Source organism: Aulonocara sp. 'chitande type north' Nkhata Bay, linkage group LG15, assembly GCF_057382095.1.
Source record: "Aulonocara sp. 'chitande type north' Nkhata Bay isolate Kocher_YH1m ecotype deep benthic linkage group LG15, A_spYH_male_GT1.1, whole genome shotgun sequence".
Taxonomy (NCBI): domain Eukaryota; kingdom Metazoa; phylum Chordata; class Actinopteri; order Cichliformes; family Cichlidae; genus Aulonocara; species Aulonocara sp. 'chitande type north' Nkhata Bay.
Genome location: NC_141358.1, coordinates 15,713,796 through 15,857,974, shown reverse-complemented (window position 1 = coordinate 15,857,974; position 144,179 = coordinate 15,713,796). Strand labels below are relative to the sequence as shown.

The following is a 144,179-nucleotide window of genomic DNA, read 5'->3' as shown; positions in this document are numbered from 1 at the left end:
GGTGATGATGATAAAAAAAAAAATAGTGCAAAAATCTGTAAAGAACATGTAGATATAACTGTAAAATTCCCCCTGTTGTAGATAAAAGATTCATGCCCAGAAAATTGTTATTCCGGCAATTTAGTGCAGAGAGTTGTAAAAAAAACATTTTAATTTGACTTAATTATGTTACCAATGAGCTCACTCTCGATGCTGCTGTTGATTTCTGCACATTAGAGTTCTGAAACTTTAAACTGGAAACATTTAACATTAGCTGCAATTCTAGCAGTGTAAAACAGACTTAGCAGCGTGATTCTATACTTATTCAAGTATGAAAACAACTATAATTTTCTGCATCACCAAATGAATGCATACAATTATATGTAACTGTAACGTTACAGCTGGGCTTCATTTGGGATGTTAATAAGATACCGTTTAAGAAATTCTACATATGAAATTCAATCTCCAGAGAATCCATATTGCACTTAAAATATGTTGTTTAAAAAAGAAATAAATTATATGTGTAAGACCCCTACATGCTATACCAAGCATAGGTATACACCCTGTCCATTTTGTTGACAGCTGTTCCTGCTTGTATTTGGTTCTCCTGCAAGGTTTGGTTGGTATCACATGCGTCCATCTCTGGCTCTGGTTTAAATGGTCTTTTTCCCCATGTAGAAATTTTGTTCCTGCCCCATAATTTACAGTCTTACCTTCTATGCTGCAAAATGTGTTTATCTTTTTAGAAACTTTGCCTTCTTGGTGTAATGAAGTAATTTCTCCTCTTATCATTTGGGACAACGCAGTCATTTTCTTCATGTTTGATAGCTTAAACACGTGCATGAGAGAGATTAATTTTATATATTTTGTAATAATATATAGTATATAAAACTTTTTTGATTATGTCATTAAACTGATATCATAATAAAAAATTGTATAGATGTGTACTTGACATAACTGGACTAATGTATGCTATATATCAGGAGAAAATTCTACCCTTTCAAACTCCTAACTGTCCTGCAAAGTAGAATGACTTTGATCTGTATTGTCTCAAATGATTTCTGTACTCCTCTGCTTCAATTATAGAAGCAGAGATTCTCGGGATTCATGATGTTAAAGACATCAAAAGGGCTGGGAAAATCATCAAAGACCCCAGTCACCCATCACATGGACTCTTCACCCTCCTGCCCTCTGGGAGGCGCCACAGGAGCCTCCGGACTAAGACCACCAGGTACCGGAACAGCTTCTTCCCCACAGCTGTCAGACTCCTGAACTCTGCCTCCTGACATCTGACCCACGTTAACTCATGGACTGAACATACACACACCCACAATGGACAACTGTACCCTCAAACACAATAATAACATGGACTGAACCACCACTCACAACCACTAGCACTTTATATAGCCTCTGTAGAAACTATCTACACCCTCACTTATCTTAACTGCACTACTGTATAGCTCTGTGTAAATAATCATTCTGTACATTCGATAATCTTTAATCCTACAACTGTTTACAACTTGCATAGTTCCCATTTCTGTATAGCTGTATATCCCAGATTCTGTAAAGTTATTTATTTCATTTCATATTCTGTATAGTTTTTCATATTTATATCCTGTTCATATCCTGTACATAGCTTGTACTCACTACAGCCTGTACATACTTATAGTTATAGAATATTCACAACATACTTCATACCGTGTACATTATAACATACCATAATAGACCCATTTCTGTAATATACTCACATATCTATATTATTGCTAATATATATTGTAATATATCTATATCACTAAAGCACTTCTGGATGGATGCAAACTGCATTTCGTTGCCCTGTACCTGTGCATGTGCAATGACAATAAAGTTGAATTCTATTCTATTCTATTCTATTCTATTCTATTCTATCAATTTACTAAGGAAGCCAATTGTAACCTGATTGCTTCCTTGTCTCCTTTGACGAATAGATTGCTAACCTCTGCGCCATTCACCCAGTTAAATAAAATTTGAAAAAAATAATAATTGGAAATACACTGACAGAGCAAGATGAGGGAATTCAGGAAAAATACAATAGCTGAATCAAATCAGACCATTGAACTCTCAAAAAGTTGAAACTTTCATTAATACTGATAATGCCTGTACAGCGTGTGGGATGTCCAAATGTTTTGGAGATTGCCTGTTTCCAAACACCCTAAGCCCTCTCAAAAACAATAAGTAAAATAATGACATATCCCCACTGTTTTCTTCCACAGCTTTTGTTTGTGTTCACTGCTGATTGCAGAGTGTGTAATAAGGTTAACTCCAGTTTCTTTTGAGTCAGCCCGCAGTCTTTGACAAAAACCCTGGCTGGGCTTTGATCACTTTCCACCCTCTGCTATCCTCCCTTTGTTGTTTTTCTCTCCTGAGCACTCATTTTTCTCAACTCCATCTGCATCCCACCTCCTTTTTCTTCATTCCTCTGTCTCATTTAAGCCGTCCTGAACCTTTTGCTCCCTCACTTTTCTTTCCCTCCCCTTTCTAAACGTATTCTCCGTCCTGAAAAGGAAAGAGGAAAAAGAGACATCAGTCTAGAAATCAAAAGTGCAGGGCGTCATGTCTCCCCATGAATTCCTACACACCTTGTAATTGCTGTCAGCGAGCCCTCCGACAACTCACTTAATTGCCTGCCATCCAATTTATGGTGTGATTGGGGAGGCGGAGAAAAAAGAAAAAAGTTGAAAAAAGCCAAGAGAGATGACAAAAGGAGGGCAGGGGAGGTGGAGAAGCAAGCCTAAAAAGACGTGGCTGCTAAGCACTGAATAGAACAGCAGCGAGTCCATAAAAAGAGATAACATATCATAAAAGTAAGGGTTTTTTATGGTCTAAACTTAGGTTAAGGAATTTTCCCCACACTCGGAAAGGAGAATTTCATGATGGACCTGCAATTAGCGTAGTTTTCATTAATATTAGTGACTTGCATAAAAGTACAGTGAAGTAATGATTCTATGTGGGAGGACTGCACAGAAGCTGCTATTGTTCGAATAGATGGTTCTGCACAGCGTAATTGGTATAAGTGCTGTCATTAACGCTCCATTGAGCTATATAATGTTGTTCTATGCAAAGGTGTGTTCAGGGCCTATTTAGCTGCTGCAGTGTCTACAGATAATGCTCTGAAGCAGAAATAGACAAGAGTTTAGCTGTGCCCCACACTGGCATTTGACTAGTAGGTCTTCTATCACATGTGTAGGTATTTCTGACAGCAAGGCTTAAAATACAACAGGCTGGATACAGAAAGAAGGAGAAGAAGACCTTTGCACCGGTGCTGCATCAGAGCTTCTACCAGAAAGGAGCAAGCAGATAAATAAAAACATCAGCAATGACCAGCCGGTGCTGAACACATAAATCATTCCATCTAGATGGAAGAGCTCACCCTGGCTTTCCCCATATAAGGAAAGCCAGGGGAAAGCACAAAAGATCCTTGTGGTACAGTCCCAGCCTTTTTCTGCAGGCTGCCACTGAACACACGCTACTTCCAGATAACTGGTGAAACCAGTCAAAACTCATCCTTTGTTGTTTACTCCTTTTATTTTCTGCCTGTCAAAGCAAAGTTGACTTTTAAGTGATTTGTCTTTCCTCTGATGTCATCTGTCTCGGGTGCGAAGTGATAAGTTTGCGATGCTAATGAGCACAGAGACTGGCAGCAACAATGGTAGCAAAAACCTCTGGGATCTGGCCACATTTGTGGAATTATTAATCAGATATTGTACCTATGTAATGTCACATAAACATAATGTATATGCAGCACTTTGCACAAACACTTTTTTTTTCTTTACCTGAACAGACCCAGGCCATCATTATCTTTGTTTCTTGTCTAGTATTTGTGTTTTAGTCCCACTTTTGATTCAACTGATATTCTTTCTCATGTTTTGTGTTTTTTACATTTTCTAGTGTCTCCTGTGTTTCCTCTGTTTTTTCTTGGAGGTGTCTTGGTTCCCTTGTTATTACTTCCTCTTTCATTCCCGTTGTTTTCCCTCACCGTGTAACCTGTCTTCAGTTGTTTTCACCTGTGTCTAAACAGACTCTGTGTCTCCTGACCCCGGTACATTTAGCAAATTGTAACAGTGGCAATCAGGCTAAGTGCAGGAAAGGCAAAGATTTTTTTGGTACTATTTTTCTTTCCAAAAAAAGGAAAGAAAAAAATAGATCCTACTACTATTCATGCACAGAGGTCCAAGGGATCTTCCAGGAAAGGTGACAGTACTTTTTGGAGAATTGATAAGTCAGGACGATCTCTGATTTTAAACCTAACAGATTCTGCTTTGTAGTAGTCTGCAGAATAAGTTACCATAGCGATGACCCCCGAATAACAGGTGACACCCCCCCCCCCCCCCCCCCTTGCTTGCTGTGATTGAGAGAGCGTTGGTGTTTTTTTCTTTTCTTTTTTCACCTTTATGAGTATATGTTGTCCTACCATGACTCCCTCACTGTCCTTCATCTGATCCTCTCCTCAATAGAATCTTAACACTCCATTATTCAAAACACATTTTTCAGTAAACATGAAAATTCAACACATTTGCAGTTCCTCTGCTTGAAAGTGAAAGCTAGGAAGAAAGACTCTTAATTGTGATATATTGGAAATAGAATAACTACAGCTATAGCAGCTGAGACGATTTGTGACTGCTGATGTTTTTGATGATTTATTTATTCAGTTCCTAAATGTCTGTCTTACGTTTATTGCAAAATATACAATTCTGCAACATAATATGAAACCACCCACACTCTGTTCCTTCTAGTGTATAGAATTCTTTTTTTATTGGGACTGAAACATGAGACAGAGTTCCTCCAGCACCAGACGTCACTGATAACGATGATGCCACTGTGAAGTCACATTTAAAAGCTAATAGTTAAATATATGCAGGGGTTTTTTTTGTCTTTGTCTGTACTTTTGCACTGTGCACCTGCTAAATTATTAAACATCTGAACATAAACCATCGCTGCTGTTTTGTATTTTATCATCAGAGAGAGAGAGAGACTATCTAGACCTGCCACGCAAGGTCATGACAAAGATAAAGAAGCTGTGTCGGAAGATAAGAGGAGAAATTATTTCACTATAAAGGGAATGGTTTCAAAAGGCGTTCCAAGAGTCTCAGTTGGCGCCATCATATTTGACTACTCGAACAACCCGTAAAGGCTTTTGTGTGTCTGTATGTGGTGTGAAAATCTGGAACAGTCTGAGTTTACAATTGAAACAATGCAAAAATATTCATAGATTTAAATTTCTCTACAAACAGTTGGTCTGGTCACAGTATACTCAATGATGGGTTTTAGTGTGCTCTGTAATGTCTGTCCTCTTACCATTGCTGGTATGGATTCCAAAATAAAAAATAAAGTGTGCGTATGTATGTACATATATGTACTTGTGTGTGTAGATATATATGTATGTATATGTATGTGTGTCTGTTACTTGTAGTTATTACTGCCTGTTACCTGTGGTAATGCAATTTATAATTTATATATTCTGTATTCAGTTATGAAGGCTCTAATTGTTGGTTGCGAGCTGCCGCTTAGATGCTTGTATCTGCCCGGGGCTGTTGATGGGTCTGTATGCAATGATGGGCGTAGCTGCGGGAAGTTTATTGTTTTTTTTTTGTTGATGAGTGAGTATAGGGGTGGGATTTAATAAGTTTTCTTCGTCCCACTCCTTTTTCAGGCAAGTTTTGTTTTTTGTTTTGTGTATTTTATGTTCAATATAGGTATTTGTTGTGCCTGAAAATGAATAAATAAATGAATGAATGAATGAAATGACTTTATAACTATTGGTGCGGCAACAAATCTTATTGGGTGTGGAAGCAGCAGCTAAATCTCTCCACTGGGAGGCCCCTATGGAGAAATTTGTTTGTTGTAAACAACATCTGAGAAAGTCTCTTGTATCATTGCCAAGACTTGCAGGAGGACCAGATAAAGCCAAGAAGCAAACGTGTTAGTGCAGACAAAGAGAAGAACATGAAACAAGGACTTTATGCTGAACTCCTTTGAGAAGTTATTTTCAGTTTCTCTGAATATTAATTCCCTAAAGAGATGATGCTGTCTTGATTGTGATGCTCACTCTGTTGTAGCTATTCCCACTGCTTTTGGATCATTATGGTCTTTCATTAGATGTTGGGAAAGATTGCCATACACTGCACTGGGGCCACGTATGGTTACCTACACAGGTAAACTTCTTGTCTCTCCAGTAAAACTGAACATCTGTGTTATTGCTGAGTCACTATGCACACATTATAGTGATTTAAACAAACACACCATAATTGACAGTAAACATTCACACCCACATAAACAAAACAGGAAACCTTTCTTGTTGTATAAGTTCATGGCCAAAGTCGGGCTGACACAGGATAAAAGCAGAAATAAACAACCACTGCAAGACCTAAACAAACAAGTGTTGTTCCTGAAGATGAAGTGGCCAATTCACGCTGTCCGCAAAGAGACTCTCCCCTCTGGGCGCTAGCTTTGGCTTTGATGAATATTCATGAGAACATCTCTGGTGTGATGGCAGCGGGGGGACTGTTTACTCCAGCGAAGAATCAAAGGGAGGGTGCTGCTGTGTCAGATGGCGGGAAGAATGTGGAGGTGGGTGGACAGAATGTAATGGAAATGCGTGTGTGAGCGCCTGTTTGTATTTCAGGCTCTGGGAGACTGGGAAGGTTTGTTAAAGACACGTTGAGAGGTTGTTGCCGTGGGGACAGCTCACATATGGATTAGCCTGACACCGAGAACCAGAGGTTGCAGATACATATGACATGTAAATATGTTGGTGAGTGGTAATGTATTTATATATGTGTTCTTAGGTATTGGGCAGAAGTACTGTACGACATGTAATATACCTCAGGCTTATATAAATGTATGCTGGGATGGGGTATGGTAATGTGTAGGCAGTAAGTGTTCACTGCTCTGCAGGGCAAAATAACTTGTATGATAGTCTGACTTTGTGAGACATTTAAAAATTGTTCAGTCAGATAAAAATTAACATCATAGTGAGAGATCACCAGTTTGTCTCCCTCGTGGTGAGGTGTCTTTTCATGACTTTCTTATTCTTGTCACAAGCGTGATGTTTTAAATGTTTTATTTTGTTCTGTTGTTCGATTATTAGTATTGTTCTGTTTTATTTTGTTCTTAAGGGAAGAGAATACAGGGCATCCTTCACGGTGGACATCGAGCAGACGGCATTGCGACGTCTTTTGGGAAAAAATGGAACACCAAACCGGCCAGTGTTCGATGGGAATCTTCTAAATTGGATTACAAGTCTGGCTTAATTGCAGCTTTTTTCTTTAGATCCCCAAAAAATAGACAGTTGGTACTTTTGAGGATTAAAAATGTACAAAAACTATACAGGACAGCTCGAACTTTGGATGTAAAATTAAGACAAAACTAGGTTTGGGGAGCTTAGGGAAATTATTGTAGCTCATGTATAATGATCTGCTATCTCATTAGGCTAAGCCAAACTCCAGTCAGTTAGTACAACACCTGCAAATGGGAAAGAAAAGCGAAAAGCACCCAAGATTTTTATGCTAAGTATGTATGTTACTTAGCATTTCACCCAGCAATACAGAACTGTTACAAAAACAAAAGCCATCATGCAATAGTTTGCAAACAAATATTACATACATAGAAAGGTTACCTCTCAATCAAAGCAGGGTTTCTGCAGTGGTCAGTGCCACATTAAATATATTTCTTAACAGTCATTCTGCTGGAAGGATGCAGGTAAATTAAGAATAATTATTATTTTAGAATTTGTTCAATTATTATTTTTTAATCACCTCAAAAAAAGGCATTGCTTGGTATCTGGATTTACATACATATGGAACTGATCATAAAATCTGATATCACATAAAATAATGAGATGATTAGCTAGCTGCTAGAGTAAAAACTAGCAAAGATTTTCTCAAGGTCTGAGGGCATTGACTGAATAAAGAAAAAAGGACTGAACAGCTAAGTAAACACCTAAGAGTGCCTATAAGAGCTAAGAAAACAATGCTCAAGAACTTTGATAGAAAAACACTTTTACTGTTTTAAAAAGACATAGCACAGCTTCACAAAAATCACAAGTTCATTTCATGTGCTAAATGATATAAATTGTCTAAGCCTTCTTTTGCTCTAGGCTTGGTCTCTTTTATGCTTTGCCCAAAACAGCTGATAATTAATAACCAGCAAATGCTATCTAGTCAACTATTTAATAACAAGTAATTATCTGCAAGGTGGCTGGGCTCTTTGCCTTAGAGATAGCATGAAGAGCTCAGACATCTGGAGGGAGCTTGCAGTGGAGCCGCTGCTCCTGAGTGCTGAGCGAACACAGTAAAGGTGGTTCAGGCATCTGGTTAGGCTGCTTGCTGGGTAACCCCCTTTGGAGGTTTTCCCAGGCATGCCCAACTCGGAAGAGACACTGGGGTAGACCCAGAGCTCATTGGAGAGGTAATGCTCATCTGGTCTGGGAACACTTCAGGATCCCCCAGGAGGAAATGCAAAGTGTTGTTGGGGAGTTGTTGGGACTTCTAGAATTCCCGTTTTAGCCTGCAATGACGAAAACTAAGATAAGTTCAGAGAAGTGGAAGATGGATGGATTCTCAGTAAATGAGTTTGTGTCACATTTCATAGTTGTGTTTAAATGTCTGTTCAGCACACATTAAAGCTGGACTGTTTAAAGTTCAAAATAGCTCCAGTAAATGGCTCCAGTTATACTGGCAAAAGAAAAATGTGTTGATGTTTTGGTAAGATATTAAAGTATTCTCATTAGTCTTTATCAGCCACTCTGGCTCTGACTCTTCCAATGTCAAAGGCATGTGAGAATCTTCCCTCAGTAGCAGGTGTGATAATTGAGACTATAAGGTGAACCAGGCTAGACTGTAGGCTAGACAACGTGTGTGTGGATGAGAAGCAAGTCACAGTCGATAAGGATTTTTGCTGTGGGATAAGCTTTGAAGACTCAGGGCAGACTAGATGAAATCAAATTGTCTTGACAAATTGCTTCCATTGGCCTAAAACAAGTTCCCAACATTTTTCGAGGTGACAAAATGTCTTATTTCCTAAGGCAATAAGAGTTACATTACCACCTCTACCAGGAACTGCAAGGTGTCAGCAAAATATGTGGCTTACAGTTCTTGTCTTACAAAATTTGGTAGGATTAAACACATTGAACCTGGGATTAGGCATAAATGTTGCAGTGCTGAGATTCAAATGGATGCTATTTTAAAGACGTGTAATTTTACAATTCACAAAACTACTATGCAAGTGTGTTTTCTTTGTGGATATTTACAAAGTTTAGTTCAGCCATAACCCAACTTTATTTTATATCTACATGACTGGTAGAAAGACAGTAGAAGAGTAAAGTCAGAGGATGAATAGAGCCAGCAAGAGTGATGGAAGATGGTCACTGAAGATGAGCCATGGGGGAGTGATCAATGGAGGCTGAACAGCAAAAGACAGTAAGTATTATTCTGCATCAAACATTGTTCTAGGCAACCCAAAGCCAGTGGGACAAAGACAGAGACCGAGAAAGATCTCAAAAATCTCCACACTGGGGAAACAAGTTCCAGTGATTTATTCAGCAGATCGTCTGTTTAAATCATGGGAGAGTTAAGGCACTGTAAGGGAAAAAATACCATAACCAAAACAAACTTTATTGCTAACAGTTAAAGTGTGTGTGTACTTCAGCTGGGGAACAGGTGGGATGTAACTACAGAGATTTTAATACAGATGCTACCAGCTGCGAGACTGAAACCCTCATTCTCAAAATCCTCTGGAGAGAGAAGAAGCTTTAATGGATGGGGGGTAAAATTAGCAATGGCACTGAAACAAAGATGGATCCATGCTGCCAATATCAGTATGTAGTCCTGTGAAGGGAGACTAAAGACCTAACTGGCATAGCTGCCAGCACTCTCTCATATCCCAGGGGTCTTAAGTACCTTAGCTCCACAATCAGCTCGGAAGTTTTTTTCGATTTGTTGAGTCAGACCTTTATTTAAGCGTATCTTTTCAGAAATGTGCCTCTAACTCTGTCTCTTTCTCAACATTTCTTTAAATAGTTTTTTGATATTTTTAGGGATAGAAGTACTGATCTGCCCCATCTGTCTACTATTTGGTCCCAAAATATTAACCTATGGATCACCCCAGAGGTGTGGACTCGAGTCACATGACTTGGACTCGAGTCAGACTCGAGTCATTAATTTTATGACTTTAGACTTGACTTGAAAAAATGTTGTAAGACTTGTGACTTGACTTGGACTTTTACACCAATGACTTGGGACTTGAATTGGACTTGAACCGGTTTACTTGAAAAGACTTGATATTTTACCCCAAATATAAAATTTAACATGCATATTATATAGAGATTGAAAATGTGACGTCATTCACGGGTAGAACCGCAAAGGATTCTGGGAACTCGTGGCAAGAGGTACTAGCGCGCACAGGCTTTCAATTAAAATCAGTTACACAGCGATAAAAAGAAACACAAAAATGTCAAGAAGCTGTTGTATTATTAACTGCAATAGCCGGTGTTGTGCCAAAAAGTGATTGTCTGCCAAAAACTGATTTCCAGTGTTTCTGTGTATTTTTTATGTGTAATATCTTTACGTATGTTCGTAAATAGACTTCGGTGAACAGGGTTTACAAAGGGGTTATATAGAGAATTAAAACAATATCTGTTTTTCAAGTATCTTTACAACTCTCTGCTATTGTACTTACATTATAACCAATCCGGTCCTTTATCCCCACTTAAAATATTTTTACAGAAATATTGTAATATTTGCTGCCATGTCTGCTGTCCTCTTGGCCAACTTACTCTTACAAAAGACATTTTTAATGTTAATGAGATTTTTTTAACTGCATAAATAAAGGTTATATAAAAGTCACTGCCAAAAACTGATCGCGGCTTCTACCTTGTTACACGAATGTTGTTTGTGGCTCAAGATGACTTTATGTCATCCATGAGGGATGCATTTGACATATGTTTCACATATTATAGCCCAACAAGTTACTTATAGCAGTTTAAATACGAGCAATCAGTTTTTGGCAAATACCGGAAATCAGTTTTTGGCAGACAATCACTTTTTGGCACAACACCGGTCGCATGACAGCCACGGGAAGCCGACGGGTAAAGAGATCGGTTGTTATCGGATTACGTCGTTGAAGAGAAATTGTTCGAGCCATGTTTCCGAAGTAACAAAGAGGCGACGGATGGCCTGGATTGCAGCCATTCAAAGATCAAATATAACGTCCCAGAACACTCCAGCTCACAGGTTAGTCTGCTCCAAGCATTTACACAAAGGTCAGTCTGCTGTTGTAGTTAACACGTCATTTTCATAACATAATTGGTGATATAGGTTACAAGCAAGTCTGGCGCTGAACAGAAATTGTCGCGCTATGCTCCTTTATTTATTGTGCATAAATAGTGAATTGTCCTGACACAATATTGCGTTTCGCTTCTGTTATTATGGTACACTGACAAAAACATATACTTTTATTCACAGGATAAAACAGGTTTTTTGTATCACTAATTGCCCAGTACGATTACAGCATACAATATTATTGTCACTGCTACATTTCTGTGATGCTACCAGAAATTATTTCCACTGCTAATTAATTACCATTGAGCTCAAAGGTCCTATTAATAAACGGTTAATGAATGTGTATTTATGACGACGATTTGTGAGACTGGTAAACTTATGATACGTACGATGGTCTTTCGTTCTACACGGTGCATTTCAAGGTCCTGCACCCATCCGTCGGTAAACTGTACCTGGGCTTGTTGCAGTGACCGGAAGTTACTAAACTTCATGAGTGTATGCACTCACTCCAAGAACCGTATGATTATAAATATGCATATAAATATGCTACGATGAGATAGCTGACTTCATCTAACTAGCAAATGTTGTCCAGGCTACGTTGGTGATGCAGTTCTTTTTAATGTGTATGATATTTTTGTCATGCGATTTCAAAGCCGGTCCTACAACCGCATCCAAGAATAACATGCAGCTTATCTCAGAACTGTCGGTGAAAATTATTCTTGGAGCTAGGTTTAATTGAGCTGCATTTTAAAGAGGTGCAATTTCACAATTTGTGTATATTTTCTAAGTTCACTATTTTGTCATGTGTTGAGAAAAACACAGATTAAAAAATTACATGGTCTAATATTTACATTTAGCATAACTGCAACATTATTTTTTCGTTTTTTTTTTTTAAAGACTCGAAAGGACTTGAAATTCAAAGTTTCAGACTTGTGCCTTTACTCGGACTTTTACACCAGTGACTTGAGACTCGACTCTGACTTGCCTGACATTACTTGAGACTTGACTTGAGACTTGAGGATAAAGACTTGAGACTTACTTGAGACTTGCAAAACAATGACTTGGTCCCACCTCTGGATCACCCTGAGAATTTGTACACACATCTATGGACCACAAAGGATGAAATCCAATGACCCTGGTTATCCCTTGACTGTAACATAGTGATGCTTGGGCAGGACCCCTTTGTGTCGATTTTTAAATGAAGCGCTCCTCATGCCTTGAGCATCTGTTTTTAAAGTGCAGAGTAGTCTGATGGACTCCTCTAGAAGCCCCCTCTGGACTGTATGCTTGACAGGGTCCAGGAGTAAACACATGGTCAACAGTGCCATAAGCATCAGCATCATTAAAATGCTGTGGTTCATACCATGTAGGAACAAGAGTAAGTCATTTTTATCCCTAAGCAATGCAGAACCATTGCTGTGACGCATTCTTGAAGCCTGACTCATATTTCTCCAAAACACCATTACTGGGATAAAACAACCTTTCCCGCTATGTTGGACAGAAAGGGTTATTTTAAGAGTAAGAGAAATTTGTTTTTGAAAGCAAGCTAAACCTATTTCCTGTTGGCAAGTGTACTGCTGGAAATATTATGAGACAGGAAAGAGTGGCGAGGCTAAAAACTGTGAGATCTTACATTGTCAGTAGAAATACTGGCCTTTAGGAAACCCACCTGAATAAATACATGCAGCACTAGTTGAACAGGACAAACAAGACAAAAGACACCCACTTGAAAGTCCTCTTTATTCTTGTAAGACAATTTCAGCAATGCAAAGCATTAAAGTGTCATAATTGTATTTTTCTTGTTTCACAGAGAGCCAGACAAGATGTCAAGGCTGTACTCGGTGGTGCGGCCAACAAAGACGAATGATCTTATACGAGAGATGACTCTGAGGTCAGGCTGATATTGTCATAGCACTGACTTTTTAGTTTTATTACCATGGACCTGCCTCACTGGAGAATGTATTGACTGAGAATGTGAATGAGCTATCTTGGATATTTATGACCGCACTTCGTTCATGCATTCCTGATGCTGAAGGAAAAGCCAAAGACAAAATGAAAGAGCTCAATGAATTGCATAAAATTTGTGAGAATCTGTTTTTGTTTGATGAAATTTGTTTCTTGCATTTCTGTCTTCATCTGAAAACAATTACTTGTGTATGAATGTAATTCTGCATGTGTTGAATTAGTATTTGTTGTAGTATTTCTTGTCTTAGTTTTACTGTACATGTTTGTCTTGCTGACCTTGTAACCCAAACAACATGTTTCCGTACTACTAACCTGTCTTACAAAATAAGTTTTGGGAGGAATGCAGTTGCTGTAGTAGTTGTAGAAAGCAAGTTGTAAAAGAGGTTGCACAAAGGAAAAAGTTTTGTCTCTTGAGGTCTTCGCTCTGCAACCTACATTACACTAACTTTCTCAAAATCCATCCAAGGCCGCAGTCCTAGCTATAACAAGAAACTTGAGTTGGATAAACATAACTATGAGACCATTATTCATGCTCATTACCAGGAGCTCAGAGACTTCAGTGAAGTGGAGCTGAAGAATTGATTAGTCCATCAGCTGAAAATGAATATTAATATGCAATCAGTTTGATAACTAATCATTAAAGTAACAGATAATGTTGATGTTAATAAAAATAAAGAGACATTTCAACACTTCGGCTCTTCAGTTGTGGGCTTTTTGCACTACATGCTGATTGTGTTGTGCTTTGTGAACACTGGAAATATGATTCAAATAAATTGAACTTCAAATTCAGTGGGTAACTAGGTAATGTGTTAGGAATGAAAGGATGCCACATCATTTGATCGAATTGAGAAGCATCAACCACAGAGGGTTGGATTCAAAGATTGGAAAAATTATATGGCAAGCTAGCCCATTTTGCTGAAATTTCACTGCAGCAACTCAAAATGGTACTCAGTAGTTTGTATGACCCCACATGCCTGTATGCATGCCTGACAATTTTGGGGCATGTTCATTATGAGATGTGTAAAGGTGTCCCAGAAGATCTCAACTCAGATCTGAACCAGGGCATCACTGAGCGCCTAAACAATCCAACGTGCAATCTGGTGTTGTCAAATGGACTGAAACATAATGTCCTAGAGGCGTTCTAATGGATTTAGGTCAGGTGAGCGTGGGGGCCAGTCAATAGTATCAATTCGTTCATCCTCCAGGAACTGCCAGCATACTCTTGCAACATGAGTCCAAGCATTGTTGTGCACCAGGAAGAACCCAGTACCTACTATACCAGCAAAAAGTCTAAGAATTTTATCCTAATACCTAATGACAGTCCAGGTGCTGTTGACTATCCCGTAGAGGTCTGAGTGTCCCTACCTGGATATGCCTCTCTAGACCATCACTAACAAACCACCAAAGAGACCAGAGACGGTCACACTAGTGGCCTGCTGAAGGTTATTTTGTAGATCCCTGGCAGTGTTGATTCTAGTCTTTCTTGCACAATTGAGCAGATAATGGTCCCGCTGGTCAGTTAAGGACCTTCTACAGCCTTGGCCAGCTCTAAGTACCTGTCTCCTGGAGTAGCTGCCTGTCTCCTGGTATCTCCTCCATCCTCTTGGAGACAAAGCAACCTTCTGGCAAAGCATGTGGCATCCAAGAGAACTTGGACTTTACTGTAGGGTTCAGATACATTGAGTTCTATTAGAAGTTCATTTTAGTTTGACTACATTTTTGACTAATGTAGCCCCCAAACCTTATGCTACAGTCACACTAGAGAAAACAGCAACTGGAGCCTTAAGTAATGAACTCGTAATGATCTCTTACTGACTTTGAAATGGTTACTTTCGAGGTGGGGAGTAGGTCTGCAAAACTCAAAGCCCTGGGTCTCAGACCCAGGACCATGATAGCCTCAGAGTGATTGCAATGTGTTTGGAAACAATTAGATTATGATTAGGTTTAGGCCAAGGGTTATGGTTAGGAATTCATTTTTGATGGTTAGGGTTAGTGGCTAGGGAAAGCATTGTTTGAACAAGGGACAGCAGCTTGTGCTACATTCCTTTTTACCAGCTGCCATTCAAAACGTATTGCCGTGTAGCTTGGCACTAAAAAAAATAAAAAGAAGAAGAAGAAAAAAGAAACGTAGAAAACCAAGGAGTGAAAAACACATCCTGTTATTTTGTCAGTGTCACTGGTGCAATGACAGGAATAGGTTGGGTGGGTTGAGGAGGAGGGGGCAGTGGGGTGGTTGGTTGGACCTTGAAACCAAGCAAGCAAGAGAATGGACCCAACTGAGCAACGGGCTGGCAAGGCAGGCGAAAATAAACAGTGGGCTTGAAGAATCAATTCAGCGTGCCTGTCAGAAGACTGTCAAACTCCCCTCCATGATGGACAGTCTGGATGTTCACAGTCTATTCGCCGCCAGGCTGCGGAGCGGTGAGTAAGTGAACCATGCCGGCCGAGCAGACAATATGAAGAGGGAGTGCAGAGCAATATCTGCTGTTGCCATGCTAGATCAGCATAAACGTCAAGGCCACTCTGGTGTGGCCTGAGGGGTCTTCTGGGGAGAGTTACATCCAAGAGGTGGGTGTATTTGTGCGCATAGATTGTCAATATATGCATATGCTTGCAGTGTGATACGTATTAGTCACTGCGGGATTGTACGTGAAAAGTGATAACAAAAATCAGCCTTGAAATTTCAATTAACTCAATTCATTTACTTATGGCTCGATTTCTTTTTCATGGTGTCCATATACGCCTACACGAGTAGACGAGATGAATTCACAGAAAATCTCATATAGGGATGCTGTTGTGAGCAATTAACAGCTGGTTTTGTTCTCAAAATTAAGCAGAACACCCCCAAAACAAACAGAATCGTCTGTAATTATTCATAATTATCGCCCATGTTGTAGCCATGCAGAGACACCCGCAACGATAACAGGATTTTTTTTAAGCAGTTTAAGAACGGAACTCATCCAGGAGTTTATGCAAGACAGATAATATCATTCATCAAGTCTCGGGGAGGGGAGATTTGTTTTCCCCTTGTGTTTGACTTGTCATCATTGCTCAGTGGTGAGTAAATTGTGATTAAAAATAGATTACCAGTTAAAAATGAAACCTGTAACAGCAGACACTTCTTGAAGTTTGTTTTTTTTTCCTTTAGTTTACTTTGATTAAAAAAAGAAATATATGTAATGCATACTAGCATTCTAACAATATGTAATCTACAAGCCTGCAATATTTGTAAATGATAATATTCATTTGAAGCTATAATTTCACAGAGTGCATAATCATTCAGATTATAATTAACATCTCCATGCATATAATAACTGATTGGTTACAAATTTTATGCTACCCCAACCATCTGCAGATTTTCCTAACATGCAAAAAAAAAAATCCAGTTTTTTCTTGGTGATTTTTTCTCTTTTTTTTTACATACAGCTCTCATTTCTTCACAAAGATAGATGTTTAAAATTCCAGCCCATGGTGACCTTTTGCTTAGTGGGAATTCACATGTACACATGGTGGGCTATTTTGTGTAATTAGAGGTCTGATCAGGGCTGGTTTGGTGTGATCATGGTGGAATTAATGTTTAAACACTCACTGAGAGCTTTATTTCAAACACGCCCAGTCTAGACTAGTGCAATCCAATATAGCAGCTATCTAATAAATGATCCTCGGTGGACCGCTTTTAAGGTCCTCTGTAAACCCCCTTTAAAAAAAATTTGCGCTGTTTTGCATGTGGTTTCTTCTAATTTTACCCCACAGTTTTTCATGTTAGTTTGAAGTGCCTTTCACTTCCTCCAAGTACAGTGTTTCATTTTTGATTTTGTCCCCAATGTCTTTGGAACTTCCAAGGCATCTTTTACAAATGTAAGACATAACACAAAGTTGTTTTTGTGAGAGTAGTGTTTTCCTTTGTGGTGTCCTTCCATTTACACTTATTCTTACACTGTCTGTGGACACACGGATAAAGGTTTTAGCAGGTTGTAGAGATTTCTGCAGGTGTTCTACTCTTACCCTTGGGTTCTTTTTCACCTCTTTCGGTATTGCATGTTGTGATCTTGGTGTGATCTTTGCAGGATTCCCAGTGCTTGAGAGAATAAGAACAGGGTTTATGTAACAGTTTCATTGTGGCTTGTGAAACCCAAACTTTTCTGACTTTGTGCATTTCTATAATGTTTCTTATACATTTTTGTGAATGGTTCACACTGATTATTACTGTGATGATGTTCTCAGTCTCTTTTTATTTATAAATAAGGGCACCTCCACTACCTTTACCATCAGTCTCTTTTTCGTAATTGGAATGCTGGACATCGAGTCAGTGTTGTGCGATGCTGCAAATTTTGGTATTGATGTGAGAGTAAACATAGAGCCAGTATTGCTAATACCAATACTGGTACTTTTCACTTATAAAGGCAGCTTATGTAGTGGAGATCTGTGTGTCATAACTGCTGAGATTAATCATCATTGAATTGCAAACTCTGAACACATTTTAACAACCACTAAATCACTGTAATTGTTACTTTTTAACAATAGTTCACACACGAAATACAACTTTAAGTTGTTTTTTGAATGTATTTTAAAACTGGGCGCTTTATAGAGTTGTAATATAAATGTCCATCCATCTACTTTCTTCCGCTAATCCAGGACGGGGTCACGGGGGCAGCAGCCTAAGTAGAAAAGGCCAGACCTCCCTTTCCCCAGCCACATCCTTTAGCTTGTCCTGGGGAAACTAAGGCTGTCATAAAACGGCTCTGCAGGCAGGCAGGAATGGACCCAAATGCAAACTCACAACTCAAAAATAAACTCAAAAACACAGCTTTATTAGCTGGCATGGAGGTGATACAAAGACTGGGATTCTGTAACTTAGTGAAACACAGGGAGAGAAACACAGCCATGAGGGAGGACGTGGCATGGAATTGAGGGAGACACTGACATGAATACACAGAAGATGCTTGAACCACCTAACCTGGCCCCTTTTGATGTGGAGGAGTAGCGGCTCTACTCTGAGCCCCCTCCTGAATGCCCGAGCTCCTCATCTATCTCTAAGTGAGAGGCCAGCCACCCTTTGGAGAAAGCTAATTTCCACCACTTCTTATCCGCAATCTTGTTCTTTCAACCACTACCCAGAGCTTGTAACTAAAGGTGATGAGGTAGGAACATAGATCAACCAGTAAATCAAGTGCTTCGCTTTTACATTTAGCTCTCATTTTGCCATGACAAACATTTACAGCGTCTGCATGACTTCAGACGCTGCACCAATCCATCTGTCGATCTTCTGCTCCCCTCTCCTCTTACTCGTGAACAAGACCCCAAGATACTTAAACTCCTCCAGCTGGGTCAATAGTCCTGAGCCAGAGTGGGCACACCACTCTGGAGGTGCTAATTCTCATTCCTGCCACCTCACACTTTGCTGCGAACTGCGGAGGTCGTCACCTAATGAAGCCAACAGAACCACATCATCTGCGAAAAAAACAAGAGATCCAGAGACCTCCCAAAGTGGAAACCTTCTCCCACTCGGCTAGGGTTAGAAATTCTGTCCATGAAAATTATGAACAGAACTGGTGACTAAGGCCAGCATTTGCAGAGTCTAACACCCACCGGGAGAAAGTCCGACTTATTCCCGGCAATTCAAGCCAAGCTCTTGCAATCACTGTATAATGACAGAATGGCTCAAAACAATGGGCCAGGCAGTCCATACTCCCGGAGCACCTTCCACAGAATACTCAGAGTGACACGACCAAATTCCTTCCCCAAGTCCACAAAATACATGTTGACTGGTTGGGTGAACTCCCGTGCACCCTAAAATATCCTTAAGAGTGTAAGGAGCAGTTTGATTTCCTCATTAGCAAATGTTAATTAACATGTGAATGCTTATATGAAGTTTTCTATTGAGCACTGAGCAAATAATGTTTAAGCATTTGCTGGCTTTTTTCACATATACTTTTCTTTTATGCAGTAGAACAAGATGTTTTTGCTAACAATTTAAACCCTGATCATATTTCTCTGTGGACTGTGTAGTCTTTTAGTTGTTGCCTTCAGGCAAATGTAACACAATCTACCTACTAACTGTTTAGTACTACTAGTATTAAATACAAGCAGCAGCCTGCTGCAATACTACATATTGTCACTGGCATTTAACCAAACTAGCAACCACTAGCACCAAACTAACAAGGTCAGGAACAAAAAGCCTTGTGCCTGCCCAACACTGAATCACTGAAATAGACATGTCTTACAGATCAGCCTGACGATGCATTTAGATGACTACAGCATGTATAAGCATAAGAATATAGATAAGTATACACGAATCTTCCAACTTTTTGTTAGCTGTCTCATACAGTGCACTATATCTGCATTATTGAAACTCAAGTTTAGACTGCACAGGCATTTGATGTAGTCCTGCACATTCAAGGTAACTGTTTAAATCCAGCAGAACTGTCCTTTTTACCCCCTCCTCCCTGTTTGTTTCACAGTGACTTGCTGTGTCGGAGCGTTCATGCTCCATTGCTCTGGTCTGGCCGCTCAGCTTGCCTTGGGGTGTCTAGGTTCTGCAGCGCAAGACAGTAAATCCTCCCGTGTCTGATGGCTATTGATTAGGTATTCACATTCTGCCTCCCGCCTGGGAGAAAACAGCTCTGGCCTCCACTCCCTTTCACTCATCATCCCTGTCTCTCACTCACTGTTGCTCTTCCAAAGATATGACAGAATACAGTATACTATGTAGGATATAGGCACTGCTTTGCACTTTATTTCAGCCTCTCCTCAACTCCAAAAGCATTTCACTCGTGCTTTTGTTTATCTGAGATTATGACCCTCCCCTGACAGTGTTTCTCTTTTATTTCCTCTTGTCTTGTCATTTCCTCTTTGTCAAAGCCTAATTTTCACCCCTCTCTGCTACTCTAAAAATGTCACTCTCGTCATTTCTCTATGGGACACAGCGAGCACTGTGGATGTCATTACCACCCGCTGAGGGAGTGTGGAAGCATTGCGTACTTGCGTGTCATCGCTGATCATGTTAATATATGCAGATGAGACTGTGCATATGAATCAAGTGTTTCCCCTTGGTGGAAGGTCTAAACACAGCTGACCAGGCATTCACCTTAACTGCTCCGTGACACCAGCTGCAAAATGTTGAATGAGAAGCAACTCGAAGGAGTAAACAAGTAGGCAGCCCTCAGAGGAGACAGAGAGTAGCTGTACATAGAAATACATAAAAACACATGAAAAAGAACAGGCTTCAAACACACACACAACAAAAGGGAACAGTCTGACGTGATTAGTGCATTTATTTCAAACGAAAAAAACAACAACCTCTCATTGACTCGTTGTGCTCATTCTGCTGAGAATCTCACTTCCTCAATAACTAAAGTCGTGTTGAAGCATGGCAGTAAAAGTAATTTAGGAGTCAAAAATTGGAGCTAAACTATTTATAGCTGAGGTGTGAGTAAACAGTATGCAAGTGCAGGTTACAATCACAACTTGAATACATCATTTTTATTTCCTCAGTATATCTCAGTGCCGCAGTTTAGTGTGTGTATTTACAACCCTTCGTCTCATGTCATATTTCACCAACGCAGCTTTTACCTAAAAAATATGAGCATAATATAATCTCCTGGTGAAAAAAAACAACAAAAAACCCCAAGATTTTACCTTTTATGCAGCACTGACTAAATCTCAGTAGGCATTCGTGTTTGTGTGAGAGTCGGAGGCCTTTAATGAGTGTGTCTGTGCAGAAGAGGATGTGTTAAAGTGAGTAGAACTATAAGTGTGTGTGTGTGTGTGTGTGTGTGTGTGTGTGTGTGTGTGTGTGTGTGTGTGTGTGTGTGTGTGTGCGTGCGTGCGTGCGTGCGTGCGTGCGTGCGTGTGTGTGTGTGTGTGTCAGAGGGAAAGATAGAGCAAGTGAAGGATTGCTTATTTTTTTTATTTTCTGTGAGAAAGTGCAGTTGTGGAGAAGTGTGCTTCTGTGTATGTGTGCAAAAGATAGAGAGACATGCTTTCAGGATTTTGTTTAGGGATTGTCACTGTGGATGTCAGTGCGTACGTGAGTGTGTGACAGAAAGAGGGATTACAGTATGTCTATGTGGGTGTATGTTTTTCTGTATGTGTCTGATTGTGAGAGAGTAAGAACAGTATGCATTCTTGTTTTTTTATGGGTCTCTAGAAATATATTGGCCTAAAATAAGTCTGTTTTCAGGATCTGACGCTCCTACTATGCTTGTGCATAAGCTGTGTATATTGGATGCATGCGACAGAGGATCCATAAACTGCCGGTCGCTGAGTTGGAGGCCTGCCCGGGAGCCTCTGCTTACCTTCTCTCAGGTGATTTAGGAATCTATCGATTTCATAGTCCTGCTTTGTTTTTCCGCTTTTTCATAAATAGCAGATCAAACTCGTGATCGCCCCTCTTTGTTTTGTTCTCTTTCTCCTGTGGGCTATTTTCGCTGACATTTCCACCACTATCCATGGTGCAGGGAAATCATTTCATTTTTCTGCACCTCTGCAGGCAATCCCAGGCAAAAACAGTGAGGATGATGACGAATATCCTGGGATCAATAAATAACGGTGCATAAGAAGTGTGTGATTAGCTCAGTATCATGGTGAAGTTAAAAGAAATAGTAAAACCACTACTGATGTTGTTAATGCAGTGGAATTAAATTCATAACTTTTTAAATAATACCAGGTTTAAGTGCTCAATTCAACCAAATTACAGGAAAAGGGTTGTCTTGGTTACCTGTAATGGTAAGATGAAGTGATGTGAAAATGGCTCTGATTTAGGTATCCACCTCCGGTGGAGGTGGGTGAGTTTTTTGTGGTGTTCATAGTATTAAGACATCAACAGCACTGCCTCACTGTGTCGCGTAACTGAAATCTTTAAGACAAATATCTCAACAGTTGAAAAATAAGATTAATATGACATTAATCAAAGTGCATGGGTGGTTTGGAGCACTTCTCAAAAGTTTGTGTGCACAGAGCTGCAAAATTTCACTGCTTTGCACTGTGACGAACACTCACAAGTTTGTCTGGAGCTTTCAGACAGCAGTAGGCTTTTCTATTTTTAGCATGTCTTTTAAGCTATGCAGAGAAAAAAATTAATAGCATTAAATTACAGTCATAAAAGAAAGTTTTCAAATGTACACATTAATAACATGTAAGGGTGTACTTTCAAAAATACAGCCTTATTGTTTCTATAGGAATTCCAACTTTTAACCATCATCATGGACGGGTGGTGATCTGGTCTAAACAACCTGGGCAAATTCCAGTCATTAAGTCAACCATGAACTCCTTATACACCAAAGTATACAGTCCTCTGGAGTCAAACGTGAGCATTTAAAAGTTGGACAAAACTGAGTCATCCAATAGGACATTGATCTCAAGCACAGCAGCAAATCTACAGAATGGCTGAAAAAGAAAAGAATGACAGCGTGCTGCAAAGTGTTGCCGTCAGACTCCAGTCATGAACCCAACTGAAATGCTGTGGACTGAAGCAACGTTGTAAAGAAGAGTGGGCTAAAATCCCTCCACGACGATGTGAGAAACTGATAAGATCATACAGAAACTTATTACTTCATGATAATGTTACTCATAGTGCTTCTACAAGCTATTCAATCATGGGCTGTACTTAGTTTTTCACAGGACTGCATGGAGTCCTGTGAAAAGTTTTTTTCAGAGGACTGTGTGTACTATCAACCTCATTCATCCATCCTGTGTCAAACGAAATGGGATGTTCAAATGACATCTCTGTCTTAAACAGACAGAGTAAAAGTGCCTAAATACAGCAGCCAATGGCGATGAAGCAATAAGGATTATGGGGAAAAGATAAACAACGTAAATGTTGACTGATGTTAACAAATGGAGTGGAGAGTTAGTCCAGACAGGGTAGTGATTATGTGCCTACATTAGCTGATTGTTTCATTCAGACTTCCAAATTGCTGGTTCATCCATCGCCTGTTTAGATACGGGCTGACTCGTCAGGTCAAGTCACATTCACGCATGTTTGTGGGGCTCAAATTTTAATCTTCTTAGCGCTTTTCAACGCCGCTCTTCTAATAGGCTCACGGTAATGCTCCGGGTCTTCCACCCCTGCACCCTCCTCCACATGTTTCCTGTTTATGTTGGAAATCTAATGCATTTATCGAGAGGCGGTTTGCTCGCACCTGAATTCTTTTTGCTATTACAGATTTGTTAAGAATGGTGCCTTTTCCTTTAAATCTAAATGTTGAATCATTTGCTATAAAAGGTCAACCACTGTTCAATCATTTCCTTGGCCGAACAATGGCTGTGATAAAGTCAGTAATATTAATAACAAATAGTTTAATGATGATGATCATGAGGAAAAAATGGTGACAGTGTAATAATGATGATGTCATAGGAGAGGTACGAGCTTTTATGATGATGATAATGATGGTAGGAATTATCATTACGAGGCTGATATTAACGATGACAAATAAGGTGATGATGAGAGAGGTAATACGCTTTTTAAAAATAACTGCTTCAGATAGGAGTTATTTCGAGGAGTCAAATATTTGTCTTACTGATACAGGTTTATTTCTCACCTTGGTATTTTGGGGATTTGTTTCAAGCGTGACTGCAGAAAGGTGAAAAGAGAAAGTCTGCCTCCTTCTTTGATGTCTTTAAAGCTTTTAGGCATGTCAGTAGGGAACAGTGTGGACTGTCATGGTCCAGGATGAGGATCTTGGTTGGACTGTCTTCTCTGTGTTCAGGTCAGGTTTGGTTCCTCGCTCCAGGCAGGGTCAGGCCTTGAATCCCACTAAACTCACCTGCTCTTCTTTAGCCGGCAATCATGGACCTGTTTCGATTACAGTATCTTGTTTCCTTGTGTATTAATCACGCAGTGTCTCTGTCGCCAGGTCCTCTTGGTCTTGAGCGAGAATTTATGACTGTTTGTTACTCACCTGGCCTCCCAACACTAGTCCCGTTTTTCTCACGAAAGCCTCTGGGATTGTGCCTCCCCTGCCTCACTCATTTCCAGACCTCAGAAAGGATATCAGAACGGGCAAGGAACTCAGAACCTACAAGCCTCTGCGACCCTCACATGACCACCCCACCCTTGGGAACTTGTCCCCCACCTCTCTAATTAAACTCACTTTTGCATTATCTCCAAACAAAGTGGTGGTTACTCTGGACAGTAACCACCAGCTTCTAAAAGCCTCTAACTAGCTGCTCTCCTCTCTTCTAGAAAGCTGTTTCCAGTGACAACCGCTCCCAGTGTCCCCCCCCCCCTTAAATCCCAGTTAATATAAATAAAAGCAGACCTGAAACTGTCAGTTCCTGTCTGCACCTCCATTTGAGTCAGAAACCCTCTTAATGGTCTAGCTAGCCCATTTTTACCTTTATATATTTCATATACATGAGGGTTTTCTTGCCCATATAACACATAATGCAATGGAGCACACATTTATAACCTCATTAGACTGTTCTGAGTGGGGAAAACAGTGTATATTTCTGACAGTAAGGCTGTAAACAAACCTCCTTGCTGATTTATGGGATGCGCCCTCTTGTGACACCAACATTATAGGAGCAACAGAGCTCCACTGAACTTCAATCAGTGATTTCTTGTGGTGCAATCAGATTAAACCCAGCAGATAACAGCACAACCCCGAAGTCATGAATTATCAGCTAGCTAGCAAGCTTGGTTCACAAGGGATCCACAGAGTGAATCCACACGGGTGTTTTTGAAACTTTTTTGTTTATGTGTTTGTTTGATTCACAACACATAAATGCCTATATACACTCTTAAGCCTGTCCAAGACTTTATTATTTATTACAGTTGCCAATTTAACATTTATATAATAGTTATGACCTTCAGTAATATTTTAATATTTCAATCTCTTTGTTCAAAGTCAAATGAATTAATATGCACAATATTGTCAGCCTCATCTTTTCCTTTTGCAGATACAGTGGATCCAGTCAAACATCACAATACAAAGGATTAAATGCTTTTTCAACATTTCAGAATTAAATTAAAATGTCAATAAAAGAAAGGCAATATATAGATGTTCTGCTACAGATTCCAACATGTTAGTCTAAGAAACCCGTCTTTTACCTAAAACTCTGCAAATGTCTGGCTAGGGAAGGAAGCAACGCTGTTCTATTTGCTAAGATGAACAGCAGACCTCTGGAGTCAGAGAGTCAATAAATATCTGAAAATGACTCGGTTCTGTAATGTGTGCTCCAGCATCATGGAAAGCGAGCTCTAACTTGTTATTGATGCAGCGAATGGCGTTCAGGTTAGGGTTGATCTTTCACGTAGGAGAGTGGCTGCACCATCACTTGCAAAACTAACAAGCCGTGCACATAACATTTATTCAGAGCTGCCCAGCATATCAAGCCTTTTTAACTCGACTGCACAGATAGCAGCCCCAGTCCAAATGCAAAGTTGCAGATTTCTCCCCTTTGTCGGCAGTTCTGATGTAGGCAATCGGCACGTGTTTGAGACTCAGTAATGTTTTGTGAGGCTCAGGTAAAATATGCAGATCCAGTGCTATGAATGCATTTCATGTATTCTTTTATTTTATATAGTTATCACAGCAAAAAAGCACTACTTGGTGGCATAACGAAAATTTAAAGTGGAATGGGATCTGAGATACAAAAAATAATTCAACAGAGGCATGTAGACTATAGGAGGGGAAATCCCAGCAAATCCATGATATCTGCTAATAAATCCATCCATCCTGTCCTGCTTATCCAACTCAGTCAATGCCAGCTGTCACAGTTCATGAAGTAGAGTACACCCTGGACACTTCATCAGTTGTTGCAGGGTTAACAAAGAGAGACAGAACCGTTTACGCTCATATTTGCAACTACGGCTGTTTTAGATTCACTAATTAACCTAACATGCATGTCTTTGGGAGGAAGCCAGAGTACCTGGAAAGCACACAGGCTTGCCACACAGAGGGACGTCAGCCAGGCTTAACCCAAGATCTTCATGCCGCCCTCGCTGCAAAAAAAACAACAACAACAAAAAAACCCGTGTAAATAAAAGACTAAAATTTCAATCTTCAAAACTGGAGCACAGACTTAGGCGGGCTGTTAGGGAAATTAACCGCCACTTGATTGAAGCAGAGTCTTCTAAGCATTGTTATCTGTGAAAATACTTTGAATTGTCTCAACGTGTTTTATTGTTTTCGGTAACTACCCCAAAACATTTTCACATTTTTATTTGAGCTCCAAAATATTGCGGGACTTGATTCTATAATTATTAGACGTCCATGCTTTGTCTTTATAATAATGATAACAAATTAGTTACTGCTGAGGAAGAGACTGGTGAGTGGATATAAATGATATAATGGCTAATATGATAATGATTGTGCTAATGATGAGAATGACATGACAAATGAAATGCTAAAGAGTAAAGACAGCAGCACTAATGAGGGCAAAATGAGAGGGAATAGAAGCTAGTGGCAGGTTTGCACCAACTAAGCCAACAAGTAAGCTCAGGCCTGTCTTCATATCAGGGGAAACAGCAGTGAAAAACTGCTCCCCATCGTGAAACAAACAATAAAGAGAGCTGGAAAGCAACCATAGCAACCATTTATCTCAATGTAATATCACTGATGGCATAAGGGTCCAAATTAGTTATAAAGCTTCAATTCATACTTGCATTTAGCTAATTTCCCACTGAATTATCATCCCCCTTTATCTCAAAAATGGCATCCCAATTTGTCTCTCTTTTTAGGGGATTCATTGGGATTTTGAAGCAGGCCCTATCCCTTGCGGATATGCATCTCCAAGAACACAGATGCTGTGTTGTTTGCTTTGCTGAGAGCCTCAAACTCCCCACAGATGCGCTCATTTCCCTGGGCAAAGGGAAATGACATGCCTCTGTGCAGAATTTGGACATATTCCCACTAATGATATAGAAATACTTGGCTAAGCAATTCTGCTGAGGACAGTTCCTGTCTCATTTGGGCAAGAGTCTTGTTTATATGTATGCAGCTCTACTCAGAACTGTGCTCTTATGTCACTTTCAAGTAGTAATTAGGCTGCAGACTGAAAAAAAGGGCCGCGTGTTGTGTGATCCACCGAATGAAGTCTTAAGCGCATATGCAAAATGTGGGCAAGAAAAAACACGTCAAATTGGAAGAATAACTGTGCCCAGTGCAACCCATATGCCACTGATTGTGGTTTCTCCAATTGTCTTGTGTAATTATTTAGCAGGAGAACCGCAGAGATCCGCTGACCACAACCTTGCCCTGGGACACGCTGCCAGCAGAATAATAATAAAGCACAAGAAGAAAATTGAGGCCACTCTCTCCAGTCTCAGGTCTTTCATTCGACATGAGTCAGACAGCAGAATGTGTTTGTATCATTTTGTGAAACCTAAATTAAATCTAAGTAGATGAGAGCAGGCCCCCAATCCTCTGAGGACTTTGTTTCTGTGTGAAAGAAGGAAGCAGGAGCAGAATTTAATATGGCTGAAACTAGCATTTGTGTTGGCAGTGTTGATTGTATGAGAGAGTGGTTTAAAAAAAAAAAGCCAGGCCAAACTGAACCACTGGAATAAGCTCTGGGGATAAGTTGAAGGATTAAGGGGGGGAAAGGAAGACCGGGGCAACGGGAAAGAAGTTTCAAAAACGAGAGAAAGTGTCTACAGCAATGAGGGGGGGGGGGGGGGGGGGGGGATGAAGATGAAGTGAGGCAGAGAGAAAAAATGAAACTGTCTAGAATGTGTTGAGACAGAGGATGAATGTTTGAGGCTATAGCTTTTAAAAACTCCAATAAAGTCAGCTGGCTCCTGGCTGCATTGGAAAATGGAAAAAGTAGGCTTTGAGTGGCGAGTCCAGGGGCCAGTGGAGCGAGGAGGGGCCCGGTGAGGCCAAGCAGCCGGGCAGCCTTCCTTTGTGAGCGAGAACTCATTTACAATGGTTAAGGCAGGGTGAGCTGCACTTAGATAGGCCAAAAAGAACTGCAGCTTTCATCTGCAGTCTTCAACAGAACTCCGATCCATCATGTGTTTGTAATGAAACACTAGATAGTTACAGCATTTGTTAATCATGTTCCTAAGACATGAATGCAGGAACACTTTGCACTGTGCCTTTGCCTTCCACTGCATGACTTATATCCAGCACAAAGCTTTGCTTTAAACCAGCATGGGGTGAAGTTGTGGAGGAAATGAGCCTGCTGGGCAATGATATGACTAAGAAGCTGCTCTGCTCACAGTAAACACCAACACCGTCTGGCCGGGCTGCAGTAATGACTGAAGAACCCTGCTGTGCCCTGACAGCCTGCTCCTCTCCACCTTCAATATTAATATCTTTTCTTAAAGTCAGGCAAAAAAACCCCAAAACACATCTGGCAATATGTTTTTGTTGTTGAACACAAAAGGTGAAATCTTGTTTTTAAGTCGTTCCCACAAACATCTCTCGAAGAAATGGTTTTTGGAGGACTAAACGTATTTAGTTCTTTTTGGTAAATTGTTTCAGCTAAACAGAAAGAGTTGAGCTCACGAACAGATGATTTTATCAAAGTGAAAATGAACAACTGCAAACACCTCTAAAGCTTATTAATTAAAATCTTTACCCTGCACAAATTGAATCGTGAAAAGGACACTTTGTGTTTCAGCAAAGGAATTTGCTGTAACAACTTTTTGGCAGACAATGTCCTGATGCAATTATTGTGCTCAGCATCCCAAAGCTTTGTCATTGCTTTGATATTGCTCGTTTTGGTACCAATATGCCTGCACAAACAAAAGTAAAAAAATGCATGCGGTCTTTGTTTCTAGGGTCTTTAGACATTTATTATATTACATTTGTAGCCAATTTATATTATAGTTAATCTTCTACATTTTGTAATATTTAATTATCATTTGTGTTCCCTGTCTGTGGTTGTCTGGTTTCCCTGAGAGACCAGAGTGAGCCTTGTTTTCCCCAGTTAGTCAGTTAGTCCTGCCAAGTTTGTACATCCTAAGTCTGGGTCTCTGTCTAAATGTTGTGCTTCCTGTTTTACTTTGATAGTCTCTCGTCTTGTGTGCATTTTGTTCAGTTTTGCTTCCCTTGGTTTATTAGTTGGATTCTGTTCAGCCGTGTTCCCCGGGTATCTCCACTCTCCCCTCATCTCATGAGTGCATTTAAGTCTTCAGTTTCCATTTGTTAATTATCACATCATTGTCAATCCTCCCTTTGTGTTCTGTGTATAGCAGTGAAGCCGCCTTTTTGAGTTTATCATCAGTCTCCAGAGTCCTGCATTTGGGTCCACTCCCAGCATTGTGACAGTATCCTACATCATTACACCACTTCATGTTTTTAATATAGTCATTATAATATGAACATACTGGATTTAACCATCAGAACTTGTAACACTGGGGATTACATTCAGGTCAGCTCTGTTTTGCATTGTGTCACTGCTGCATCACTATCTATCGTCATGCTATTACTTTATACTCTTTTGTTGACTTTTATACTGGGTGCAGCATCGCCCAGAGGCTTTGCTGTGAAAGTGGTTCTGCCGTTCATGTATTCCTGAAAGGTATTAACCATCTGTGGTTTAATTCCAGTTCTTTAATGGGGTCTTCACTCTGAACAATGGCTGCTAGCACCAGGACACAAAAAAACGCAAGCAGCCAGAAACAGCTGGTCTCCATGGCCCTGACACGTTGCAGCATTTTTAAATACGTGCACATCAGCAGTGATGTAGCCTTCAGTGTAGCATTAGAGTCAACACATGTGGGCATGTTATGTGAAAGCTCTAACCACTTGATTAAAAAATATTGCTCAAAGAAAGCAGAATTGTTCAATGAAATTCAGTTGTTTTTATACAGCACAAAATCACAACAATCACCTCAAGGCTCTTTATATCGTTATATAAAACCCTACAATAATACAAGTTTTCAGCCTAATCTTAAAAGTAGAGAGGGTGTCTGCCTCCCAAATCTAAACTGGGAGCTGTTTTCACAGATGACAGGCTGAAGCCTCCACTTCTCATTCTACTTTTAAATATCCTAGTAACCACGAATAAGCCTGCAGTCTGAGAATAAAGTGCTCTGTCGGGGTCATATGGTATTAATTGTTAAGCTTTACATCTTTAAAATACAAAGTCGATCCACAACATTAGAAACATCGAGAGGTAAAGTGAATTTTTAGTATCCACTGGAAAATACTGCGAAGTGAAAACCAAAGGAGAGAAAAGGTTTTTTTGTGGACTCTGAATCAAAACCCAAAAAACACATTCAGTGTGTGGCTCGGAAATATTTATTTTGCAAAGTCACTTGAATAAACCAAGGGTGAGCTGCAGCAGAGGTGACCACAGGTGAGGTTTAGTTCACTAAACAGGAGCAGGTTTCTGTCAAAGAGAAAGACTTATGTTGAGAATTTATTTTGCTTTTGAGGCAGCGAGAAGGCTGACTGGTCAGGAATTTTCCAAGAAGAAAACAGTAGAGGGTGGGCAGACCGGTGAGTGTCTGGAGGTAAGTGAATTCACAACTGCTCTTTCTGCAGGAGAGAATCAGCTCAGAATTTGAGAAGCTATTTGCACAGGAAGAGTCCTTCAGGTGACGCAGCAGGTTGCTGAGAGGCAGAGAGAAACACAAGGAGCTTTTAACCATCATAAGAGACGCTGATTACCACAACCACTTTCAACAACAAGCTTGAGCTGGTCCTTAAGTACTGGTGAGTGATGAACAAATGAGGAACAGGTGTCTCCACCAACAAGTGGGAAACCAGTAGGTGGAGTCCAGGGCAGAGCCTGTCTATCTCCATGTGAAAGCAGGGAAAAGGCAAAATCCCCAGACCATAACAGTTTAATGGAAAGTATGTTTCTGAAAACTGCTCAGTAATGACTTCAGGAACACAGCAAAACCCTTAAACTCCTATTCCAACCAAGGTTATGCAGCATACACTGGCAAAAGCCTCCACATGGGCTTCACCCTGCAACCAATAGGATCCAAGTGTCCACTGCCAGTGTCCTTGGACACCGCCTTAGGTGATTTATAAATGTCAATGGATTGTGACCTGGTCAACATAAGAATTTTCAATATATATATATATATATGTTTTTAGATATAAAAACGTGAAGGTATTGAGTATTAGATGACCAAAAAGCAGATGTATTTTCAGGATTTCATTCATCTTGCGGTCCGTCACTTTCATGTTGCAATTCATTACAGGGCCCCATCCACCTGTTAGGAAGCAGCTTTGTGCCTCAAATGTGTCGGGTATGTGCATAAAAAGCATTTGGCTATATTCAGAAGCAACTCCCTTGGGAGGAAAAGCATCCATTTTAGGGACAAGAACACAGTATTATCAAGGCCAAAAAGTATTTCCTGAAGGTATAATCAACGTTTGAATATATTTAGCAAAGAAGCAAACGTGTATTCTATTGCTCCACTTTTCCCCTACTTGGAAAGAGCTGAAAAGTTTGTAAGTGAAAACACAAGAGAGGTATTTCTCTGTCACAGCTGTCCAAATATTTCTTCCACGGTCTTGTCTTCTTGGCAACACGGCCTTCTCACCCTGATCTGCAAATATAGAGCAGGACAGGCTTCATTGGAGAAACTGCATTTCCTGGCAGTGCAGTGCAGACAAGAGTGAAAAGGTGCTGCATCCACAGAGAGGGCGTGAGTCAATGGATTTGTCTGAAATTAAGAGCCCGTGGCCAACGAGAGATGGGGCTCACCTCGACGTCATACATAAATCCCAACTGCTCTCATTATTAAGTGAATTCATCTTGTCAGAAGCCGAGACGTGGCTCAATTTAGGCTCCAGATTGCCATCCAGCTTTATTGAGTGGTGTCTCTCCCAAGTCAGAGGGAAGAGACGCCCTTGCCAAACAAAGTTGGGGTGATGACGTCCTCCGTCGACATCTTTACAACTTCATCTTTCACTGACTTTGCATACGCTTGCACTACGTGTTCTCACATTGTGCTGAGTCACAGTGATTTGGTACAAGGGGTTTGTTTTTTTTCTCTGTTAGGTTAGAACAGTGTGCATGTTTGTAAATGTGTGGGATTGCTCAAAATGTCAATTTGTAATGTGAGGTTTTGGTTTTGTTCTTTGCCACCGATGTGACCTATTTTATATCACTGTTGCTAACTTTCTCTGAAAGCACCGAAATCAAACTCAAAACACACACCTGTCTCTGTGTTGGTGTATTTCTGTGGGCGGTTTGTCATTATTTTGCAGTCTCTTTTACATAGCATAACAGTGGGAATGAAGCCCCAACTCCAGTCCTGCTGGTTAGCAGACTGAAGCCAGCATGGTCACTGTTGCATCCATGCTTGTCACTCTGGGTGTGTTATCATTAACAGAAGACAGATAGCAGAGAGGAAAGAAACAGGAGGCCACTCGACGATCGATGTGGCAGGTCTCTCTCTTTTCGTCTTTTGCCCTCTCATTGTCAGTCTGAAAGCGAAAGGACTGTTTTTCTTCGGCATCTTAGGGTTCGGTTTGTTTTAAGAGGGCTGAATGTTCTGTTTGATAAGCTGGGGGAATGAATTCCTGGTGAGTGGGTTAATCTTGGGTCTATGTACTCCACAGGAAGAAAATCAATTGGGGTTTTACTTATTTATTTATTTTTAATCTGTGTTCACGCTCAGCTGGAAATTTGGTTAACTTGTGGAAATAAGGTGTGGAGTTTTTATCACAATGAATTTTGTAGCCAGGTTTGTAGGAATGGTTTCTGCCTGTCTAGTCTGGAGTGTGGAATGATGTAAAGGCATTTTAATGATATTTTCCGTACTGTGAGAGCAGATGGCATCTTTAAATTAGCCTGTGGATTTTTGTGTCTTGTAAACAAACAGTTATATGTAGTCAGTTTTTTCTCATCACAATACATCATGCTGTTTTTGTTTGTTTTAGGTTGGTAGATAATGTATGTTTCCTGGCACATCGTGTTGTTCATTAGACCATCGGTGTGGAGGAATGAGGACGTGTTTACTTTCAATTTCAAGTATATTGATTGTGATGTTGTTTGAGATATTGGCTGAACATGCAGCTTAAGCCTTACTAATAAGGTGTTTTTCCATAAAGCCATTGTGAAATCCATGAGTTTAACTCAGAATTAGACTCTGAAATAGGTCCAGGAGCTATTTCAAGATGTTATTCAACTCCTTGCCTATATGGCAAAAAGAAACTTCCAGGTAAATATGAAGCTTTTACTTTGTCACTTGGTAAAGTGAAGTATTTTCTTATTGCAGGGCATCAAATAAGCCAGTGGTCCTGCAGACAAATGGACTCGATGCCTTACCTTACAGGTTAGGCCAGTAATAAATACCCTGGCCTACCACTTGCAATATCAATCTAGCTACGAGCACATTCACATGAAAGGTGTGGCGTTGGCAATATATATGACCAGTCAAAGACAACAGGCAACAGAGCAGCTGATCTTAAAAAGGAAGATAAAAGATGATATTTGAAAAATATTAAGAGGTTAACGACACGAAACGGCAACACAGAGCGTAGATAAATCAGTGCTGAGTGTGTGAGAGCTCACAGTATTTAAAGCACTGTATGAATGTGTGTGGTCAAAAAGACTGTAAAAGAGCTACCATATTAATAAAGTCTAACCTATTTGAAGCCAGGAAAGAAAGCTGATTATGTAGGTTAACAAAACTCATAACATGACTAGTGAAGGATTTGATGATGATGTGGTTTCATTTAATGAGAATTAGAGAATTTTACGATTGCTATTCCGTGAAGTTAATGTTTATATGTCCGTTTTATTCCTTCAGCTTCAGCCACAGAGGTGTTTTACACAGTGAGAATAAAGAAATGGAAAAACTGAATTCAAATGTAGACTTAGCTCCTTTGTTTTAAGGTGCACAGGTACAAATAGGTGTTATATTTTAGGATCATATATGAATGCTTATAGAAAAATAACATTTTTGGAACTCGAAAGAATCAAGGAATAAAGTTGCATCTAAGAATCAGTATTTATTAATGATGCTTATCAGGGAAACAGTACATGTGCACAGAGCTACGAGGCAACTTCCAGGAAAGCTGACGTCATTTTCGGTAGAATTGATTGGTCAGTAGATGATGATTTCATACCTCAAACATAACCTACTTTAAATCAGCTTAGGTCTGCAGCGTAAGTTAGCATAGCAACATACCCTTTAGCCACACCAGAAGCTTGGTTTTTAATTTAACTGCAAACTGCGATCAAGTGAGTTGACAAACCTGAAAATCTCGAACAACAATTACGGCTTCTCTCTTGCTCTCACCTTAATGTTTTCTTTAACACCTTTTATGCAATATTACTATCTTTTTTATTATCTCACTTCACCCGTCTCATCTTTTGTGGCGTGTGTGTACCATAAGCACAGGAATGTGTGACATATCTACATCAGATCAGGCATGGAAAAAGCCAAAGTCCACATTAGGAGATTTGGAGTGCTGATGGAGTAAATCACATGTTTGTTAGCCAGCATAATGTGGTTTATTTCACCCATCGTCAGTAACTTTTTTTTTTCTCCACTAAATAATTAACTGTTGTTAATTAATTTTGGTTAAATATGCATCTTCACAATATTAACTTTATAAAAAAAAACACTATGTAAATTTTTAAATGTGACGCCAAGGGGTTCTTTACAAGCATGCATATGTAATGAGTTGGAAGCGAAAGTCCCATCTCACTGCTGCCGTAACCTTGTGCATGATGGCACTCATGCAAAGCACAACTTCTTGCTATCTGTGAGATGGAAGATATGGCCAACATGGGAATGAGAACAGGCACTGTGTTTTTCATTTCTTATTTAGAGTTTGCTTCCTGTGGTTTCATGGTATTGGTATACTGTGAGGCCAAAAAAAAAAGGCTGGTTTTGTTTTTTTAAATGTGACATTTCTCTTTACAAAAGGTGGTAAATACTGTTAGAAACGTTGCCTGTATTTGAGCTGTATTAAGCAACAGATCATCATTTACCCTTTAAAAAATTTAAAAGCTATATATATTGTAGATTTTTCAATAGCATTGACAAAGTTAACAATATTTTTACTGCTGGTGAACAAGCTTTACTCTGCATAGTAATGTTAGAACCCTTGTCTAATTTCCAAAGAAAATATTGAATTTCTAGCACTGGAAAAGCAATTTTATCTAACAACGTGGCCACCTGCTTTGGCGTGATCGCCTGGTAGCAGGCACAGCAAACTCAAGCTGCTTTGAGCAATGTTCATCAACAAGATTGGTCCACAAGAGGCCACAGTCAAAAATGGTACTTAAAACCTGAGTGCATACCATAAAATGAGCCTGTCTACATGTAGAGGCAGCTTCTTGTTAAGTTTGATTTATAGAAATAGCATGAAATTTATGTTAAACCAACACCATGATCCGTGATGTAGACTGGCTTTTAACTTCCAAGGAAAGTAACTACACAACTGTGATAGATCCACCACTAATATGCCCAAAAAATACAGTTTATTGATTAGCAACAGGATAATCCTTAAATTAAATAAAATGAAATAGGCCATTGTATCATGTTGGTCACAATATTGGCAATATCCTTCTAGTATATTGCCAATATGTAGTACTGTGTGAAACGTTTTTAAAGTGGTGAGCAATAGTTCTCCAGGCTCTCTGAAGATCTTTCAAAGTTTCTTTGGGCATTGGCTGCTTTTTCACTTTTCCTTGTTTGGTGGTTAAGACATTAAATACTGACTTATAGCGGAATTGAATGAAGAATAAAAAAGGCACTTAACCTAAGGCACCAGTGGTTGTGTCCACACATACCAATCAATTTTGTTAGGAACATATTTTGGGTTGTATCTAAGGGCACTTTGTTAGCCTGTTGCTAAAACACAGTATTTTTCCACATTTCTTTAGTTTTATAAAGTATAAAATAGTATTTTTTTATACCCGTTAGTAAACAAGATGATTTCCAAAGCAATACTTGCCAAAAACATGTCACATTTCAGCATGCCATGTCATGTGTCCTTATAAAAATTAATGTAAACTGGAGAAATAGAGAACAAAAGAAGTGTCAGGACCAAAAACCATCGACAGCAGATAAACATCTTTTCAAAATTGATTGAATTACAAGCATAGGAAAGTACCAGATTTTGATCCATTAAATACCATCTGGAGAGCATTTAATTGACAATGGCTTCATTTTTCAGCATGACAATAATCCTAAACACTGCCAATACAGTAAAAGCGTCCCTGGACAGAAAAACACAAAATGGAAAACCATCAGGCTGTCACATGTTGGCTGTGAAGCAGACAGGTGGGACACAAACCTGGACTCAGCAAACAGAAGGTGAATTTAAATCGCAGCTTTATTGCTGATAACAGATTGAATTAATTAATGATCAAACATGGCAAGTAGAAACTGGGTGGTTGGGAGATTAAGACTAGGAAAGGAACATATGGATGGACAAGTACACAACAAATGACGAAGACAAAACAAGGAATAGAAAGAGATGCAGACAATATATACACACACAGGAGGCGATAGGAAAGTGGAGACGCCCACACACCCCACACAGCAGGGGCAAATCAGGAGTAATGAGGCATGGGAAACAAAACTGAACATAATGCACAAGAAACCATAAACAAGCCACCATAATAAATCAGGAAGCATTAACACTGGGACAGAGACAAAAACACACAAACTTGACATAGACAAAAGGTAGACAAACATAAAGACAAGACTGACATGGGAGACGTAACACAAACGCAGACTAGACACAGAAAAATCTCGAATAACTACAAACTATAACTATCAATACTGAATATGAAAAAACACACAACCCGAACAAATGTAATTTTAGATCAACTCAAAACCGGTTCAAGTCAAACAGAGAATATAATATAACAGAAACTGGAAATCCAAAAGTGAAAACGTTGGGTCCAAAACCCAGGATCATGACACAGGCATGGATTGGTCTCCCTAGAGTTCAGATCTCAACATTGCTGAAGCACTGTGGACTCAGCTCGACAGAGAACAGAACGAAAGACAGCCAAGATTCAAAGAAGAGCTTGGATTGTACTTCAAGGGGCCTGGAGAATTATTGCTAAAGACTAAAAAAAAGTTTTGCTAACACTGTTCAGGCTGAGTTGAAAAAGAAAAGTGGGAATACAAAATCTTGACTTTCATGCTGTACAACATCTTTTCTCGCCTTATATATCATACTTGTGTGTCAATAAATTGTGTAACCTATTTCCCATTTTCCTAGCAAAATATAAAGGTGGCTTCAGACTTTTACTCACTACTGTATGTCATTTCCGTATTTTCATAGCTGTGACGATCCCTGTACAAACTCAATTTGTTGGAGTCTTTTCTCTTTCTCGCACTGCATTTCAGAAAAAGTGACTTGTTGTTCAAGATCTATTAACTCCAAGTCCAACATGATCACCTCAGTTTCGGTTGTGATTTCAGAGCAATGCAGACGCACTGATGCACAAATATAAATGGGAATAAAACATCACCAAAATAAGCCAAAAAAGGAAGTTGTTTGGTTAATAACTGTCATTAATTCCCCTATTTTTCTCTCTGTAATTTACAGATATTATCACATTGTGATCTAATTACATCAGTCTTTTATTTATCTGTTGTGCTTCTTTTGTAGTGCTTTCACTCTCTCCACTTCATTTGGTGGGTTTGTGCCCATCTAGAAAGTTTATCAGACACTCAAAAGAAGTCTTTTTTTATTCATAACTCTCCTTAATTATTTCCCACCTTTTTTATAAAAAGCATTTAGCATGACATGAAAATAAAATACATGCTCTCTCCTTCTGTGTGCTTTGGAATTCATTCATACGGTCTGCAAAGGCATTATACATTAAATGCTGATACCTGATACACACACACACACACACGATGCACACAACACACACTGTATCTCTCCAACCATTCACTGCCTGTGCATCTCCCATTTACAGCAAGAGATCTTCCAGATAACCCACTATCTCACAAATTAGAATAGTCACTCAGCCAGCTCCTCTTCAGCACATTCCTTAACCGCAGCAGATTTGTGACAGTCTCCACCACCAGGATTCAATTTAACTCTCCACTTGACATGCTGAGTATGAGATGGTGCTTTAGAACAATCTTTCTTGCGGAGGTGACAAGGATTTTCCACCGAGGCAAGTTTCACTGCTGACTATGGTGCATGATTTGGAAATGCCCTTATGTGCAGAGCTTGACCTTGCGTGCTTGTTTTACAATGCAGTCAAATGGGTGGCATTTTCAAACTGAGTGTAGCTACTGATGAGTTACATAGTTGCACAGCTTTACTCCCTCATTAAGTCTAAATGTCAGGCACTGCCACAGATGGAGTCATTTAACCTAGCTTGTGACAGTAAACACAGCTACTGCTATCAACCAAGAAGCGGTGCAGGTACAATTTGGGAGCAGATGTCAGCCTCCCTTTCAGTACAGTGCTCTTAAAATCACATATCATAAACCTTGAACCTTCTCAGCATAGTCGAATACACTGAAAGTTCTTGACCTCAGCGTGCTGTGAAGCAGTCTTTGCTCTGCGGTGCAAAAAAATGTGACTCAATGGCTTTTATGGGAAATAAAGGTATGAATCACACAAGAGAGATGGAATTAAAAATGCTGGGAAGGGTGCATTGAATATGAACAAATGCTGGGAACTCGCCAGACAGCAGAATTAATGAACCTGTAGGAATGAGTGGTAAAATAACTGACAGGCTAAACTTCAAATATACATTATATTGTGCACCTTATTGCTTTGAGGGCAAAGAAATGCTTTGTTTCCAGTTGAGGTTTTAGCCATTACCACTTGATACAATACACTTTTATGGTAGTTTTTATTATTTCATTTAAAACCTTAAAGTTGCTCATCAAAATTTACCCGACACAAACATGTTGTTTATTACCTTGTTTTTTCCTAGCAATGCATCCCAAAAGCTGGAGATATAAGTGATATAAAACAGACAATTAACAAATCCACACATTTGAGAAGCTGGAAGCAGCTTTTGATGCTCTTAAATTAATCTGTTATCAGAACTCTTGTTGTGTTGTTGTATTGTTCATTCCTAATCAGTTAATTGTTTTGGCACTATTTTCATCAGTGCTTTTATGTTCTAGCTCCACACCTTGTCAAACAAACACTGTCAATTCCAATGGTTAAATAATTTCCTTGTTTATTGTGTATGGTTAAAAGACTGGTTAATTAAGTGATTATTTTAACAATGCATTAAGCAGTTTGGTAAGTTTCCAAGCAAAGATGCCAGACATCCCCTAGTTTCAGTATGTAAGATATGAGCTTTATGCATATTAATATAGAGGAGCAAATTAAATCTGCAGGCAAGTTCAGGCTAAATTTACACTGTGTTATTTGCGCGTAACATGTCTGACTCTCCTCGTGTCATAACACATTCTCTCAGTTTGGCAGTCTGTTTAAGCTGCAAACATCCAGTCTTCTCCTCATATTATGTCTCAGTCACGCTAGAGTAAAAATAGGACGGCAATCTCTTTGCAACTATGAAAAATGAAAAAAACAAAAGACGGGTGGTTACATTGAATTTTTTGCACATTCAGCCACCAACTACAAGTCATTGCAGTGACCGGCTGGTCACATAGATGGCAAAATAGTCTGAAGGTTGCAAATTTTCGCCTAGCACGGACAGACTACTAACACACTACAGCCAGTCTGTACCGATCTGCAGTCCATGTATTCGCAATGAGAGACTCGACTCAGCTGGTTGTTTTTTGCCTATATAACAGCGAGGATGCCAAGCACCTATGTCACTTTGCAGTTAAATTGCCATCCAGCAGCAACTATATGACTCATTGTGAAGGAATTTCTGAATTTCCATCTCAAATCTGAGCTTCTAGTTAGACTGTTTCATACATACTTCTGTGTATGTATGTTACAAGAAATTTGCAACAAGCTTTGATAGATTTCATGATCTATCAGTTAACTGCTGAATTATCACAAGCGGACTGGATGAAAGTGGCAACTTAAGATAAGATAAGATAAGATAACTCTTTATTGTCATTGCACAGTCATACATAGTACAGTAGTACAATGAAATTGGAAAAACTGTCCTACGTCGGCACTACATATAACACAACACGACACGATATGACACATCACAACGTAACAAACAACACAACACAGTATATTAACTTAGTATAAAAAAGAAGAATAAGTGTATGTGTATTGCACACTGTTATTATTGCACATTAATTATTATTGACCCCATTCGATCACCATTTTATCGCCATCTCTTGCAACAAAGTCTGTTTGAAGACAGAAGCTGACTGTGAGTGATCACAGACCTGTTCCCCATTCTTGAAGCAACCATTTCAAAAGCAATGAGATCACAGAGCATACTGCGCACAGTCACAGTAATTATGGTCATGACATGTCAGTGCTACTTTTTCTTTCTGCTGCCATCTGCTGATTCTCTTCCACCAACCCAGCATCCACCTGTAGGCTCCACCGTAAAATGTTTTGTCGTTCCCATTTTTTATTCTCCCTGGTTTGGCTGTACAGACAAAAATGAACTAATTTAACAATAATAATAATAATAAATAACACATGATAGCATTTTTCTGTATTTATTATATAAATCTGTTCGTTTAAGTCAGATTTTTCATGTTTGATCTTTTTTTAAAAACTATCTTCATTATCTTTCTATCTTCATTCATTTATAAGCTGCCATCGATATGCCATCATTCCAACATGATTTAAAAAGATGATGACATTAATGACAGAGGTGACAGTAGAAACTGAGCTGCCTTATCACAGCACAGCTTCCTCTCAAGTGAGGAGGCTTCAGTGACACCTGCTGGTGTACTGACACAAGAGATCCCACAAGAGCGCTCCAGAGCTTTCTCAATTTGACCAGCAGAAAAGTGCCACATTATTTCTTTTGTGAGTTTAATCACCAGCTGTATTTACATACCCCAGGAGTAAGCACTGGCGAGGTGACATTGAGCAGAAGCATAAACGCCTGAGAACCGAAGAATAAACAACGAATGTCACAGCTTATAATCCCGACACAGAGCTAAATACAATATTTAAATAAAATGACAAAAATCAAATGCCCATAATGTAGACATGTTGGATTTACTGAGAGGACAATGAATGAACTGACACTCATGAGAAATAAGACATGAGAAATTATGAGACATCGCCATCTAGTGTTTAAATTAAAATGATAATTTAAAGGTAAAATATTTATTTTCTTACCAGTTACTTGCTGCATTTTAAAGTAGTTTGTTCATTAAACTCCCCATAATTCCCTAACCTAATATACAAGATAAAAATCAGAAGATTTACTTTTATGAGCATGATGTTTGTTTTGTATCTTGTACATTTATAACCTGTGCAACATGTTAGTACCTGTGTCTTTATTTTTATTTTTCATTCAAGGTAGTATCATTTATTACCATATAATTACAAGAAATTATACAACCTGCATTAAGAATTTAAAGCAGCTTAGAAGGACTTAAATCTAGGACCTCCTGAGGACTTCCTGTTCATGTCAAGTTTAGTAGTCTACCAATAATATAATTTATTAAAATTTAAAAATGTGTCCTGTAGTTCATTTATTATTTGAGATATATTTATTTTCATTTTCCCCCAGGCTTATGTAACCCTTGTATTCAAGAGCTGGAATTTCATTTTTATGCACAAAACACTCAACCAATCTCAAATGACCTTACCTTTTGAATTAATAACTAAAATTGTCTTTTGTTGTAGCAAAAACTCAAAAAATTGCAAAATATTTGCTTTCAAAGAGAAGCCTAAACTCAAAGAAGGGGGAAAAAAATCAATGTAAGCAAACTGCCAAATGAAACTGTTGAAATTTTGCATTACCGTTGAATCTGTTTTACTAATAACCTGCTTTGTTTCCCTATTGTAAACTGCACTTTGAAAATTCTCAAACTAGTAAATTAGACAGCTCATTTAACTGTAGACCCCCAAGGATCATGCTGCATTTAATGCATTTATACCATGCAATGTGCCATGAAATTTTTTGACGAGCACAAAATGTACCTTGCTGCCCCAGGTGCAATGTGCTGCACAAAATAAATAAGGTGAAATGAAGTGATACAGCGTAAGAGGTGTATCAATAGCAGAGTAATTAATGATGCTTAGAGAAAAGCCCCTTTGTGACAGCGGGGAGTCCGGTGTGTGTGCAGTAAAAAGAACCATTTCATTAAATAAACTCTTTGGCTTTGTGTCTGACTTTATAATGTAAACTAATAAAAATAAACTTTACATATATTTTAAAAAGCCCAGCAGACCAACATCAGTTCTGTAAATCTTGTACATCGCAGCAATGCCCAACACGTTCAGTGTAAAGAGAATGCAACATCTCTAATGCTTGTCAAATTTATGACCTCGTTGAATGTATGCAGTATATAATGACATCGGCTAAACCTCACACAAATTGTTGTTAGTCAATAAAAATAATTATTCCATCTGCAGTAATTTATTTTTGGTACCGTGGCTCTGCTACACATGAAGAACGAGCACACCTCGCTGCCCATCCATGCACATAAATTAAAAGCCTAATAGAAATGAGCAGCAAGATGTGTCTGCATCACATAAAAGCAGCAATCAGTGACAACAGATATGACAGTAGTAGTTAGGTCTGACAGCACTATAAAGAGAAAATAGGGTTACATTTGGCTCCTAATACCTTTTGGGGTTAAGAGTCAAGCTAAAGTTTAAGTGTCCTGTATGAGATTTGGTAATTGGGTGTGTAGATTGATATCAGCTGATATATCCCGACTGGGCTGATTCTGCACTGACGTTTCTGAACAAGTGCTGGAAGTAACGGCGAACCAGCGATGGTCTTAATCTAGTTGAATCACCGTTATCATCATTTTAAAAACTGCTTAAACCTGTAAAAGTCACCATCAAGTTGTAAGAATCAATACCTGCGCTATCTGTAGATTAATGAGTGCAGTTATAGCATATTGTGCGTTAATGTTATCCTTTGTTCACCCATTTCCTATTACAACACTCTGAAAGCTGTGACAAAGCTCTTAGCATAAATGTGACTTCTTCTTTTTTTAATAGACAAGGAATATTTTCATTCTCTCTACAATAAATCAAATGACAAGAAGTTCCAGCAAAACACAATATAAGCATTTCATCCTCATACAGTCCCAAAAGAGTTAAAACATTAGTGTGTTACACGCAGGCAGAGCTGCACTCATAAACATCTGAGTGTCAATACAGCGCCTAATTAGCAGCGGTGGAAAATGAAAGCAGGCGGAGGCTCACGCTGCACACATCAGTGAATCAATCAGTATGAATCTGCTCAGTTTGCATAAATGTAAACAAACGCTTCTTCTTCTTTTTTTTTCATCTAAATCAATCAGTTCCCCACCTATGAAAAACAAATGTTATTATGCTCATTAAACCATCATTCACCCATGAAATATATAAGGGGTTCTCCCTTTAACCTTAACACTGGAGTTTTGGGCCCTTGCCCCCACTACCATCCTTTACTATTCCAGAGCACTGAGTAGGTATTTCAGTATTAATTAATTATGTCCTTCGGCTGAATGTCCCAGCAAATAAAAATACTCAGGGGAGCAAAAGTTATGCAATCTTAATGAGCAAGCAATTTGAATCTTAAGAACTGCTGTCTCTAACAGAATCAGCATTACAGCTATCATCAATATCAGCTCCAGATCCATATCTGTACTCTTTATGTGTGCCCAGGATCACCATTCCCAACATCTTTATTAGTTTTTTTTTTAATGCTGATGTCCGTTTTTTCATTTTCTTCTGTTTTAAGTTGGGACAGGTGCTTTTTCTTCTTTCAAATTTCAAATGTGTTGCTCCTGTACTCTGATTACCCCATTTTTTAAATATAAATACACATATCACAGATATTTCCGTGACACCTAAGCTCAATCTTCAGCAAACCTTCCTATGAAGTTGACGTCATTAAAAGCAGGCTAGACACTCCACACAGGTAAACAAGTCATAATAACGTTTTTGTTAGAGATGAAAATGTATTCTCTGCCAACATTTGATGCTGGAGGAGTTTTATCAGTTTTCACTTCACTCCATTTACAATTATTAAAACTTTTGACTTGTAATTTCCTGCAACTCAACCCTTTGTTATACAATAAATTCTTCTTGTTTTAAATACAGTACAGTGTTAGATCCTTAGAGGCCTCAGTCAGCTTAAACATTTCCTACTATGTTTACATTTGGTAAGTGCTCACTTACCAGCAGGTTACTCAGTAGCTTAGTTGCTATTTTAAGTAAAGCCAAACAAGGGAAGTCTCTCACTTTTGCAATTGTTTAGCGATGCCGGTAACATACAGAAGTGTCATCATCTATAGGCACTGCAAGTGTCTATTAGTTGTAATGTAACTCTGTAACTCTATAGGGCAGGGTTTCAAATTATCCCGTGCCTCTTTACCAGTGCCTTTAGGAACACTATTGAAATTAATAACATTAAAAACAACTTTTATTTCCAAGTTTCCCATGTGATATAAACCCAGGTGGGATCATTTTCTAAATCCAAGGAATGGAAGTCATAATATATTTTCTAATATATTATATCTGATGCTATTACTCCAAGTGTTCTGCATTGGAACAATTCCCAACTCTCTGCACGTGAATTGCACTGTGTAGATGTTTACACTCACAATATCTTGTTTCATTAATCATGTCACTTGGGGGAAAGAGGGTGTTACCATCCCCAATGCCCTCATCAAAAACAAAGCTCTCCAGACAGAAGTGAAGCAGGTGTTTTCTATTCATGTCATGAATATGAGCTCTTTGACTGTTCACCACCAGGACACCCATTAAATATCCAATATGTCATCATTAAAATGTTGTAAATGTCACCCATTCATAAAAATGTTTTGTTGCACCGAATACATTTTGGAAAGTGTCACGGCAGTGCTTCTCTTCCAAAGTGTTACAAATTCATATGATAATGATATTCTAATGATACTCTAATGAGCTTTTAATTAGTCTGCTCCATTTTGTTTCTGTTTTGTAGTATCAGATGGATTTCATGGCCTGAAGAATGATGCGTGCCAAGCCTGCATAAAGATTTTTTTTTTTTTAATCCAATAACTTTTAATTTCATGTGTTGTAAACATAAGGCAGCACTTGTGCTTTATTTCCCACTGCTGCCTTCAAACTCAGGTTTTACCTTTAGGTGATCAGAGCTCATGTGTTTTACTATAGGAACTCTGTATCTCAATCTGAAAAGGTCAGCACACACCGAAAGAAAGAAGAAAAAAAGGTCAGGAGGGATCGACCTGCCTTTGGCCTGTAGAACGGTGCTGAATATGGCATCAACAGCCCTCTGTTGCTGGAGGTAGGGTGAGTGTGTGCGTGTTTTTGATATACTCATAGTATGTTATGGGGCATTCAAATGTTATCATTGTGGTGACCATTCTCCTCTTTTTCAATAACAACAAATAAATATATAAATAAAAGCCTTCATTGAAATGAATCCATCAGTATAGGTATGAAGATTTTGTTAAGGGTGATAGTAAACTTCAGTTGGGGTGGATAATGATTAGGATTAGTCATGTAGTTATAGTTAGGTTGGTCGTCATTCCGAAGCCTATGAAGTCATAAAAATATAGTGTGCATGTGTGTGTGTGTGTGTTTGTGTGCCAGTTTTGAGCCTGGATGATGAAGCAAAAATGAAACATCTTCTTAGTCACACCTTTCTAATTAAAATACTGCCTACAGTAGCAAGAAAATGCCTGCTTTATCTGCTCATTTCTCTACAATACTAAAAAGTTGCCTTTGCACCACATGATGGCGCTGTGGCATCAGCTTTATGACTCAGACCACTCAAGCAAATTTGTAGGTGGGGGTTGTATTTGTGCTTTAACCCGTTCGACTGCCACTACGTGACGGTTTACGGGCAAGACTGGGCTTGCTCCTGGAGGAGAGAGACCTCTCAGAGGCACGACAGATATTTTTCAAAGATGGATGGAAAAGCAGCAACAAAATAAAAAGCCTCTGGGCATTAAGAATTTGATTTCCTGGCTTATTTCTCAAGTGAAACTGAAACCAGTGGGTAGAAAAACATCTGTGTAGTAGTTCATAGAGAATAGTACAGATGGAATACGTCTTTAAGGGGCATCCATACACTTCCTTTTTCTTTTTTTTCAGCTATTGCTTGGCACTATTTCAAGCCAAGCGAGGTTAATTTAGAGAGATACAGCAAAGGCGTACTTACATTTATGACAGACAGTATGTTTTTTTGTTGCATCAGCTCCAAGTTGATGATCCTCTGTGCATAACGTTAGCAAGCTGCAATTAAAAATGAATATACTGTGACCATGACTGTGAATTAATAAATAAATAGGTCTTGGCACGGACAGCTGAGGGTGATCATGCACAACCTTCGCAGGAGTGGTTTACAGCCGGGTGACTGATGACTTGTGCAGAAGCAGAGTCCACTCAAGAATGCTGTTACCGAATGTAAAATGAATGAGCTTTGCAACAACATCACAGAGCTGCATTACATAAAAATCCTGTGCATGACACTTTGCTACACCTTTATGTTGTACTGTTGTAGGCCCCCAAAAACAACAGATGTTCTGACTGCTCAGTGGCCATCTAACCTTAAGAAGCGTTTTATTTATGAAATTTAGGTCATAGCCACGTAGCAAATTACATACATCCAGTTTCCTAACCAGAGTCAAGGTGGGAATATTTTAGCTGTTGCGGAATAAGAGACAGGGTACAACCTATACAAGTCACCACTCCATCACGGGGCTCTAACACAGAGAAATAACCAATTTAGAATCAACTATTATCCTAACAGTCTTATCTCTGGACTGTGGGAGGAAGCTCAGGTACCCAGAGAGAGCACATGTGGGCACAGGTCAGTGGTTTCAAACTCAGGTCTCTTTTGCTGTGAGGTGACAGTCCTAATCACTTTATAAAAACGTCTTTGGGTTTATTAATATCTCACAATCTTTTGTATTTAAGGTCAACACACACACACACACGTTGTGGCTAAAACTTCGTAAATGTTTTTTTAAAGCATTACCCAGACTGTAAAATACTTTAGAGGCAAGTCCTTGCCTGTGTATTGTGCAGTTCTTCGAGTTTTCATTTTGGTAGATGGATGTAAAATATTAATAACACAATTTGGAAAATCTGCGTCAGCGAACTACCGTAAAAACATGACTCACTCTAATGTGAATTCCTGTCATCCCTTTACCTGGTGGAAAAATGTGGGGTAGTTTCCTTCTTCTGTCTACACATACTCCCAACTGCATTTACTGTGTAAAGCAAGACAGAAATGTTGGATATTAAAGCTATTTGTCTTATCGCTCAGTTTAGACATACGGTTATTATGAGGGCAGAGAATATGCCAAGAGTAATGCAAGAGGCTGTAACAGATAAGTGATGGCGAGTGAGAGCTGATGACCTAATACTGTGCAGTGTTTCTATTCTGCACTGTACCAGTCACAAGGTCGAGTACCACGCTTACGGGGGAGTCGTGCCCTCCATTGGCCGGTGACACCGGGTCTGTCAGTCTGTGAGCTCCCATGCAATTCACCAATCCAACGCGGGTGTGCGCACTGCCGCTTTCAAGTCAACGATTCCCATCAGAGTCTGCATCACTGAGAACGACGCGCAATCAGGAAATTAGACCTACGCGCCTTCAAAATAAATGAAACAATATGGTTTGCAAATGAACTTCGCACTGGCACAGAGCAGTAAAGTGCTTCTGTATCACCGCCGGATATACTATAAAAAGAGGAAACACAATTCAAAATAAGGAAGAAACAAGACAAAATGAGGTTCTTCTGTACCCAGCAGGTTGATTCTGTTCATCTGGACGTAGCGTTTTCAATGGGAGAAACGTTTCGTCACTCATCCAGGTGACTTCTTCTGTCTTAGATCATTTACTTACCTGGATGGTTGAGCATGCGTCAAGACATCAAGACAAGGTTCTTCTGTTTCACAATAAAACGAAATAACTCGGATTAACTAACCTGAGAAAATCAGCAACCGTAGGGGTATTTGAGATGTCTTAGTCCTTTCCAAAACAGAAATAATAAATAACTTTTCTTTTGTTTTATTTGCCAGGCCAGACAATACACTGAACACAGGTTAAAACAACACAGTTGAACACACTGTGGTGTTTGGAAATGTGCAATGAATTTGCATCTGTTTACATGTTTGTTTTATGATGTATTTGTTGTATTTTTAAGTAAAAATACATAATAAGAATAAATAATATATTTAGTTCCAACCCTAAAGTATATATAACTCCAGCTCCACTTTAAGCTACTGCACCTGAAGCGCGCGCATTCTTTACTTTGAAATTATCTCACCGGATGTGGAGTCTCATCCCCCTCCCCATTCTCCGATCTCTGTTGACACCGGCCATTCAGCAGATCCCCACAGAGCAGCCTCGACTGCCGGATTCACAGACCCCAGCTCCCCTCAGTTCCTGTTTCCGCCGCAGCCGTCCTACTCAGTTTTGTGGAGCAACACGTCTCGGCTGTCTGCTGCTTCAGGACCCAGCCTCCGCAGCTCGGGTCGGGTGCCTCTGGAAGCCGGCGTATCAAGTCAAGGTAGGTAGCGGATCACGCTGCTCGCATGGCGGAAATGTTGAAGCAGCAGAGGCAGTGCTCAGCCCGTTACATCCCGGCCTGTTGACTGCGTCGCTGGTTAGATCAAACAGCGGTCACGGTAGGAAGCGATTTCAGGTCCCGTTACATCCGCGCTTTTTACTCTCCATCAGGGGGTCTCTCTTGTTGACACCTGGCTGCTTTACATACCCACAAACTGCCTTGCGACCCCCCCCCCCCGGTTTATTTTTTTGTTTTGTTTTTTTTTTACCGCTCGTTCGCGTTGAGAAGAGCAAGTGCTCGGAACAAATTGGTTTACAGTGTGACCGCGTCAGGACCCGGGTAGTTAGTGTGAAAGCGCCTTTTAAGACCCAATAATCACCTGAATGAACGTGCAGCGGGTTAATTTTTGACATCAACAGTGCTAGAAATGTGTAGCCTATATGCTAGCCGCTTTTCTATGTGTCGTTAAATAAGGATGCAATGCTTTTGACCTCCAGTCTCGCGCACACAACGTGTTAATAAAGACACATGACACCGGCGTGTGTGTTTGACAAGTGTCTGCCTCCCTTCCTTTGCTGTGTTGTATTTATGCGTGGCGGCCAGACAAAGCAACTGCCTGTGTGTAAGCCTCAGTGCACAACTGCTAGTATCTGGAATCGCTTTGTATCACCAGAGCCAGGCGTGCGTTTGTTTTCGATATCTGGAGGTATGGGTAGTGTTTGCTGAGGCCTCTGATATGGGGTTTTTGAGAAATAAAAACTGCTCAGTTAAGTTCATGCTGCATCGCGTCAGGTAGGTCAGAGGGGGTGAGCTCTGCTCCCCATCTCCACTCGCACGCGTGCACGTTCCGATAAAGCTGGCGATGCTGTGCACGGCATCGCCCACACGCACGGAGGAAGCATGTGTTTTGTGTGTGGTGTAGTTCCACTGATAAGAATCTGGACCGTCAGGGCTGGTAAGGCCTGAGGTTCAGCTCCCAGCAGGAGCACCCATTAGAAGATGTATTCCTTCATAGTGATGTGAGGACCACCAAATAGCTCGTGATAAATGTACAACTTAGGCAGCAAAAGCTCTTGGTATATGAATGGCTGTAATACTGCGATGATGTCAGAGCTCTAGCTAAAATCAAAGCATGTCAGAAAGAAGCATAGTGAAAGGCTCTTGTTTAATTGTGTTCCATAAGACAGATTATAAGTGCGGTATCTTATTTCTTTTTCATAAAAATCGATTTGTAAAGGATGGCTCTCTTTCTTTTTTTCTTTTTTTTTGCTTGACTTTATTATTTCATATCACTTAATGTCTGGAGCAGATATTACAAGACATATCTCATCTCCATGAAGCACACAAGTGATTTTTCTTTCTTCAATGGCATATGGCCCGACTATAATTTATTAGTCTGTAATGTTGTATAGTGCCACAATCATCCCCAGAGTGTTGATCCATTTGCTGCCCATATCCCTTGTGCTCCCATTTGAATTATATTTGCTGACAAGGGAGAAATGCAACACCTATGGACAACTAATTCATCATTAATGTTATCTAATAAAGTCAGCCTTGGTAACTGGAAGCAGATTGATTGAGTTAGTAGCCCTAATCCATTCATGAATAAGTAAACAGCTGTATATATTGCTGGGACAGCAGTCTATGCCACGGCAGGGGAGCTCGGTCTTGGATTCCAGTGGCAGCCACTGTGCTGCTTCAGATAGACGCGTGGTTATATTTGAGTTGCTTTAAACTGTCAGGGGGCAATTATTTTACATAAAAGCAACTGTGACTCACGCTTTGGCAACAATTTGCTTTGATCTGGGCTTTGCCATTTGAGGAATGAATGGGCATAGCCATGGGTGGACCCATTTATACCAGCCAAGTATTAATAATTTCATTAGAGTAGTTCATTCGCGGGTGTCTTATTTGGGTGAAGCGCTTAGATCAAGCAGTAGTGATAACGCTCACATGCAGTTACCCTGAAAATTTACTTGGCATGTTTGAACTTTTTTTTTTGTAAAATGCCACCCCTGATTGTGTTCCTTCTGTTTGTTGGGTTTATTAGAATAGACACATATTACATTTGCAGCTATGTAGCTGCTGGCACGCATGATACTGCATCTATAATGCAGGAGAATGTGCTTTCCAGAGAAGTACACTTCAGCTGATCCATTCCCCCCCCATTCCCCTTTTGTTTCCCTGCCTCTGTCTCTGCCCTTTGCGCTTCCACCTTCAGTGCCTCATGCCGCTGTCTGTCTTCATTTTTTTTGACTAATGACTTCATTAAACATATTACTGTTGCTCTGGCAAAGAGGTTGGATGCGGGGCGATGAGCAAAAATGGGCGGCGACTCATTTAATAGGTGTATTTAACGTGTGCACGTTTGTCACGTGGCGAGCACCGTTCCTCTGTTTGGCTTAGCGCAGCGAGTCCCTGCCAAGTGGTGTTTTTATTTAAAATAGGATTTGTTTTTCATTTCAATTCTTTCTGCAGCACCAGCCTGTCACCTGCACAGCAAGCGCCTCTGTTTGCATGAAAAGCCATTCTAATTTCAAGCATCACAGTGTTTTGGCTTAGTGTACAGTTTGTGTGTGTATAATGCTTGATGTTGGCTTCGGGGTGCTGTGTATACATCCCCTTTCTCCCCCTGTTGTCCCAGATATATCCTTTTTTTTTTCTTTTTCCCCTCTCTAAAAATGTCAGACGGATGAGAAGGCTGAATTGTGCTGTGGAGGAAACAAACAGCACATTTTGAAGACATGCTCCCAGTTTTGGGGCTTCATGCTATAAACACAAAGAACAACTGAAGTGAAGAGGCTATGCAAGACATGGCAGTGCTTGTAGAGAGATGCAGTAACAATGTTACCAAAAGAGGCTCATCCGCAAGCATTGATTTGTTGGTATTGTTAATCTCTGTGCTGGGTATTCGAATTCCAGACAATGTACTGTAAATAGAGCAGAGGCCATTGAAAAGACGCTTTTGCTTTTGTTGTCCCTGCTTTTGGGAAGAAAAAGGCGGAAATGATTATGTATGGAAACATGGACACATACCCATTTTTGAGCCGTATTATCAGGAGCTCGGTCTGTAAAGATAGAAGAGATAAAGGATAGCTGGTTCATGAATGCGGTTCAGTGAGCAATTGCTGTATGACTAGTGCTGGCATTTGGCTGGCATTTTTCATATTAGAGGGGTTGTTTGGGGTTTGTTTTATCTCTCTTTTGCCCTCTAGGATTTGAAAACGTCCTTATGGAGATGAGAAAATAATCACTAACATATTAAGATGTTAATGAGTTTGTTGGGACTGTGTTTTGTGGGTTTGGCTAGGATCTGTAGAAGAAACGAGCTGAGCAGCATTCAGGTATTGTACTTTTTGTGCACCTGCAGAATGCAGCATTTCTAAAGGGCAAAATCGGTAGGAAAAAGACCTTTCTGCATCACTCTTCTCCTGCTGTCATCCTGCTGGAGGGCCATTATTATCCGTATTGTAAGACAGAGTGACTGTCTAGTGATTGCATGAGCCAATCACAAGGCGAGTATAGGGCAGGTTTCCATGGTGAAAAGCGGGCTGGCCCGTGAGGTTGCTGAAGCTCAGCTTGAGTAGGCTAGCCTGATCCAGGCTGATAGCATTCTCCGCCAGCAGAAGAAGAAAAAGGGCCCTGGAAGGCCTGCCCTGCTGTCTGCCTGTCTAAATGTCTTGTTGTTTGTCTTCCCATCTTTACTCGCTTGAATATCTAAGGACAGGATAGAAGAAGAAGTTTGGAATAGGAATTCAGTCAGACAGGCGCAATAGGAGCTTGAGCCGATAGCCATGTGCCATCAGATTTGATTTGTGTAGGGAGTGGAGATGGATCACATGTCTTTGCTACATCTATCTCGGGTGGGGTTGGAGGATGTTAGAACATGCACTGGGGTTGAGGGATAGCTCTGAGTGTACCCTGTTCCTGTTACTTTTGTTGTGACCAGTCAGACATTCGGACCAGGGCTCCCCCTAGAAGAGTATGCTGCCCCCTCTCTGTTTGGCCCTGCAGGGAGGCTGCCCAGCCTGCAGTTCACCCGCATCACTGAGAATGTGTACTTGTGCGTGCACACTCCCTTGTGTAGGCTTGCTTTTGCTTTTTCTTGGGGAGTTATTGCTGCAGCAGTCTGAGGTGGGAAGTGGGTCTTACGACATTTCTTCTCGGCTCATTGGAGCCATCCATAAATAGGCATGTACCCATCCACTTGCAGCTTTTAAATTTCCTCCTTCCCCTGTTTCTTCTGCTTTTCAGTAGGAGGCACTTAAGTCCCCCTTGCTGCACACTCTCCCACATGCCTTTGCATTAATTTATGTCTTTCTATGTAATATATGTATGTATTCTAGTTTTGTATCTTTGTGTAAGCATCACACGAAGACAAGTAGAATGCAAGCGGTGCCTTTTCTGCTTGTGGAACTGAATTCATATGGGTATGAGACACAGTGGGAATTTTTAGCTCATCACAAGTTGCTCAGGGATTCACTGTGGGACACAGACAGCTGAAACCACCCATCTACCCACAAAACCCCTGATGCTCAGTGCCCATGGCCCATCAAACAGCCTTGTTAACCCCTCTGAGTCCACAGCTCAGGCCAGGATCAGCACAGGCATGGAAGGCTGGAGGGATTCAGAGATGCTAAAAATTCTTTGCCATCTGACAAGTTTACTGTGCTGTGTTGTTTTTATGGACCCTACACTGTCTAAGTTAAAACAAGATCTAAAATTAACAGACTCTAAGGAATGTTTTGAGCACAGGAGATTCCAGAAAGTACAAGTCGTCACTAGTGTCATCCAAGGCTGAACGGGACAGATATTTTGGAGTAAAGAAGAGGCAGATGGGTATGGATGGAAAATTAGGAGGGAAGAGAGTCTCAGTAACTGGGGCAGCTGTGTAGCTTGAAGCACAAATGCTCAGATTGCCCACCTCACCCCTGCTTTAAAAAAACAGAGTCAGAGAGCCAGATGCTGGACATTAGGATCACAGTGACAATAATTCGCATTCATTCGAACACAGAATGCACAGGCCCTCCACAACACACACACACACACACACACGCGCACACACACACACAGGGTAGAAAAGAACACGACTATGAGCTCATCTGACAGAATGGGTGCATTTCCCACACTTGGGTAAAAAGGTTGTGTGACAGGCGTGCACGGGGGTTGTGGATATTATTCTGTTTTCAGCATCAAACGAAAATTCCCAGCAGCACACAAGGACTGCTGAATGTCCTCCATTTAGCCAGTGGTATCCAATGGTACTAGCCAGTATTGGATGGCCTGCATGTGACCTCTATGCAGGTCCGGAGAGGGTTCAACCCCAGGCTCCTGTGAAAGTGGGACCTGGACTGTGATGAAAGGCGTGCATTATCGTTCTCCCAGGCAGGGGGCCTATTTGTGTCACTGTTGCCAGTTCTGCTTCCTGAAGGGTTTATTTGCCTTGATGGGGAGGGGAGAGTGTTTGGGGATTTTTGCAGTCGCACTATTGATCCTTAAGGGAGAAATTCATCTCTGTAACCTCCATTGAGAGGTCAGAATGCAGGGTCAGCCACACTGTGTGGCCATTGTAGCTTGAAGAGATGCCGTGTTTAGCACCGAGCCCCCCAATGTGTGTGCCAAGTTCACAAGAGGTGGTTAATGTGAATCTGTCCATCTCTATATTTGTCACAGAGTTCACTATGAGTGTGTGTGACATTTGCTGCGTGTGTTACTGATGGTTGTCTGTGTAGGGCGGCGGCTGAGAGGATTGAGTGGGATCGTAGAGGATTGGCCTGATTGGATTTCCGTTGTAGGAGGCTTGTCACCTGGCACAGCATGGCGCTCTGGAAGACAGCAGGGTAGCAATCAGACAGCAGTCACACTGTGAATATACAGCAAAATTTGCATTCAGGCATTGCGGACCCAAGCATTCACCGTAAAAAAGAAAATATTAGATTGCACTTTCTCTGTACCGTAAATGATGACTCACAGATTTATTTATTTATTTATTTATTTTAACCAGCTTCAAGAGACCTGCATACAATGCAGTTAAAAGATATTTGGTGTTTTCTGAGTAATATTGGTTAGTTTAGAGCTGATTGTAATTTTTAGGTAGTATTCAGTACACCAAGTATGCACTCGGTATGTTAAAGTTAAATTGAAAAGGCTAAAACGATGGGGCATTTCTATATTACGATCGTTAGTCTGTATTTTTCAAACTAGTGATGATATAGTCATCCCATACTGACGAACCGATACACCAAAAAAGATCCTAAAAGCTCAGATATGCCCACTCTGTTTCCCTCCTAAATATGAACTGTCTGTTTCCCTAAGCTGAATAAAACAGCTTGCTCCATTGAGCTTGTCGAGCCTTTTTACTGGGGGTTGTTGAAAAGCACTCTGGGAAATATAGGAAATCGCTAACTGAAGTAGAATTAGATGTGGAAAGCTGAAGGAAAGTGGGCACAACAAAATAGTAATTATAAAAATCACAGAATAACTCCTGGAATGCATTGTTCATCACATATTGATGGTTTTCAGTGCTGTGAGAGCATCTTATAAAATATATTTTTTTGTTGTTTTCTCAAAGCTCTCTTTTAGTGCTTTCCTTTAGTGGATTTAATTGAAGACACCAGCCAAAAGTCAGATGGCATTTTTCTTTTTTTAAACAAAGAAGGACTTGAATCTTAACTAGAGAACAGCAAAAGGTGCGTTCATCTGTAATCATTAACATACTTTAACCAATTAAGTCCTTAAACCTAATATATTAAGGTCTGTCTAACAGATTCAAATTGAAGTGGATATAAGCAGCCGTCTCCTAGTTCAGTTTCTATGTATAAAGCCCATCTTGGAAGCGTCTTTCTGCTTTTACGTTCAAACGAGCGGCATTGTTGTTTCCTTGGATTTAAACTTGTACAAAGTGCAAATTTTATTAAAATTTTAAACACAGCTAGATTGAATTTGTTGGAATTCAAACACTGTCTGCTCATCCTCCACAACTATGTATCTGGTAGATAACATCACATCAACAAACACAGCCCAGATCGGTGTGCTGTCCGTTTTTTTTCTCTTTAATTTTGTCTGTCTGCTACTCTCATAAATCTGATCTTTGGAAGGACTGCAAGATGTCAGCAAATTATCCTAAAGCACTGCAGTCCTGGTGTTCCTCAAAGACAGCAACTCAGTATTGATTGTGGTGGACAGAAGTTTTTTTTGGGTTAATTTTCCAGATAAAGAGAAATGTTTGCTCATTCCGCAAACTGGGGTCTCTCAGAAGAGATTACAGCGTGTTCCTCACGATGATTATACCTGTGCAGCGTGCTCGCCCAAAGACAAAAGAGAGCAACACTGCAAAATGGGGACAACAGCGCGTTTGACGCATACTGCAGTTGCGATGCATTTGCAGAATGGATTCAAGGTTTTATTAGTTAGCTTAATAGATGTAACTTGAAACATTTCCAGGAGCTTTTGCTTTTGGTATATAGTTGAAATGTGTCTCATGGGACCTCCTTGATGTCCAGTCTCATGCTGGTTAATGGTATTTCTGGGTATTAAGGAGTACTGTGTGCCAGAGAAGTCTCACTTCCAATCTTTCATTTATTGATTGAGTTATAAAATTAATTTGTAATGCTCATGTTGCAGGCTTTGCCTTAGAGCAGTGTCAGGATGAATTTCCAGTCCAAGTATAGTGCAGATGCCAGTTGTTTGTGGGTTGCAGTACAAAAAATGAGTGTGTGTGTTTATTCCCAAGACATCATTTACATCAAGTTGTCCATCCATCAAATAGGAGCAAATTGATTTTTTTTCTTTTTCTCAGTTCCACATCACTCTTAAAATATATAATTGGAGAAGTGAAAAAGATGTTCTTTTGCAAACGGTAACCGCAACTGTACAAATGAATCAAGCTGTACTTTTGGTACAAAGCAGTGTCTGAGGGGTTTACATGCGTCTTTTTTTTGCATGTACTGACATCTTTCCTGTAAGGTTACGTCTTCACAGTTGCTTCACAAAATAATGTTATAGGAACAAACATCTTCCTGTGTTATTTGTTGTTGAGCGTAGTGTAGAAGTCTGCTGCAGCAGAGCGCACTTTCTTTTCTGTTACTCGGGTACAACTTGAACTAGTGGCTGCTACAGTGCAAGGTTAAGTGTTCTCTGGTGTTTCTGTAACATCAACCAGACTTCTATATATTAGCAGTTTGCTTGGAGGAAGAAACCAGCCTGAGACTAAAGGTTTTGATGTGGAGAAGTGTGTTGGAAGCTCATTTTATTTCTGATAGCCGGAAAGAAAAGAGGAACAAAGCAAACATTTTCATTTTCTCTCTCATCATGTATCTTTGTCCCAGCTTTGGTTCCTACTTGCTTTAATTTCTGATTTATTTATTTTTTTAGTTCTTGTTGGAGAGGAGGATGTTATTTCTCAAAAAAAGAAAGAAAGAAAGAAAAAACTCCCAACAAAAAAACACTGCAGCTGTAACATCTTGCTCTGTTTGTTTACCCGGGAAAGACTGTGAATCCTGCGGGACCTATTCTCCAGATCCAGCACCTGTGCTTTAGCTCTGAGTCAGGTTCATAGGCCACCTTTGCTTTCCCACATCAGCACTTTTCTTTTAAATTTTGTATCTTGCTGTCTCTGCAAGATCGTTGATGCCACTGAGTTCTCCTCTGTGTTTGTGAGAGTGGCAGCACTGGCATTCACCTATGGCAAAGCCCCTTAGTAAACCAGCATGAGACCATTTGCATCTGACATTCTTGTCATGTTGCCCTAGAGGTGTTGCATCATATAGCCTCACCTCCTACTCTTCCCATCTTTATGTGCTGTCGCTGTACCATCCCCACCACAACCCCACTGCTCCTCAGTGCCAGAGCTATCAGTGCAGTGGACTTTAAAGGGCCTGCTTGGCAGACCCATTTCTCAGTTTTAGCTGTGGTCTGGGAGAGTAATAACAACGTGCCAGTCAGATATAAGAGCCCCTAATGGGGACTCAGTGAGATGACACAGCAGTCCAAGGCCTATTATGCAGTTGGATCTGTATAGGACAGATGGGGAGAGAAGACAAAAGAGAGCAAGTGACCGACTGGATCAAAAAAGGCAAAACTTGAAACATTCCTCATAGAAACGGCAGGAAAGTGGAGCACAAGACCAAATAGACAGGATGGAGGTATTCTGAAGCAGTGGGGATGCATTCTGTTTGTCTACGTCGGTGGCCCAGAGCTAGTTTTGACGAGGATCGAGGAGACACTCGTGTGATGCCAACCACATGACCAGATTTTCAAATATGCATCTGTGAAAAAGCTGAGTGACGAGCTGCTCCAGAAACAGAAAACAGCCTCTCCCAGCCTGATTTTCTTTCTGTCTTTTTTTTAAACTTTACTTTGATCTTGTTACAACAGCAAAGAATTGAAGTTGGCACATCAACTCAGTGAGGAGCTTTTCAACACCTAGCAAGGGCTTTGCCTCCTCACTTTGATTTGTGGAGTAAATGAAGGATTTTCATAGATGAATCAAGTGTTATGGTTGTCCTCCAACTTTTGATGTTTAAATAAAACTGAAAACAGTTGCAGCCACCCGAACGGCGGATGAATGAAGAGAGCCGCAACCCCGGACGCCCTTTTATTTTTCGCCACTCCACTTGCACTGCACAGAGCGTGTACTCGAGAGTCATAGTGTTACCCTATAGTTGTGTCCTTGATTCGAGAGGTGATTTACATATCCCCTCTTGAACTACTTGTCCTAGTGAACGAGCAGGTCTTTACAGCGTGAACAGGGACAAGCCCGACGAAGGTCAAGCTGTAAAGGTCAAAGTTCATCTGTAAGCTACCCCATCAATCGAAAGCTGACCCATCCACTCGACTGAAATAACAAAAGACCTCATGCACTCTGTCTCTTGTTCCTTCATGGCAGCATCATCCGCCTTACTCACTTTTTGCTCTCCTCTGGCAATTGGCGCCCTAATTGAGGCACTCTTGAGCCATGTTTATCACCGTGGCAACGTTGCCCTGCAGATAATCATTGTCTTGTGGATTAGCATAACAACAGAGAAGAGGCTTTTGCTTTAATTCCTCTAACACTGGACCAAGCTCCTTTGTGTCGGCTCACCTGCCAGGCTTGTCTTAACTGGGATTAGAATCATAGGCCCTCACATTGCGCTCATAGTTATTTGAACTCTCTCAGCGCCTTTGGATGTTTCTTACAGAAATGATTTTTACCTAATCATTTTTGACCATTTCAAAGTTGGGAGGAAAAATGTGAATCTCCATCATCTATTCAAATACTCGGGTCCATTAACTAGGCTTCATCCTGCCCTGCTCTCCTAGGATGTGAGTTATTAAGATTATCTATTTATAGCAAGAGAAAGGAAAACACAACCGCTAGCTTTGTCCAAGCAGCTTGTAGAGTATTGTTTGTCCAAAATGGATTTAATGCTGTTCTTGGGTCTTAGGTTTTGAAGATAAATCGATATGTTTTCAGATAAGATAAAGGATGAAACAATGCAGTTTATAGCTACAGTACGTGCAAAAATATTGAGCCTCCTGTCATTTTTTTAATATTTTACTATGGAATTGGTGCCTAAACATTCTTGGGCAAGCTTTTTTCTTCCAGGCTTCGCATGACTCTTCCCCTACATATTGATAACAACTTCCATCCATCCATCTTCATCCGCTTTATCCGAGGCCGGGTCGCGGGGGCAGCAGCCTAAGCAAAGAGGCCCAGACCTCCCTCTCCCCAGCCACCTCCTCCAGCTTATCCGGGGGAATACCAAGGCGTTCCCAGGCCAGCCGAGAGATATAATCTCTCCAGCGTGTCCTGGGTCTGCCCCGGGGCCTCCTCCTCCTCCCCCTTGATAACAACTGGAACAAAAAAATTTAAATTTACATTCATCCCTCAATTGACGCAGATTTTCATTCCAGTTGTAGAATAGTTTCTTTAAATCTACCCTGCACCCTCCTTTCTCAGGAGGTTCAGCGGTGAATCAACGCAAGGCCCAGATGCATCTCTGTGGTGCTGTGTCAGGTGTAGTTCTTAAAGAAATGACTTTCAAATACTGTTTACGTGATGTAGGCATGCTACTTCTTCTTTTTGTCCTGCTACCTCAAATTTTGTAAAGGGTACACTGCACACCATTTCAAGTTTTCAGCTAACAGCTCTTTGCGACAGACTGCTAGTAACAAAGTGTCTAAAGAAATCATCAATTCTCTTGCTAAGTTAATCTTTATCCCCTGAGTTGGGCGCCTTGCTGCTGTGCTTTAGTGTTTATTAAGTTAGTGTTAAGTGGCTGAACAAAAGGGGGGGCAACATTCTTTTGAACATGGTCACGTATATGGACTGAATTGAAAATGAGTGAAAAAACGGCCCATGTCATCCTCCTCATTAGAAGTATTAAGAAATGAGGGCCAGTGCAAGATTTTTGCACAGTACTGTATACAATTTGATATCACATTAAATAAAGTTTCCTAATCTCTTTTCTGATGTGTCAATGCTTGTAACTTTCAGGCAGCCCTGCCCCTACACTTGCTCTGCACCTCCAACTCACTCACAAATAACTCATTGCTCAAGTTGATGCTCTGTCTTCCTTTGACCCATTTTTCAAAAAAAAAAAACAAAACTCTTATCTACCGATTGTTTCCTTAACCAATTATTCTTAAAATGCACCTCCTTCTGCTCGCTCCAGAAATAAATTGTGTGTGAAAGCACGTGGTTCAATATGCTTCAAACGAACTAGTTAATATTTGCCCTGCCAACAATTTAAAAGTGTTTAGACCTTTCAGAGGTGCGAAAAAAGTTGGTACAGAGACTAAATTTAAAACTCTTTGTACTTTTAAAATCTTTGGATACCTCACCAGAGTGTTTTTTTTTTTTTGTTTTTTTTTTTAAATGAAAAAAATGCCTGTCTACATGAAGGGAGCGTGCTATTCAAATGCTCAGTTTGTTTCAGAATGTTACAAAAATTGTTGGAGGCGATGGCTGTTTCAATTCCTGCTCGAGCACGCTGACAGTTTTAATCTTTGTTGGAAGTCGTAACCTAGCAGACACCAAAGTCTAACCTGCAAATGTGAAAAAATATTCAAACTAATTCAAATTACACCCATGTAACATTAAAATAACATTCAAAATGGCATGCAGAAATGCCTGGCTGGATTTGTGAGAAGTGAGTCACAGCTGGGAGAAAGTGGGCGGCTGGTGGCAAGTGTAGGGAGAGGAGGCAGGCATGTAACAGGAGCACGCTATGATGTCCTTTCCTAATCTGCCGGTGCACTGCAGAAGGGGCTCCCATGGGAGATTGGGTGTAACCACTTGTCTGTGCCTGCTGGCAGAGGGGAGCTGGGAGAGAGGCAGAGGAGTGAAGGGGAGAGGAAAGACATATGGGGGAGCGGGGGCAGCCGCTGACCTCGTAAGCGCACGAGATTAGGAAGAATAATAAAAAGAGGTCTTTGCAGTGCTTCACTAATACGCGTGGTAATTTAAAGACACTCCGAAAAGAAATGTCAGCGATGTGTGGGTGGACACATTTAATGTGTGCGTATGAGTGAGAGCGAGAGAGATGGAGAGAATGATGTACACGCAACAATCCCCATGGAGGATTCCTGTGGTAAACCATTCTCAGCGTCTCAAGCAAACAAATGGTGAGCCGTGCAAAAATAATTTCAGGCCCTCTCAAAAAGATGACCACACCATGAAAAGGAAGCTCCTTTTTACGATTAGCAGGACTCTATATGCTTTTGCCACACACACACACACCCTTCTTTGTCCTTTTTATTTTGTGGGATGCTGGTTTCACACGTTTCCTGCGGCTGAAACGATCTAAGTGTGTTATCCCTTTGCCAAGCTTTCCCCCATTCTGATTAGCTGGTTCTTAAACCCAGGAGCCAACAGTGTTTAATTCAGTTTAACTTTCACTTGGCAAGACCATGGCAACATAACATAGCCAGTAGCTCTGCATAACATTTCTCATATTAAATCTGACGAAGTTTTGCGACCATTCTTTGACCCATTTTTTTTCCTAAATAATCTAAATAATGATTAACACTCCTGGCTCGTTGTGTTCACCTGCAACATAGAGCTGAGCAGTGGGGGAGGGCGAGTGGTATGAGGTAGGCTGCTGGAGGAGGTGACATCTGTGACCCAGAACAACAGTGGTGGATGCTGGACACATGCTCCTTCCTCAAAGGCTACTGGCACCCTTTCTGCCTCATTGGGCTCATGCCCACAAACACACACACCACATTTTTAAATACATCAGAATGAAGCCACTGTACATTCAGTTACTGTGAAGTGAAATTGATTCAACTTACCTTTAGGATATAAAGACTGTTTAAAATATTTCCCCCATACACAATCATTTTGCCCATTACACTGTATAGATTTTCTTCTTCATTTGAGACTGTTAACCTACAGTCAACGAGCTGCCGGCAGTAACTTTGCAGAGCTGATACTAGCTCAGTTTTTCCTAAACTCAAATGGAAAACCCATCTGAGGAATGACTGCTGCTCCACTTTCTTCATTATTATAACAGCAGAGACACACACACACACACACACACACACACACACACACACACACACACACACACACAAAATGTACTACTGCACATGTGCATTCCAAATTTAGAACTTTCTCTTGCTTCAAAAAGTGAAAATCAGATGATTGATCGTGCTTGCGGAGTTATTAACCCATTATATTTACAAAGCCATTAGCTGCCTGATAATTGAACTGTTAATTAAAGAAAAGGCCTTAGTTCCCCCCTACTGAGTCTCGCTGAGATGAAGACTATTGCATACAGTAAAGTCCACATAAGCCACACATACACACACACACACACACACACACACACTTGTCATTACTAATGCTGAAATCTCAGAATAAGTCAAAAGTGTTATTCTTTAATTTTCTTTTTTAAACACAGCTCTACACCTCCGTGTTGCCCTTTCCGTCTTCCAAACTCTCTAGAGGGAGTGTGTTTCTCCTCCTGGTTTCTTTTTGCATTCTGATAAAGCAAACGCTCCCTCTGATGTGCTTTATCTCCTCTCATCTCCTGCAGTAAAAGACTGTCTCTGTTTGTTTTATACTTCCTGCCAGCTCTTTCTTTTTACTTTTTTTTTTTTTTTTTTTTTATAGCCTTCTCATCTCAGGCGACACCCAGTGCTTCATCCCAGCGCACAATGGATCAAAATTGTCAGAATAACTAAATGGTGTGCTGACCTACCTCCCGACCCTTGCTGTTTATCAAATTCTATCATATACTGTAGCTGGATACCCTCTACCCCCACCCCCCTCCATCCGCAGCCTCCCATTCTGTGAAAGGTATAGATTTGTTGCTCCACATCTCTGGCAGTGCAGTGCTCTGTTTGCTTACTGCCGTTGACATAGTGTGTGTCCAGTGCAGTCTACGCTTGGCTGCATCAGGGTAATGCTGCTGGCTAGCACAGATCCAGCAAACAAACAACATATATTATATTGGAGGCAGAGAAAGAGGACGTATATAGCCAAGGGGGCCACAGTGTGGATGTTTTGTATGCATACTAGTGTGTTTTTTGTTTTTTTTTTCGTCCATGATTGTGTTAGTTTGTGCATTGACCTACTATGGTGGCTACACTGCAAGAAGCACTAGACCCAGACTGTGTCAGACCTGCTCTAACCAGGCTTAAGGCAGTGGTGTAATGGCATCAGTCAAACTTGCCAGAAGGAGAAGCAGGGGACCAGTGCAGAGCGGGCAAATTTGTGTACACTCACAGCATGCAGCTTTGCATTGCTTGTTCATGTGCGGTCTAAAGCATTGGTCAACATAACTCTGGGAAACTGGAAAAAGAGAGGTTTAAATCGTCAACTGATTAAGCTGAATAAGAATTAAAATAACAGTTTTGTAAGCTTTCAGTTTAAATCTTTGAGTTTTGGAATGTAAGTCTGTCCAAATAAAAAAAGAACAAATAAACTAAAGGCTCTAAACTGGAGCTATGAGATATTTCATTGTTTAGGAACATCTTTTTCCAGCTCTACTACACTAATGGAAACAGGTCAAGTCAGGCACACAGTTAAAACACAGTTGGGTAAAAGAACAGCGGAATGAATCACTATATGAGGGGATGCTGAAAAGGTGAGGATACCCTTTTATCAAGCTAATGCCGTAAATGATACGCTTTGAAAAAGCTGACTACTGGATGCTGGAAAGACGATGAAAACGCTGGAGCTGTAAGCCTCTCTGCAAACGGGACCTATTATGTTCATAACTTTATTCCTGGGCCCTGTAAGAGTAGCTTTGCGGTTTAAAAGTAATCCTTATTTACCTCATGCAGGGTCTTTGTGCAGCCCCTCAGTTAATCCACTTCCTGGACAAAGCTGTTTCAGCTTCCTTCCTGCTCCCATTAAGGCTGATTGGCTTTCCTTTGCAACCAGAAGATTTAAGTAATGGGTAGGTGGTGCTCCTGTACGTTCAGTCTCTGCTCATGCACATCGTATAAAGCCAAGAGTTGTAAACAAATAAAGAAAGAAAAAGCATAACAGCTCCTCTTTTTATAGAGCTGCATCTTAACCTTAGAGACAACCAGTTAAATGAAGGTGTAATTAATGTTTCTAAGTCAGTCAAATAAAGGATAAATGCAAATAGTTAATAAATAACTGCTAATGTGAAATTTGAGTAAATCTGAGATGCCCCATCAGGATTACACAGTCAGCAGTCGTTTAGTGAAGACTTGTTTGCAAAGGACTTGCTCCAGGCAGTCTTCCTGCCCGTCCACACTGAACTCCAGTGCCACCACGGAGCTTTGTTTTCTTTCTCTAGCCTTAAAATGTCTCTTTGTGTCTTTGAGAAAGCACTGAAATTAATTTTACAGTAGGTTTACCACTGGCTTTAGAGGCAGTTGGCTCTGCCTGAGAGGGGCCACTGCCCTAGAATAAAGGTGGTGAAGGATTGTAGCTGGTTTTCTGTTCACTTCCCTTTTTCCGTAAAGCATTGATTTCATTTAATTCCGTGGCCATGAGTTTAAAAACTTTTTGCTTTTTTTTGGTTTGTTTGTTTCTCGCTGTGGATTTTTCTGTCTCCTGCTACATTAATATTTTCATTTCATGTCTTTCATCATATTTGTCAGCCTCTTCATAATTTTCTGTGGCATGTGAATGCAAAAGGCTCAGGTCATGTGATTAATATCAAAGGACCAGCAGTTCTGTTAAGGGATGCCCCTGTCAATATGCTCTGACACACTTACAATATCTCATTTTCTCTCCATCTGTCCCCCTGCGCTTCCTTTATTTCTCACGGCCCGTTATATAAACACGGGTTGCTGACAGATATGTAGAGTCACACAAACTCATCATGGCCTCCTGATAACTGTAACGTTGCTTGTACTCGATCCGTCTCTTTCTCTCTTTCCGCACACATGAAGGCAGACACTGGCATGAGCTCTGGATATGAGGTGACAGTCTGCGCTCCCTGTCAGATCCTGAGCTCCCACCAACTTTCCAGATGGCCATTGGAGTCGGCTCCACGCCTTCTGCTCACATGACACTCCCCGTGTCCTTCCAGCCCCTGCTCCCTTTAGCAAAGTACAAAATTGCAAATGAAGAGAAAAATGTTTTGCACACAATCTTGTAGCAATTACAGTTTAGGGATTTCTGGCACTTACTTCCAAAGTGAATTGCAAAGTGAAATATACTGAAAAGGTCAAAGCTACAAAACACTTTGTTTCTGTTGAAAAGCTTAATTCTGAGAAAGCCACGAGCCAGAAAACCTTTAAAGTTTATATATGTAAACGAATGACTGTGGATAGGGATAATGTCATTTTGATTTGATAACTTTGATTACTGTGGCCACTATTTACTTAGGGCCATTTCCTTTGTGTGTTTAATTTTAATCCAACTGAAAACCAAATAGATAAATAAATGGGGTGGGTGTGGGTGGGGCTTGCGCCATCTGCTAGAGTTAGACCCACACTAGAGGGTGTTTTTGACCCCATCTCACAAAAGCCACTGGCAGTCCCTGTTGGCTGCAGCCTCCACCAAAGTAAAAAAAAATTGCTGCTGCTGCTTACCATTAAAGATATTTCCACATGAGGAAGGATACATAAACTTTGTTATGACTCTCCATTATTTTGCTTAAGCAGTTTGGGTGAAAACACTGCTGTAAAGTAGAGAGATGTGCTGGATTCAAAACACAAGACAATACAAGAGCATCATTATGTCATTACACAACCTTGTGGTGGGGCAAGCCCAGAAACGCGTAACTTAGCCGGAGGTTTCCTGGTCAGATGGCTAAACCACTTCAACTTCAACTTGATGTTTCGTTATCCTGATTGAGCTTTTCTTCCTTTCTCGTAGGGAGAGCTTTTGGAAGAAGCTCATTTCTGCTGGTCTACAATCTAATGTGGTCATAGGTGAGGGTTGGAACGTAGATCGACCAGTAAATTAATGGCTTTGCTTTAGCTCTTAGCTATCTCATCATCACAGCAGACAGGTGTAGCATCCCTATCACCACTGATGCCTCACCAGTCATTTTGTCAGTCTCTTTTCTATTTATTTTTTATAGTTATAATTACTTAGTCTCATCTTGAATTACTTGAAACAGGTGTGGTGTCTTTTTGGCCTTTTTAGCACATGAAGTCTGGGAAAAGTCTCTGGAGAATCAAGCTGGGACGTTGTCTAAAGTTGGACATCACACTAGGGACCTGGCAGGATAAGGACCATCATGCAATTCAGCATCTGGCAGTTAGACTGGTCAAATCGAAAACTTTAGAGTTTTAAAAATTGCTTGTTTCCTGGTGTTCTGTAAACAAAAGCGTAGTAAACAACCAGCATTTCAAGCTAACTCTTCCTTTTTTCAGTCAAATTCTAGATTTGCATTTTCGCAATAAGGAAGTAAAAAAAACAAAAAACAAACAGAGATAGAGAATCATGTAAATTTGTACAGCAAAAATGGGAAGAATGACTAGCAGGTTCCTGGTGCAGAAGCTTTAGTCATGGGAAAGACCCACCAGGCACTCACTATATTTATCTTGTAGGCGAAAATGAAACAGCTTTTATAAATGGTCCAAAGATTGAATTTGCTGGATATGTCAGCAACACAAAAACAGGAAAAACTGACTTGAATTTTTTTATTTCTTTCTTCTTTTTTTTTTAAACACAGATCATTAAATTATTCAGTGAAAGTCTGCAGAGGATGTGCGCACTTGTTTTGCAATGCCCTGTTTCACATTCATACAGCAGCTCAGATTCACTGGGGGAGTCCTGCAGGAGAACCACATGTTTGTATCTTACAGTATGCCACAGCTATGCCCGAGCAGGTTGGATAGTGTGTACTTTACCAGTGGGTACATGTGGGAGTGGGGCGGAGGGTCATTTAGCATCATTGGGGGAACTTCTGGTCATACTGCCATGTGTTTGACTTGTTCCTGGTCTCCATTTATCAACCTTGATTCAAGCCACGTGTTAATCCTTTAATTTGGTTCCCATCATCACACCTTTCTCTCATTATTGCTACAAGCCTCAGCTATTCAAAAGATGTATTCCCATTTGCTCTCCATGCTCAGCAGCACCCCTTTTCATTAACGTGCTTCATTCACTCAACACTGTTCTGTTAATACATTCCTCCTTTCACCCCCCAAGTGAATTCTTTTGTGCTGTGTATTATAAACTCCCAATTTTTTTAAAAAAATCCCCATCATGATCATCTCTCCTGCCGCCCATTCCCCCTGTTCTTTTTCATCCCCTTTTAGTCTTCCTCGCCATGTGCTCTGTGTACCCATCCTCCCACAACCGTCTCCCCCTCTCCTTGCATTTCGCTCTCCCTCCCTGTCTCCGTCCTTACTGCAGGGTTGAATCATCCCCGTTTCTGCTTGCCTTGTCACATTTGGCCCCCGTGCGTGGCTGTCCAGGCCTCATCACACGGCGATGGCTCTAGCTGGGCTGACATCTCGCCGCAGAGCTACAGGCTTCTGATGTCCGTGGCGCTGGCGCTGACCTGTCCCTCACTGCAAAGCACTGACATCATCAAAATTGAGACACGTTTCTGCCCCGGGGGTTGTTAATTGCCAAGTATGGTATGAGCATCCATGTCATTTTCAGATTAAAAGACGAAAGAGACATGAGAATTTTTATGTCTTCGTCCTTTTTTTTTTTTTCCTCCCCCTTTCTTTTTCTTTTATCAAAGACCTGCACTAACTGGCTGCAGATTTTTAGGCCTTTTCATGTAGTTCGTATCCCGCCGTCTCCTCACTTGGTATTCTTTGGTTGTTGTCGGTTAGAGGGACCACATCAGCACTATTCTCTTCAGAGCTGTCCCTCACAAGAGAGCTAACTCTTCCACGCACACTCGGCTTCAAACGACACACCTCAGATCACACGCGCGCATATGCTCACATGCACTTTGAGCAGCAGAACTTCCGCCCTTGATGTGAAAGTGCATACAAATGGCAGCAGCGGCAGACTCCTCAGTGGAAAATTGAGTCACGGTCCTTCTGCTCGCATACACTGACAGGCAAGCCAAGCAAAAAATGGAATCAAAATGTCACTATATTGGGGAGTGTGTGGGCATGAGCAATGTTTCTGCGTGATTCTGTAATAAGCACATGCAAATCAAATCAAGCCAACCCCAGGCTCATTAAATAAAACATGGGGGTAGGGACAAGTTCCTCCTCGTACTGTAACCTTGCACATTCATAATAAGTGCTCCTCCCTAATGTGAAGTGGATAGATGTTATGCAGGTTGACATCATGTGGCTGTGTGCTTCTTAACTATGTCCTGCTGTTCTGCAGGGTCCTGTAGTATGAGGTCATTGTTCAGATTTGGCTTCTGCAAGACGCGTTTTGATCTGGTACATACTTTCCTTTTGTAGACTGTGCCACCAAATTTATCTGCATCCTAAAATCTGTTGCAGTGAGATAATACTGCAACAGATAATTTCTTTTTAGTTAAAAAAACAGAAATACGTAATAAAGCATGGAGCAAAATAAACCATAAAATGCACCAAAAAAATGTAATTTGACTTATTTAAGGGCTCTTAAATATTAGGCCATTATTTTAGATATTTCATAAATTTAAGGATAAAAACTTGGTTGAGATTGCTCCTCTACTACTGGCTGGGAGTTATTTGTCAGCAAAAGCATTCAAATTGTTATTGTTTCAGTAATTACGGAGGATGCAGCAATCTAACCTTTTTATTCCTTGCACGGTATTAAATTGCTGATGTTATCTTGCAAATGCAGAAAACAAGGGATACCAGCAGAAACTGCTAGCACTGAAAATCACTTGATGGGCCGTTACTGAATAAAACACTAGATTTTACAGTTCAAAAGATGGCCTTTGGCACTTTCTTGTAACCACACAAAAGTTGCATTTAGGATTACTGACTAAAACCTAGTATGTGTAGCAAATGTGTTAAATTCATTTCCATCCCCTTAAAAATATTTCTCAAATTAAAATTCAGTGGCACTAATCAACACCTGAGTGGCATGAAGTTTGACTGAGCAGTGTGAATCTTAGTAACTGTTGCCAGAGCTAATGAAGGCTAGTATTCTCCTTGTGTTCAAGCAAACTCCATTTCTCTTTTGTTTATGTGTTTTTGTTATTTAAATACCACGTTGTGTTTTGGCTGTACCACTTGGTCATGTGAAAAAGAACGTTTACACAGGACTCTGCAGTTTTCTGAAAAAGTACACCTTTTTGACTTCCATTGGAATTAATGGATTAATTGGAAGTAGCACCCAGGTGCTGCTAATGAAATGAAGCATTCGGGTGTGTGTTAACACAAGAGCTGATGTCCCAGAAAATGAAATCCAAGGTCAGGCCGTGCAGTGCAGATAGTTTTAAAAAAAAGAAAGAAAAGAAAACCCTCAACAGCTATATCTCAGGCTTCGGTTAGCATGTTAAAGTTCATGACGGTTCAGGAAGCTGAACAAGAATGACTTGTTTAGAGGGGTTGCCAAGAGAAATTCGTTTTTTTTTCTTCTAAACATAACAAGGCAACACAGCTTAGGTTTATAAAGTTAAATCTGAACCAACCACAAGTTTAGGAGCAGTATCTTTTGGACAGGTGAATCTGAGATATTTGGAGATATTTGACCATAAGGAACAGCTTAAGAAAAAAAAAAAAAAAAACACACACACACTTTCTACCAACTGTCATGCACAGTGGTTGGAGGGGTGATGATTTGGTCTTTTGTAGCCACAGGATCTGGGCACCACAGTCAACCGTCAACTCCTCTGTACACCAAAGTATTCTAGATACAAATGTCTGTCAAAGGCCAGCAGTCTGACAGCTAAAGCTAGGCTAAAAATAGATCATGCAACATGACAATGATCCCAAGCACAGCAGCACATCTGCAACCGAATGGCTAAAAAAGAAAAGACTTGCAATGGAAGTGTCGCAATGGCCAAGTCCGAATCTAGACCTCAACCTGTGGTGGGACCTTAAAGAAACCTGTGAATAAACAAATGCCCACAAACCTCAATGAACTGAAGCAGTCTCTCATGCAGCATTTTCAGTTTTTATTCATTTTAGAATTAGAATTCTTCGGTATTTAAAGGTATTGATGTACAACTAAATGCTGATTTTATGTTTTTTTTCCTTTGCAGGCATAAAGCAAAAATCTTGTAAAGCCCACTTATTTTGTGGACCATTTTAAAGTATTACTGCAATATCTGTAATATAGTTCATTTATCAAAATCTGACAGCCTCCTGCAGTATTAGACGTCACTTCTGTCTCTTGATTTGATTTAAGCGCTGCCAGGATAGCTGTAACAAACACTTCTGGGAGATGGGCAGAGAAGCTGCTGGGTGTCAGGATTTGATACCCCCACTGATCTTGGCGATCTCTAGCCAGCGCAGCACGTCATAGGAATGAGAAAAATAAAAGGAAAGGAGAGCCCATTTAGATCTGGCCATGCTGATCCATCCAGAGTGATGGGTGAGGACTGCGGCTGTGACAGACAGTGTTCATTAATGTTCCAGCTTTTGCTGTAGAGTCCAATCAGAGGTCTCCACACACAAGCACTCTCAAAGACTAAACCTCTCTCACATACACATGACCATCCAAGCAATGAGACAGGCGGGGTAAGCGTAGGCACTGATGGCTTCACTGCCTCAATTGATGGGTGCTTAGAGGGGAGTGGAAAAAGGAGAGCAGGAGATGCAGGGCCAGGAACACTGAGCATGAGAGAGATGAAGTGGCGGGTCTGCTCTGTCGATGACTCTCTGATAGCCTGAGATTAACGCCACTTCTGCTCAACATGCAAAACCATTACATTAACCCATATGCTGCCCAGCTGTTTCTAATAACTGCTTTAGCCCTGAAACGCTCTTTGGGTGTCACCAGGTACCCTACAACTCTAATAAAGCTGCCTCACTGCTAGGTGCTGAATTATACTAGTCAAAAGCTGTTAGTCATTTAGCCAATGCTTGTATCCAGAGTGAGTCACAAGGACGGCAACAATGGAATTAGTTTATGGTCATAAATTGCCAGCGGTACAGGGTGCCAATATTGCGTAAATAGCTAGCATAGCTGCGTTGTGGCAGAATGTGATCGTGAAACTACAGTTGCTGCAGTGTGACAGACTTGGCAAGGATCAGAGCAGTGTCTGTCACAGCACCGCGTGTGTTTGTACTGTCATTCAAATGTTTACCTCCCAAATACCCATCTGAAATGTAATCAGCAATGTGTGTATTGATTGTAAGCCTGTTTGGGGGTGTGATTGACTCAAACGCTGGACAAACAGCCAGATTGCCTGCAAGCATTTTCCGTAGATAAAAAGGACAAATGCTGAATGGGTTTGCCTCTCTGTGATCTGTCCTTGACCTACCTAAGCACAGGAGTGTAAAGTAATTATGCTAGTATGTGAGTAAGTATGCTAGGGGTGTTTTGTGAATGGGTTGCTTTATAGAGATAAGTCAATTTTTAGTTTAATTTGAAAGTGTCAGATTCTGCTTAAACATCAGTGTGATGCCATTGCTGTGAAAAAGAACCTTTTTTAAACGATAATTAATGAAAGCATGTCTTGTTTTTTGTTGGTCTGCTCAAATAGATTGGATCTATAGGCAACCAGAGCAAGTTTCCTCTGAACAATAGAAACGATATGAGGAAGAAAACAACTTCCTCATGTGGAATAGAGTTTTTGCAATTCTTACCAACAACCGTATTTAATATGAAGCAGAAGATTACCACTGAAATATATGTGGAAGATTACAAATTGACAAAAGTAATGAGTAATAATCAAAAGTCTCGAGCTTTCCTCAGCTGTAATTTAACAGAAATTGTAACTTTGTAAAAGCCAATGTGTAACTGCCTCAGTAATGATGCACGCATGGAGAAGCGTTTTAAATTGAATTTTTTGAAACATTTTTTAGGAAAGTCTTACACTCTCCAGAGAGCACTTGTCTGTTTCACAATTATTTAACTTATCAAGTAGCTTGTGTCCCAGAAAACGATGCGTTTTTTAAATCAGTCTAATTGTTACGTTGTTAGTATCCTTCATTAATCTCGGTTCGTTAACTAATGCTATGTGTTATATAACTTGGTTTAACTTTGATTTGCTCACATTTTTCCACAGTAAGCGTTCTGCTGTATGACTCTAACCTGAGCGTGCATATCCTGCTTTACTGTGAAAAGTCCTGTGTAATCACATGAGGCAGTGGGAAGCAGACACGAGAGCAATCATTCTCATTAGCGGAACTCATACTTCTGGGTTTGCTCTGTGTGTACAAGTAGTTTTAAGTGTCTGCTGGACACATAACAGCCTACATAGCTTGGAGCGGTTGGGAATGAAAACAGATCAGGTTTTGCTCCATCAGGAGTCGGGTGGTGTAATGAATTCCAGTAGGCTGAGCATGCTAACGAGTTCATTATTCCTGCTTCGTTTAGGGGTAATTAGCATTTTGCATCCAAAGCCATTCAACATTGGCTCGCTCGTGTCGAATTAAGGCAAGTGTGAATTTAGATAAATATTTGCATAAGCGTGATTTCAGTGGTGGCGATTCTTCTGACACATCTAAAACTTTAGGGAGTGAAAAGGATCTCTATCGAGGTTCAGAATCTCTTGATGGGACCATCAACAGAGCATTAATACTAACCTATTTGCCGGCTTCAAACCTGCTTTCTCGCCATCATTTTTTGTTTTCATATTTCTGCATTATCTTAACAAGCAACAAAGCATACAAGCTAGATCAGATAAGAAGACTTGTTTAGGTGTCAGAATAACAGCTTCCTTTAGTTGTTTGTGTGCGACACTTATTCTCTTATTTCCTTGAGTACGTAGTCATGACGGTGGATGTGCAAATGCATTTATTTCAAACCTCAGAAGTCTCCCGTGCTTCATTAAATATTTTTACGGAGGACGTCCAATCAATGTTAGTGAAAAGACAGATTCAAGCACATCCCAGTAGAGACAGATTGATTTTTCTAAAATGTCAGTGATTTACTTTCTCTTACCAAATGTGCAACATTGACAGTTGCATGTGTTTTAGCCCTCATCAGTACATTTTTGTACATTTTTACTTCAACAATTTTGCAGACCCCAGAGGGGTCTAAGGAGCTTGGAAAGAAAAGCGTCCGGCTTGAAGACGTTGCACCTCTCATCCGAGAAGCTTCTTCAGTTCTAAGGTCAAATGGTGGAGAGTCCCAGATTTAAGCCTTATGGGAAGTAAAATGTCTTCAAGCAACTTAAAGAAGTCCAGACGCTTTTCTTTCCAAGATCCTTAAACTACGATGACCTGGATGACTTGAGAACCTTCACAGACAGATCCCAGAGGGCTTTGCCAAAATGTTTGATAGTTTTTCCCCAGCGTTATCCATAAAGGTTCATTATGATTACAATAATATATGTTGTCTTCACTTGAAGTCGCATTACTTTTGTGCGCAAGATTAAAGCAAATAATGTCTCTCCAGCTGTTAACAGATGCAGTACTGCCAAAAAAGGGGGAAAAACTTGTTCACAAAAGTAAAACATCTAAGTTAGTAATTAGTGTGAAATGTATTCACAGGAAGGTTTTTTTTTAATTGCTGCCAACAGCATGAGGCACATCGCTTCTACAATCAGACTCCGATATGGACTGGAAATGATACATTACTACAATGTTTGCTGTGTGCATCAAGTCTCCACCCAGTGGTATTTTTCACAGTGAGCCTTTGTTGTCTTGAATAAATAGACATATTACTGTGAGTCCAGAGTGCAGCCCACACTGCTGGTTAGCCACAGGCACACGCTCAGTCTTCAAGGGGAAAAACAAGTTCATTTGTTGGCTATTTTTTACCTTTAATGGTCTATATTTAGGAAAGATTCTAACAATTTAGAAAAGATCATCAGCGCTATAGAAATAAAGACTTGACAAACTATTTCTTGGAATGCCTGCATGAACAAAAGAAAATCTAGAAGTTAAATCTCGTGAGGTTAGGAGAAGGAAGTGTGTGGCAGTTTGGTAAAATCGTGCATACATGTTACTCATAAGTATGACCTGACACATTGTCACAGTTATAGATACACTTAATCTGACTAAGTGAAGTAAAACACAAAGTGGTATTGTTCACATTTTTATTGGTCATATTGAGTACTCATTGACAATGCAAGATGGAAAAATTGAAAGCTTTCAACATAGTGACTTTTAGAAACTCTCTTATACCCACTTATAAACATTTCTCCCTATAGAAAACCATACATTAATATTTCTGGGATGTATAACATAGCATTTTGGTTAAAGTCAGCAAGATCTCAGTCACGCAGGCCTGGAGACTGGTTGGCAACATCCAGTTGCTAAAGGAAAACCTGTATTTGACGATTGATTGCTGGAGTTTGTTGGCTGTCGCTAGGTGAAATTAGCTTCAACCAGTGCATTGAAAACCTTTTAGCACATTGCTGTAGCCGCCCTTGGTTTGCATGGAAGATATCGACTTGTCTGCAAACACTTACCATTTCCTCTCTGAGCTAAAGTGAAAGTTGAAACTAGAAAAATAATTCAATGGAAACCAGAAACGTGCAGTGTGGAATATTCGCGTTCAATAGTTTAGGTTTCATTTCTCACAATTTAGAAGTAGATTGCAAATGTTTGTAGTCAAGTCAGTGTCTTTGCATCCAATTTCACACTTGTGACTGCAACCACCAACTCACCAACCAGTTGCAGAATACAGAGTTTTCTGGTTTCAGCAAGACCAGTGTTTTGTTGGGAGGAGCACACATCTCATCAGTAATCAGACTTTGTATGAAAAGTTCCAATTTCATCATCTTAATTGAAACAGCTGACTCCAAGAGCAGCCTTTAAAGCGGTTGTTAGAATGGAGGTTAACTCATCATCAGTGATGGCATGTTTACACCGAGCACGTTAAGTTGGTATTAGTGATTTCTTTTTTAACACTTTTCTAATTCTTCCCTGAAACACCCGTAGTGTGTCTGGAGCTGTTTTTAGCTCTGTAGATGTGACGGAGGGTTGTACATTTCTTTTGAAGAGCGTACCACTGCTTGTGCACAACTGGGATTTGTAAACTTCACATCACAAAGATATCTCGCTCTCTCTCTTTTTCTTTCCTCTCAGAAATGTGGAACTTGGAAAGAAATAATAATCTAGCAGATTTCTGCAGGGTGAATATTTAGTTGCTAGGCAACGGTTTTTGGCATTCAACAGGAATCCTCAAGTAAAGGAGATGGTGAAAGAGGCAGGCGGGTTGGGGTGCGTTTGTGGCAAAACAGAAACATGAGTGGATCAAAATAGGTTGTATGAACAAAATGGCAATTTCCCCAGGCTTGAAGTGGCTGTGTTGTTTTGACAAATTGGCCCACATGTAGGACAGTTGTTTACCAAACCAAGGCCATTTGAACAGCATGTCCCACCTTTTTTTTGCAGCTACTTTAGACAGCACTTACTCATATCTATATAATTTTAAACAGTGATTTTTTTCTTTCTTTTTTGGGGTGGGGGGTATTGTAAAGCTTCTGTGTGTGTGTTTTTTTGTTTGTTTTTTTCCTAATAAAAAAAAAGAACGTTTTTATTTTTATTTCAGGAACCTTTAACGCACTTCACTAAACTCCTGCAGCAAGCATAACTGTCCATATTCATCTACTCTGGCCACCGTTGTTGCTCTTTCATCTTCTTTGACTTGTTGTAGCCATTATGTGTCTCTCTCTGCCCTCGGGCAACCAGTGAAGAAGTCCATGACATTGATGCAGGATTTTCTTAACATGGTTCCCCATCCAAGCTCATTTTCTTCGTCAAATCGGGAGTTCGGATATTTATAATCTTGGGGCACCAGCTAATGGTATTTGCAGAGTGAAATCAGTTTAGCGCGTGTTTTCTGTAATGGCTTTGACTGCGTGGCATTGCCAGCGGCCGTGTCTTGAATGGTGGAAGGATGGCTCTAATTTGGGCTAATGGGTGACTCAGCCATCATCATCATGTGTCCCTCAGCGGGCTGCAGATGGCTGGTGAGCCATGGGTGCAGCAGAGCCACCCTTGCACATACAGAACAACGCAATACATCAAGCCAGTGACACTTGCAGCTAACTCTGACCTTTGCAGAGCCGCATCCACTGAGCGGGGGAAAGATAAAATGAGACTTGCTTGGCTATGGGTGAACAGAACACAGAAGAGGTTAATCAGTCCCCACGCTAATCGTTTAATTTGTCATTAGATTAGATTAAAGCATTGAACCTTCCCTTGAGCAATAATCTTAGTAGATAGCTGCGGTTGTGCATGTATCAAATACCTGGGAAATGATAACGCATTCTGAGCGACTGCTTCTGTTTTGCTCGACCTCAACTTATCTCCGCGTGCAATAGAGACGAGGTGAGCAAATCACAGTGGCAGCTGGAAAGCAAGGTGTTGGCGGGGGGCTGCAGGTTCCTGCTGGGGCTTCTGACTGAGGCCAGGCAGGAGTGCTGCAGTCCCTAGTTACATTTCACAGTATCTGCTAACAAAAACAATTCCAGTAAACATTCACGTACCGCGTTCATATTCGACAGCTCATCGTAATGTTTTGTCTCATATCACCAATGTAGCCATATGCATACTGCCCCACCCCCAGACCTTCCCATCTCCACGTAACCTTGGCAACAGTGTCACATTATTACATTGTAATGATCTCTGTGGAGGAGAAAGGGTAGGTGATGGGAGGTGGTAGCATGTGGAGGTCCCAGCAGTTTACATCTGTATTCAGAAATATAGGTTTGTCCCCACCCCACCCCCACCCCCCACCGAGAAGCATTCCCAGGGGTCAGAGTTCTGGTCTCCAGGCAGCTGTGCTGCGCAGGCCACAGTGTGCAGCCTGCCAAAGATCACCCATGTGATCTGGGTGCATATGGCACATCTGGATTTTGAGGAAGTAACTAGTGGCTGATATGGAACATCTGTGGTTAAGCCACTAAAAGGAATGAGGATGACTAGCTTTTCTGTGCATACTGACTTAAACTGGGAAGTCTAGGGAAATTAACAACTCTGCAAGGCGTTTTAGACTTTATATATGCTAATTAGGTGTGTTTTTTTTTTTTTTTAAATGAAAGATTTCAGAAGGCTTTATTTAGGAAACTCATTCACTCCACAAAGTTTCTCTTGAGTAGATGGCAGATGATAGCTCACATGGCAGCGGGCTACCATATGCCATCTACCGAACATTCACTGCCATAACAGGTGAATGTGAATAAAAAGCCTGTTTGCCATTAATGATGGTCATTGTAATCAAAAAGAGATACAATTTGGAGTATAGACCTATATTGTCCAGGTCATCTGGTCAATTGATTGGTCAGTATGACCTGCACTGCCCCAAATGTCCTTGTTCTGACAATTACTAGAAACTTCTACAAGAACCTTAATAGAATCAAACTGTTTTTCCCAATCAACGTTTACTATACGTTTACGCAGAGCTGGCGCAAACTAATTCATGCCGTGTCATTGTCACAGAACACTGCATTTTGTTCATAAACAATAGGCTAATTTGTCAATTAAGTTCAGCTTACGTGGTTCCAACAACCACAACATGAGCTTGTAAGATCTTGGATATTTTATATGATTGCTCTACTGACAGTTTTACAACATTAAGCACGTTCAGCAACAGTGAATGTGAATATTAGCGGCTCCACCCAGATCAAGCTGGATATGAAGGCTACATCTATAAAAATAGAAAACCAAGACTTTCAAAGGTTGATTCCAACCCTGGTAATTAAAATGATATATAAACAAAGTCATTCTTACCAGCTGCCTTTGTCTTGATGGCTAATCAAGATAAAAGTGTTAAAGACATTCATTTATTTTCTGAGTGATCTTATGCCTCAGTAAAGCTGGAACTCACTACGATGTAGTAACAGTATCTTTTACAAGAGTTTAACTTTAAATATAATAGCAAGTCCTTCATTAAAATGTTGCATAGCCAAACTTCAATGTATCACAGGTGGAGGAAATTGGATCTAATTATTCTTGTTTCTTTTTGGACTCCAGGCAGTTCTCTCTATTGCAATTTTAAATGAAAAGCTACAGATTCAAAGCCAGATTGAAGTATATGTGAATTATTGAACTACAGTTAGCATAATGAATTGTACTTGTATGTAAATTGGTGTGGGTGCACATAATTACATCAACTTGTAAGTTGTAATGCTTTTTAATAAAATAGCCTTGAATATGATGCACATTTTGTGAAGCCCCTTTTGCATTGGCCAAAAAATAAGTTAAAAAAATCTAAAAGTATATTCTTGTTGTTTTAAATAAAGATTAAAACACTTCCAATACTGCATATTCCAGTATAACCCTATCACAAATTACAGCCTGTGAAATTATAATAATAAACTGTAACACGGTTAACAAAAAGTGCCTTAAAGGCTTCACAAAAGTACAATTTGTATTCCAGAACTGTTGCATGGGATTTCATTAGAATTTGCAGATCTCATGGTATATATTTTTTCTCGTTTGGAGACAAGCACCTTCCAAAGAACATAGAACATATTCAGTACAGTGACAGTGTTTCAAGGATTAGTATGGCAAATTTGCATGACTAAGTTAGGTAACATTAGTCGTATTAATTTGAAACGGCGAGGGACTTTCTTGGCTGAGTGAAAATAAGATATTGAGCTGAGTCGATGAAATGTCAACAGAAATGCAGCCAAAGTACAGCCTACATCAGTTTGGACACAAAGCTGAAAATTAATAAAAACAGGTGTCAAACAAGCAGTGGGCTGCGGATTTAGATGTATTTTACAAGCCATTAATAAGCATATTCCACGCCTCCATCGCCCATTACTAAAACTGACTGCCAACTATTAGAAAATGCTGCTTATACCACAAGTTTTTTTGCATTTAATGAAGCCTAATTTGCTTGTGTGCATGGTTGGTATAATTTCTCTCAAAGTCCTGCTTTTCCCAATGACACACACCTCTGTCTCTAAAAGAGTCGCTGGAATCAAATCAAATGAAGTCAAACGCATTTCAAACGCCCCCACCCCTTTTGAGGAACTCCCCATGTCTCTGGCACCAGCGTAAATATGAAAGTGTGTAAACATCCAGCTGAGCGCACGTGAGAGTTACGCAGAGCACATGCACAGACTCGAACGCAAGCATCGCTACATAAAGATAATTCAAAGCAATGGCATGTCACAGGTTGTGTACATAATGTTCCTTCCTCACTCCCCCGGTAGTCCCACAGTGCCTAGTTGAAAGGACCTGTAACCCAGCGTGTACAACTTTTTTCTTTCTCCCCCAGGAGACAGCCTATAATGAGAAGGCACCATTATGGGTCCAGCAGGAGCCCGTGCCTCTGTGCCGCTGCTACTACCACAGTTACCCATGAGGTCTTTTTCTTTGTTAGTTAAGGGAAAGAGCAGCCGCAGACGTCCCCCGCTCTCTGCTTGTTAGCCAGCAGTAATGACTAGGCTGTGGGGAGCCAGGCAACCAGGCCAAGACGCTGGCAGCCCGTTCCCCTCTGCTGGCCCTCAGCTCACCGACAGGAAGGGGAACAGAAGCAGACACCACAGAGGACACACTGGGAGGATCAGATCCGACAGACTGAGGAGGAAAGGAGGAGTGTAGAGGGGAGGAGAGTTCTACCTCCGGACAGACCGAGACCAAACTAGACCATTACCGACACACACACAAGTACGCGGGATCTAACTATCACACTGCCAGTTCATAGACCTGGGATTATATCTGTGCTAGCTGTGCAAGATCAATGTGCACTTTGTACAGAATGTGCCTCGTAGGTTTATGTGATTCTCCAGGATCGTGTATTCACAGAGATATGATTAGAATTTCTAAGCCGTGTGGTTGTTTGAATTGGAGAACTTTGTAATAGGCAACATCTTTGCTCAGGGTTTTCCAGCACAATCAAATAAGATTTGCTTTTATCTCAGATACAAAATACAATAAAAACAAAGTGTGCCTGTGGTGTTTTAGCACATGAAAGCAATTTGAAAATACATTTCACAGTTGAGTTATTTCTGTGATCTTACATGTAGCAGTTTCCACATTTTTATTTATAAATGATCTATACGCAGTCGCATCGCAGCGTGCCGTCGAAGATGGATATCACGTAAGACCGGATCAATAATCCAGAGGGCGAGTCATCTGGATTACAAGGCAATATAGTGGCAGTAACACGGAAAAGACTGTTTGTCACCATGGCCGCTGAAGGTTACCCGGAAAATCAATGTGAATAATCCACATGTATGTCATGTAGCAATAAATATGTGGAGACAATATATATTTTAATGCACTCCAAGGACCTATTAACAATGAGGGACAGAAGCTGAAGGATTTAAATTCAATTCGATTACCAGTATTTTGGTTCGCAGAGCTGAAGATGAAACCGCTGATGCTGCCTGAGGGGTGGATTAGCTGTTTAGGAAGGATTTTGATGCTCGGCGTCGATAGTTTGCGGCGGGGAAGTAGTGAAAAGCCGGGGCAGGAGATCTTAAAGACGTACACCAGCAAGATGCGTTTTACCACAGAAGATGGCATTTCACCAGTATGTGCCTCAGCTTCGTCTCCATCTCTTTATGTGAACTGCAGATCGAATGCAACATTGTGTAAAGACTCACAAACAACATCTGCAGCAGTGGCAACCGTGCACTCCCTCAGTGCCTCGTTTTCCTGCCAAGACCGCCTTTGTTCCCTCTCATCTGCTCAGGCCATCATCCCTTTCTCTCCCTTCCTTGCTGTTTTCTGTCAGTGCCTTCGGGAAGACCCATCTTTCATGTGAACTGTTGACTTAGCACGGGCTCGGCCAGTCCTGCACCGTGGATTCACTTGAATGAAACTGAGCTGAGCTGACTGCAGTGCTGAAACACAATAGGCAGTGCATTATTGATTGTGTTTGTGATCTAACCTCGGTGCTTGGGAGTACCCCCACCTCCCCCTTTCCCTCCTACTCCTCCCTACCTATGCATAATTTCTGCAGCAAAACAGAATTTTTTCCCTCCCCCCCACTCTAATGAAAACTTGGGTGAACTATAAGAGATTTCCAATAACTCTTGATTTGGCATTTAAGTGCATCTCCTTCTGTTTACCCACTGGTGGAATCTAGCTCTGGGCCTGTCAGAGGTCAGCATGGCAGACGGGGAGAAATGTAGAGAAAGCCTGTACAAGAGCAAAACGGGAGAGCTCTGTTATACCGTAAATAGATGTCATCAATCAGGGGAATGTCCTTCATTTGGCATGCGTCAGTCCTGGAGGGAGAAATGCATATTCAGTCTTGAACAATGACTGTCAGTCACACTGCTTTGCCTAGACACATGACAGCTGTGCACAGTAGCTTGTTACACACTCAGGAAATAGGCGCTGCAAGCAAGTAGTGGGGTAAAAGCTCAATCATTCCCCAAGGGAACTAAATAAGCAACAAAATATTATCCTCCCCAGAGGACGATTGATGGACTTTCCTGTTGTCTAGACTCGATTCAGCATTGATGTTTAAGACAGCTGACTCGATGCGCAGGAAAGATTACATATTCTGTGTAATGTTGCCATCATGTCTGATGTGCAACATGGCCGTCTTGTAGAATCCCAGAACGTCACCAAGGAGAACGTGACATTTTCCCTGCAGGTTCTCCCCGACTGATCCTCGCAACTGTAAAGGGTGCGGTATGTTGTTGCCGTGTTATTGAAACAAGGGATGCAGCTGCTCCCAGTTGGATCACAGTGTTCCGCCAGCAGTGGAAGAACTGTTTAGTCTCTCCCTTCACTTCCAGATTTTACAAAGTCACGTTGTGTAAACTCCTGCTCTGGCTTTACGGAGTACTAATAAGGTCTCAGTGGTGCCTTCCCTGGATAGAAAACGCATACTTCGGTTTTTGCAGGAACGCATTCATTAATTTCTTTATTTTCCTGTGGAAGAGACGGTAGTAAGAGTTGAGTTGAACAGTGCAGCGTTAGCACTGCTTGGCACGTCGAGTTGTTTTCACCTGCTGTTAATGTAATCTGAGCAACAGGTTCTGCTTAGTAGAGAGGAGAAAAGTAGTGACTGTTTTCTCAGGACTTGTTAATATGGGTCAAGGTAGACTGCATGCCAGTGTTTCCTTTTAGTATTTAGCAAACAGCATTCCCTAGAGCTGCTTTTTTTTTTTTCTTTTTTTTTCAAATGGACTCATGTAACTTTTTTTTATTGTCCTCTGGAGGAACGTAGAGTTGAACCATTTAGGGCCAAGCATGAATAAATACACTGAAAAGGCCTCTGGTTATGAAAGACCACAGAGGGAATGTTTGCTCTGTAGCCTGTAATTGTCAGTTTCATTACACTAACAACCAATTCAGGCAAGTCAAGGCTGAATGTAGTGAATGTGATTAGTGTCTCCACTAAAGCAGAAACACTTCTGTGTGATGATAGGATTGTTTTACTACAATACCAGAATAAACTCCTGTCGAACCAAGCGAAGGAAATCATGCCAGCCGTGCTACCTATAAATCGCACAGACCTTCCACTTATGGTCCACACATGGAAACTGTTACACAGTCTATACATTTAAGTACAAAAGACCTACAAACAACTCACATCAAGTAGAAGGAGCATCCGAGCGGAAGCTGATGGGCAAAGCAGACAAACACAGTGCCAGACGTAGAGCCCGAGTGGAAGAGACAGAGGAGAAGTGAGGCGGACGAACGAGTACGGACCCGAAGCAGAAAACGCAACCTGACGGAGACGAGGAGCTCTGTCAATATGGCTTGTGTGGTGACACATGCGTGCCACTGCGGTGAAAGGACACAAAAAAGGCAAGAAGCTTAAAAAAAACATGGAAGCAGAAGGACAGAGTGATGTTAAACATAGGCTGCAACGTGCAAAAATCAGATATTCACTTAAAAAATTGTTCTCCGCGTGTCACAGATTCTACAAATTCCTGCCTAATCAACAGCCGAACTCGTTAATATCCAAAACCTCTCAATCCAAACACTGCTAAGTATTTTCTCGTCATTAAAAGAGGGTAAGAGTACTTTAACATTTTCAAACAACCCTCACCCAAAGCCAAGCAATTAAATGGGAAAACTCAGTGTAAGCTTACCCAAGTCTGCTCCAGGCAGGTCCCGCTTGGTTTGGGTTTAAATGTCAAGCTCTAACAAAAATCTGTAAAGATGAGGAAGAGGAAATGGAGTTAAAAGGAAACCAGCGAACAGAATAAAGCAAAAGGGAGTGAAGCGGGCAGTTGAAAGGGGGACAGTAGCACACCTGCAAAGAAGCAGTCAGGCAGGGGTAAGTCACAAAAACACCCAATCTCAGCTTGTCAATTATTAATTTTGGAGTCTGCTTTAGCATTTATTCATGCTGGCTTCCAGTCCATCACAGGGCCGATCCAGACAGGCCGATTCATGCAGTTGTTGGCAAATTTGAATTTTCATTTCATCTCACATGCGTGTCTTTGGAGAGCAGCAGGCAACCATCGAAGCTGTGAGAAACTCGGAAAGCGAACACGGAGGGTGAAGTCCTGACTATTCAGTTTGAATATCTGACAGATACGGTGTAATAAATTTAGGGAAGGGTGTTTCAATCCTGTCCCTTCCACACAAACACACCCGCAAGCAGAGAGACCTGTTCATGTTCAGTGCTTTTTGTTTTGTTTTGTTTTTCTTCTTTAATAGCATGGTGTTTAGCAACGTATCAGAAATAATTCGAACTTTTTTAAACTCAGAAACAGAACTTTAGAATCGAGAGTGTGTCCTGGATCAAGGTGGTTAGCACCTAATTTCCTAATTAACCTAACTTCACACAGAACACCCAGGACACCAATTTATAGAACCACCTCGTTATTTTTGGGGGTCTGTATATATATTATTTATTTGAAAGTGGTTGGTATCATCTATTTACATTGTTGCCACCTTCTGGCAGTTGTACCACCAGGCACTGGTAAAAACAACAGAAAGAAGAATATTTTAAGACGAGAAATAGTTGCGTGACCCATCCTTTATTAAAATCCATAAATCTCTAATGCAGGACTATTTAAAGTGGATTCCAGTCCAGACTTCATAATAAAGTCTTTTGTTTTAAAGGGAAGACAGGAGACTATAATAAGCTATAAAGTTCTTCTTTTTTTTTTCTAGGCTAAATGCCTGAATTTAAAAGGTAAACTTTGCTATATAAGCATGTCACATGTTACTGGTGATATGTCTTTTTTGCATTGTAGAGGATTTAAGGTCAAAGAGCAAAGTAGCTAAGAGGTGAAGACGAGAGGATGGAGGTAATGTAGCGGAGAGCGATGAATCTGTGGGAGCTATGTGTTACTGCTGTTTATAGAACTTCTTCTCTGTATTAGTCAGGACTCGGGCCCCTCGGGGAACATTTTTCATCTCTCCCTCTGTCTTGAGTCTACCACCGCCATCTTTCTTCTGATTACCACCTCCATGGATTCCTCTTTTCGTACCACACTCATTTTTATTTTCCCTCTTTGTCTTTCAATACAACTTTTTTTTTTTTCTTTAAATCTTGGTGCTCTTGCTGTCTGGGCATTCTTGTGCTGTTTACTTTCCCTCTTCTTTATTCTCAGTATTCCTCATCTGTTGTTGCCTAGATCTCGCTGTCTTTTTTTAAATTTATTTTTTATTTTTTTTAGCCAAAGCTCTTCGTTTTCTTGCTTTATCATTCAAGCCTTGGCTTCAGAAAAGGGCACTTTGGCTTGTGGAAGGGGGAACCACATTTGCCCTGAGCCATATATATAATGGGAGTTAACCACTGACCGTAAATTCTGTTGCAGAGGATGAGTGAGGTAGGAAATGTGCAGTGGTTGGGCGCGCTGCTTATTGTGTTGAAAATGTAACTTATCGCACAAGAGACCGCCGAGGACCCTGTTCTCGTCAATCTAGGTTTTTATTGGAAGATTGCAATAGAAGACCAGAACAATTTTTCTCTCCCTCTCCCCCCTGTGGCTGGTGTCCCTTAACCACTGATTTCCAACCTCAAACACCTTCTTCCTCTGTCTGTTCTCGCTGCAGTGACATTTCTTATTTTCTCCCTTTACTTTCTTCCAGGTCTTGTTACGTGGGCTGGTCACACATAAGGTCATTTCATCATGATTTTGTCTTTCTTTTCTTTTTTTCTTCTGGTAGCAGATCAGAAAGACTGTTAAGAGTGTATAACTGAAGTCCTCCTTTTAGAGCACTTTTAAAACACCTTTTTTTCAACTATCAATTTAATTGTGACTTGATGGCAAGTTATAAGAAATGGCCCAGAGTGCGAGCCTGTCCACCCTGTCTCATTCCAAAGGTATGTTTGTATTCTGGGAAAAAATCCATATCTGGTAGATACGGACATATCATATTATGCATCGCTGCATATTCCGATGATAAAAATCAGGCAGTTGAGGACAGTGTAACTGTAGCTATGCACTCACTGTCGCTCTCTGTGTCCTCTTTATTCCTCCTTCTCACCTTTCCTCTCTGGCCAAAGATTTTCTTCTATTATCCCCAGTTTTTTGGTTTTTTTTCCCCCCTCCACTCGCCTTTCTCCTGTGTATTCTGCCACTCATTAGACCACTTTGAAGTGACCGAATGAAGGTTGGCACCCTCTATATGGGGTCACTGCAGGCTCAGCCACCCTCCCTCACTTTAGCTCGTCCCCGGCACCCCAGGCTGTGAAAGGTCAGCCGTCATTGGGACTCATTATGAGTAACAGAAACGGACAGTAGCTGTGTGTGTGGGTACCGGCAGCAGTATAGATCATGGTGGAGGTAAAGCACAGACCTTGAGCTTGTGCTTTTTTTCCTGCTCATAAATAATGATGGTCATTATGCAAACCACTTAATTGTGGTATTCATAAAGTAAACAATCCATTTGTAGTTTCCCCTAATAAACACACACACTGAAACTTAATGCCCTTTATGCACCAACCATGATGTATATAGCTGCATGAGTGGCATTGATACTTGCTCTATCCCCGCCTTCTCTCAGACATATTCACAAATGCAATGCTGCAAAGCCAGTTCATCACCCTCACTGAAATGTTGAATTTACAATCATGTCCTTGACCACGTCTGGACCCCGAGATCCACCTTCAGTCGTCAGGAGACAGATTGGGTTGGCAGGCAGAGCACCCGCCCAGTTTCATTTGGGCATAAAACGTCATAAAACACAGGACTGATTGGTGGATTTTTACGGCTAATCATATGTCCCTGTGTCCCAATTAAAAGCCTGTTTGTATAAACCTCTGGCATAAACAAGCCTTAGCCCACCCACACCCCATGAGGGCATGGGGTGTGGGTGTTTGAGAAGTCATGTTTGTGGGTACCTATCTTTTGTCACTATGTGAGCACCTGTGCATGTGTGAATGCGTGTGCTCGTGTATCCTGCTGTCAGCGAATTCTCCATAGAGATAACCTTGAAGGAGAGGCTGTGTGCTGAGCTCTGATACTGAATGCCAAGCTGCAGTGGGCTCAGTGGTTGTGTGGCTAGAACTTCTCTGAGACATTTAGCCACTTCTCTGAGATTTAATCCCAAACTTGCAATGAAGTGGGCTGCCAGAAGTGGTCTTGCTGCCTCCAAGTTATCATCAAAGCCCCTTTCAGACATATGCTGTGTTCCATGTTGGTTTTGTGTCATATAGTGTTTATATCTAAAGGATATATGGTTTGGTTTGGTTTGTAAAAACCTGTTTTAAACCCGTGGACTTAGTAGTTTAGACTTGGAGTCAACTGCCTGAATAAGCACCCTGGACCTAATATCCCATACAAATTTGCAAATTACTGTCAATGTGGCTCAAGTGTGAATGTATGCAGTCACATTTACAACACTCTCAAGAATTGGGCTCTTTCCAGTAACCTGGAAATGTAAAAAAACTAGAATGTTTTTACGCATACGCATCAACCATTAGGGTTTCCATTCTATGCTATTAGCATGCTGTAACTGTAATGAATGAGTTTAACGGTGAGGTGGTGTTTTTTGGATGCTGGCAGTGGGGAACTATAATCACCAACAGGTGTAGCAAGAGCTGTACTTATATATCTCAGCCACTTAGGCAATGTTTTATGGCTTCAGGTCCACCATACATTATTCCTGTGAAGACTTTATTATTTCGTCTTTGTGCTTTCAGCCTTTTTGATTAAACAAATTAAGTTGGTCTGGTTTTAGTAATGCTTGTTATTTGCTTTGTGTTCACAAAGTTTAGACCGAATCTTTGCTCCCGTGAGACCTGTTTAAGAAGATGATACACTATGCGTCACTATAAACTAAAAGTATAAAGCTCCTCAAACTAGACATTAACATATGTTCCAGCAAAAATACTTGGCAACAATAAAGTAAATAATATCCACCCTGTAGCGCAGTTGCTTGCTATGCCCAGTTTGAATTTAAGCCTTGATAATCAGCATCTTGGCCAGCAAAATAACAAACTGGAGAGTGGTAAATGGCAGAAGACAATTTTTTATTTTCTTTTTTTCACCCAGATTTTGTATGGAGTCATTGTATTTGGTGACCCTTGGTTCTATGATGTTACTGTACTGTTATCTCTAAGACATCAGAGATCATAAATCAAACCTGTCATATGATAGGTGGCTGGATAGTAGATGTTATATTGTATTATAAAATTTTATAAAACTAAAATATTAAATTATATGAAATACTTCTTGTTCAGATATTTCAGTATATCTTGATAATCTCCCAAGCACACTTACCAGCTGCTTTATTCAGTCCACCTTGGTGATACTGGGTTGGATCCCCCTATTTGCCTTCAGAACTGCATTAATTCTTCATGGCACAGATTCAACAAGCTGTTGGAAACATTCCTCAGAGATTTTGATACATATTCCCGTGATAGCATCACATAGTTGCCTTAGATTTGTTGGCTTCATATCCATGATACAAATCATCTGTCCCACCACATACCTAAAGTGCACGTTTGCACGGAGATCTGGTGACTGTGGATGCCATTTGAGTACAGGGAACACACTGTCATGTTCAGGAAACCACTTTTAGATGATCCGAGCTTTGTGACATGGTGTGCCGTCTTGCTTAAAGCAGTCATCGCAAGATGGGTACACTGTGGTCATAAGGGGATAGGCATTGTCAACAACAATATTCAGATAGGCTGCGGTGTGTAAACAATGCTCAGTTGGTACCAGAGGGTCCAAAGTGTGCCAAGGACACCAATACACCATCACCTGAACTGTTGATACAAGGCAGACGGGGCAATGTTTTCATGTTTTTACACCAATTTTTGGCCTGAACTTCACAGTAGATATCAAGATTTATCAGACCGCACAATGTTTTTTGGGTTTTTTTGTTTTTGCAATTTTCTGTTGTTAGGGGACCCGTCAGTTTCCAATTCTTAACTGAAAGGAGTACCACACTGGGTGGTGTGGTCTTCTGCTGTTGGAGCCCATCTGTTTCGGGGTTCAAATTCAGAAATGATCTTCTCCACACCATTGTTGTAATAAGTGGTGCAGCAAGAGCCGCACTTGTATATCTCATCCATTACGGCTTTACTTGCGCAATGTTTTATGACTTCAGGTCCACCATAGATTATTCCTGCGAAGACTTTATTTTGTCGTTGTGCTTTTAGCTTTTTGTTGTAATAAGTGGCTGTATGAGTTACTGTCACCTTCCTATCAATTAGAAAAATCGTGGCCATTTCCTGACTACTGACATCATCCAGAGAACTGCCGCTCATTGGATATCATGTCGTTTTCTAACCATTTTCTATTTCTATAGAGCAAAAAAATGTTTTGAAATACTCAGACCACCTGTCTGCCACGCTGAAAATCATATAAATCACCTTTCTTCCCATTCCAATACTTTGTTTGAACTTAAGCAGGTTTTCTTGACCAGATCTACGTGCATAAATGCATTGGTTTGCTGCCAGCACCCCCCCCCCCCCTTTTTTTTTCTTTTTCTTTTTTAAAGCTACCGTGTTTCCTGCATGCAACTGCAGAAATTAAACTCTGTGTTGAAATGATCTCAGTGTATAATGCATTAGCTATGGGCTTTTCATGTATATAAAATGCATTACATTCATTTGCACATCATGCCCTTTCATCTTGCCAGTTCACCATCTAGCCGTTATTCTCCTCTTTCCCCACGCCAAGCTTTCACCCTGCCTTTTAGCTTAAGTTAATGGACTCCTGCACATTCTGCTTAGAAATGTTGTAAAGTAAACAGCAGCTCATGAAATATTCACCGCTCTCCTCTGTGTGGAGGTGTGTGTCTGCGTGTGCAGTCGGCTGTACTAAGCCGTGCGACTCCCACACACCCACTCAGAGTCACACGCATGCATATGAAACACAAGGGGCACCCCAAAAAGCTAAGGGTGTCTCCGTATCCTGGCTCTGAGCCAGCAGAGAAACGAGTGGGAGCACTATGGCGTTGAATGACTCATACATTTGCTGATATTCATACTGGCGGGGGGAAAAAAAGTCACACTCAAAATTCAATCTCAATATTTAGTTGCAAATGGCTGAAAACAGGAGGACAAACATTTCAGGTTAGGATACTCTATCCAGTCGTTAAGTGATCACGTGACGAATCCTACTTCTGGGCCTAAAGTAGTCTGCATTTAATATGGCTTTTGTGTTGTTAACATGTTTAATGTTTTTCTTCTATTTAATCTCAAAAAGCTCCTAAAACAGTCAGTGATCACTGTTGACCTCCCTCGGCTTTTATTACCGCTAATCATTTATTTAAGCTCAGTTTTTAAAACCTTAGGATGTAACTACAGCCCAGCCCATGCAGCAGTATATAAATGACTAACCTCGTATTGTGGATGGATTATCTCAGTTGTTCTCCTGGCTGAAGTTTGGTCCTTTTACAGCATCCTGCCATGCGATTACATTTGTTCCTGACCACCAAGAACACTCACGTTAACTTTTATCGAGTGGAAAAAATGTTAGCTTGTTTATATTATGCTAACATAGCTGTGTCGCTAGCGGTCACGTAGCACATCATTATATACCAGCTAGCCCAACTTCAGTAACCCTACAAACGTCACTGCTGTTTAGTTTTCTGTCTTCATTTATGCTGGAAGTGATAACAGAGCTGTACCTTTTAATTTGTTTCCAAAACCCCACAGTCAGGACACGCTATATTGTATTTAGATAGAAGCTAGCGAGCTAACTCCCTGCTAACTTCTAACTCCGTTAAATGTCATAAATTCCGTTTTCATGGATGCCTGGATGTTAAACTCAATTGTTACACCTGGTAGAGCAGAACGCTGATCATTTTATTAAAGATGAAAGACTTTAGACAGTTTTTCAACTCTCAGTAATGCCATAGTGATCGTTTGATATATGGACCTGCAGCGGAGTTTAGGCCCAGACGCGGCTAGTGACGTCAGACTTAACAACTGGATTGTATGTTATTCATAATCCTGAACCATGCTATTTCAACTGTTGCTGTTTCATTTTGGATCCTTTTTTAAGTAGGAAGGCACCAGTTTTTAAAATTCTGGCCCGATAATGTTTTTTAAATAACAGTTTGGCTGGTAGTTAGAGTTCCTTTTAAATAAGTTTGCATGTTGAATGGAATGGTGGGTGAAGCTCTTGTTACTCCAAGGGTTTTATCTCCCACTTTGAGAATGAAGAACAAGGGACACAGTCTGTTCTAATGACAGAGCAGGGTTGTGAGCACACTGAATAATTCCTGGATAAGCACCAGCCAAAGATAAATGTCATTGTTTGGCACTGTGATATTAGCAGACATTAATGGTAGTCTGATAAATACCATTCCCTGATTCTTTTACTCATTTTACATTTGATGTATTTATACAATACTTAAAATGTGTCAACCCTACGACTCCACTACATATATCGTCCTTCCCATGTAAACAGGAAGCCTAAGGAATCAAAGGTCGCTGGACTACACCTCAACACCAGCTGACAAAATAATCAGAAAGGCTGCTCTACAGCGTTTGGAAGGAAACCATAAGAAACCAGTGCAGCTTTGTGCTTTTCTTTATTTATTTTTTAAAAGGCTGCTTCTCCAACAACAGCTTGTTCACTTGCTGGAGGATAAATAATGGTTAAAAATTGACGCCAGTGCTGCTACATCTGTGCCGTCCAAACACCAGCAAGAATGCCCCCTGCTTTGTGCTCGTAAGCTGATATGGAGAATCGCGTGTCTCCAACCGGCGATATGCTGGGATGGAAAATTCACAGTTCTGTTGAATACGTTGACAGTATCAGCAGAAAATACATCTTCTTTTCAATCATAGGTCACATTTAGATTCATCTGTCAAAGAGATATTTCTGCATCAGAGCTATGAATGTGTAAATGGCTTTTCCACTTTCATTTTTTTCCCCCCATCGGCATTCTTTCACTGCTGCTCTGCATTTGTTCCTTATCCTCTTCTACCTGTCTGTTTTCTAGACACATGCATCATATCTCCCTGCCACCGCGCTATAAACCACGGCACAAACACAATCTGCTATATGTCCTCCTCAGGGTTGCCCTAGCAACACACACCAATGCATCTCCTCCGCCAACAAAACGATAAGTTACTATCTATAGCCGTATAGGTGACTCTCTTAGAGTTGTCCTCGAAGTAGAGTGGTTGTGTTGGCGTAATAGAAGCCGTCCTTAGCAGAGCCGCATGCATAATTCAGTAGTGGACCTCATCCCGGCGCTTATTGTCTGGAGACCGGAGGCCGTTGATAAGAGATAACCTCTGCTGCAGCCTTAGTCACTCGGAAGAATCACCAGCAGGAGTGAAAACGGGTCAACTCTGCTGACCCCTCGGGCTTCTTTATGTTGCCACAGCACAGTGACATTTTGTGACAGGTCTGACAGTCCACCCTGCAGTGCCACATGTACCACACCAGCCTTGACCGTGAAGGGCATAGTGAGAGAATGATGAAGTTTGAAACCCAAGGTCACAAGGAAGATTTGGAGCGTGTAGGTGGCGCAGACCAAGGTTCTGTTTATGAGCAGCACTTATTCCTTCCACTCATAAAATTGTAGGACTTCACATTCAGGCCGAAGCAGTCACGTATTTCATTTTGTCTGTAGTTGCTAAAACCTGACAACTCGGGGGGGGGGGGGGTTCTACTGTACTTGGTGGGATAAGGAGGAGGGGTTTGGGGGAAGGAAGCGGAACAAAGAAGAGGCACGAAATGGCCAACTTCTCTAAAATCTCATTGTCAGCATGTCTGTCAACCAGTCCAGCTTAAAAATGATTGTGCCACAGTGGGGAACTTTCATTTATTTAACTGACTATTATAATTTCCATTATTTATGTACCCCCCATTTGACTCAAGGGCAGATGTGAGAGGTTTGCAAAAATGCAAAAATCTTCAGTGCTTGGCTCGAATCAGCTATATTTCTAGTAACATATTTCACTGACAGATCTTCATCAGTGGAATAAATTATATCAAAAGTATCATAGTAGAAAACATTTTCTCTTTAATCAGGCCACATTCTGCATATTGAATAGATGTCTCCTCATTCATTTAATTAGAAGAGTCATTGTATGTGATTCTCTTTTCCTTTGACATTTCATCACAGCCAAGGCTAAGCTGTAAGGCACAATGAAAAGGATTTGTTAAACCTTCCTCATTCATTTTATGGAGACATTGACAGGATTTGATAATTGTCATAATGTGCAGTTAGTAAAGATGGATTTAATATAAGGAGATAGAATTAACCAATAATCCTTTAGGTTTTCAACCTCTTAATGAGTATTTCTATTTTATGTTGTTTGTTTTGTTTTTTTGGTTTAACTGCAAGTGGTTGATCCAAGGTTGTGTTATTTAACATCTAGACACCTTGTGTTCTCAGTGACATGGCTGATTTTTCTCACTTTCAGCATTTAGAGAGCTTAATAACCTCATTGACATACTGAGATCTAGCCCATAAGTGAATGGATATTAGCTCACGAAAAAGTGGAGCTCACACTGAGGTGGGTTGCAAAGCAGCTTGCAGATATGGAGTGAGAGACAAGCTGTTAAATCATGCAGCATATCTGAGATTGCCAAGAAGAATAAATGAGCCATGGGCTGATCTGCCAGTAAAGTGGCTGAGCTTGACTTTGTGGCTTTCCATTACTAACTTTAGTCATTAGTGCAGAAGATTATTGTGCTTGGTTTTCATATATGATATACCGTGTACACTACACGGCCGTGCAGTAGACTGGTGACCCATCAAAGGTGCTCCTTGTCTGTCATCCTATGAGAGAACAAGGACAAGATTCCCTATTTGATCCCAAGAGGAGACAGAAATCCCTTTTGGAGCTGCATCAAGAAAGGCATCCAGTGTGGAAATCCACCAAATCATGTGACAACCCCCTTCTGAATAAGGGGGCAGCCGAAAGTAGCTTAAAGTGATAAAGAGGACTTGCACAGCATAACGTTTTCAGACTTAGTTTGTCTAGTACGAGTGACGATTTAGGGATAGGTCTGTTCCCCATAATTCAACGCGGTATTCTCTTCATTTGCCAGTCCCTGCTGATGAATAACCTTTTCTGTGAAGTCTCCACTTTATATCACACTTTCTCTGTCAAATATTTTTGATGCCTGGCTCAAGCCAGTACTGGTGACCTCTCAGACTTCAGAGGGCTTCATCCAGAGCCACAGAATAGCTTATACAGCTGTTTTTTGAAGTGCTGTTAGTGATTGTCATGAAGATGAATTTAATCATTTTTTTTAAATTTATTGTGTGTGTATATGTGTATTTTGTCCTTTTTTAGCGTTTCATTATCTTCACTGATACCAGTTCACTAGTTGGTGTCCCAGTAAGCCCATTTCCTTATGTTAATTTCCCCAAAGTTCTCTTATTATACCGGTTAAAATATTACTAGCTCAGCTTAACTCTTTTTTTTTTTTTTTTTTTTTGTATAAGTAGAACCAATAGCTAGAAATTTTATCTCAGAATTTTCTCATATCCGATTTGGCAGCAGTTGCCTGTCTCATCCGGCAGTTTCGCATTTATCAGTTTTAGTCTGCTGCACACGAACCTCATTATATTCCCTCAAACACAGTGACAAGGGTTTATGCAGCCTGGCTTTTAGTAAAGTCCCAGTCGTGCATTAGCTGGTGGAGTGCTATCCTCTCGCACCTCTTATTTTCCATAATAAAACACAGCTCCGCAAATCTGTGTGCCGCATGCATAAAGGAGAGCCACCCTTGTGTCAGCCCAGGTTAGTCACAAAAGGAGCACCGGCAAAGAAGGAATGTCTGCTCAGATTTTAATAATCCCACATCATTTGGTGAGGAATGAAGATGAATTGTTTGCAGCTCGTTGTTTCAGAGATCTCAGCTGTTGCATTCTGGGCAGTTTGCGCCACTGAAGCATGAACAGCTTCTATAGCACTGCAACATGGCACCATTAGTGGCCTACATATCAGCTATGCTGCTATGGCATACATGGTTAGTTACTCTTAACCTACTTCCATGCTGCCAGGCGAACTCCAGCAGGAACGTTTTCTTCTATCTTGAAAAGCTCAGAACAAGAAACACCAGAGACATCGTGACGTTGTCAATCAACCCCATCCCACCAGCTCCGCTCACATAAAGACTAAGATGCTTGGCATTACTCCAGCACACTCAGTACAGTCAGAGATGTTAGCGTACACACACATTCACTTGGATGAACTGTACACGCACGTGTATCTGCCAGTCTTCATCCCATCACAGGACTAGTCTCTGTTGCGTGGCAGGGCTTTGTTGGGGAGTTGACAGCGAAGGTTGCTTCATAAACCCGGCGCGCGTCAATCAAAATCTCCCCCGCTGCTTTGAGAATGAAGGGAAGTGATGATCCAGGGATTTTTTTTTTTTTTTTTTCTCTGCCCTATTAACTCACTGTATCACCTTGGCAGTGTTGTATTCTGTCACCAAGGCTACCAGGATGGCAGGGGGACACTTGGGAAGAAGAATGGTCAGTCTTCCGCAAAAAAATAAAAAATAATAGTCTTCCACACAAAAATAAATAGTTAAATGTCGGATTTAGTTGTGCTTTAACTAAGATCGAGGAAGAGCGTGTTTGAAGGGCGGTTGTAGGTGAATTAGTGGTTGTGTCCGGTTCGTGAAATAAAAATGTCTTCGCATAGAGGCTTCTGTGTGTCGACTTCGTGCATGTTGAGGAAGTGACTGTTGACAGACTGGAATATGTGTGCGTCCCTGTCCTGCCTCGACAGCAGTGCAGCATAGCTCAGGGATTGCACATCGCTACGTATATGCAAATTGCAGTGTCACACTGATCAATCCTGTAGGCTGCTGAGACAGGGTTATGTCAGGACTAGTCAGCAGCATCTTGGCTGTCTGTCTGCCAGTCTGTTTGTCTGACCTGTTCCACACTGTTTCTGTATTGCACTCTTCTGTTGGATGCTTTGCTCTCCGCTTCTCCTCTTCAGGAATACTTCTGCCAAGTTGACCTACTTGGCAAACTATTCAGTGGCTGTAATTTGCTTCTGTTTCCCTATTAAGCACAGAATGTATTTGCAAATCAAAACTTTGTGCAACAAGTTTAACTAAGTCCAGTGTCTTTCTTTTATTCTACAGGATGCAACTTGAATAAAACATATCCTGTGGGAGTGGAAGGACACAGAAAGGTGGTGTTGGACGACCTTGTCAACAGGGATCTGGGTGGAGGAGAGAAGATACCAATCAGGCTGTGAAAACTCAGACTTTTGAGCATATTAGCCAATCATGCTTTAGCACAGAGGAGAGGCTGGTTTATTGGCGGAGAAGCACCCACTGTATTTTTACCAAACACTCCTTGGTCATAAACAGACACATTTCCCATCTGTCATTTCCCATACCTGCCGAGATGTCAATGCCACTGTGGCATTTGTGGTGACAGAGCACAAAGTGCGTGTGCGCATCCGGCTGGGAGGCCGGCGGGTCGGTGGGTGTACAGGCACACCTAGAGGCATTTTTGGGTCGCGTTGCTGAAACATGCGGCCCTGGGCGGGTTCATGGCGTTGGATTACCCTGGTGCTTTTGGCCTGGGGAACACTCCTCTTCTACATTGGTGGTCACTTGGTGAGGGACAGCGAGCATCCGGAGCGGTCCAGCCGGGAGCTCTCCAAGATCTTGGCCAAGTTGGAGCGACTCAAGCAGCAGAACGAGGACCTGCGGCGCATGGCCGAATCGCTCAGGTAAACTGCATGTTTACTTACTCGCATGCTACAATTAACCGTTAATATTTCTTTTCAGTTTAAGTCCCTTTACTTGCACATGAGTACTGGTTGTGTCTTTCTTGATTGAATTATTATCCACCGTCTTCTTTTTCCTTTTCTGAAGATGTTCTGTAGTATCAAAGCAAAGCTAGGGTAGAGTTTGTCATTTTGATCTGTATTTGTAGGTTTTTTTTTTAAAGTTTTTATTAATATGGATCTATTCCCAGAGTTTTGTTACTACTAAATCTAGAGATCAGATGTATTGCATCTCTTGCTTTGCCTCTTACGTAAACTTTTGAGTTGATAAAAGTTCTGTTGTGCAATGCTTCCTTCCTCCTGTCCAGCAATGAGCACACAGTCTAGATTCCTGGTGGCCCAATCAGTAGTTTTCCAAATGAATGAATGTGGCAATGAAATGATTGTTTCTTAACAATTTATGGAACTTTAAGCAGCATCTGTCTAAATCGGCATCTTGCGTCTGGCTTAAAGTTAAAATGCTTGAGTTGGGTTTTATCAGCTGATCAGTTTCAAAGCTCATCACGGGTGTTGCAGATGCTGCCTGTGACAGACAGATGGATGGTCTGTCGCACACCTCAGCAGATTTTGTTGTGTCATTTTGGAAGACAATAGCACATTGTACGAGCCCATTAACCACACAGCGTCTTTCGCACATTCACTCTATGTGTAATAGAGAGACAGATGGTTCTGCTCTTATCGCCGCATGCCGCCGATGTTTCTATGCACACATAAAGTCTGCGCCTGTGCATGGGTGCCTGTGACTGCGCATGCATGTGGGCGGGAAGTGGTAGCGCGATCCAGTGTGTGCCATATTAATAGGGAACTTCAGATGTTGCCATTGCTGCTCCTCTGTGATATTCCGATTCACTTTGATGCGGGGCCCTCATCGGTGTACACAAACACACGCGTGCACATTGCTTCAGACAGCTGGTCCCTGATTAAATCCCTTGCTTTTGTAATTATTCAAAATTGGCTTTAAAACAAAGGTGGAATTCATGGCATAAAAAACAAGTGCAGCTTTCAGTCGGCCAGTGTCCAGATGGGTCCCCGGCACACTGCACGCTTGTTGCTTGTTATTGAGTTCGGTTGTTGATCTGGGACTGAGGCCTCCGCAGTTGTTTACTGGGGCACTGCTACAGGGCCTTCACAAGTCCCTCTAAGCTTCTGCTAAGTATCCAGCACAGCAAGCCAAAAGCGGGCAACGGGCTTTCTGAGGTCAAGCTTTATGAGCTATCGACAGTAACAGCGGTTGGTTTGTCTTGTTCACGTCGTTGTCTCTTTGTGCATGTGTGTGCTTGTGTGCGTCTGCGTAATAGTCAGATACAGGTCCAAGAGAGAACTCCAGCACCTCACCCCGCCGTCTCTCTCTTATCCCTATATGAGAGCTCTAATAGACGCAAAAAGGCTGTTAGTGAGCTGCCCGTCATCCCTGCCACAGCCTCTTACTTCTCTGTTCATTGCCTCCTCTTGTTCCTCGTTTCACTCCTCCTTCACCTACAACCCTCCCTCCTCGTCCTCCTTCTCCTCTGCCTCATTCTCCTACCAAACTGCTGACAGGGGTATGGCACGGAGCCAGACTCTATCCCGCAGGTTGTCACAGAATGACTGACTATGTAACAAGTCACTAGCTCACTGATCGACTAGCGGAACGCGTGCCTAACCCAATTCGCAGTTTTACACGTTCTGCAGATTTGGTCCGAGAACATGAATCTCTGAATCTTGTACAAGAACCTGAGCCAATCCTTTTAAAGTACCTAACTATCACATTAGTGCGCTCATTTTTCACGAGTGGCCTCAAACCCATAAAACCGGCGTTATTGCACATTTTGCTGAATAGAAACCCACTGCACTGACACTGATGTATAGTTCAGAGTAGAATTTAACTCGGTTACTGTCATCGCACCGCAGCAGAACTTGATAGATGTGTTATGTATTATAAGGGCATTGTGGTGCATTAATTATATACCTGAAGGGATCTTGTTTACATTGTCTCATTCTCTTTGTAATAGAGAGTGAAGCGGCAGCAGTTTGCACGGGATATTGATTTTCTTGATCACAAATTAGGAAAGTCGCTGAGATGACAAAAAATGCTCAGTTCTACAACCTTTTCTCTGCACGCTTTTTACAAAGTTTTGCTGAACTCTTCATTTCTGAAATGGAATTGTCATATAAAATTAATCAATCAGCACTTAGGTTCAAATTAGTATCACCTGGCTGGCCTACCGATCGAGTACAGCAATTCGGTTATTCAGGCCACTCCTGTGCAATTTGAGTGACAGGCAGCGTGCCAGCCTACCAATCACCCAGTAGCATTAATGAGAGGTGAGCACGAGGTCAAGTTGCTCGGTCTGTCTGGCTCCACCCTCTCTGCAGCTGCTTGTCACCTCAGGCGTGAAGCCAGTGCTCCTCTGGAGACGGTGACACGCGCCAGCCCGATGGTCTGACATCGGAGAGAACGAGGAGCGAGAGTGACAGCTGGGCTGAGCGATGAGGACCTGATCAATTCCCCCAGGCATGCCAGCAGAGGGAGGGAGGGGACAATGCAGAGAAGGAGAAGAGGATGGAAGCATGATGGATGGCGTGAGGACTGCGCTAAGTAAAGAGCAGCAAGGAAGAAATGAAAAATGAGGACAGAGGGGATGAGAAGGGTTGCCGAGACCACAGTCATTGCCTTAATCTGCTTTAAATGTTATTTCAGCCTACCCCAGTGCTAACAGGCTGAGATATACAATCAAATACTAGACGCTAAAACGGGCAGTTCTCTAAATTTATCTTCGATAAACAGTTCAGTGTTTCAGGTGACCCAGTGCATGTAGTGTCCATGATTCAAAGCAGATACAAGAAATTATTTGCATACACAACAACATGTGGCCCTGATCTAGGACAGAAAAGGGCACGATTTAGACAAATTGTCTTTACAGGGTTTGGTAAAATTGTCTTTTAATGGTATAGGCCATTGGCCATTAGACCTCAATTACTTGCCTTCTGCGTGTCCTTGTTTGTTGTTTAGCTTCTGGCTACATTAGGTTGTAAAATCTACACAGTGCTTTTTTGCATACATTTGCCTCATGTCGCTACCTTTTATGTTAAATAGAAATTTGATCTCTAGAACAGATATCTTTTCTGTGAGGCTACTGTTCTCTCGTGTGAAAAGGGACAGTAAGAAGATCTACCTATGCTGTGATTTAAGAGTTTAAGAGTGCAAGCGCACCGAGCAGACGCTGCTGCCGTTTACAGACCTGAACTCCCATCGACCCGGCCGTCGCTCAGGCCCAGCGAGAGATGGTCTACTACCATAGACACTAGCTCCATTGTTGAAGCTGTCTGGGGTCTGGACATCTCTGTCAAGTAGGCTCGCCCTGGATATGCTGAGGCGTTGAAGCATGCGAGGCAAAAATGCACCATTCAGAATCAGTTTACTTGGATGAACAGTGACTCAGTGGATGCAGCAAAGGAAGGAGGCAGGAAATGTAACTAATATGCCACGGGGTTGAAATATATTATGCAAAATTGCAAAACATCTACGCATATAACGTCAGCAAATAATACTGTAAATGGTGATGGCATTTATCTGTTTTTAAAAACAAATGTTGAACACTGGTCGCAGTTTTCATGGTAAGAACAGGCTTTTCCACCAATTTGTAGTATGCACTACGCTTGTATTGTTGTCGTTTATTAGCTTGACTTATTAGAGTCAAGTGACTTAAGATGTTTGAATTCCCAGGAAAGGCTGGAACATGTCAGTCGAGCCTTAAAAGCTTGTGATAATTGAGATGTATATAAGCAAGGAAAATCGTGTTCGTCTTTACATCCCTAAACCATCGAGATTTCTTCATCTCTCTATCCATATGCATGGCATTTCTTGGTTAGCATATTGGTTGACTTAAAAAGTAAACCTCAGGATTATTTAATTTTACTGCTCTACCCGTGTCTGATAACCCTGTGAACTCCATGGTTACCAAGTGCAGGAGGCGGTGGAGCGATAGCTATGGCAACAGTTCACAGATAAACTGGGTTGGAAGAAAGTGGGTTGAATGTTCAACCTCACCTGCTTTCCAGTTCAGTACTCAGAAATTGCAGGGCAGATCAACCCCTGCTTTCACAGCTTTGTCTTTCATTCCTCTGCTGTTTCCCCTCTACTTCACATACCACCTCCCCTGACTCAGTTTTTTCTCTCCTGCTACTTCTCCTGTATTGTTTGATTAAGATGCTTTACTAGTCCCTAAGGACCCCAAAGCGCTTTACACATGCAGTCATCCACCCATTCACACACACATTCACACACTGGTGATGGCAGCTACATTGTAGCCACAGCCACACTGGGGCGCACTGACAGACGCGAGGCTGCCGGACACTGTCGCCACCAGGCCCTCTGACCACCACCAGTAGGCAACGGGTGAAGTGTCTTGCCCAACGACACAACGACCGAGACTGTCCAAGCCGGGGCTCGAACCGGCAACCTTCCAATTACAAGGCGAACTCCCAAATCTTGAGCCATAATCGCCCACGATTATGATAACAATGTGGGATCAAGTGAATAAAACCCGAGTCACATAGGCCTAGAGACCAGGCAATCACTGGTTAGGACACAAAAATGAGGATTACCCGAGTTGTTGTGAGTGGTTGCTGGAGAGTGATGGAAGCTTTCTACAGACCAGTTGACCAAGTGGGGCACAGACCGAAAACATGTTTCAAAAGGTGGTAAATTTTCATTAAAGGCAGTTTGTATTGCACTTTTTTTTTTTCAAGTCTTACTACTGCTGGGTTAGCAGTTAGTATGTATATGCAGAAAACATGGTTAAATACAGGCAACAGTGGAAGTCTTCCAGCAAATAAAACAAACACTAGGAGGTTTTTGGTGCAGCACCTTTTTGTAATAAATTTTACCCAGTGAGATCCGACAATCTCCAGGAACCACTGCCAACCAGTCAGGAAGTACATTTTCTTCCCTAGCAACTGGTAATGTAGTATGGGGGACAACTCCAATGTGCACATGATATCATGTGAGAAACCTCAATTCCTTTGGGTCCAAGTGCATCAATTCTGCTTGACCTGTAGAAGTTTATTTGTTTAATGTGATTTGATTAATTATGTAAGGTTTATAAGTTAGTAAACACTTTTAAATTACTTCATTAATTTAATTAAGGGGATTGAACTATTCTCAAAACCGAATTGGTGGCAAATGGTGGTCTAATACATTTTATCGTATTTTTTCCCCTTTAATTTGTCACATATAGGTCGACTGTCTTTACTACATGTGTAGGCAGTAAAGACAAAGTCTTCCACTTCAAGCTTAGATCGGTGGTGGGAATTCAAATGCACTTTGAGATTTTTTGGGGGGGGGGATTTTACATTTTTGATCTCAACAGATGTCTGACTGTTGTTTTTATGTTTTTTTTTAATAATGGAAGTTAATAGTTTTTAGTCTAGATTGGCTCAATATTTATCGTAGATTTTGAGCTCTGTGAAAGAGAAATAGCTAAAGATTTGATATGTTGGGAGCATTTTGTTGAATTCTACATAAAGGGCAGCAGAATGAACTTTTGATAATAAATAAGTTGCAAAAGAAATACTTGCATAAAAAGACATCTATATTTGTAATGGGACATAAAAACCCCACTGACTGCACTACTGCAATGTAACCCTGCCTCTTTTCATCCCCTGCAGATGCCAAAAACTTTTCAGGTTACATAGATCGCCTCGTCTTCTGTTTTTTGTGTCCGTGTGCTTTGTCAAAGAACAAAGGAAATGATGTCACTTTGTAATTGTCCTACTTCCTGTACAATGGAGTAACTACTGGATTAAGGCCTTTAGGGACGGCTTTTCTGAACAGAGTTAGCTGTGAAAAAAGATACTACAGCTGATATTTGGTTTGAAAATGCACCTGGGTCCTTTTTAAAAAAAGATCTGTGTCAGGAAGCTGTAACGGGACACATCATAGATTTCACGGAGAAAAGAAGCCCTGATTTAAGGAATGCATATAAATATCCGTGGTGCCACAATGTTATGCAGAGGTTTAGCATTCCATGATGCAGTTACGTAATGTAGATGTCAAATAACCTCTCTTTTCTCTTCAGTTTCCATGGCTTTGAAGCACAATGCTCAGTTAGTGCTCAGTGAAGTGGGAGGCCAGGGCTTCTGGGGAATGAGGGGGAAGTTGTGTGGCAAGAAAGGCTACTGCAACTTTAAAAGTCTCATCTTTATGCCTGCCAGCGACTGATGTTCCTTATTTATGGAGCAAATTGAGTTTGCATGCCTTGATGACTCATTAACATGGCCTTTGCAGCACTTCACTAATGCCCCTGTGCATTTGGACATATTCAGTTTTTAATGAGTTTATGTAGAGAAATTGATTTTGTATAATGTCAGTGGCATTTTTTTTTCCTTTGGCTAATTTGAACTCTGTTGTCAGAGTGCTCATTTGTATTTTTATTACATGCATGTAATTCATATTCATATAGAAAGTCAAAGTTTTGTATTATTTGTGTTTGTCGGTTGTATAAATACATGCCAAAGGACTAATGCCTGTCTTTTAAGTAGATCCGACTACTCTGAGTGTCGCCGGGGCGGCATCTTGCCATGACGCCAACGCAGATTTCGAAAACAGTACCAGCATCACAGTCGTGCCTGGTAACAAAAGGGCCGCCATAGTCTCCGGAGCACTAATGTAGCACATGATAGATGCTGTAATCAGAGGGAATTCCCACTGCGTCTGCCGATAAACAGTCAAAGTACAGTAACTAATTGTAAATAATCAATTTAGTGCTCTAGTATAGCTTTTATGTAGCTGTGGTTTTTCTGAAATGGTAACTTAGTGTCATCTTTGTATGCTATGATCCTGCCACTAAATCAAATTTGTATCCATTAAGGAGTTAAAACGTTAGCCTATGGAGGTATTGCATTACAAACTCAATGCATTTGCCATTCTTGTAGTAAAAGGAGAACCGTGTTCTAGCTTAAGAGTTGCTTTTATTTGTTTCTGTCTTCTACATTATTTGATTAAATGTAACACATGGCATTTCACCATCATTTGCCTTTCACTTCAGAGACTGCTCAGTGGATTCTTGGGATATTTTTGTAAAACTGTAGAGTAGGAGACAGGTCGGCCTTAACAAACACGGAGAGTGATTCAGTGCCCTGTGCATAATCTTGAGCTCTGAATAAATAAATCAGGACAGGGCTCTGGAACGCTGCGCTGTGGTGTTTTTAGTAAATGAAATGGAATTTTCAGTGGCGAACACTGCGAGATGCCAGCTTTCGTGGCTTAGTTTTGAAAGCAGCTTTTAAGTCAGAAGAGATATGGTTCACTAACCAGTGCATGATGGAAGATAAACATTTTCACTGATTCATCAGAATACTCAGCTACATTGTTAGACTGTTAAAAAGTCAGTTTGGTGGTAATCGAGTTTGTGTTCCAGCGACTTTTACATCAAGTTAGCCTTGCACTACATGTGATTTACCTGTTTTCAATAAAGATGCAAAGACATATCTGCAAAAATCTGACATTTTGATAGATTTTTGACTTGGGTGGGGAAAACAACATGACATTGATGTGTGCAAAGGATTTTTATCTGTCGTCAAACGTCAATTTTGCTCTGGCTAAATGTTCAAGCATTGTGTGACAAAGAGCTCAGAGACTCTCTAATATATTAAAGTATTTCTGTATGTGCATCTGCTTGTCACCACAACACTTTTACGGTTTGCCTCCAACTGATTACTGCTTAAGATATAAATGGGTAAAACACCAAATTAGAGGTTGTTTGGATTAGAGTTTGATTTTGAGGTTCTCCTGCCTGCTGCATATGTCAGTTTTAAAGATGTTGGAGAATTTTTTTTCTTCCTTGTTATGATTTGGAAAATATATTTGCAATTTTAGAATTAGGAAAATGTTCCATTTGTTTCCCTCAAACTAAATTTGTAATAAACATTTTTTTTAAAACCCAACAAAGAATCAAAAGTCATATATTGGCTGTTAGCCCATTAAAATCACTGTAAATTTAAAACTCATGGCTTTATTTTGTCTATTCTAAATAAGCAATTTAAAGACTTACAAGTGCACAACATATACATCGTGTGACCCTTCATTATTGAGATGAGAAAAATGAATTTATTGCAGTGTCTCCTTTATTTACCTATTTAATTTTACATTTGCAGCACAGCTTATCTGCAGAGATGGATGTTTTTGCTCTTTTCTCTTACTAGTGATGTGCATGTTCCCAAATTCATCTGTTATATCTCCTATTGTGTCCGTCAGGATACCAGAGGGTCAAGCCGATGCCGGGTCCTTGGCAGCAGGAAGGCTGCGCTCCCTGGAGGACCAACTAACCAGAGCCAAACAGAAGATCCACAGCTTCCAGAAACTTACTGGAGATGGTAAGCAGAGTAGAGTTACCTAAAAGGTTGCAGGGAAGAATTTGGCACAGAGCTTACAAATATGAGGAAAAAAAAATTGATTTTCAAGGTGTGGGCTGTCTATGAGCTTTGAGTCTATGACTCCTATGAGCTTTTTCCTGCAGCGAGAATCTGAGTCTAGTCTGGCGTTAAGCCTGCTCTAGCTCTGGAGCAATAATGGCAAAGCCACATGATGAGATGGACAGGGCTATGTGTGTATTTGCCACCCTAAGCATGGTCAGAGGGGCAGGTAAGCTGTCAGGTGAGCAAAGAAATGTGTGAATGAAATGGAAGCAGTGTGGATGTACCATTGGCAAGAGTGAAAGGTGAGGGGAAAAAAGAGAAAAGGGGGGGGGAAAGATATGCGAGCTTGGAGGGCAGAGCAGGGTCAGTCTCTCCATCTTGCCGCAGGGGGAGGAAAAAGCTAAAAATACCCTTCAGCTTTTTTCCACAAGGGAGGCACTAAAGAGAAAAGAGAATATGTGAGAAACAAGGGAAAAAAATAAGAGCTTTTCCCTCTTCACCAACTCCTTCCCCTGCTTGAGGCTGTTCTTTCCTTCCCTCGATTTTTTTTCTTCTGTTTTTCTCCACAAAAATGAGAGCAGGCAGCTGTGTTATCCATGTAGGTTACTCCACATTGTTTGGCTCGGGAGGGGTATAGAGATCCTCCCTGTGTTCGAAAAACACAAGAGCGCCATCGCAAGCAGGAGGGAAAAAGTGATCAAGTTGTTAATAATGAGGTCAAAAAAACACCCAGAGACAGAGTATGAAAGAAGAAGACTCTAATGGTTATGTTCCCAGACCTTGCTTTGTGCTTGTAGGTTATTTACGCTCTCATAATATAATGCTCAGATATTCTGAAAGTCCTCCTGGCACCTTGTTTCTTCTAGCTGAGTAACTCAATAGTTCTACGCCTGTGCCTAAAATGTCACAGAAGCTGAGTGTCTTTGTTGGTCCTTGTAGGTCCCGGGCCCACTCAGGAGGAGCTGCGGCGGAGGGTGGAGAATGGGGTTAAGGAGTTCTGGTACTTTGTCCGCAGCGAGGTGAAGAAACTGGCCAATGTTGAGCCCAGCGAGAGGCAGAAGTACGCTGACACACTCCTGCAGGACCTGGGACACCAGGAGAGGTGGGCTGCTTGGAAAAAATGGGAAACACTCGCAGTGAAACCAGTGATAAATTAAAAAAAAAAAATCATGTTTTGTTTTTATGTCTTTGATTTAGTGTCGCCATCTTAATAAGGTGCAGGCCTGGCTAATGGCTCCTTTCTGTGTGGAAGGCTTTATGAAGTCTGCAAAGATTTCATCTTGTGTTAAAATCTGGGTGATTGTGGTTGCTTATGTGGTTTGGAAATATTAATATATGCACATAAATGCTATCTGTTGGTTTGCTTTCTCTGTTTTTCGGAGCAAAATTGCAGCAGGTTCGGTCGAAGAAAAGCATTCTACATCCTGAAAATAATATACTTTGTTTTGTAGGGTCTAAAAGCATTTAAAAATCCCTCACCTATCAAACTATTAGCTACTCAGACTTTTTAGTCATGTAAGAGGCCCCAACACTGGACAGTCCACAGAACTACAGCACAAGCCTGGTAATTTTCCATTTAAAACGCCTTTCAAATCAGGAAACAAAAATACATAAACCACCTGTAAATGTTCAACATTTGCAGTTAACATACAGGAGTTGGCGCAGTATCCCACTCGAAAAAAAAAAAGTCCCTGCGAAAGCGCATGTAATTCCACCCTTACACCGCCCCCGGGATAAAAGCATATAAATGTGCTGACAATTATATGTATTTTTGCAGCAGAAGGGTCAATAATGCTGCCGTTTGGGACGTTAATGACAATCTGCGGGGGAATTAGTTTCATGGTCCCTGTGGTTAGTGCTCCAGGCCAGTAAGGACAAGTGATGAAATCTATAAGTTCATTATGCCACAGAGAATGGAGCTGTTAAAAATCCCAACTCGACATCCAATGCTTGGTTAAATAAGTTTATCTGTTTGTTGCTAAATTAATCAGAAGTGTTTCATATTTCACAAAGTAGTTTATAAGTTTAAAAACTAGGGTATCGCATCGAAAGCAGTATTGAAAAATTAAAAACGGCTCTGAGCCCTATTAATATGTAAGGTGTTTTTCAGAGCCTCTCCGTTCTTTTGGTTAGGATTTTAAAGTAACAGTAAGTAACACCCACGCACAGCCTATCATACGTGTGTCCAAGTGTAAAGAAAAGGGCTTGCACAACTGTCAGTCATGGCTACTTTTGATCAATTCTAACTTTTTTGTCACCTTTAGGACTAAATAATTATTAAGGTACCAGTTAGTTATTTAGGCAAACAGGTTTTTAAAGAGACACTGTAGGAACTTGGATTATAGATGTGACTAGTGCTAATGCCATCTGTAATAAATGGGATAAAATCCTGATAGTCTTGAAAGCAGTGCTACGATAGCTGCTGAGTAATAAAGGGCAAAGGTCATGGACACACTTTCTGTCATTTGGATTGCAGCTTTGCAGAGAAAAGCCGGGTGTCACTTTGCCAAGTGGCTCCATTGTAATCCCAATGAAGTGGCTTATAAAACCCATTGTCTTAGTCATTGCTGCCTAAGAAGCTTTCCACAGACTGATTCCACCGCCTAATACACAGGCAGACATGAGCACACGGTCACAGACTTTCACACGCATTCGCTTTCTATCTAACGTCCCTCCCTCCTCCCCTTCTCGCTGCAAAGATGGAGCAGAGGTGGAAAGAGCAGGGAAATGTTTGACTTAAATAAATCCTTGTTTAAATTCTGCTCAGCAAGGTTGAAAGGTCATTGCCTTGAAAATTTCCAAGGCAAAAAATGCAGCACGCTTAAAAAAAAGCACTGAAAGTGCTGAAAATGATCACTGCATTATAGAGGGCTTTTAATTTGACTAAGTTTTACAGGTAGCTCATAAAGAACTGTCATAAAACAACAGGTCAAAGTTTGAATGTCTGCAGCAGGAAATTAAGCAATCAAAAATGTGTCACAGTAGTGGTGCCTCTGTGTGTGTGTTTGTGTGTGTTATGGTTTCTCGGTAATATGCTATAATAGCACTGTAAGCTCAGTGTAAACTTAACCTTAAGCCTAAAATAATCTAGCTGAGATAACGGTTTAAAATCACAGTTAAAAAGCACGCCATGTTAACCTCCTAAGACCCAAACTCTTCCACGGCATGCATTTTTAATTTCTCTTTGACATCTGGGCATATTGGGACCTGATGAATGTAAAAACAAAGAATTACCAAATTTTATTTTATTTTATTTTTTGTTACCTGATTTTTGTTTCTAAGAAAAATGAGAGTCACATATGAGGATATTCATTTAAAATTTCAATAGAACCTTAGCAGTATAATGTCCTCGTAAGTGGATATCAGGCTATTGTTGAGCAAAATTGAGTATTTTGGTCTAAATAACCCAAAATGTGATGTCCACATATGTGGACGGTAGGTCCTAGGAGGTTAAAGGCGATCATGTGATATTGACCAAATCTCCAGAAAAAAGACTCTATTTTTCTAACACCAATAATCTAGTTGATCAGACTGATTTGCATACTGTAGAAAGCACCCAGAGAAGGAAATGTGTAATTTGGGCTACAGAACATCTGGCAATTTTTATGACTTCTGTTGAGATAATTACTACATGTCTGAAAGATGGAGGGATTTGTAAGTTATATTCAACAGTGCTACAAACATATCCGCTGGGTAGCCTAAACTCATATAACTGCGCTTCTAGAGAATGAAAGCCTCACTGAAAGCCTGTAACTGAAACTAGAATAAATTCACAGAGTAGAGCACAGCAATTAAAAAAATATTTAGATGATAAAAAAGAACCTCTTGTCTTTCCTCCCTTTTGCACATAATCTGTCTCAACTGACTCGGTGATATTTATGCTTTAATCTGAAACCTGTAATTGCTCTGCAGTCGGTGCTGAGAAAAGTTGTGCAGCTGCAGCCTTTGGCGCTTCACTTTCGGCCAATCAAAGGCTGCGGCAAAGCTCACGAGCTTCAGATATCCATAAGACCCCACACGCTTAGCCACACACAATGCAGTGCATATGCTAGGTTTCATATCAGCGCGGTGTTCTCCTGCCTTGCTGCCAAATCCCTCAGGGCTTGTCTGTGGATTCCTTCTTGTTAGGTTTTTGCAACGGGCCAGTTTGCGTTTCCTTTGCACAGAGGGTTGGTTATGGCTCCCCTGTGCACTACAGGAGGAGACATCCATTTACACGCTGTGGTTCCAGCTTCAAAATGGGACAGTGACTAATGATGCTGTCTTCGTTAGCTTTAACAAGTAAGACGCCATTCGCTGTGCCGCACTGTTAAAAAGGGGCCATGGTACGGTTTTGTGTCGCACACATTTAGAATGCATTTTCAGACATATATGTCGTGGAAAGGAGACACGTAAGCTTTCTCAGATTAATTATGAAATAATACTTTTCAGGTTTCTCCTCTGCAGGGTTTTGGATTGTCAAGTAGACGTATTATTAACTTTTCAGCATATTCAGCTGCCTCTCTAGTCAGTTTCTCGTCCTTTGGCTTAACACCAACTCAACTTCCTTAGCTGCATGTGAACCTCTTTTCTGCAGCAGAATTCTTAAAGAGGCGCTCCTGCTCGCAACAGACCCCCAAAACAGAAGAAGTGCTACTGTCGCAAGGCCCATGTCTATACAGTGGATGTGGCACACACCCAGTGGCAGGATGAAATTCTGCATGCTGATTCACTGTTGCAGCTCATTTGGGTCTCTTAACGGAACTGATCTGTTGATAATTTGACATGTACGTCCCCTGCTGTAACACTTTAAAAAGTTTCCTGGAAAAAAAAAACTCTATAGCAACCTGGACAGGAAGCCACCCAATAGGAAAAATACAAGATGGGAACGGGTGGGGTAAACTGGAGTGAGCAGATTATTTACTAGTAAATGGAGATGCTTTTGTTTAAAAAAGAAAAAAAAAAAAGATAAGAAAATGGTGAGTTAAAATACCTGGGTGGTCTACCTACACCTAACTGAAGTTTATGTTGAAGAAACACTGCGTTACTTTCATCTTCCCTGCGTGTCCTTGTATGCACTGCTGATTATACGTTAAAGAACTCTCAGTCACACAGGATGTGACTGATTTGGGTCAAACAAATGACTAATAAATTATGTGTGTCTGCGCGTGTGCGTTTGTGTGTTTGTGTGTGTGAGAGAGATGCTTTTGCATTTGCCCTTAACTGCATATATCTCAGTTCTCGTGTAACTTTGGAAGTGGATGGTCACGATATTAAGCGGCATGTGACACATACACAAATTTGCTGCCAGCAGCATGCAGATGGCCAGCTTAATCCAAAAAGCAGCTAAACAACCAGAAAGACACTGTTGTCAGTCAGCATTAGAATTTATTTCCTGTTAATATAAAAGACTATTCAGACTTTGTAATGCTTTACTCGCACAATATACTCTTGTCTGGTTGATTTTCTTATCCAAGTGTTTCACAGGTAAGGTGTATACCATTATAACATTGGGGAAACTGTTATGCTACAGGGAGAGGAAACATTTCCTTTTATTGAGGACAGTTTATGTCCAGGAAAGTGCAGATAGAGATTAGAATAAAAATTGATTACATATTATGTAAGAACTCCTTTCGAATCATTTCATCATGTAGATGAAAGATAAAAGGAGCCGGCCGAGGTGGTTCGAGGATCTGATGGGGATACCTTCTAGGCGCCTCCTGGGCATGGTGTTGCTGGGATGTCCTACTAAGAGGAGGCCCTGGGGCAGACCCAGGAAATGCTGGAGAGTTTATATCTCTCAGCTGGCCTCGGCGTTCCCTTGGATGAGCTGGAGGAGGTGGCTGGGGTGAGGGAGGTCTGAGCTTGTCTGTTTACACTGCTACCCCCACAGCCCTTCTCCATATGAGTGCAGATGGATGTTGCACATTTAATACTGCCCACATATCAAAAATAGAAGTGGGCAATATGGTTATGGACTAAATATGTAATTTTTTTGATATTTTTATATCTTGATATCAGTGGCAATAAATTCTATTAATTTGTGAATTACAGCCAACCAGCGGTAACAAAGCCTATAGCTTTGTTTCTGTATTTCACACAGAACTATAACCTGTGAATCCTGATTGATCGTGGGCCAGATGAGCCACTAGTCATTAAAGTTCTAATTATTTTACATTGTAATCTCTATTTCCAGTACAATTCATATTAAGCAATGTTCATATTACCAACAAATTGACTTTTTATGTCCTTAATTAATATTAGCCTGTGACTGGATACGTTTCACACACCCTGAAAGGCTCATGCTTTGCACAGCGAAAGATGATTAACTTGTTGACCTGTTAAGGACATAAGGTTGTGTGTTTTATTATCTTTGAGAATGTACACATATTACCAAGGAGTACCTAATATAAGTGCGCTAATTGCATTTAAAAGCTCTGTGCCAGATGTTGACACTGTTAATGAGAGCAAAAGAGTGTCTGTTCTAAATACGGGGGGGGTTCAACTGCAGTCCGATTATTAAGTACAAGCCTCTCAGAGATGTACTTTTGCTTTTTGGGTAGGAACTGTGGGCGTTTGGCACTAAAAGCAATGCTCATAGATGTGAAGTGCAGTGATTTGCAGATGCACTGCTTTTAATCTGATGTTACTGGCAATGCTCGCATCTAGAAAAGGTGTTTTTTTTCTGGGGGGGTGTGTGTACAGACCTAACAAATTACACATGCCTGGCAGACTTCTCGAGCGATAAATTTTTGAAATTTGTGTGTCTGCAGGTCCATCATGACAGACTTGTACTACCTCAGCCAGGCAGATGGAATTGGTGAATGGAGAATGAAGGAGGCTAAAGACCTGTCGGATCTGGTCCAAAACAGAATCACCTATCTACAGGTATCCACAGACACAGCAGCTGCTGAGCCAACTGGACTGTACCATTTCACACACAAACATACACAAAGGTGTCGGAGACATAACTATGCTGTGAGCATCGATGCAAATATTTTCTTCACACAAATAAATGCACATATGCATAAACCAGAAATATCTTTCACACTTGCTCGTCTGATTTGCACCGTCCATATCTGTCAACATCAGTTTGCACAACTAGAAGGTGAGTGGTACCATAGCAGACGGTTTCAGCAGTTACATTTGACAAGCTTGTTGTTTGTCAGCAGTTTAGTGTCACCTACGCACATGCGGCAAAGTGACAGATCAGCACATGTGGATATGCGAAAATGTAAAGAAATCTCAATGCACTACAGTAACAGACACAAATGCACACACTCACCAAGAGTCACAGAGATGCACATACACTTACAGGCCAGTGCATGCACAACTCAAGACCCGGGATGCATTCACTCGCTTCAGCTGCCCTGCTCCCCTTCTCCAGCTCTGGTGCTGCAGGGTTCCCGGGCGGGGCGTTGTGGTGCGGCACCATGCCCTGCAGCATTAATGAGCCGGTGTGTTTGACGAAGAGGACCCAGTCAGTCTGGCTGGGTGGAGACAGCACCACTAACAGCTGCTGTCACCACCGCTGAGGGATCACACCGCTCTACCAGCTGCCATCACTAATTCATCACACACGCATACACACATTCGTGTACAGATGGATTCATCCGCACCTATGCGGGCAACTGGCGCACATTCACACAACCTCAGCTTTACATATGCACATGCTCATACCCGAAGAGTGTGTGCACGTGAGTTTGTGCGTGTGTCTCTTTCAACATCCCTTATGCATACTCACACATATATACATACTCACACAGACGGACTCCTCCCTCCTGTCCTCCTGTCCTCCTGTCTCTGCCACTCGCACCAGCCTCTCCTTTCATTCCCGGTTTAACTAACTCCATTTCTCCGTCTGCTCCATCTGTCCACTCGCAACATCGAGGCTCACTTCTTCAGATGGCGCTCTGTTGGACAAGCCTTTCATCTATTTTTGCACTATGAGCCTTTGCGTAGTGGTGTTAAAAGCTAATGAACAAAATCATGTTTTTGATCTTTGGTGCTTTTGCACACCATTTCCCAGAGACCACTTATCACTATAAATCTGTCCAGTGCTTGGCATGGCGTGCTTGTGTGCTTATAATCACAATCACCCTAGCCAGCTCTACAAAGCTTTATTGCATCTTTCAGCTGATTTGTTTTGCTTTTATTTGTGCAATTTTGGCCCCAGCAGGCAGCTGTTTTGATTCAAAGAGCTACTGTACAAGCTGAGTAAAAACTGGAGCTTTGGCAGCTCTGTGGTTGTGTTCACCTGTTACAGCTTTAAGATAGTTGTCCAGATAGATTTGATCACCTATGCCCCTCAGTGCCAGAGATCCAATCAGAGTAATGTTTACTAATCACTTGGAGTAAGGCATAAATCAAGTGCTCATGTCAATGCCAAAGAAGGAAAGCAGATCGTGTACCTGTTAGTAACACATCTAGAGACATGAAGAGTGCGAGCATTCATCCCATCACACTGTTAACGCTGAAGAATCAAAAGACAGTCTTGATCTATGATTGAATGGTGTTTTCTATGGTGTTAGCTTTTGTCTGTTGTGCTTACATGTACCCTTGTGCGTAGGTATAGAGTTTAAATCCCATTAACAAAAAGGAGACTTCTCGTGTAACTGGAAAAACAATTCAATAGAAAACCAATTGCAGAATGCAAAACGTTTTGCCGTTGCTTCCAACAAAGAAACTCTTATCAGGAAAAACAAAATGTGAAATAATTTCATAAAATGATCCATGAATGAATAAAGGAAACGACACATGCTAAAACCTTTTAAAAAGTTCTTCCTGCATCGGATTTTCTAATAATGATATTAGATTTAGTTTTTTTCTGAAGGTGAAGCTCGTGCAGCCATTGTAGATGTTCATGCTAATTAACCAGTCCCTCTAAATGGTAAATGGCCTGTATTTATATAGCGCTTTACTAGTCCCTAAGGACCCCAAAGCGCTTTACATATCCAGTCATCCACCCATTCACACACACATTCACACACTGGTGATGGCAAGCTACATTGTAGCCACAGCCACCCTGGGGCGCACTGACAGAGGCGAGGCTGCCTAAATGACACGCGATTGCACCTTCATGTGTAAAATATGTCACAGCCTGTCAGCAAGAGGTGTTTTTCCTAAAAAGGCATCCGTGAGGAAAATGCAGAAGCTTTAATGAGCTGAATATATTATGCAGTTTATTGCTGAAACATCAACATATTATTGTAAGTCTCCTGCCAGCAAAGCGCAGCAACAGCGATTTTACTTCAAACGTGCCGGAGTCTTATTTTAGAGGGGGTCTATTATGCTCATTTACAGCGTCGTATATTCTACTTTTGGACTATACTACAGTAACTTCACACGATTCACAGTTCAAACTAATACTGATATATAACTGCTCATCTTACAGTGCTCTGTTTGAAATGAGCTGTTTTCACTCTTTTGTCTTTCCCTTTAAGTTCTGGGCCTTACTCTACGATGCTTGTTCAAGGATATCTTTCCATTATCTGCATTCGTTTACTCTAACATTGTCGATCTGTTTAAATGATCACACAAAGGTTGTTATCTACTAAGTTAACCTGCATTCACACAAAAGGGCTGGTGTTGGCAGCATCTGACGAATCCTAAAGTGGCGTTTCACAGATCACATGACTCTTCTTCCACGAAAATGATCACTATGAGCCCCTACAACAGAAACATTATCAAATGTATAGAGAACTTAGAAAATGCAACTTTAAAATGAAACACTGTTGAAAAAAGGACACATATTGATCGTTAATGATTAATTTTAGCGCATTAAACAGGTAAAATAAACATTTTAATTCCAGTTGATTGTTTTATCACAGATTGTGTTCTAAGTGCTGCTATTTATTTTCTAAGGTGACAGCTGCACCTTAAAACTCTGAAACTTTAAACAGGATCCATTTAAACATTAAAGTTTACTAACTAATAAACAAGAAGTTGAAATCGCTTCAATTTGATTCGGATCCAAGAGAAATTAATTTTGTCCCAGCCGGTGTGAAACTGAATCTCAGAACATAACCTGCTCCTACTGTTCAGGCACAGACGTCTGAGGGATCTTCCAGGAGTTGTGACGCTATTTTCTGGAGAACTGATTTATCAGTAGGTAGTGATTTTATACCTGTTGATCTCTAAACTGGATCTTAACCTGCTCCAGCACAGGTTAGGTTCACAGCATAAGTTACCATGATGATTTAGAGATCTTGCCTGGATAAGCCAAAATCCTGCTTTGTAGTGTAGGCCTCTCATTGGTTGCCTGTTGTAAACAGAACATTCACAGCCAGAGCCTGAGATGACAGTATTAAGCATGCCCCCTCTCTATGACATCACTCAGATCCAAGAGGAGAAAAATTGCTTGAAATCAAACATTTAGAACAGTCTTAAGTCTTGGTTTTTATTCATACGTGCACTGATCTCATGTTTTTTTTTTTACATCTAATATAATCATCCAGTGTGGTAAGATAAATGCGTATGACAAAAATAGGAAAACACAAAAGGAGCCCTTTGAACAACTTGTCACGATTTCAGCATCACAGTGGATAATTACCTAAGCTCGGCATACTTCTGTCTCAAATTCAGTGGTCCTCAGCCATAGTCCCTAAATAAACAATATCTCCGTGGTCTCTCTAGTGCAAATCGCTCTGCAGCTGATGCTGTGTTTCACACTCAAAAAAAGAACAATTTAAAGAGCCACTTAACCTACAGTACAAAGCGCTACTCGAAGGCTGCCTTTGTGCATGCATCGGCCGTCATTATCCTTGAACCACGTCTCTTAAGCGCTGCAGTCATTCCTGCTACACCATTACCGCCCTGGCATCCAACGGTGGCCTCCACGCCGCGAGATTCATTCTACAGAATGATCTCATGCACGTACTGTGACTCGGGGGCCAGGTTTGACACTGAAAACAAGCTCAGGATGCCACTGTAGATTATTAGTTCAGTAAGTTAGCCTACACCTATGGGGGTAGTAGCGGCAGCCTGTAACTCAAAGGGAAATACCTGTGTGGCTTGTTCTGTCACCTCTATGGCTGCTGTAGCCTGTTCATGTTATTGAGCAGCAGCGGTGGTAATCAGTTTTCTTCACATAAAGGATCCTCTCTTCTTTCCTTTTTTTCCTTTTCCTTTTTTTATTGCCTCTTGTCCTCTTTTTACATTCATCACCACATTTTTTTTTAATGCTTTCATCCCTTTTCCTCGCCGCTTCCCTCTCCTTCCCTCCTCCTCCACCCTCTCTTCCTTTTCCTCTCCTGCTAGTGTATGATAGGCAGCGTTAGCCGGTGGGTGCCGGGCGGCCTGATTACTGTGAACCATCCACAGCTGCAGCAGCCTAATGAGGAAAACACTCCCATCAGCCGGTAATTGCTGTTTAGGAAGCTGGTTGGCATGAGCGTTGTGGAGTCGCTCAGACCGGCTGCTGAGCAAATCGCTACCCGCCCGGCAACTCATCGACAGCACAGCATGTGTCACTCTCTTCTGGTTTCCAATTTTTTTATTTATTTATTTTTATGTTAAAAAAAAAGAGAGAAATCCTTGTTTCTTTCCCCAGCGCCTCTCATTTGGTATTCTCCCCCTCAGACTTTGTATGATATTGAAGCTAATGTTCAAGAAGAGGAATGAGACTGAAGTAGTGGGGAAGATGGGGGATTAGAGGGAGTGGAAAGGGGAACAAGCAGGAGGGAGGTTGCAAGAAATAAAGCGCTATAGAGTGGTAAAAGGAGTGATTGTAAAGGTGAAACATTGAGAATGCAGCAAAAGAAAGGGGCTGTGAACCGTGAAGGCATGAGCGAAAGTAAATGATGAGGCTTTCAACAGTCTACATTTTTACTTACTGTCAACAAATCACAGGAAAAGAGCTCATCTGACAGATTGTCATCTTTATAGACTCAATAATTTCTTGAAACAGGTGGTAAACTGCAGTTTAATTGTCATCAAGTGTTATATATTTATACATGGTATATAATACTGGGAGCTATACTTTGCTTAATGTTGATATGCACTAGTAAATATGTATGAAACTGAAAATGTTCTACAGTCTCTATTTTTACAATAATGAAGACAACAGTTTCACACATTTTTAGGGCCATAATTTGTTGGATTAAGGTTTTGGTAGTAATCAATATGTGATTGAAGTAGATATACTTAAAGAGATTTAACGAAAAGGATTTGGATGCACTTTGGGGGGAATTACAGCCATTTTTGTGCACAGTCCTCTATTGTCAGATGCTCAAAATTAGTTGAACAGACTATTATCATCTAAAATATAAGGATTGTTTTTAATTACTAAGATGAAAGTCTTTCCCATCAGTGGCTGCTTGTAGTCTAGAATTCATAGACCTCTTCAAATGCTCTTTTTTTCTCCCTTGAAATGCTCTTCCGGGCCTTTATCAAAGCCACCTTTAGTTGCTATTTCTGTAGGCCTCTCTACATTCGTTTTTGTAACTAATGACTGAAAGGATGCTATGCTGGGTTGAGATCATGCATGAGACTTGGCCATTAAAGAATATTTAAATTTTAGTTAAAACTGAGCAGAGAGTATAGATCTGTACATTTCACAATTCATCCCAGTGTTTCTACCAGCATTCATATCATAAATAAAACGGCAGTGACCCAGATCCACTGCCAACCACACATGCCTATTCCATAACACTGCCTCCCTCATGTCTGACAGATACAGTAGTAAAGAAACTGTTCTTCGGGAAATAATCCTATTAATTTAATAATAATAATAATAATGGATTGCATTTATATAGCACTTTTCGGGACCCTCAAAGTGCTTTACAATACCATTATTCATTCACTCTCACATTCATACACTGGTGAAGGCAAGCCACAGTTAGCCACAGCTGCCCTGGGGCAGACTGACAGAGGCGAGGCTGCCATATCGCGCCATCGGCCCCTCTGGCCATCACCAGTAGGCGGTAGGTGAAGTGTCTTGCCCAAGGACACAACGACCGAGGCTGTCCGAACCGGCAACCTTCTGATTACAAGACGAACACAAACAGTTGTCTAAGCATTTCACTGCATGTCCTACTGTGTATGTGACAAACAAAATTTGAATTTGAATTTAAATTTGAAAAATCACTATAATTCTTAAGCACTGTAACACTGTAGAAGTATAGAATGTATATCCTTTAACAATAGAAGGTATGAGACTAAAAAGGAGAGGGGGAGGAGGCAAAATTAATTTAAAGAGTAGAGAAAAATAGCATGTACAGCAGGAAAGGCAACCTGGGAGTAAGCAGGCATCGTGAAATTAGAGTGGTGTATTAGATAAGAAAAGGACACAAAACAATATCAGCTATTTGATATTAAAAGTCACAGAGTAGGTCTTTGAGAGATACAAGGTGGAGGTCAAGCAATAAAAAATGTTGAACCACTCTTTCCTTCTCCCAGAACCCCCCAGACTGCAGTAAGGCGAGAAAGCTGGTGTGTAACATCAATAAGGGCTGTGGTTACGGCTGCCAGCTCCACCATGTCGTCTACTGCTTCATGATCGCTTATGGCACCCAGCGCACGCTCATTCTGGAGTCTCACAACTGGCGCTATGCTCCCGGCGGCTGGGAAACAGTCTTTCTGCCCGTCAGTAACACCTGCACTGACCGCTCTGGGGCCACCACTGGACACTGGTCAGGTGAGTACACACAAAATTAACAGCACAACAATGAATTACAGACAGTGAAAGCCTCAGAGATGCCAGTTGTGACTAGTTACGCGCTGATTTCTGGACGATCCCACCTAAAACAGGCTTTGCCAGACCTTTTCTTTCATGCTGTTACAGCGAAAGCAAAGTGTGAATTGCCTGGCTAAGCATTACTATGCAATTCTTGTTAAAACGTTTTGGCAGCCGGTGTAGCAGCACGTTAATGTTCATAGATTTTATAGCCAAAAAGGAAAAAAATCATTTTCTGTATGCACCTTACTCCTCTGACCTACAGTAATTTTATATGTGCAAAAGTCTCTGATAGAGCCTAGAGGCTGATATTGAAGGGAAAATTCTGATTCACAATTTCCTGCACATCCTGTAGGTTTCATCACAGACCGAGCATAAATAAACTGCATCAATTAGAGCTAATTTATGGAATCCTAGGTTAAGAGGACTTGTCATTTTTCTGTTGTAGCCCCAGGCTGTGGCAGAGACTGACTGAAGGGTCTTATATTCCCATACAGCTTCACTATTGCATCATTTTCCTGTCAAAAATCTATTTTGACACCAAGTTAATTTTCAGCTGAATGTAAAAATGCTTTTTTACACGTATGTTAGTGAAAATAAACAGGATCTCTTTCATTTATAAACAGTCCATGGACCATTTTTCATCAAAGTAGGATTGTTATTCCATCTGCGGTACTTTACATTTAGCACCATTGCTCTGTTCTGGTACACCCTGCCCTTCAGTGCACAAACATGGAAAGACAATGACATGATTAATGATTAAGTTAGAAACAGCGTGAAATGGAGGAACAAGGGTAGAGGTCAATTGCAAAGCATCTTCCAGATACATCAACCTAGAAACTGGCGACCTCCGGTCACACAAGAAAAATGTGTATTCCTTGTTTGGCTTGCAGGTGGTTGCTGGAAGTTAATCAGTCAATGACTCACCCATAACCACAAGTTGCTATGGAAAAAACTGTATTATCCAGCTGACTGGCAAGTGGGTGCAGATGGCTGATAGTCAGTAAGGGGTGCTGCACAAAAATCCCCTTTGTGATTATTTTTGCAAAAAGAATTAGTTGACCGTAGTTTGCATGGAAGATGCAAATTGACTTGTCTGCAAACCCTTGCCGCCTGTTTTTGTTTTTGTTTTTTTATTAATAGTAAAGCTGAAATGTGCAAACAAACCAGAAAATTGTCGAAAATTAGCAGTAGCTATAAACCTGTGTGCGGTACATCAGTTTCATGTCTTGCACTTGAACTATGTTAAACTGCACTGTCCCTTTTAAATAAATAAATAAATTCAATAGAAAATTTGCTTTCACATTAAGCCTTAGCAGCCATTTCCAGAGAAGTTGGCATCTTCCATGCAAACAACAAGAAACCATGACAATATGCTAAGCAACCAAAGCGGTCTCAAGAGGGTTTTTGGTGCAGCGCCCTCTTCAACCTCCAGAAACCACTTGCCGACCAGTTAGGAAATATATATATTCCCTTAGCGACCAGTGGCGGATATGTGCTGACTGGTGCTAGGGCTGTGTGCCTGGGGGACCTGAAATAGCACATATTCCAGGTGAGCTCTGTCCATAGTACATGTGGAAGGATATTGGCTGACTGCCATAGTTGGCTCATCTTGCCTGAACTAATTCTATGCTTGATTTTTTTTTTATATTTTGAAGACATTTTACGTATATGCCAGGGGACACTTAAAGGGAATATAAATATTCATGCAGGTTTGGGGCATAGCTTTAAACCCGAGTCTCTTATTTCATATTTCACATTTGTATTTTTCGCAACAGTAGAAATGCCCATACCAGCACAGCTTTAGGCATTTGCCAAAGGAATAGTCTGGCAGCAAAACCAGTGTCGTACTCATCACCTTCAGATTTACATACAGACAATGCCAGTATGGCTGTTGATTCATGGTGTTGTTATTTTTGCGTGACATTAGAATTCTGCACACTTCCAGTTCATTGTGAACACAGTTGAAGCAAAAGTTAGTTCGTATGTACAGCTGATACCAGAATACCTTAGGCCAAAGATTGATGGGGCTGTTGGGAGGAAAAAGATCTCCCTACTAATGCACAGGCAGCAGAATCATTTATAAATGAATTCAACCGTTTTATAAAGTGCAATTTTAATATGACTGAGTCCCACAGTATATGTTTGTTTTTCCACTTCTAAGCTGACATTACCGGAGCATATGTAAAAGGAGCTCAGTTATGACTTAGAAGTGTTACTATGAGACTGTACCTGCCTCCCTCTTTATCACGTTATCTTCCACTGCCTCCTCGTTCTCGTCGCCATGTCCTTTCAGCTCTTCATTTTTCTCCTATCGCATTATTTTACTTGTGCTCTCCTGGGCTCTCCCTTCTTATCTCCTGCTCTCCCTCTGCCTTCCCTCTCTTATTCTCCTGCCTTTCATGTGTCCTTTTCCACTTTTTAATGTATTTCGTAGGAGTTTGTCTTGCAAACAGTCTCCTATAGATCCATATATGCCATCTGGCAGCGCACATCAGCAGGCAGCTCCCTCCAAATGTCACTACCCTCCTTAGGCCTTTTAGCATTCTGAATTGTTGTCCTTATAAAAGCCTGCAATTTGCAGAGGCAGTAGTTTCTGATAATCAAGCCAGCTAACTAGCTGGGCATAGCTAATGTAATCCTGTTGGGTACTTGGCTACGCCTGTGGTCATGCCTGTTTTGTTAACAGTGCAAGCAAGTACTTTCCTTGGGGCACTAGACCACAAAGGGATGCTAAAGCCTTGGATTAATAAGTAGATATACATTGAATATCTCGCTAATTAAGTGGAGTGTTTGCCCATGCCAGTGCAATTACAGTGTTTAATGTAGTGAATACTGATCTCTTCAGAACTTGTAGTAGCGCCAATACAAGCTGAATTCCCAGATGGTAGTGAGCGCTCCCTTTTGAGGACACTTTATTTTCTACTTTTGTTTCTCTCAAATTCTCCTCTTCAAAATGTTCTTTATCATTTGGTTGTGAATGTCACCACTTGTTTGTGTTTACATTCATGTAGAAACATGCTTTGGGTTGTCCTGTACTGAGTTATGCCTTTGTATTGTTTCTGTTTATGTGGCAAAATTGACTTTTCTGGTATATTGTGTAGCAGCCCTTCACGATTCCAATTTCCTTATATATCTATACATGGTTCTCCCACTTTCTGTTAAGTGTTTTCCCCCAGGACGTGAGACATTTATAGACCTAGAGAGGATCTATGGTTTATGCGTATGTGACAGGGTGTTTCTATCAGGAAAACATAATGCTTGCGGGAAACATCAAAGATAGCAACGAAGTCATTATGGGACCCGCTGATTTTCTTTCTGCAAATGGGAAACAAAAAACAAAACATTACAAGACGATCCACCCTGAAATAATCAGGACATACAGGGTTGCCTTCTATGGTTTGTTCTACAGCTGAAAAAAAAGAAGGATAGGCTCTTTTTTTGCTTCTCATCCGTAAACACTCTGCATACTCTTTCACGTGATTCAGTTTATTTTGAAAGGTCTCAACAGGATCTTGAGCTTTATTCTGAAAGGTTTATGTAGAAATTAAACAAGCGGACACGCGATGGTTTTACCGTCGTTGTTGCTAACGACAACGTATAAAAAAAACAGGCTCTTGTCTGTCCGTAGTGTGGTTATATTAAATATTTGAGAAAGAGAGAACTTTAAGAAATTAATATAGCCACTACAGTGACCATCAAAACGATGAAAAAGTGTGTGTGTGTGTGTGTGTGTGTGTGTGTGTGTGTGTGTGTGTGTGTGTGCTAACTATATATCTCATTATATCGAACAGCCCTAATATAAAATATAACAATTTTTAAGGATTGGGGTAGTGATCAATATACAGTATTAGTATTTTCTAGTCTCTTTTCTCTGTTGGTTTTGGACTCATCCAAGTGACCTCTCACTTGGATGAGTGACGAAACGTTTCTCCCACTGAAAATGCTACATCCCGATGAACAGAATCAACTTTTGGACAGTTAATATAAACATAATTTACACCAGATAGGACCTTTAACTACAGAAAAAGACTATATGGATAGAACCATAAACCCATTCAGTGAAGCTTCTGGCACACAGTTGTTGTGCTGATGTTAATGCCAGAGGAGGTTTGGAAAACACTGCGCTTTTTGAGTCAACAGAGTGTTAACAACTATGATACACCAGGCAACCACCGCTCTGTAGCTTTAAGTGGTGTGCTACTTTGTGACTGAGTTGCTGCCGTTCTTAAACACTTAAACTTTGCAAGAAATGGCAAAAAATAATGCATTTCCATATCTACCCCTGCTGACTGTTTATTCCACTCGTTCGTGTTGCTCTTCTGCCATAACTTTTGTTTTCAGTGGACAGCTGGAGAGCTTAACACCGTCAGTAAATCTGGTATAACAGACTAAAGTCTCGACGCATAGAGAGGAAACCAGGCTTCTTTTGGAACAATGCTTCGTTGATCAAAGAGCTAATTTGCCAAAGAGAGAATATTCCTTTGAGGTTCTTTGTAGAGATATCACTGCCTTATGGTCAAGTCTGAGAGCAGCAGGAGAAACATAATGTTCCCTGCCATGGATAGTTTATGAACTTGGAGATCTCTTGTTCCAGTCTAAGTCTCAAATGTATTATGAATGGAGAGGCTCCATATTTTGAGTCTGGATGGTGTCACTCACAGCTCAACAGTTTCTTAGCCATGTTAATCTCATAAAATATTCATTAGGCTCTGTATACATCAGCGACTTAAGTTTAGGAATTCTGTGTCAGTGCAGGCCCATGTGCTCTAAGTGATGATGTATACAGGAAATGAATGTAGGGGTTTTGGAGTTGAGATACAATTTAGAGTAGCTTTGTGGTCTAATTAAGTAGCTGTGGGAGGAAGACATACTGCATATCTGTACATTTGTGCCAAGAAGTGAAAGCCTCGAAATATGCTCATTCCCCCTTATGTGAATCGTGCCAATTCTGTTATATAAGCAAAGACAGACTTGGGAATATTTTTTCTTTTCAATATTTAATGCTTGCAACCAATTTATATTCAGTTCATGCTCCTGCATGCGCACACACACACAAATTGAAGCCTCTGTTGCTGCCCTTGTTTTTAACATGTTTTTTATGTACCCTTTCTGTGAAAGGCCATTTTTAATGACTCATTATGCCATTTATCTTGAAGTGTGCTATGGAAGCAGCGTTTGCAGCTGTACTAGGGGCTGTCTGTGGCAGTTACAAAAGCCACTTAAGTTTGACAGAACACAGGCCTCAAACTTGTTTTTACCTAAATCCGGGGTTTACGCGCAAACTCTGCTCAGGCTTTAAGACTGAAAGAGAGTGGAGGTTGTGTCTGCCAGCCATATCCCTTCTGGTGAGATGAGATTAGCTGGAGCTCTTTGTCTGTGTTTTTGGGTGTGAATACATATTTCCCTTTTTATTTGGGTCTCCATTAGTTATCATTGTCAAACCAAACCTTGTTCCACTGTTCAGAAGCTTCTGTACACGTGCACGCTCATGTGTCCATGTTCCCACTGGCATTTTTGTGACTGGGTGCATCCATGTTTGCATGCTTGTGTGCATTTCCCACTTTTGTTCACACATGCAGGTGTGTGTCATGCACCTGCAAGTGTCTTTGTGTAGAGGCAGTTGGCCTTGAAGGCTAGGGGAGGTCTGGCAGTGCTCAGGGGCTCTTTATTTCCCAAAGAGGTGACCTTCATAATCAGCCGTGCTCAACCCTTCTGCTCAGGGCTTCTTCCAAGAAGGACTTAGCCTAAGGGTGCCACACCACCAGCCACCCCTTCAACCTCTCTCCCCAAACCCTCAAATCCAAATCCTTGCCTCAGCCCTCTGGCCCTCTACAACCTTGACAGAAAGGAGCTTGACTTGGCCTTTCAGCAAGGAGAGGTGAACAATAGCTGTCAGTCATCAAAGCTGGACACACTACGGTTGAGGATTTGGACTGATAGTGGAACCAGGATAGGAATTAATATAGAAACTATGACACTCTATCATACTGTATATAGAGTGAGCGTTTAAGTTGACAAAAAAAAGTCTGAAAGGAATGCTGATTGTTTTGTATCTGCATCATTTACATCTTTCATTTGGCTTGAAAAGCTTTTATTTCCAAGAGTTTTTAGAAAAGCTGGTTATAGTCATCTCATGTGCACAGAGACTTCCTTCAGTCTCTACTGCTGTTTGCTATTTCAAGTTGCTTTGTTTCACTCGTTATTCTGCAGTGAGCAGCGTTTGGCGCTTTAGACAGATCAGCAAGATTGAGTTTCTCTGCCATAACTCTTTGTTTAAGTAACAGCCAGAGGATCACCTGCACACACTTTTCTGTGTTAACATATGGGTAGGAATGGTCTTTAAACCAACTACCCAGTGCTTTCACTGTCAGCCTCACTAATTTAACATGGAATATATAATGAGCGATGGAACCATTGCAGGACAACTAATTATAGCAGAACATGCTGACATCTGTAAGCATTACAACTGCACTCTTAGAGCTTACCTGACACGTCCACGCCAGGCGCTACACTGCAAACTCAACAGTTCCTGTAACGATTTCAGATGGAATACTATTGTGTGTCAGTAGAAACATTTTTATTGTGAAATATTTTTTCCAGGCATATCATATGCATCTGTACCCCTCTCACCTGTTTTTGTTTGGGGGCCTTCATTTATTTAGCCCTTTTCAGGTATTGAAATCTTAGCATTGCTGCTTGATCAGTCTGTTAAAAGTGATGGTAGTGGGTAGTAACAGGTTGACCACAGTTTACCTTTAGAACTAGCTTAATTCTTTGTGGAAACATTTAGAGGAGATTGATCCATACTGACATGATAGCATCACACTGCTGCACATCCATGATGTGAATCTCCTAAGATGCAGCAGAGACATTTGCAGTTGTGACCTTGAGCATTAGCTTTGGTTATTGTGGTAGTCTGCACTCTGACCTAGTCCTACACGTAAACCCTGGCTAGTAAAAGCCTGTCCAAACTTTTAACAAGAAAGTGAACAGAGTGCACATTCTGACGTGACTTGTTGGAATGAAATAAGTGTCATGTGAGACCTAGTTTTTAATTGACTGCCTGTTTTTATTTTAGGCCATATGGTTTTCCTCCAGATTTCATATACTGTTTTCTTACCTTAATTGGTCAGTTTCTCAATCTAACCTCTGTTTGATCCAAAGCCTTTCAAGGGAAATGAATTAATTTGTATTTGCATAGCCCAATGTCACAAATTTTCCACAGAGGGCTTTGCAAATTATTCCGCATTTCTTCTATGCTTTAACCCCTGATTAGAATAATTGGGGGAAGAACTCGCCTGTAAGAGTTTGAATAGTGAGGGAAAAACTCAAGTATTCATTTAATGCTCTTCTTCTTTCTTCCAGTGTAAAGGGAATATCTTTTGGTTTTCAGTTGGTATTCAGGCAACATGCTGGGGGGTTTTTTGCCTTTGAGAAACTGTGACAAAGCCCTTGAAGTTTTAAAGCTACCTCCTCTGCTCTGATCCATGTAGGTGAGGCCCATGATAAGGACGTCCAAGTTGTGGAGCTGCCCATAGTGGACAGTCTCCACCCTCGCCCTCCATACCTGCCCCTTGCGATCCCCGAGGACCTGGCCCCACGCTTGCAGCGTCTGCACGGCGACCCGTCCGTATGGTGGGTGTCCCAGTTTGTCAAGTACCTGGTGCGTCCTCAGGCGTGGCTTGAGAAGGAGATCCAGCAGACCACTGCCAAGCTGGGCTTCAAACACCCCATAATTGGGTAAATATGTCCAGCTTTCTTGTCTGTATGTGCACGTTACTTTGCCGCTAAGTAATAATGGCTTTTCTTCTCTATAGCATTGCTCTACAGTAAACGAAATGAGAGAAAACAAAGACATAGCTGTGAAAGCTGTGGTGGAATACAAACACTGCTTTGGGTGAGGTTAATATGAGGTTAATAGAATAGTATTAAAATTAACTTAATTTGATAATCGTGTTTTGTTTGCTTATTTTTATTTATTTATTTTCTCTTACCTTCACCCTTAGAATGCTTTCGCTTTTTCCATTACCACACCGTCAATACTCAGACATCTTATATTCATGCAAATCAGCCTATTTAAAGAAATGTCATCACTCAGTACCCATCACTGAGTGTTTTTCTAATAGCAGTCGCATGCTATACCGGAGTGTCTCATTTTTATTGTAATGGCCCTATTACTAAATCCATGGAGAATACTGATTTGATATTTTGACTTATAAATATAAATAAATGCTAAAGGTGTGTGTGATTTCAGAATCAGTCAAACCTGACAAGAAAGCGGTACCTTTACAACGGTATTAAAAACGAGTGGCCTGGCAGCTTTTCTTTTACCTTCATCAGTCCTTGTTACCTAAAGGTTAAGCCTGGCTATTTTTATTTGTTGTTATGCTGAAGGAAGTCATAAAGAAAAATGAATCTATTCCACTAGCATGTGTTGTATGTAGCTTTCCACAATGAAGTTGAATTTTTTATTATTGTTATTATTCTTTTAGCTATTTAAGATGCTGCATTTCAAAGTTTACTGTATGATCATTTGAGTGAAAAATCTTTGCGTTTTGGATTTGGCACATGTAGACGAAGGCCTTCTGTGGCTACCTGCTTGTCATGAAATGTTAGCAAACCAAAAAGAGAACTTCTAACAGCTGTTGTCTGACAGCCCTAATGTTTTTTGGGGTAAATTAGTTCGTCCATGTTTGGACATTTGTGTTGTAAACGCGCAAATCAGTCCGTGCGTGATTACATTGCACCGCCCATCAAAAAGTCTGCGCGTGCGCGAACATATCGCCCATCGTCGATTATTGGACTGATGATTGTCGGTTGAAAAATTTGTACATATCGCCCAACCCTAATTCATAATACTGAATACATTACAACTACCTGTTTACTATAAACTATAGTAGCATATGTAACATTCAGGGGAGCTTACAAACAAAATTTGGGAAAATGTTTTTCAGAAGCATTATGATATTCCACAGTTTCTTCTTGGCATCTCCCGGAGCATTGGAGAGCATTGTATGGTTCATATTTCAAAATGGTCATTAGTTATCTTTTACTAGACTTTGGTGCAGCCATTTCAGCTCCTCTCCCTACCGTTAAGACTCCTTTCTTTTGATTGGCTGTCCACTGCAAACAGAAGGTTTGAACGTCAAGTGAGTGGGGCTTAATAATAATAATAATGGATTGGATTTATATAGCGCTTTTCAAGGCACCCAAAGCGCTTTACAATGCCACTATTCATTCACTCACTGGTGGAGGCAAGCTACGGTTGTAGCCACAGCTGCCCTGGGGCAGACTGACAGAAGCGAGGCTGCCATATCGCGCCATCGGCCCCTCTGGCCAACACCAGTAGACGGTAGGGTAAAGTGTCTTGCCCAAGGACACAACGACCAGGACAGAGAGCCCGGGGATCTAACCGGCGACCTTCCGGTTACAGATACGCTTCCCAACCCCCTGAGCCACGGTCGCCCCATGGAAACAGTCATGTGACCTTATTGAGGATATCCTCTATCACTGGCATCATTCGAACCCGGGAGAAGAATAAAAGTACTGAGTATTTGGGGCAGTCGGAAGCCTGACTTTTATCTCACAGGGATTACTTTTACATCCAATGACCTCATTAGTTAAAACCTGTTTAATATGAACATCCGCCACTGTCACAGTACATATACAACAGAAAAATTATCGGTCCTCTTAAAATTTGACATTTACGAGGTTACAAATATTTAAATATTACTTTTTAGGAAACTTGGCATCAGCTGTGCGGATGAGATGAGAGCATCTTTGCCAAATATGTCATCAGCAGGTCTGATTTCAGTCATCGATAATGTGTTCGCTTTTATTCTTAATGCTTAGTGTTGTGCCACCTCCAGAGATTTGGCTCGCAATGCTTGAAAGTGATTTGATACTCCTTATTGTCCAGCGCAGCATTGTTGAAAAGCATTCACAAGTATGACGAGATCCGTTCCCACGAGGGCCACTCCTTTGTGGGAACGCTCACAGTACTGTAAGCCACTTTTGATAGCAGCCTTCTAAGAAATGGGTTAGACATGTAGCTGTTTATTTACTTGTTTACTTTTCTCTGTATCCCTGTCAGGCACTCAGTCAACCAACATCCATGTGCTGTCTGCCAGCCCCTCTTGGCTCATAAATAATTCCTTCCTGCACCACTTCAAACCTGGATCAAATGAGACTTTGCGAATATATCTCGGCAGTTGTTTTAACCCTCTTGGTCTAGAAGTAGGGAGGAGGATTTTTATATATTAGGACAAGACACATAATCACTAGTAAGCTGTCAGTCATCTGAAAGTATGTGAAATGAGTGCCAGGCACTTTGCTGAGATCATCTTGAAATTCTGCTCCATCCCACGAGACTGACTCCTCCGCCTGGTGAAGGAAGTAGTTCAAAATAAAATAAAATTAAAAAAAAAAAAGCTAAGAGATATCTTCTAATATTTTTTGAAGTCAGCCTGCATTAGTTCTGTCATCCTCTTCATAACTCTCACATCCATATGTTCCTAGTCTTTTGTGCCAGCTTCTCAGCCTTCATAACTTCTCTTTTTTCTTCTTTACATTTTGCTGCAAGCGAGCTTCCCAGGTCTCCTCACTTTTCCTGTCCTGCTTTAGTTCTCACTCCGGCTTGTTCCACTCACTCTCTTTCTTCCTCCGACTCTCTGTCCTTATTCTTTGTGGGCTTTTTTTTAACTTCTCTGCCTTTCATCACCCCTGCCACTGTGTCTCATTCTCCCCGTCCTCTTTTAGCCCCCCGCCCCTTCCTTTTTCACTTTTCTTTTTCAAATTCAGTGACTCAACCCAGCGTAGTCAATCTATATGGGCTCAAAATGTGGTCATAAATATTTTGTACTTGTAATTCAGGATTTGTATGTGTAAAAAAGATTTGTGTGTGCGTAAAAAAGATTTGTGCGTGGACTTAGCCAAAAAAATCACCTGCAAGTTACAAGTACGAATTCTGACCCTATTTTTCTTCCTTTCATCTGATTGGTCAATGTCATGTCAATCACAAATGTAACTGTATTACCCTTCAAGGACCTGCAGTTCAAAAAAGTGCCCCTCCGACAGCCAAACCCATCTGTTCTCTGATTGGATTGTTACATTTGTGATTGACATGACATTGACCAATCAGATGAAAGGAAGAAAAATAGTTTCAAAAGTCCACACACAAATCTTTTTTACGCACACACAAATCTTTTTACACATACAAACCTTTTTTTACGCACACACAAATTCTGTTTACACATACAAAACTGATTAACAAGTACAAAATATTTATGACCACATTTTGAGCCCATAAATCTCTACCATCTTCTCACATCCGCTCATTTATGATTGTTCTTCTGTCTTCATTTGTTCATTCTGCTCCAGGAGTTTTCCCGTTTTTATGCTTCTCCCTCACTTCTTCCTCATGTTCCCAAGGCATAGATCTATACCCACAATTCTCTCATCATTTTCCACACATCTCTATCACAGTTCTTTGTGTTCCCCCCTCCCTACACACGTATATCCCACCCTTTTCTCCCTACATATCGCTGGGGAAAAGGGTTATTGAAATGAGGCGCTGGGTAGAACAAAGTTTTTATTCCTTTTCCCCCCTCTTCCCTTCTCAGCTCTTGATATAGCCACTCCACTGTGTAGTGATGTTACAACAAAGTGCCTGTGTGCTTCTATCAGCACTGTGGGGGAAGGCATTATAAGTGTGTCTGTAGAGTGGGGGGTTGGTGGATGTAAGATGTGAAAGTTGGACTGAAAGGAAAAGGCAAGAGGGCGGCACTGGTGGGAAAGGCTAGGGTTGATGGGGAGAGTACCAAGAGGGGATAGAAAGGCAGCTTGTCCCCAGAGCAACCAGCAACTGCCAGCCGACCTCACGTGCCTCAGCCACCACACCACCACTCATGCCCCGCTGCTCCCTTTGGATGCGAGCTGCAGAAAAGCTGGAAGCCACGGACTAAAAGCAGCAGGTCCGGCCTGCTGCGATTTAATATTAGAGGTACAGAGAGGGGAAAAAAGCAAGTGGGAACACTGCCACTACTGCAGATACAGAGGGGTTCCCAAGTGTTGAATTTACCATGAAGCCTTGTGTCATGTGTATTCTGTTTTTCCTTTTCTTTTTTTTGTAACAGCTTCTATTAGACTGCGCACATTTAAAACCTCTCAGCTCATTGTAAACTCAGGCTAAAATATATCTTTTGGAACAAACATAAAAAAAAAAAATCAATAATACAAAAATCTACATGAAAAAAAGCTGCTTCAGATATTTTTCACTGACATTTTTTCTGTCCTTAAAGAGACTCTAGTGTATAAACAGCAGCATATTTTCTTTTTATTCAACTTTTTTAAAGCTTTTTGGTTCCTTTGAAAATTACCTGGATTGTTTTTAATCTATCATCTATTACTCGTGAAGTAGCATCTTTTTTCCCTTTTTTGTGTTGGCGGTAATCTCATAATAGATGACATGCTAACAAGTTTTAAAATGTGCTGATATGAAAAGCAAAACTGTAGTTTCCCGGGCCTTTCATATATATTATACATATCTGAGTTGATCTATTTTCTATATAAGGTCTGGTGTACACTAAAGGAAAGGTATAACCTTTTTTGTTTCATGAGTGCTCACCGAGCGTGATCTGGATCATGATATGACCATCACAGTCACCAAATATTCATCCATTAAAGTCATTTAGGGGTGATATAATAGCACTACCCACACTACCCGTCACCAAATTGCCAACAGAGAATATAATTTAGTCTTTCATAGAGGCTTACTGTAGCCCTGACAGCTCATTAGGATACTTGATGATGGCATTATATTTAATTTGTCATAATCTATAATTATGAGCACTGGAGATAAATCTTAATAACAACTTTGACATGTTTTGGTGTCAAAGTACAAGTTGCATCAGCGGTGATTCTACAGCTTTTGTGTATGTAATTATCATATGAGCTGTTTTCTAAAGATTCAAATGTTAATAGCAGCTACAGTTCCAAAGCCCAGCAGCCCAGAGCTCCGGTGGGCAGAGTACTGAGGTCATACTCAAACAAATAATTCATTTTGTCTGTATGCTATTGTCGTAGTCTGCCAGGATCAGCGCTTGCTGCGTCTAGGGTGCGGGTGTATGTTTTTACACCCACCGTGAGAATTAGTCTGCCTTGGCAATATTGTATGAATAGGGAGGAGTGAATTGAATTATTGTGGCAGTTGTGTGGGAGAGCGCTGGTGGGATTGGGGGGGCTAAGAGCAAAGCAGTACCTCACAGCGGCCTCTGCCGCTCTGACAGAGAGAGAAAAGAGCGAGATAAAACGAGGGTTTGTGGGAACAAAAAAACGGGAGACATGAAAGAAGAGCAGGAGCAGGAGAGAGGCACCGTAACAAAGGATGGGAAAGCCTGATGTCGAGACCTCTGTCCGATCAGAGACATCGACGCTGAATGAAAGACTCACGGCGCCCATTCACCTGCTGTTCTCACCTCCATTCTGTGGGTTTCATTGCCACGTAAATAAAGGCGAGCAAACTCAATAGTTACTGATTGATCTGTGGCCAGCGGTAGAAATTAGAGACAAAGTGTTTATTCTCTCAACGTCTAACTTTTTCTACTTCTGCTTCATTCTCACAAAAGAGATCAAGGCAACCGTGAGGTCACAGAACTTTTTCAACTCCCAAAGCAGCTGAGAGATCCCGAATAAGTGGAAGTAAAAGACTAATAGGTTTCACCTAGGTGCCTCTGACTGTAGATTTTCCAGTGGAACTGCTTCTTGTCCAGCAGCAGACAGCTGGTTGTACTGGCCAGCTCCCATAGTGGAATTATATTAATGTGGAAAAGGCACACATGTTTGCCCCACCCCCCAAAAAAAGAAGTGAACACTTAAAATGTCTTTTTCTCCAGTCTCATATTTATAAATTTCATTTTCTCCCTGAGGGCAGAAGTCACAATGTAGATATAGCTGGGTAGCTGCGTAAGTGAATAGTTATGGTTGGAATAAAATTGTGTTTCTGCACCCATCAGGTTGACAGATGGTTTTGTGTCCGAGGAGGAGTTCTCATCGTTTGTTCCGTTTTCAAGCTGTGCTCTTTTTGTCAGATGTACAGCAGTGACAGCACTCTCTCTTTGTCCTTTCTTACTGGAAGCGAGGACAAGGATACTTAAAAAAAAGAAAGAAAGGAATAAAAACAGCTGGGTTGGTTATTGCTCTTTCTTTCCATTTTTCTGTCTCGCTACATCCTTTAAACTCCTCTCTTGTCACTGTTGGCCTTTCTTGTTTACTTTGTCTCTATCCTAGCATTTTTTTTGTGGGTGTGCATTTACACTAACAATGGAAAGATTCCCCAAACATGCCGTTAAAGTAAAAGTGCTGTTTCCTTTTTACGTTTGCAGCAGAATAAATGCAGTTGTGAACAAAACATGAATTTACTGTTATTTTGAGATCGGTGTGGATTTAAAACTAGGTTTCGTCAATGACGGTAACACAAAAAAAAGTGTATTTTCTTTTCTCGTCACGACCGTGTGCTTCTTTTCCCCCGACTGTTATTGGCTTCTAACCGTTTTGAAAATAAATCCCTTAACTTTGTCACCTCAGTTAATCTGAATGTTTTCCATTCCTCATTTTTAGGAACTTTGGTCATATCTATTGAACATCCATCAGCATTGCAGTCCTGTGAAAGTTTTCACTGGACTCTATGCAGTCTTTTTCAGCCACTCTGTTGTAGATTTACTCCTGTGCTTGTGATCATTGTCCTGTTGCATGACTCGGGATCGGCCAAGCTTTTGGTGTCATACATGTGGCCTCTTTCACTCTTAAATACTTTGGTAGGAGTTCATGGTCAGTTCAAGGTGCTCCGCTCCTGTGGCTCCAGAACAAACCCAAATCCTCATCCTTCCACCACCATGCATCGTTTGTGCTAATGTGCTATATGTCTTTCACTTGACATGGCACCGTGTTTTATGGCCCAACATCTCCACTTTTATTTGTCTAAAGGACATTTTTCCAGTCTTGTGGTTTGTTCAGATGAAACTTTGCAAATCTAATCTGTGCGTCATGCTCTTTTTTTTAGAGAGATAAGGCGTTTTCCTAGAAACCCTTCAAGATGAGCCATACTTGTCTTTTTCTCATATTGTGGTGACAGCTCCACACTAGCAAAATGCCACAACCTGTGCTCTTTATAGAGGCAGCCGCATGTGGTGATGATCAATAAACCAGGTTCATCTGATTATCACACTTGGTTGCTACTTGCACTTGTAATTCCTTTCGGAGTCATAAGAGTTTAGGTTCCCTGAATGTGTTTGAATATAGACGTGTTTTTTCTTTCTTTCTTTATTTATTTAGTTTTGGGGGGTTTTTGTAAGGCGCAGTAAAAATATTGTGATCAATCGCCGGGATCTTCAAAATACTTCAGCAGTTGCACATGTTCCAGTTATTGTAGATTACATTTTTAGCTTAGTCAACCAGTAACCAGTATTGAAACAAAATATGTTCCTCCGGCAATGTAAGCACAAGAACTAGGCACCGTGTAACGCAATTATGAGTTGCACCATCATAACTGTGTTACGACTGTTTTATGGCCTGGAGAGAAAATGCCGAACGTTTCAACACAGACTTCATTCAAGATATCAGAAAGCCAAGCAAATAACCAGTTTAATGCAATGAAAAACCTTTTGATTAGTCGTAACTTAATGGTGTAAGTTTAACATAGATGACTAATTTGTTGCCCTATCTGTGTCTCTCTGTCTCCAGAGTCCATGTGAGGAGGACAGATAAAGTGGGGACTGAGGCAGCCTTCCACCCCATAGAGGAGTACATGCTGCATGTGGAGGAGCAGTTCCAACATCTGGCCAGGCGTGTTCATGTCGACAAGAAACGGGTTTACCTAGCTACCGATGACCCATCTTTGCTGCAAGAAGCTAAGACCAAGTCAGTGTCTAGGAGTGTGTGTGTGTAATCTGTAAGAGTGTTTATGTCCGACTGATGCGTACGTGACAGCGTGTTTTTGTATCTGCCCGTGTTCATTTTGTTTCCTTAGTGTGTATTTGAAGTATTTATTTGTGTTTCCGTGTGCATATCACTTTCAGGTACCCAGACTATGAGTTCATTAGCGATAACTCCATCTCGTGGTCGGCCGGCCTCCACAACCGCTACACCGAGAACTCTCTTAGAGGAGTCATTCTTGACATCCACTTCCTCTCCCAAACCGACTTCTTGGTCTGCACTTTCTCTTCGCAGGTCAGTTCACGCTTTCCAGTTCATTTTTGGAGAGAGCACGAAACGGTGTCTTTGATATGTTTTCACATGAAACTGAAGGTCAGGATGGATTTGATGTTGGGATGAAAGCAGCTCGGAGTAACTCGGAGAGCTGACTGGAATGTTGATGCTTTCAGACACGGAGGCGAGAAAGCAAATACGGTTGATGTGGAGTAAAAATAAACCTTGTAATCTGTCAGGATGTGCTGTTAACTATATTTCAAGTATTCTCAAGCTCACGCATAAAGGTTCTTTTCATAACCTGCGTAAAAGCTGCTTTATTGATAAGACCTGCAGCCTTTCTGTTGTCAGCATCTTATATTTCGCCTTTGTAGTATGCTCGCACACTCTGAGGTGTAGTTTAGCTTTGGCCAAAACAATAACGAGGCATGGACGACACTTTCCCCGCACTATTATGTTGCCTGCGATTTGTTTTGTACACTAACTAAAAAAGTGTTTATACTATATACCCAAGTAGAAGTATATTGATAGTGAATTTGATTTGGCTGGCTTATAGCCAGCGCCTTACTTTGTTCTTGGCTAGTGCTGGAATAGTGAAATATATAAAATCAGCACCACTTAGCACAGGGGTGTCAAACTCAGTCACAGAAAATTAATACCTGGATCCAACTCAAACAGCCACACTGTGTTGATATTTATTGAAAAACATACTTGAATTTATTGTGTTTTTTCAGCTGTTCTTCTCCCAAGACTTCTTAGAATTCAGATTTAAGATCTAAACGGCTCTGAGAGAGCAAACAAACAGATGAGATCACATTAAAAATAAAAGATACATAAGTGACATTAGTTTTTGTGTCTTACTTTCTTTAAAGTCTGAGTCATTTCTAAAGAAATCATTTTCTCACAGCTTGTAGGCAGAGCTGGGGCATCGTTTTGGCGATAAAACGTGGGAACTGCGCAGCGCCCACGTAGCCATACTTTGTCTTGAGTGTTTCACTAAACTGGAGTTTGATCAGTTTGATTTAAATGTTTGTAGGTGCTCTTTCCAGAATGACTTGCTGAGAAAGTGAAACTTACTTTTCTGGGCAAATCTCCACGTGCAAATCTTCATGTACTATGCATGGTCAGTTTTTTTCAGCAAAACGTCCACTTGTAGCAAATGTTGCAGTAGAGACCTGTTTTGTCATTGATTGGCAGCACGCAGGAAGAGACCAGCGTTTCCCGCTTTTCCCACATTTTAAGAGCTCCGACTGCAGCGTACATGTCTATACTCACACCATCCCGCTCCCGAAGCCGGAGGTTTAGCGCTTTGAGATGTTTCATTATGTTGCACAGAAACCCCAACTCACCCTGCCACTTTTCATGTCAGAGCTCTGTGGCGTCTCTCCCCTTGCTTTCCATGTACTGACAAATTTCCTCAGACAACTCGAAACATCTGTTCAGCACTTTCCATCGGCTTAGCCATCGCACCTCAGTGTGACGGGGCTTCACGTTGGGAGCTCACCTCCTCCAGAGGTGATGGAAATTAGCGACGATTCAAACCTTTGGCTCATGTAAAGTAAACTGTGGGTGTTGCTGTGCATGTTTAGTTTTTAAGAGTTTTACCACACAAACCTTCCTGGTGTGTGACGCAGTGTGCAGTTTTTCTTTCAGCATGCTCACACGGCTGCTCTTCTCTCTGCACATAGCGGGCACTCCTGTCTGCTTAAGCTTCACCTCAAAAACTGCTTGCTTTTTGACTTTGACACATGACATTACGCACTTTAACCATATTTTGGTTCAAAAACTCAACTTCAGTAAATGCTGCGATGTAGTTATTTCTTCCACCACAGTAAATCTGTTACAGCAGCTTTACTTTGAGATTTGGTTTTTGTCTGCTGTGACACCAGACTATTTTTTTCTTTTTCTTTTTTTTTGTTTTTAACTCTTCTACCTTCTGGAGTTTCTGCTGTATGTGCACATCCCAGTGCTTGTTTTGGTGCTTCGTTTGCGCATGTCGTCTGATGGTATTTTCTTTCATTTTTCCACATGAGCTCCACACATAAAGGATAAACCTGTTTGTCTTATGTTATTGAGCAGATGCTCTTCCTCCCACCTGTATTTAAAGTCCGGCTTTTGTTCGTTCATTTCTTTAACTCAAAACGACTGGACAATCACAGGACTCTGCGTATGTCAATCAAGAGTCAGGAGGCCATAATTAACATGCCAACATACCAGCTATCGCAATACAGCCTGGGTGTAGTCCAACTGGTGTGCTTGTGCATGAGAGACGCATTATAGCTGGCACTTTATATAACTTAAAGGACCACAGGCCTTGCATTTAGCATGTGGGATTTAGCATTTAGCATACTACATACCATATTATGATGATAGCGTTAGCTTTCCCCATGTAGCATTTACCCTCTGACTGGATTTTTTTTTTTTTTTTTTTTAATCAAAAACATTAACAAATACACATGACTTCATGCTTGGATTGCATGACGTTTTCTACCATATTGGGGATTGAGCACCTCAATATGAACCCACCAGTCACTAGGGAAGATCATGTATTTCCAGACTAACTGACAAATGTATCCTCGAGGTTCTTGGCTGTCACTCGGTGAAGCCGGTCATATTATGGTTGTTTAGTTTTCGTGGAAGCCACTGACTTATTTGCAAACACTTGCTAACTACCAGCCTTTTGACTTTAAACAATGTAACACAAACCAGAAATGTAGCCAGCACATTTTAAAAGGCAAAACTTTTATTTTGAAGGGGAATTTTTCTCCATCTCTGGTTTGGATCATGCTTATCACAATTTCACTGGTGTGTTTGTAGAGAAGTCTGCTTTTTTTCATTCAAACTACAGGCGAGCGTGCAAATCTGCTAGCAAGCAAAGCAATCACGAAGAGGTTTGTGCCAACATGTCAGGGAATACACATTTTTCCATAGCAACCAGTGGTTTCTAGGGAGTTGCTGACTGGTCTCTAGGTCTGTGTAATAGAGGCTTTACCAGGTGATTTCCTAGCATAATACTTGCAAACCAGACTGGGAATTCACATTTTCTGTCATGTAGTGACAGTAATAGAAGGATGTTCGTGGTCCGGGAGTCTATAGTGATTAATGGACTCCACATCAACAAGCTGTCGTTAGCTAGCATTGCTCACTATTGACACCATTGCAGAGCTGAAGCGCCACGGCACTCTGGAGCAAGCATTAAATTCCTGTTCTTTGCTTATCCACAAATTAATGCTCCTTACACTGAGATCAGTCCAAAGTCGGTGAGAGGCACCTGAGAGAGTCGGTACACATTCATAAATGTGCTGTAGGAATCAAAAGTCAAAAATGTGAGGAAGCTGTCGAATTTATCAGTGTGAAACGCTTTGATAATCAGTCATGTGGTCACCAACAAACACACAGTTCCCATCCATAAGTCACTTACCATGTTCTATGTCTCTTTGGCTAGGACTGAAAATGTATATGTCGAAGTCCCTCTTTGTCTTTCAACACGATTATCACCAAGACGGCTTGAGATCTTGAGCATGTATGGATGTTTCTATAAAAATAACACCTGGCTGTGCTTCTGTTTCAGGTCTGCCGTGTGGCTTATGAGATTATGCAGACACTGCATCCAGACGCCTCCTCCTTCTTCTACTCTCTGGATGACATCTACTACTTCGGAGGTCAAAACGCCCACAATCAGATTGCCGTCTACCCCCACCAGCCCCGCAATAGCGAGGACATTCCCCTGGAGCCCGGCGACGTGATCGGCGTGGCCGGGAACCACTGGGACGGCTACTCCAAAGGCATCAACCGCAAACTGGGCCGCACCGGCCTCTACCCTTCCTACAAGGTCAGAGAGAAAATCGAGACCGTGAAGTACCCGACGTACCCCGAGGCAGACAAACTGCTCAACTCTCAAAATAAGTAAAAGAAGAAATGATCGAAAAAAAATTAAGAGAAGGAGTGAGGAAAAAAAACATGTAGTCTCCGATTCCAGAGAAGGAGGCTGCTTTTTGTACAGAAGAGAGAGGCGTACTTAGTGCGCTAAGCTGAGAAGAAAAGAGGAAGCCTGTACCCAGGGGTGATAGGAATGCGAATGCACTCTGTGTGTTAATGCGTGAGCGTGAATGTGTGTGTATGTGGGAGAGAACGCGTGTGCGCACTTGTGTAAATGCCTGTGCATATGTCAGGTCATGGAAGACTTGCACCCTACCACTACTCCCCCGCCTGACGTTCTGATATCGGGTCCGTAGACATTTAGACGTGAACATTGATTTTAAATAAAGCAAGAAAACAATTAAAAATCTACACAACCGACCGAGCTGTCTCTCTCCCGAGACGGCGCCGGGACTACTGTAGAGTGAGCTTCGAATCAATGACTGAGGAGGAAAAAAATGACAAACTGGAAAAGAAGTGTTTTGATTTTTTTTTTTTTTTTTTTAATTTAATTCTTTTCAGTGGTTTTGATTCTAATCTTGCCTTTTTTTGTTGTTCGTTTTCTCTTGTTTTTGTTTACTGAATGTACTGGACCCTCTTCTCGCCACGCTCACCGCACCTACACCCCTCTCGATCCCCTTCCTCCTTTACCCCTCTTACTGTGCTTCCTCCATCTCGTCTCTTCACGTGCAATTAATTTTACAATACCATGTTGTGCTTTTATCAAGTGTCTTTTTAAGGTCTTAATTTTGTATGTATGGGGCTTGTGCATTGTATACTGTACTGTGTCCGTGTGTGTGTTGAAAGAGAGGATGAATGGGTGCGATCAAAGTGTGCCTGTGTGTGCTGTTTAAATCTAAGGGGCCATGTCATGACCAGGTGCCTGGTTACTGGTGAGCAGTTTTTGGTTTTTTTTGTTGTTTTTTTTTATTTCTTCCTTCCCCGAATGAATGTTTGTGCAGTTGAGACTGGCAGCGACAGTGGGGACTGTCCTCATCCCCTCAGAACAACGGGGAACGCCAGTCACTCCGCCGGTAACGAACAATGGTAAGATTATGTGGAGTGTGGTGAACTCACAGTGCACGCGCACAGACACCCACGCAGACACAAGAGCCGTCCCGGGGCTCACCAAACGAAGCACTCCACTGAGATAATGTCCTTCTCGGCATCTTTGCTGTTTCTTCTGTCCATCTGTTTTTCTTTTTGTTTGTCGTTAGTTTTTTAAAATTTTAACATTGCTATTTTAAAATAAATGAGGAAAATATGCCTATGTTGAAAATAATAATGATATGTCATATCAAAATTCCCCATCATGAAGGCTTTTTTGTTTTTCATAACTTATGTTCTTGGGCATTGTCTTTGATAACCACAGATCGAATAAACTTGAGAAACCAACACTGCATTTTTTTCCCCCTCTGGTCTGGTTCTGTTCACCATCTGCTCCTCCGTCTCTTAACTCTCAACAAGCGCTTCACTCAATCAGGCTAAACATGCTTCAGCTACACTGCACTCATTACAAGCTGAGAATCGAGGCTTCATATTCTGAAGGGCATCCATCCATTTTTCGAGAGCATAACTCATCGCCCGAAGTTGATCTTTCAGTATCTCCGTTAAAAAAATTTAAAAAAAAAAACAGGAGAACCTTGACTCTTATCGGCGCAACTTGTGCTGAACATTGGGGGGGGGTCAAGATCGCTGTCTAAGTAAATAAATAAAATCTGGGTAAATTCCCAGATGATTAAACATGCAACTATTTTGCTGGTAATACCTCAAATTAGTGAAGAAAATCAACAGCCTATTTATGCAAGATTATTCATAATTTTATTGAGGGGGTTATATTGGTTGGGTCTGATTATTGGGGGGGTCATAACCCCCCTAACCCCCCTGGAAGTTACGCCCCTGCCAACTCTCAAAGTCAGCGGTCTCCAACCCCCGGGCCTCGGACCGGTACCGGTCCGTGAGAGTTGAGGCTCAGGTGTGAAATGTATGGTTTTCAGGGTTTTTATCGGTTTTCAGCGTTATTTTGTTATCGTTTTTATCGTTCACTCGGTTATCTTGGGTCTTTTCACGTGTCTTATGAATAAATCTTTTTTTTTTTTTCGATACTGGTACTAGTTTTATTTTGTTGTATTTATCCGCGACACCTTAAAGGCCGGTCCGTGAAAATATTGTCGGGCATAAACCGGTCCGTGGTGCAAAAAAGGTTGGGGCCGTTGCCCAAAGTGATATCGTTTTGGAACCCTCAGATTCGAGCCAACTCCTAACTTCAAAAGCAGCAGTAGTTTGTTCTATAAATCATTCAGCAAGAGAGTGAATTTATTTGAGTCATTTCAAAGCAAGAACTCTTTAAATTTGTCTTTTGATTTACATTTCAAACTGAACACCAAGATCACTACCTTCACAACTGAGACATTGCCATCCTTCATTTAAATATAGCTTGTGACAGCTACATGACATTTCTGCCCCAAATGCCAAACAGGTTTCCCTGTGGGCTCACAATGTAGGTACGTCAGCGAGGCATTCATAAACTTCCTGCTCTTGTCTGCTGTCCTATTTCCTACTTCCTGCGTGTCTAAATCGTTTATGATCTTGTTCTCTGTGTCTTATTTATGGGCTGTCTTGTTACTTTCTTACTCAGGGGGCTCTGGGAGTTTCATTACAGATCCCTCTTTAATTTCGACGCTGATCTGCATGCTTCATTGGACACCCATAAGGAAAGCCGTGGTGCTGGTAGAGATGATGAGCTTTTTGGTACGATTGAGGGAGAATAATAGTTTTATTGCTTTTTTTTTCCCCCCCCTCCCCCTCCAACGCTTGACAACAATCCACAACCAATTTAGCCCACGTTGACAAGGCGTTCACAATGCACATGCAGTGTGCAGCAGTTCATTGAACATCTCTTTTTCCCTGGAAAAAGAGTCCCTCGTGGGCTTTATATAAACGCAGCTAACTGGAGGGCACTTTAATTAAAATACACTCGTTGCTGTCACAGTGGCCTGTAACAGTTGTTTAAGAGAGACGTTAGTTCAGTTAATTATTCTGTTAATTGGCCACCGCTCCTGATAGAAAGCTTTCAGATTTTGCAGCAGGCAGCTTTCTTTCTCTGCACTTCTGGTGTAATTGTTGCACGGCTCTTTGAAAACACTGCAAGGCCATTTGTGTACCCCCCACATGCAGTTGTGTGTTAAAAGGGAAATTTTCACAACTGATTACCTCACTCAGTTCCAAATGCATGCGTTTTCTCCACAGTTCCAGCTTTTTTTTTTCTCCCTTAGACTAATAGAGCAATATTCACACAAACATAGAGTTAAAAGACAAACTTCCTGCCAGTCGTAAAGAGACCCCCTATCAATGTGATTACACTGCAACAGATAAAAACCAGAAGCATAGAAAACTGTCCTCACTGACAGCAATTCTGAGTTATGAACAAAACGCTAACCAGAGCGTCCTAATATGTAAGTTTGTAGGTGACTGCATGTACAGTTCACCATAGAAAGAGTTCATGATGTTAAGGTACAGCTCATGGTAATGGCAGTTGTTTAAAAGAACAACTTAAATATCTAAAGTTCATAACAATTCAACCATACCTGGATATTTCACTTTCAGCATGAAAAAGTGAGCACCTAAGTTGGTGGAGGTCAATACCTGCAAATGGAATAACATTTTCTTTCTGTATATTTCTGTCTGGACCAAAGAAATTGATAAATCAGTCCAACATTATTTAATTATATTTATAGAGCGATAAAACCGAAGCCTCTAAACTGTTCAGTTACACTAGTGTAAAAATAGGTTGTCAGGCTTCTTTAGGAATAACTGGTAATTGCCTGCTCATTCAAGTTGGTTGCCCAGAGGTTGAGGTTGTTACACGCTCCGCTACTGGTTGCAAGGCAATTGCACAGTTCACCTGGTGTGAGGCGACCCGTCTTTAAACCTTAAAACTGACTCCAATCTCTCTTAGACAAACTGACAAAGGTTTGCAAATAATTACCATCTAATTCATGTATGTATTATATTGCCATTATTATTGCCAAGCACCGATGTCATTTTACAGTTAAATTGCTGGTCTGCAGCAGCTACAGGTTTATTAATTGGATGGTTTATCGACCCCACGAGGAAATTATTGTGTTACAACAGCAGGTTTTATAATTGCCAACTTGACCTGATTCAACCGCAGACTGATAGCAGTCGGCCTTGGTGCTTTTTTCCATTTTTATGTCTTCTTGACGCACCAAAATCATTCTGTCTTTGAAGCAACCATTGCAAGTTCATTGCACACGGTTTCAAGAATTTCATCCTTGCCTCGGTCTCCAGTCATCATTTTCTCTTGTGTGACTTTAGCACAAGAGGAAGAGACCATCAACAGAACGAGGCTCAGGAAGGGGAAACCATCTGCCGCAACTTGTTGGGCTGGCGAGAGGAACAAGATGACAGAAGAAGAAGAAAAGACTATAAAGAGAATAGACTTCAGAGAATAGACAAGCATGATCCTTGCCATGCATAAAATCAAGAGGCTAGTGTGTCGAGCATTTAAATCAGACAAGCTCGGACTGGGAAAGCTTCATTTTGGCTCTTGCTGATCTGATCTCAAGGACTTCGCATTGCCCTCTTTCTTACAGTTAAATGACCTGAAGGTGACGATTACTTCAGAGCCAATCTGGTGACTGATAACTCTTGTGATTGTTTCAAAAATGTGAGCCTACCTTTTAAGTTTGTGGGAACAGACTGGGATTTCAATGTGGCCGTGTAACTGATGGAATTCATATTATAGATAAGTGGTTTCCCCGTCGCCTTGTGGAATTCTAATCTTGTAAAGGGCAGCTGAATTAATTCTGACTGACTCATGAAAAAAGGGAGAGGGAATGGAAATGATTATTGTAGTCCAGGCTGGCTCCAATCAGTACTCTGTTGGCACAGCAGTAACAAGTGAAGTCTGCCCCACGGTAGCTGGCCCACATCAAAGCTGAGGGAAGGAACTCCAACTAGAAATGGTCAGGTTTTTACAGGGTGAAGACTGTAGGTGACAATCTTTCCCATCATCACTTTAAATCAACTCAGCAATTAGCATGGGTTTGGATTTTATTAGCTCTGTTTTTTTTATTTGTTTTTTAACCCAGCTGTTATCTCACGTCACTATGAAGCTCATCCTATAAAGCTGTTTTTTGGCACGGAGCGGGCTCAGCTAAAGTGGTTAAGAAACACATCATGGCTCAGAGGCACAAAAGCATTTTATTTGGCACATGTGCTGCACTTCGCTATGATCCCTGCTGTGAATGCACTAAATCAGTAGTTTTAATGGAGTGCTGACTCACCGGAGACTATATTATTTGGAAAATAAAAACCACCGCAAACCCTGGCATCTTATTTATATTTATATACAGCACAAATTATAGGTTTTGTTATTTTTGAAATTGTTCTTATAAGATCAGTTTAGCAGGTTCGCTCTCCTTCTGAGGCTGATGTTAGGATAGTAAGAAAGAAATTTGAAAGGATTTATTACTTTGCTTCACTGCTTTAGTTGTGAGAAACACTATCCTTAGACCAGGACAGTCTCAAAAGTTAGACATATTTATTTGTTTTACGTGTTGTTAAGTGAGGCTGTTTTGACATTAACTGATCAGGAATATTGCCTGAATCCACTCCCTAGCGTTGGTGGAGAAAGAAATTAACAGCAGTTGTTGTCGTTGAGTTGGATGGATGCGATGTGAGCTGATGAGCTCACCGGATGCCGGTTCTGAGGAAAACTGAAGATGAATGAGGCAGAGAAGAGTTTCATCAATCTGACACTGAAATGATAGCTGACAGCAGCAGAGAAAGGAA

The 144,179-nt window shown here is 41.0% G+C and overlaps 1 protein-coding gene across 1 annotated transcript; it reads left to right on the top strand.

The window, feature by feature from the left end:
* The first annotated feature begins 48,509 nt into the window (after positions 1-48,509).
* fut8b (fucosyltransferase 8b (alpha (1,6) fucosyltransferase)) lies at positions 48,510-139,764 on the top strand. The gene is made up of 10 exons (XM_086264585.1): positions 48,510-48,714; positions 95,532-96,130; positions 104,424-104,542; positions 105,524-105,686; positions 111,337-111,451; positions 117,962-118,199; positions 125,735-125,981; positions 133,980-134,156; positions 134,315-134,465; positions 138,016-139,764. Exons 2-10 carry the CDS (start codon positions 95,928-95,930, stop codon positions 138,352-138,354), a joined length of 1,752 nt encoding a protein of 583 aa, XP_086120711.1. The 5' UTR covers positions 48,510-48,714; positions 95,532-95,927; the 3' UTR covers positions 138,355-139,764.
* The last annotated feature ends 4,415 nt before the right edge of the window (positions 139,765-144,179 follow it).

Excerpts from the sequence above, each read along its gene's own strand:
- fut8b (XM_086264585.1), top strand. The coding sequence starts at position 95,928 with ATGCGGCCCTGGGCGGGTTCATGGCGTTGGATTACCCTGGTGCTTTTG. Across the intron at positions 105,687-111,336 it reads GACCTGGGACACCAGGAGAG|GTCCATCATGACAGACTTGT; the intron begins GTGGGCTGCTTG and ends GTGTGTCTGCAG. Across the intron at positions 118,200-125,734 it reads CACCACTGGACACTGGTCAG|GTGAGGCCCATGATAAGGAC; the intron begins GTGAGTACACAC and ends TGATCCATGTAG.